At 41.4% G+C, this 144179-nt stretch overlaps 2 protein-coding genes and 1 pseudogene across 4 annotated transcripts; 1 reads left to right on the top strand and 2 right to left on the bottom strand.

Moving 5' to 3' along the window:
- Positions 1-39250: 39250 nt before the first annotated feature.
- On the top strand, positions 39251-93771 carry LOC309974941 (phosphatidylinositol 3,4,5-trisphosphate 3-phosphatase TPTE2-like; the record flags this gene model as incomplete). The annotated part of the gene is made up of 17 exons (XM_082859786.1): positions 39251-39315; positions 48712-48762; positions 49943-50104; positions 51885-52004; positions 53467-53566; positions 53709-53772; positions 54518-54582; positions 60548-60608; positions 61597-61678; positions 61784-61872; positions 65477-65538; positions 67213-67293; positions 70572-70677; positions 76389-76480; positions 88573-88668; positions 89951-90021; positions 93657-93771. 17 exons carry the CDS (start codon positions 39251-39253, stop codon positions 93763-93765), a joined length of 1476 nt encoding a protein of 491 aa, XP_082715912.1. The 3' UTR covers positions 93766-93771.
- On the bottom strand, positions 57928-58632 carry LOC309974921 (serine/threonine-protein phosphatase 4 regulatory subunit 2-like; annotated as a pseudogene). Its single transcript has one exon. The product of its transcript is annotated as a serine/threonine-protein phosphatase 4 regulatory subunit 2-like (transcript).
- A 1231-nt stretch (positions 93772-95002) lies between the features above and the next one.
- Positions 95003-138479, bottom strand: SLC25A15 (solute carrier family 25 member 15). Of its 2 annotated transcripts, none has more exons than XM_082859551.1 (7): positions 138393-138479; positions 135381-135505; positions 131438-131696; positions 121738-121875; positions 119355-119524; positions 99632-99790; positions 95003-97992 (listed from the first exon to the last, which is right to left on the bottom strand). In XM_082859551.1, exons 2-7 carry the CDS (start codon positions 135433-135435, stop codon positions 97868-97870), a joined length of 906 nt encoding a protein of 301 aa, XP_082715677.1. In that variant the 5' UTR covers positions 135436-135505; positions 138393-138479; the 3' UTR covers positions 95003-97867. The 2 variants fall into 2 exon arrangements, with proteins under 2 accessions (XP_082715677.1, XP_082715678.1); XM_082859552.1 differs by lacking the exon at positions 138393-138479 and adding an exon at positions 137067-138324.
- Positions 138480-144179: the final 5700 nt, after the last annotated feature.

Raw genomic sequence — 144179 nt, 5'->3', positions numbered from 1 at the left:
GCCCCAGGCAATGGAGAGAGTCATGTAATCCCAATAAGCTCTGATTTGACACCATTACCACCAACATGGAATTTCCTGAACGCTGTAAGGAGGCTGAGAAATGCCGCAAGATGTGCTTTGTCTGGGCCACATGGTTGTGGAAACTCCATAGGCGAAGACCCATGAAAGTGTCGTGCTAGCTCTTCTGAACGTAAATCATTCTAAATGGGCTCGTAGAGCGCTTTCTGAGTAATTTCCACTCTACAGAGATTTGATTGCAGAAAATTTCCGGTTAATTTAAAACAAAACTCAATTTCCTATAACACTTAGAAAGTGTACCGAGCTGGGCACTTGTACCAGGGCAAGTGTACCAAGTATTAAAAACACTGGGTTTGGGGCTTCCCTGGTGGCGCAGTGGTTGAGAGTCCGCCTGCCAATGCAGGGGACACGGGTTCGTGCCCCGGTCCGGGAAGACCCCACATGCTGCGGAGCGGCTGGGCCCGTGAGCCATGCCCGCTGAGCCTGCGCGTCCGGAGCCTGTGCTCCGCAACGGGAGAGGCCACAACAGTGAGAGGCCCACGTACCGCAAAAAAACACACTGGGTTTTTGTTCAATTGAGGGAGGCCCTTGATGAGTAGTAGAACTGTGAAATTTCGGGGAAAAGAAAAGGTAGATAAATAAAGAAGATGGACATTTCTGATCGTCAGTGACTAAACAAAACCTTGCTGAACTTGGAAAGTATAAAGAAAGAGGGAATACCTCCTAGCTTGAGGTGTTGTATCCTTGAGTTCAGATTCATGCTTGAATTGGTTGCCATGTATCCTCAGGGATGAAGGGCCCACAGGGAGAATGAGAAAAGTGAGGGGAATGCTGCTGGAAGGAGAGAACATGGAATGTCCTAGTGGTCAAGAGGAATGCGTGTGTGGGTGTGTGGGAGGATATCAGGGGAAAAGAACACTGCGAAGCTGATTTGTTTTGTAACTGCCAAAGCATTCCTGGGACATTCTTCCTAGATGCTGGGATTAGAGAGGTGGGAACTTTCAACAATATGTTTCTCCAAGTACAAGCATTACAAAAATTTTTTTGGCAGATGTATTTTTAAATTCTAAAAAGAAAATGGTGACATTAAGGCAACTTTGAAACAAAATGACTTCTCATAATTCCACTACTCTTTAACAGCTAATATTCTATGTCTTCTTCTAGACTAAAACTCTCTTTCTTTAGCAATACTTTTGGGCGAGTAAGTTTCCTCTTGGCATGATCTCTATTGAAGCAGCTTCTGACCCCTAACAAGCTGGGAACAATCCTCCAGTCCTGTATCATTCTGCTTTAAATTGGAAACTTGAACTGCAGAGGTGAATTACCTGCAATTATCATTTCATGACTGTTTTTAAGATTCCCCCTTTCAACATCTGCTGCATGCCGTCTGCGGAAGTAAAGGAAGTCAAGCACTGTGGGTAAGAAAGCAAGTCTGTAGTTCTCTAGAATGGGTTTAGGGAACATCCATCCTAACTCTCTGTTTAGTAAGAAAAATGAGGCCCAGAAAGGCCACAGAACTAATAAACGTTGTAGCTGAGATTGGACTCAAGCTCTTAAAAAACAAAACATTTAAATTTTAAATAATTTTAGATTTATAGAAAAAAATTTAAAGTAGCACATAGAGGGTTCAAGTCTACCCTCATCCAGCTCCCCCTAATGTTAACAATTACACAACCATAGTTCAGTTATCAAAACCAGAAAATTATTATGGATACAATACTATTAATTAAACTACACACCTTATTTGAATTTCATCAATTTTCCCTTTAGTATCTTTTTGCCTGTCATTCTGGGATCCAGTCCAGAATCTCACATTGCATTTAATCATTATGTCTCCTTAGTCTCTTCCAGTCTGGGAGAGCTACTCAATCTTTGTCTTCCGTGACCTTGAAACTCTTGAAGCGCACTGGCCAGGTATTTTGTAGAATGTCTCTCGATTGGGGTTTGTGTGACACTTCCCCACGATTAGATTGTGGTTGTATATTTTTGGCAAGAATAACACAGAGGGGAGGTATCCTTCTCAGTGCATTATAAGAGAAAATACACAATGTTGGTATGTCCTATTACTGGTGATATTATCCTTGATCACTTGGTTAAGTGATATTTTTATTATCACTTTATTATTAAGTGATAATTACTGGTGATATTATCCTTGATCACTTGATATTATCCTTGATCACTTGGTTAAGAAACTGTCCGGTTTCTCCACTGTCAACTTACCACTTTTCCCTGTGTAACTTACCACTTAACCCTGTGTCAACTTACCACTTTTCCCTGTGTAACTGATGAATATCTTAGCAGATATTCATTGAGACTGTGCTAATATCCTAATTTTCCTCAAACTCTCCATCAATGGATCTTGCCTGCAGCAATTATTATTGTGATGTTTACCTAGTAGTGATTTTGTCATAGATAGATGGATAGACATAGATATAGATATGTATGGACTCATGGATATTTATTTAATCCTATGGACAATAACCCCATATTATCATTATTTACTTTGTCGCTCAAATTGTTCCAGCTTTGGCCATTGGGGACTCCTTGAGGTTGACTCCGATATCCTTTTGTCAGGCCTCGTCATTGGGGGCATTCTGTATTTTCTGACACAAGACTTTCCAGGCTCGATTAGATTCTCCCTACCCCAGCCCTAGAATCAACCACTTCTGTGAGGAACCCTCTGAACCAAGACCTTTTGATAGAAACCTCTCATGCCCCTTCCACCAGCTCATGTTATATCTTAAACACTTTTGACTTGAACCCTTTGTACACTTTTCTCAGAAATATACTCTACGGGTAGGTGAAGTTTGTATTGGTTGGGTTTGGTCCAGTCATTCAGCATCGCTTTGTGGTTACTCCCGATGCTTCTCTGTCCACTTTAATTGTCCCATAGGGATGATCCAGGCATGAGGTGGCAGGAGGGTGAGAAGACAGAGAAGTGGATTGGAGTGTAGATAAGGGGATAATGCGGATAGAGATGAAGATAAGGAGAGGGAGCCTGGGAGACTCAAATACACACATCTAAATTCTTCCTGCTTCACGACTACACAAATAAAACAGACACACACACACACACACACACACAAATTTCAAAAAAAGGAAGTTAGAAATTTTGAAGTTTTTTTTTTTTTTGAAGTTTTAATTTAAGTTTTCTAGCACTTGATCCACTCTGCCTGTGGGGAAGGTGCTCTGTGACTTTGGCTTCTCTTCCTTCTCTCTCTTTCTCTCTCACGTTGCCTCTAGCAGCTGTCCAGGCTGATTTATAGGGTCATAGCAAGTCAGCTTCCGGCTGAGTCTCACACGCTCATTGAGTATGTGTTATTACACTCCCTGTGTTAGGGGATGGATAAAGTTACCCATATGGATGTTAACCGAAAACAGAGCTAAGTTTGCAGTGGAAATTAAGAGGCACGCTGGAAACAGAAACTTGAAAATTCTACGTTTCTAATCATTTGCATGAAATAATAGGACTTAAAAAACAACTTAGAAAACTATTCCAAATAGATGAATACGTATCATGTGGTAAATACCTGCTGTAAAGCCCATGTTCCATTCCAAGATTCAAGAACACTGAAGGGTAGTGGCTGCGGTTTCTTGGGGTTTGGTATGAGTGTGGGATTATTTTTCTGCTATCTGAATGGTTATTCTATTTTTTTAATTTGTAACTTTCTACAAACAACACTACACTTTTTTCTACATACTTGTCCCTGGGTGTGCGTGTGTGAAGGAGAGAGAGATTGAAAGAGAAGGAGAAGGAGAGAGAGGGGGAAGAAGAGGGAGAGCGAGAGACATGACACTCTAGTTTCTTACTGTTACAGTAAGAAATTTAATACATGTCAGCACAAATCTGAGACTGACTCATTTGGCAGGAAGAATAAATTCACACACCACAGTAAACAGAGAATGAGGTGAGATCTCAAGAGTAGGAGAGGGGTGGGGAGGCACTCTACAATTTAAGATATGAATAGGGGTGCTTTATTAGAATTATTTTCAGTCTCTGATAGTCACGTTGAATTTTCATCCTGACCTCCACAGGACTTGTCTTGCATGATTTAGGAAATTTCACCCTCCCCTCTGGTCGCTCAATCATTTCGCCATCGAGTCCAACGCATCCCGCCTCTTGTGCGTCTTGTGGGCCACACCATCTCCTTCCTGTCCCCACGTGTGCTCACTTGGTTCGGGCCTTCACCGAGTTTTGTCTAGACTACTGCCCAAGTTTTCTTTCCATCTTTGAATGTCCCTGAATTATTCACCCCTTAAAACTCATTCCAGGCGTCTCTTCCTACCCCATCGGGGCCAGCTATTTCTTTCTTGATGCCACCACTGAACCTTGTGTTAACTCATTCTATCGTTCCGCTCCAAATGTATTGTAACTGCGACTGTATATACTCATTTCCCTACTAGACCAAGGCTGTGGGCTCCTTGAGGAATGGGATTGTGTCTGTGTTCCCAGTGGGGCTTATTTCCATATCACCGATGCCTGGCAGTGTTGGGCACACTCGGTGCTTGATACATGCTTGGTCAGTGAATGAAAAAAAAATAAACAAATGACCAGGTGAATAAATGAAGGAGTCCACTCAGTTCACCAATGAACTGTTTTTAACTAGTAAACCCCCCACCGTCAACCCCAAGCAAATGTTTCTCCCTGGAGCTGACAACTCATAACAAATCATATGATGGAAGATTATATCCTTTAAGATGACATCTACAGGCAATAGTTTCTCCTCTACAGCTAGCGGCCTTCTCAAGATAAGTTATTGTTACTTTTTTGAAGGCATTTGTAATTATTATGCCTCATATCGCCATCTAGTGAAGCAAACTGGTAATACAGCAATTAAGCTATCTATGCATGAATGTGAGAAACACACTTGTGAAAAATCATTTATAGGAAATGATCCTTCCTTCTCCAGGTTCAAAAACCTTCAGTTGCGTCTACTTTGTACTTTCTAGAGTTCAGCAACTTTTTTCTTGCCAAAATAACTTATTTCTAGATATCTGAATGGTGTCATGCCACTGGAAAATAATGTGGATATATGGAAGACATTTACAGCTAGCCTGTGTTTCACGGCCTTTAAATCAAAGAGCCACTGATATTTATTAACACAGAATGTTATTTTAGATACGTTATAGAATAAAATTTTTGTAAGCTATGCAAACAATCCCAGCAATTTAATTTAATTAATATTCCTCGAGTGGTTTTTAGTGATCAAAACGTGCTTCAAAGTAAGTATCATTTCACTATGATACCCATCTTTGTAAAGCTTAAAAATAAATACTATAACAAAATAGTGTATTGTTTAAATATCTGTCTTTTTTTTTTCTAACATCTTTATTGGAGTATAATTGCTTTACAATGTTGTGTTAGTTTCTGCTGTTGTCTGTCTTTTATCTATCTATCTAGACTGTAAAGAAAAGCAAGGGGGTCATGAACATAAAAACCTTCAGAAGAATGGTCACCTCAATGGAGAGACAAGGGGAATGAAAAGGAGGAGAACCCCCAGTAGCTTCCACAGGATTAGAAAGGTTTTTGTTCTATGTGAGGTCATGGATTTTTATTTTATTGCTTGCTTCATAATTTAGGTGCACATATTTTTGATCCAGTAACCCCACTTTTGAGAATTCCTCTTATAGAAACAAAGCACCAGTATACAAGTATATGCATTTAAAAAAGGGAGAAGAAAGAAAGAAAAAGTAAAATAAAGAAATGAATACAGTTACCACATAAGCTTCATGTGTACTCTACTTTTGGACTCATGTGTGATGCATATTCGTTTTTCATAAAAGCAAAATTTGATCATAAATATGATAAGAATTATCATATGATATGCTTCAATAAAAACTATTTTTTAAAACTTAAAAAGACCTTTCAGTGATATTTTAATAAACATATAGTTTGTTATAAATAGATACATATGCATAATTATAATAAGGTTATTATGCTAATAAAAGAACATTGACAAAGTGGAGAAAGTCTGATAGCATAAAAAAGAAGTAAATGGGGCTTCCCTGGTGGCGCAGTGGTTGAGAGTCCGCCTGCCGATGCAGGGGACATGGGTTTGTGCCCCGGTCCGGGAAGATCCCACATGCCGCGCGGAGTGGCTGGGCCCGTGAGCCGTGGCCGCTGAGCCTGAGCGTCCCCCGCAACGGGAGAGGCCGCAGCAGTGAGAGGCCCGCGTACCGCAAAAAAATATAAAAATAAAAATAAAAAGAAGTAAATGAATTACAGTGCTTTCATATGGGGATTTAAGAGCATTTAAGAACATGTTTTCTAGTATTTTCTTCAGCCTAAAACTTTAGTATGTTTTGGTAGCTGTTCCCCGAACAATATTTTATCTTATTTATTTTATTTTTAAGGTTTTTATATATCTTTATTTTTATTGAGGTATAGTTGGTGTACAATATTATAGGAGTTTCAGGTGTACAACACAGTGATTCAATTTTTAAAGGTTATACTCCATTGATAATTATTATAAAATATGGGTTATATTCCCTGTGTTGTATAATATATCCTTGTAGCTTATTCATTTTATACATAGTAGTATGTACCTCTCATTGCCCCTCCCCACTTCTTTCTCCCCACTGGTAACCCCTAGTTTGTTCTCTATATCTGTGAGTCTATTTCTTTTGTGTTACGTTCACCAGTTTGTTTTATGTTTTAGATTCCACATATAAGTGATATCACATAGTATTTGTCTTTCTCTGTCTGACTTGTTTCACTAAGCATAATATTCTCCAAGTCCATCCATGTTGCTGCAAATTCCATTATTTTCTTTTATGGCTGAGTAGTATTGCATTGTATATATGTGCCACATCTTCTCTCTCCATTCATCTGTTGATGGACGCTTAGGATGATTCCATATCTTGGCTATTATAAATAATGCTCCTATGAACATTGGGATGCATGTATCTTTTTGAGTTAGTGGTTGTTGGTTTTTTTTTTTTTTTTGTCTTCTTTGGATATACACCCAGGAGTGGAATTTCTGGATCATACTGTAGTTCTATTTTTGAATGTGGCGTAAATTCAAATTTCAGCATGAGAGTACAGCTGATTACAAAACACTGGGGAAGGTTATCAAAATTAAAATTATTAATGTTTTTAAATCCAGTGCCAGCAGAGACAGACTGATTTGCTTGTTGGTTCACTCTGCCCCACCTATAGATTTTTCCAAGTTTATCTTTTCAACCAAATATATAGCCAGTTTGAGTGCCTGGATTTATGTGTAGGTCTCATTGAGCTGCCCACTTTGTCAGGTTCAAATCCTGTTACTTGGTTAACCAAGAAAACTCTATATTCCCAGGAATATGTCAGACCTTTTCAAAGTCCTCTCTTGACATCTTATTTCATAGCTTTCTTTTTTTTTTTTCAAAGTATTATGGTTAGCCTATTGTTTTCCCCAACTCCTATCTACCACTTCAGTCAGCCACAATGTTGACCAACAAAACTCTAGATTTTTGGTTTAGGCAAACTTCCAGGGCATCCCTTGTTTCTGTGTTGGTTTATCACTTTAGTTTCAGTGCTAAAGTGTGTGTGAGTGTGTGTGTGTGTGATGATTTAGTACTTCCCTTACTTTCTTGTGAATTTAGCAATGTATTTAAAAGTACATTTGGAAGTAATATCAGTAAAATTGACAGAGACCTCCAAAAACTCTTCCCTTCATAAAAGCAAAAGAACACTGGCAAAAATGGTCAGAATCAACTTTTTCAGAACTCTGGAAACTAACCAAAGTCTTACAACAATCTGCAGAGCATTTATTCAAGAACATAGGCTGAATATTGATGAGAACGGTGAGCTTTGGGGTCCTCTAACTTGCCCTATTCCTAGTCACACCCTCCTCAGCTCCATAGGAGCCTTGAAAACCAACATCCTGCAATCCCGGTGTTGACCTAAAATAGACTGCCAGCTATTTCTCCAGCAAAAATGGGTTTATATGGGGTCAGCAGAAATGTGCAATTCAGGGTCTGCAACCATGGCGAGCCATTTGCAAGTTCCCACACAGCAAGGGAAAGAGAACTTTTTGTAGAGTAGAAATGGAAGCTGGGAGGACTGTAGTGAGAAAAAAAAAAAATCCATGCTTTTCACTGGTTGAGTCCTTGCCAGGAAAGGAAAGGAGGTCTTTTTTCTTCTTGTTGGGCCTGAGAGCGCCCCCTTCTGGTCTCATGACTATTTAATTGAGGTTTCTGTTTATTAATTCTTTACCTTTTCCCCTTTTGATCAAGCTCTTTCTCTGAAAGCATCACTGATCAAGAGTCAGGTTTTCCAGTTTCAGTGGCTTTTTATCCCTCAGTGCCAGGAAGGACCTTTCCTGGGGGTAGTGTCTCATGTGGGAGAGAAAGTGTACAGATTGGAAACCTACTGAGGTTACACTGGGATAACAAGGCGGGATGGGAGAGAGCAACTCTCAGCACTTTTTTCTTTAATTTATTTTTTTATTGATAGATTTTTTTATTGTATCATGTTTTTTACATCTTTATTGGAGTTTAATTGCTTTACAATGTTTTATTCGTTTCTGCTGTATAACAAAGTGAATCAGCTATACGTATACATACATCCCCATATCCCCTCCCTCTTGCGTCTCCCTCCTACCCTCCCTCAAGCACTTGTAATCTAAAGTTTATATGTTATCAAGATCATAGACATTGGAGAGCCTCTGAAGCATTACATCATCATCAAAGGTTTGGTGACAAACTTCCAACAGCCCTGGTTTGGATATCTTTACTTCCAGGTCACCAGATGATGTGCAGGTCCAGTTGGGGCTTGGTGTTTTCTTTAGGTGTGTCATGTGAATCTAAGAGTCTATTCCCTAGAGTCTGGTGGCACAAGGATTGGTTAGTAGTACCTGATGGGGGCCTTTTCAGAGAGGTTAAATGGAGTCTTTCTGGAAGTATCTTTTCCAGTTGAAGAAATCTCCAGTTTATAAGTTGTGATGCTCGAGGGCTTCATCTCCCAAGAGTGCACTGTGAAAAGATGGCTCTACCAAACATGGTTATTTTTTTTAATAGAAGCAATTAGGCCTTTGTAATATTGGTGCATCTCTCCTTTTGTCAGTTGTGGGTCAAAAAGGCAAAAGCCAGTGCATTGGGCATCCTGTGACTATTTCAAAGGGTGAGAGTTTATGAGTTCCAGTAGGGGTGAATCTAAGATTGACAAGATATTTGGAGGGCCTCTCCAAGACTCAAGTTTTGCCAATTGAGTCTTAATAACGTCATTAGTGCTTTTGACTAAACCAGAGGATTGAGGGCGGCAAGTGCAGAGAACGTGTTGTAAACCTGGCCAGATAGCACAGACTTGTTGAAGTATCTGACAAGTAAAATGGGTTCCTCGATCACTTTTTGAAGTTTGAGGAGTTCCTCAGATAGGAATAACATTTTCCAGAAGGACTTTAGCCACAGAAGAGGCAGGAGCATGTCTGCAAGGGAAGGCTTCAGTCCAGTGTGAAAACATGCAGACCGTGACTAAAACATATTTATATGCATGAGACAGAGGAAGTTGTATGGAATCCGTTTGCCAGACCCCACAGCATCCGTTAGGCAGTTTCAAATGCCCAGGAGCAGTACAAACAGGCTTCTGTGAGTTATATTTAGGACAAGTGGGACAAGTGATGTAGGCATTTTTGTGGTCTTGTTAATGTTTCCCCGCCAATATTGATTCACGAAGGCTATCATTTTGTAAGCAGACCAATGGTTTAAAGCATGAACTGTGGTGAGGTGTGGGAATTTTACAGTCTCTCGCAGGACTGGGTTGTTCTTTGGTCCAAACCAGGACTTTCTCTTTTTATCAAACCAACAGTTGTTGAATTTCCAGTCTTGTTTTTCCTTTTCTGAGGCCAATTTTTGGGCTTCCCTAGCCAGGTTTTCTAAGTTATCATTTGTGGAAATAGCCCTTTTGATCATGACAGAGGTTTGACTGCTGTTGGTTCCTTTAAGGACAGCATGCCTTGCAGTAATGTCAGTAAGATGATTTCCTTTAGCTTCCAGAAAATCAAGTTTAGAACGCCCTGGAATCTTAATGATAGCTAAAGCAAACAAGTAAAATTATTGCACCCAATAATTCCTAAACATAGGGGGCTTTTATTTGCACTGGAATTAAGGAAGTCACATTGCTCACACAACATTCCGAAATCATGAGCTGTTCTGAAAGCATATTTACTATCAGTATAAGTATTGGCAATTTTGCTCTTGGCTAAAGTGCAGGCCTGTATAAGAGCATATAGTTCAGCCTGTTGGGTCAAAGTAGCCATAGGTAAGTATGCTGCCTCAACAATATCAAAAGGAGTTGCACTAGCATACTCGGCACAATGTTTGCCATTGTCACCGTTTAAATAAGAACCATCAGTGAGCCATGAGAAGTCAGGGTTACCCAAAGGAATTGCCTGCAGATCATCACGAGGAGTCAGGAGGGACTTTGTCGGGGACAGAGGGGAGAACGGCAGCAGGGTTAAGGTTATTGCCATGTAAAAGTGTCATGTGAGGAGAGTTAATGAAAGGACTTCATAGGAAGTGAGCGACTGGCTGAGAAATGTTGAGTATGATGAGAATTCAGGAGGGCTTTTACTGCATGAGGTGCAAAAGTGGTTAAAGGGGATCCCACAATGATATTCTCAGTGGTCTTAACCAAAAGGGCAGTGGCTGTAAGGCAAGAGGGGGTATCCCAGTGTCACAGGGTCAAGTTGCTGGCTATAATAGTCAATGGTGGGCCCTGTGTTTTTGAGGGAGTACCCCAAAGGGATTACATTACTTTTCTTATACGAAAAAGGAAAAAGGGAATCTGAAAATTGGGATGCCCAAGGGCAGATGGGTTCATCAAACTCTCCTATAAGGCCTTAAAGGCTATGTTTATGGTTTTTCCCATAAAATTGGGTCAGTGTTGTTATTATTTAGTGAAACATACTAAAGAGGTTAGGCTATAAGAAGGAAATTCGGAATCTAATTTTAGCAATAACCAACTAGCTTTGGTGCTTTTAGTTTGGGGTTTTAGGAAACTTAGGACATCATGAAATCTATCTGGATCTGGGTGTAGCCCTTGTTCTGATAGTAGAGGCCCTAAATATCTAAAGTGGGTTTGGGCAAACTGTAATTTTTCCTTGCTGACCTTATGTCCCTTTAAGGCTAAAAGCTTTAGCAGGTGGCTGCTGTCTTCCTGTGAAAGGGCTTGAGAAGGAGAGCAGAGAAACAGATCATCCACATATTGCAACAAAGTGGAACCTCTCGGGAATTTTTTATCATCAAGATCAGCCTTCAGGATTTGTAAGAAGTAAGTAGAACTCTCAGTAAACTCTGAAATATTACTGTGCAGGTGAATTTTTTTTCTTCCCAAGTGAGGGGGAAAATGTATTGGCTAGTTTCATCAACTGGAATACTAAAGAATGCACTGCATAAATCAGTTTCAGTAAAGAATGTGCTTCCTGTAGGAATGGATGTTAGCAATATATGAGGGTTAAGAACAACACGGTGGGGGCTTCCCTGGTGGCGCAGTGGTTGAGAATCTGCCTGCTAATGCAGGGGACACGGGTTCGAGCCCTGGTCTGGGAGGATCCCACATGCCGCGGAGCAACTAAGCCCATGCGCCACAACTACTGAGCCTGCGCGTCTGGAGCCTGTGCTCCGCAACAAGAGAGGCCGCGATAGTGAGAGGCCCGTGCACCGCGATGAAGCGTGGCCCCCGCTTGCCACAACTAGAGAAGGCCCACGCACAGAAATGAAGACGCAACACAGCAAAAACAAACAAATTAATTAATAAACTCCTACCCCCAACATCTTCAAAAAAAAATGTTTAAAAAAAGAACAACAGGGTGTTTAGGGATAACAATGTTCTTTCTTGTTCAGAAGTCCTAGACAAACCCCCACCCTCGCCCTTAGGTTTTCTCACAGGGGCAATAGGAGTAATACAGGGATTAGTAAAAGGGATAATGAGACCTTGAGCCTGTAATCTTCTATTATGGGCTTTATGCCTTGAAGGGCTTCTTTACTTATACGCTCTTGATTAATTCTGGGAAGAGGTTTTGAGAGATCTGTCTGAATCTTGATGGGAGGTGCACTGCGAATTTTGCCAACATCAGTGGAGATTTTGCCTGTAAGGAGGGTAGTAGCTGATTCAATAGGGACAAATGATTAGTGTTTCCAGGATCAGCTGTAGACAGAGCAAACAAAAGATGTCACAGGGTCATTTAATTCATCTGATTGGCTGCTTTGATGCCTACTGTTAAATTCTAGAATTCCCACCTCCCCCCACCCCCGAATTCTCTCCTGGTGGTCCTGTGGTTAAGACTCGGGCTTTCCCTGTCGTGTACCTGGGTTTGATCCCTGGTCTGGGAACTCAGATCCCACCAGCCACAGTGTGGCCAAAAAAGAAAAAAAAAAAAAATTATTCCCCCCTTCTGTGAGAAGGAAATTCTGGCATGATACTTCTTGAAGGAGTCACAGCCTTACAAAGGCATAGGGGTGAAGGAACTAAGGAGAAAAGGGAGTGTGTCTCTCAAAGGGCCTAAACAGAAGGAAGTAGGTTCAGAGACAGAAGCATCTTGAGGTTCATTAGAGGTCCCTACTGTCTGAACTGTCCTAGTACTCCAAGGCAGGGGCTGCTTTACAGTAGTGGGGTTGATAACCAAGAGTGTGAATCTGATGTCAGTCAGGACTGGAGGAGATTCAGCCCCCATCTGGAGAAATGTTTCTCCAAGCCAGTTAGAGATGATTGAGAAAAGCCCCTGTAGCTCCTGAGCCCCTCACTGAAGGCTGCTTAGAGGGCTGCAGGTGCTTGACGAGCTTAAATTTCCAGGTCTCTTTTCCAATGTCTCTGCAATAATAACAGAGCTAGGAGGGTTTTGTGTTTCAATTGCTGGAGTTGAAGATTAAGAATTTTGGTGGTCTTCCTTTTAGGTGACTCATCTAGCATGCAGGAGAGCTGGTTTGCCAGATTAATTAAATTTGGAGTGGACATAGTTTCCCATTTCATCCTGGTCCATTTTACTAGAAGGAAAAGGTCCCGGTTTAGCCTGTAAATAAATACAGAGTTAAAAGCTACCTGAGTGGAATCAACATCTGAAGGAAGATCAGAATTTTCATTTAAAATAATCTGAAATTGACCGTAATAGTCATGAACAGGCTCCTCAGATTTTTGTGTGCAAGGCTCAATTGTGTTCCCATCAACAGGCTTTGGAAAAGGCCTAGAAATTGCCCTAGGAAGCCACCTAGCGATTGTTGAGCCTGATCGTATAAATTAGCGGCTGGTTTTGAAACTGAAAGTAAGCATCAGTTAGATCCATTACACCTGTAATGATCAAGCTCCCTTTAATTGTTTTTACAAAAACGTGCAGGTCCTCGAGTAGCCTGAACAATAAGAGGTTGGCCTGAGTTGTTTTTCAGGAGCTTGGAGTCAGCTGTGTCCAGTTTGAGCTCCAGCTGGTTAAGACTGGTTAAGACCACCGACCCTCCAACTGAGCATGCTCGGTGACCTTTTGACATCAGAAGGCAGGAAAACTCCATCCTCAGAGCATGCTAATACCACTATTTTCTGAGCATGCGTACTGGGAAGAAGCCGGTAGCTTAGGTGTACCTACGCAGAAAGAAGATCACCTCACCTTTTTCTTATTTCCAATTAGCTTTCCCCATGCTCCCCACGCCTTAGTTTTAGCCCATATATACTCCTAGCTCCCGGGCCTTTGAGGAGGTGGTTTTCAGACTTGTTCTCTCGTCTTCCTGCTTGGCTGCCTCGTGAATAAACCTCTTCGCTGCTGCTGCTGCTGCTGCAAACTTCGGCGTCTCAGCATTTGGCTTGCTGCGTGTTGGGCAAACAAACCTGGTTCGGTAACGCTTTTCCAGTTGTATTTTTAGGTACCTTTCAGGACTTTCCCAATTAGCAGTCTTTATTCAGTGTTGGGACTGGCCTTTGCTGACCAGCATATGGGCTAGCTGATACCAGTCAGAGAAAGCAGGCTGATAAGTTGAGTATCAATATTAAATTCCTTAGCAAATCTGTGAGGCTCTTCGGTGACTTTGGGAAAAATCTGTGACTATGGCTCAAAGTTCAGCTTTAGCTCAGAGAATAGGAGAAATTAAGGGTTTAGTTTCTGGATCCTCAGTAGGCTTAAGTTAATTTTAATTGTTTTTTTTTTTTTGCGGTACGCGGGTCTCTCACTGTTGTGGCGTCTCCCGTTGCGGAGCGCAGGCTCAGCGGGCATGGCTCACGGGCCCAGCTGCCCCGCGGCATGTGGGATCCTCCCGGACCGGGGCACGAACCCGTGTCCCCTGCATCGGCAGGCAGACTCTCAACCACTGTGCCACCAGGGAAGCCCAAAATGGGTGTTTTTTAATTTACAACTAATACTTGATTGTTTCTTCTCAATCCTATGAATTGATACCTTGAGTAAAATGATTTTGTTTCCTCCTCATTCCTGTATCAACCTTGCTTATTTTACTTAAAGTTAATATTAGCCAGAAAATATTCAGTCCTCTGGTCATTCTCTCCAGCCTATAGGGGAAGCCAAAAGCTCCATGTAACCTTTTTTAGAATCAAAATATGTAACGAGCACCCCCTCCATTAGATGCAAAAGAAAAAGTAACAGGGGAGATAGTCGGCCCTGGGATGATTATCCTGGGCTCTTTGATCTTCATACCCCACCCCTGTCCTTAAGGAGAACAGCGTCTGGTTTTTTGTTTTTTAATTATTTTTTTTACATCTTTATTGGAGTATAATTGCTTTACAATGGTGTGTTAGTTTGTGCTTCATAACAAAGTGAATCAGATATACATATGTTCCCATATCTCTTCCCTCTTGCATCTCCCTCCCTCCCAGCCTCCCAATCCCATCCCTCTAGGTGGGCACAAAGCACCGAGCTGATCTCCCTGTGCTATGCGGCTGCTTCCCACTAGCTAACTATTTTACGTTTGGTAGTGTATATATGTCCGTGCCACTCTCTCACTTTGTCCCATCTTACCCTTCCCCCTCCCCATTTCAGCGTCTGTTTTTAAGTCCTTGCAGCCTGGAACCAAGTTCATTGTATTCCCCATTCTGGTACATCTCAGGACCACCTGGAATCTGTTGTTTAGTGTTGCTATGGACACGGAGTTCTTCTTCTAGTGTTGGCTTGTTAGCGGCACCAGGTAAAGACCTAGGGGGGAGGCCTCTGGCCAAGGACGTCCCATCCCATCCCATGCCGTTTATGTTGTCCCTTCCCATCCTCTGCCGTTTATGTCGCTCATGTTGCCCTTTCACCCTCAGAGTGAGAAGAGTATACCGTTTTAGAGGGACAGCTGGAGGGTGTGGGGAGGAGGAAGGAGGGGGAGAAGGGACAGGAAGGGGGTCTTCGGACCCCGTAGACCGGAAGGTTTGCCTTGTGCTCAGCTGTGGGGAGCCCTAATTAACGCTCCTCTCCCCTCCCCCTGATCCTGCAGAGCCCTGTCACCCTCAGCGCATGGGGACATGGGACATGGAGGGGGAGGGGGCACTAGGCCGATGTAGGACCAACTAGCGGTAACTTTGTGGCTGGCCAGGACCTGGGCCGAGATTTTACTTACCGGGCTTGATTTGGGGAAATTAAAAATAAAGAATGGAAAAGAAAGAAGGAAAAGGCATTATCCTGAAAGGCAGCGGGAGAGAAAACGGCTGTCAGGATCTTGAGGAAAGTTTGCTCCCGCTTAGGAAAGGCTGTACCCGAGTCACAAAATGCGCCCCACTGCCCCGCAGCCCCTTCCGAGAGGCAGCGCCTCTGCCTTTGCTAAAGCAGCCTTGCCTGTAGATAAGTGGGTCCAGGGCTTGCAGGGAGGGGGCCCAAGAGCCCGGCTGTGCCGTGGCCGCCCTGGCTCTCGGGTCCACCTCGCCCCTGGAACACAGGCGGTACCTCCGAGCTTTGGGCTTCCTACTCCCACTGTGCGTGAGCTGGTATGCCTCGAAGGTGTGGGATTCACGGTGGCTGGGCCCCAAGCCCAGAATCAACATTTATGCCCAAATTGGTCTATTTTTGAAAAAAAAAATTGTTTTCTATTTCTCTTCAAATTTCTCTCCTTGCCCGGAATTTGTGGGCTGGTGGCACATTTCTGCGTGTCTCACGTGGACGTAGTATTACTGCTTGTTAACTTGGCAATCTGCTTGGCACTGTGTTACTCTCCAGTGACTTCCAGTTTTCATCCATGAAATCTGCTCTATGAGATGCTGAGGGTCACATCTCTGAGCTTTCCCGATTCTTTCATTTATTCTGCAGAGAATACTTCAGGATGGAAATATCATAAGTCACTATGATGATGTAAAATTGGTTTGCAATGGGTTTTGTTTCACTTTCTGGGTCCTGTCTAGCAAGTGGGTAATCTTTAAAGAGTCCTGTGCTTGAGCTAAACTTAAATTGTATTGAACACACAAAAAATGTTTTTCTCTTTCTTGAGATAAAATGCATGTTTCACAGGATTGATAAAATTGCACAGTATTGCAGGTTTTATGTTTGTGGAGTCAAGACTTTGGAAATGCTGATCCATGTGTGTGACTTTCTAACTGGGGGGACATCATGTGTTTTAAACGTATCGAATATATAATGCATACATGCTTTTCCTTTTCTTAGATGAATTGTAGATTATATTCAACAACAAAACAAACCATGCAGAGATTGCAGAAGAATTCTTTATATGCCTGGTTCATGCATCAAAAAAATAAGTGATAAGTTTCAAATTTACTGAATTTTAAGCATAATTCTCAGCCTTGGTTAACAGAATGGGGAATACACGTGTACCTTCTTAACCTCCTGTGGTTAAGACTCGGGCTTTCCCTGTTGTGGACCTGGTTTTGATCCTTGGTCTGGGAACTCAGATCCCACCAGCCAAAGTGTGGCCAAAAAAGAAAAAAAAAAGAAGTATTCCCCCCTTCTGAGAGAAGGAAATTCTGGCATGATACTTCTTGAAGGAGTCACAGCCTTACAAAGGCATAGGGGTGAAGGAACTAAGGAGAAAAGGGAGTGTGTCTCTCAAAGGGCCTAAACAGAAGGAAGTAGGTTCAGAGACAGAAGCATCTTGAGGTTCATTAGAGGTCCCTACTGTCTGAACTGTCCTAGTACTCCAAGGCAGGGGCTGCTTTACAGTAGTGGGGTTGATAACCAAGAGTGTGAATCTGATGTCAGTCAGGACTGGAGGAGATTCAGCCCCCATCTGGAGAAATGTTTCTCCAAGCCAGTTAGAGATGATTGAGAAAAGCCCCTGTAGCTCCTGAGCCCCTCACTGAAGGCTGCTTAGAGGGCTGCAGGTGCTTGAAGAGCTTAAATTTCCAGGTCACTTTTCCAATGTCTCTGCAATAATAACAGAAACTAGGAGGGTTTTGCGTTTCAATGGCTGGAGTTGAGGATTAAGAATTTTGGTGGTCTTCCTTTTAGGTGACTCATCTAGCATGCAAGAGAGCTGGTTTGCCAGATTAATTAAATTTGGAGTGGACATAGTTTCCCATTTCATCCTGGTCCATTTTACTAGAAGGAAAAGGTCCCGGTTTAGCCTGTAAATAAATACAGAGTTAAAAGCTACCTGAGTGGAATCAACATCTGAAGGAAGATCAGAATTTTCATTTAAAATAATCTGAAATTGACCGTAATAGTCATGAACAGGCATCTCAGATTTTTGTGTGCAAGGCTCAATTGTGTTCCCATCAACAGGCTTTGGAAAAGGCCTAGAAATTGCCCTAGGAAGCCACCTAGCGATTGTTGAGCCTGATCGTATAAATTAGCGGCTGGTTTTGAAACTGAAAGTAAGCATCAGTTAGATCCATTACACCTGTAATGATCAAGCTCCCTTTAATTGTTTTTACAAAAACGTGCAGGTCCTCGAGTAGCCTGAACAATAAGAGGTTGGCCTGAGTTGTTTTTCAGGAGCTTGGAGTCAGCTGTGTCCAGTTTGAGCTCCAGCTGGTTAAGACTGGTTAAGACCACCGACCCTCCAACTGAGCATGCTCGGTGACCTTTTGACATCAGAAGGCAGGAAAACTCCATCCTCAGAGCATGCTAATACCACTATTTTCTGAGCATGCGTACTGGGAAGAAGCCGGTAGCTTAGGTGTACCTACGCAGAAAGAAGATCACCTCACCTTTTTCTTATTTCCAATTAGCTTTCCCCATGCTCCCCACGCCTTAGTTTTAGCCCATAAATACCCCTAGCTCCTGGGCCTTTGAGGAGGTGGTTTTCAGACTTGTTCTCTCGTCTTCCTGCTTGGCTGCCTCGTGAATAAACCTCTTCGCTGCTGCTGCTGCTGCTGCAAACTTCGGCGTCTCAGCATTTGGCTTGCTGCGTGTTGGGCAAACAAACCTGGTTCGGTAACGCTTTTCCAGTTGTATTTTTAGGTACCTTTCAGGACTTTCCCAATTAGCAGTCTTTATTCAGTGTTGGGACTGGCCTTTGCTGACCAGCATATGGGCTAGCTGATACCAGTCAGAGAAAGCAGGCTGATAAGTTGAGTATCAATATTAAATTCCTTAGCAAATCTGTGAGGCTCTTCGGTGACTTTGGGAAAAATCTGTGACTATGGCTCAAAGTTCAGCTTTAGCTCAGAGAATAGGAGAAATTAAGGGTTTAGTTTCTAGATCCTCAGTAGGCTTAAGTTAATTTTAATTTTTTTTTTTTTTTTGCGGTACGCGGGTCTCTCACTGCTGCTGCCTCTCCCGTTGCGGAGCACAGGCTCCGGACGCGCAGGCTCAGCGGCCATGGCTCACGGGCCCAGCCGCTCCGCGGCATGTGGGATCTTCCCGGACCGGGGCACGAACCCGTGTCCCCTGCATCGGCAGGCAGACTCTCAACCACTGTGCCACCAGGGAAGCCCAAAATGGGTGTATTTTAATTTACAACTAATACTTGATTGTTTCTTCTCAATCCTATGAATTGATACCTTGAGTAAAATGATTTTGTTTCCTCCTCATTCCTGTATCAACCTTGCTTATTTTACTTAAAGTTAATATTAGCCAGAAAATATTCAGCCCTCGGTCATTCTCTCCAGCCTATAGGGGAAGCCAAAAGCTCAATGTCACCTTTTTTAGAATCAAAATGTGTAACGAGCACCCCCTCCATTAGATGCAAAAGAAAAAGTAACAGGGGAGATAGTCCGCCCTGGGATGATTATCCTGGGCTATTTGATCTTCATACCCCACCCCGTCCTTAAGGAGAACAACGTCTGGTTTTTTGTTTTTTAATTATTTTTTTTTACATCTTTATTGGAGTATAATTGCTTTACAATGGTGTTAGTTTGTGCTTCATAACAAAGTGAATCAGATATACACACGTTGCCATATCTCTTCCCTCTTGCACCTCCCTCCCTCCCACCCTCCCTATCCCACCCCTCTAGATGGTCACAAAGCACCGAGCTGATCTCCCTGTGCTATGCGACTGCTTCCCACTAGCTAACTATTTTACGTTTGGTAGTGTATATATGTCCGTGCCACTCTCTCACTTTGTCCCAGCTTACCCTTCCCCCTCCCCATTTCAGCGTCTGTTTTTAAGTCCTTGCAGCCTGGAACCAAGTTCATTGTATTCCCCACTCTGGTACATCTCAGGACCACCTGGAATCTGTTGTTTAGTGTTGCTATGGACACGGAGTTCTTCTTCTAGTGTTGGCTTGTTAGCGGCACCAGGTAAAGACCTAGGGGGGAGGCCTCTGGCCAAGGACGTCCCATCCCATCCCGTGCCGTTTATGTTGTCCCTTCCCATCCTCTAACGTTTATGTCGCTCATGTTGCCCTTTCACCCTCAGAGTGAGAAGAGTGTAACGTTTTAGAGGGACAGCTGGAGGGTGTGGGGAGGAGGAAGGAGGGGGAGAAGGGACAGGAAGGGGGTCTTCGGACCCCGTAGACCGGAAGGTTTGCCTTGTGCTCAGCTGTGGGGAGCCCTAATTAACGCTCCTCTCCCCTCCCCCTGATCCTGCAGAGCCCTGTCACCATCAGGGCATGGGCACGTGGGACGTGGAGGGGGAGGGGGCACTAGGCCGATGTAGGACCAACTAGCGGTAACTTTGTGGCTGGCCAGGACCTGGGCCGAGATTTCACTTAACGGACTTGATTTGGGGAAATTAAAAATAAAGAATGGAAAAGAAAGAAGGAAAAGGCATTATCCTGAAAGGCAGCGGGAGAGAAAACGGCTGTCAGGATCTTGAGGAAAGTTTGCTCCCGCTTAGGAAAGGCTGTACCCGAGTCACAAAATGCGCCCCACTGCCCCGCAGCCCCTTCCGAGAGGCAGCGCCTCTGCCTTTGCTAAAGCAGCCTTGCCTGTAGATAAGTGGGTCCAGGGCTTGCAGGGAGGGGGCCCAAGAGCCCGGCTGTGCCGTGGCCGCCCTGGCTCTCGGGTCCACCTCGCCCCTGGAACACAGGCGGTACCTCCGAGCTTTGGGCTTCCTACTCCCACTGTGCGTGAGCTGGTATGCCTCGAAGGTGTGGGATTCACGGTGGCTGGGCCCCAAGCCCAGAATCAACATTTATGCCCAAATCGGTCTGTTTTTGGAAAAGAAAAAAAAAAATTGTTTTCTATTTCTTTTCAAATTTCTCTCCTTGCCCGGAATTTAGGGGCTGGTGGCACATTTCTGCCTGTCTCATGTGGACGTAGTATTACTGCTTGTTAACTTGGCAATCTGCTTGGCACTGTGTTACTCTCCAGTGACTTCCAGTTTTCATCCATGAAATCTGCTCTGAGATGCTGAGGGTCACATCTCTGAGCTTTCCCGATTCTTTCATTTATTCTGCAGAGAATACTTCAGGATGGAAATATCATAAGTCACTATGATGATGTAAAATTGGTTTGCAATGGGTTTTGTTTCACTTTCTGGGTCCTGTCTAGCAAGTGGGTAATCTTTAAAGAGTCCTGTGCTTGAGCTAAACTTAAAAATTGTATTGAACACACAAAAAATGTTTTTCTCTATTTCTTGAGCTAAAATGCGTGTTTTACAGGATTGATAAAATTGCACAGTATTGCAGGTTTTATGTTTGTGGAGTCAAGACTTTGGAAATGCTGATCCATGTGTGTGACTTTCTAACTGGGGGGACGTCATATGTGTTTTAAACGTATCGAATATATAATGCATACGTGCTTTTCCTTTTCTTAGATTAATTGTAGATTAAATTCAACAACAAAACAAACTATGCAGAGATTAAAGAATTCTTTATATGCCTGGTTCATGCATCAAAAAATAGGTGATAAGATTCAAATTTACTGAATTTTAAGCATAATTCTCAGCCTTGATTAACAGAATGGGGAATATACGTGTACCTTCTTTTGTAATAAATGTAAGCTGTATGCAAATGAATTAGCAAACTCAAAATTTAAAGACCTTGTTTTATGCCTGTAATTTCCTTAAATACTACAGGTTAGGCAGTATGTCAGTAATAGTATGCATGTGACAGTCATGGTCCCTTTAAACTTGTCCTTTAGCAGTTGCTGGTTGCCCTAATGGAGGATGTTCTGTCCATGGGTGGTGACCATTTTCCAGGGATGGCCCCTACAAGGGCTTCAGTTGTCACATCTCCGTCAACACCTGAAATGTTGCTAATTACCACAGTGAAGGTCACAAATGCATTTTTATTAGTGAGATTAGGGGTTTACAAGTCGGCATGATATTAGAAATACAAAAATATTCAAGGTCTGTGAACTGGTGAAAATAAATAATAGTAACTATCTCGAGGAATGTAATGACCAATTGAAGTAGTATTTGTGAAGCATCAGCACAATGCCTGGCCCTTAGTAAAGACCATTTAAATGTTTGTAAGGTGAAAGAACACTTTGTGATATTTCTTTTATTTTGGAAAATTTATCCTTATTTTTTTTCAGCTTTTTCTTTTCCATTTTTTTCTCATTTATTCTCAGATGTCTATAATCCAGATTTTTTTTTATTGGAGTATAATTGCTTTACAGTGGTGTGTTAGTTTCTGCTTCATAACAAAGTGAATCAGTAATACATATGTTCCCATATCTCTTCCCTCTTGCGAATCCAGATGTTAGATATGATTTTATGCTCCATATCAGTTGGCTTTTCTTCTGTATGTTCTCCTTCTATATTCTTTTTTTTTAAAATAAATTTATTTTTGACTGTGTTGGGTCTTCGTTGCTGCACGTGGGCTTTCTCTAGTTGTGGCGACCAGGGGCTACTCTTTGTTGCGGTGTGTGGGCTTCTCATTGTGGTGGCTTCTCGTTGCAGAGCAGAGGCTCTAGGCATGTGGGCTTCAGTAGTTGTGGCACGTGGGCTCAGTAGTTGTGGCTCGTGGGCTCTAGAGTGCAGGCTCAGTAGTTGTGGCACACAGGCTTAGTTGCTCTGCAGCATGAGGGATCTTCCTGGACCAGGGCTCGACCCGTGTCCCCTGCATTGGCAGGCGGATTCTTAACCACTGCGCCACCATGGAAGCCCCCTCTCTTCTTTTCTACTGTTTTCTGGGAGAGTTTCTCAATCTCATCTTCCAACTCTAATTTGCTTTTCACATGTACCCAAACTACTCTTTATCCCATGAATGGATTCTTTATTTCAACAATTATACTTTTAAACTTAAGATTTCCTCTTGGGTTTTTTCCTTATGGTTTCTTATTCTCATTTCATGTTACTAACATCTTCTCAGGTATCATTAAGTGTGCTTCTCATGTGTATTTAAAAATCTTACTACAGTAATCAAGACAGTATGGTACTGACACAAAAACAGAAATATAGATCAATGGAACAGGATAGAAAGCCCAGAGATAAACCCACGCGCATATGGTCACCTAATCTATGACAAAGGAGGCTAGAATATACAATGGAGAAAAGACAGCCTCTTCAACAAGTGGTGCTGGGAAAACTGGACAGCTACATGTAAAAGAATGAAATTAGAACACTCCCTAACACCATACACAAAAAACCCCTCAAAATGGATTAAAGACCTAAATGTAAGGCCAGGCACTATAAAACTCTTAGAGGAAAACATAGGAAGAACACACTTTGACATAAATCACAGCAAGATCCTTTTTGACCCACCTCCTAAAGTAATGAGCATAAAAACAAAAATAAACAAATGGGACCTAATGAAACTTAAAAGCTTTTGCACAGCAAAGAAAACCATAAACGACAAAAAGACAGCCCTCAGGATGGGAGAAAATACTTGCAAATGAAGCAAACAACAAAGGATTAATCTCCAAAATATACAAGCGACTCATGCAGCTCAATATCAAAAACAACCCCATCCCAAAATGGGCAGAAGATCTAAACAGACATTTCTCTAAAGAAGACATACAGATGTTTTGTTCATCTCTGTTTGTTTGTTCTTTAATTCTTCTAGATCTTTGTTAAACATTTCTTGCATCTTCTCGATCTTTGCCTCCATTCTTTTTCCGAGGTCCTGGATCATCTTCACTATCACTATTCTGAATTCTTTTTCTGGAAGGTTGCCTATCTCCATTTAGTTTTTCTGGGGTTTCATCTTGTTACTTCATCTGGTACATAGCCCTCTGCCTTTTCATTTTGTCTATCTTTCTGTGAACGTGGTTTTCATTCCCTAGGCTGCAGGACTGTAGTTCTTGCTTCTGCTGTCTGCCTTCCAGTGGGTGAGGCTATCTAAGAGGCTTGTGCAGGCTTCCTAATGGGAGGGACTGGTGGTGGGTGGAGCGCAGTAAAACTTTGCTTGTCTGCTGATGGGTGGGGCTGAGTTCCCTCCCTGTTGGTTGTTTGGCCTGAGGCGATCCAGCACTGGAGGCCACAGGCTCTTTCGTGGGGCTAATGGTGGGCTCCAGGAGGGCTTATGCTAAGGAGTGATTCCCAGCACTTCTGCTGCCAGTGTCCTTGTCCCCACAGTAAACCACCCCCCACGTCTGCAGGAGACCCTCCAACACTAGCAGGTAGGTCTGGTTCAGTCTCCCCAGGGGTTACTGCTCCTTCTCCTGGGTCCCGACGTGCACACTACTTTGTGTGTGCCCTCCAAGAGTGGAGTCCTGTTGAAGTCCTGCAATCAAATCCCACTAGCCTTCAAAGTCTGATTCTCTAGGAATTCCTCCTCCCGTTGCCGGACCCCCAGACTGGGAAGCCTGACGTGGGGCTCAGAACCTTCACTCCAGCGGGTGGACTTGTGTGGGTGTAAGTGTTCTCCAGTTTGTGAGTCGCCCACCCAGCAGTTATGGGATTTGATTTTATTGTGATTGCGCCCCTCCTGCCGTCTCACTGTGGCTTCTCCTTTGTCGTTGGATGTGGGGCATCTTTTTTGGTGAGTTCCAGTGTCTTCCTGTGGATGATTGTTCAGCAGTTAGTTGTGATTCTGGCGTTCTCACAAGAGGGAGTCATTTTGTTTACTTTTGATTCAGTGATTAGTTAGGAATTGACATTTCTATAAAGAAGACATACAGATGGCCAAGAGGCACATGAAAAGCTGCTCAACATCACTAATTATTAGAGAAATGCAAATCAAAACCACAGCGAGGTATCACACCGGTCAGAATGGCCATCTTCAAAAAATCTACAAACGATAAATGCTGGAGAGGGTGTGGAGAAAAGGGAACACTCTTGCACTGCTGGTGGGAATGTAAATTGATAGAGCCGCTATGGAGAACAGTATGGAGATTCCTTAGAAAACTAAAAATAGAACTACCATATGACCTAGTAATTCCACTACTGGGCATACACCCAGAGAAAACCATAATTCAAAAAGACACATGTGCCCCAATGTTCATTGCAGCACTCTTTATAATAGCTAGGATATGGAAGCAACCTAAATGTCCATCAGCAGAGGAATGGATAAAAAAGGTGTGGAACATATATGCAGTGGAATATTACTCAGCCATGAAAAGGAACGAAATTGGGTCATTTGTAGAGACATAGATGGACCTAGAGATTGTCATACAGATTGAAGTAAGTCAGAAGGAGAAAAACAAATATTGTATATTAATGCATACATGTGGAATCTGAAAAAATTGGTGTAGATAATCTTATTACAAAGCAGAAGTAGAGACACAGATGTAGAGAACAAATGTATGGATACCAAGGGGGAAAGCGGGGGTGGGATGAATTGGGAGATTTAATTGACATAGATACACTATTGATACTATGTGTAAAGAAGATAACTAACAAGAACCTACTGTATAGCCCTGGGGGCTCTACTCAGTGCTCTGTGGTGACCTAAATGAGAAGGAAATCCAAAAAAGAGGGGCTATATGTATACATATAGCTGATTCACTTTGCTGTACAGTAGAAACTAACAATATTGTGAAGCAACTATACTCCAATAAAATTTTTTTTTAATTAGAAAAAATATGTTAGTCGTGTTGCAATGGTTCTGCTTCAGATGGTATATGATGTTCAGTTTGTTGTATTTTTCAGGAGTCGTACTCCTCAGGTATCTATTTTGACTTGTGAGTTCACATTCCTTGTGGCCATTGGCCCCTCTGTCTGGTAAATTGTATTAGGAAAGAGCTGAAGTTTGGGGACCGTCTCAGCATAATTATTAATAGCGCATTCTTTTTTTTTTTTTTTTTTTGTGGTACGCGGGCCTCTCACTGCTGTGGCCTCTCCCGTTGCGGAGCACAGGCTCCGGACGCGCAGGCTCAGCGGCCATGGCTCACGGCCCCAGCCGCTCCGTGGCACGTGCGATCTTCCCGGACCAGGGCACGAACCCGTGTCCCCTGCATCAGCAGGCGGACTCTCAACCACTGCACCACCGGGGAAGCCCAATAGCGCATTCTTGTCACTTTCAAAAGTATCCTGGCTTGGATGACATAATGTCACTCTTGTTGAAAGCTAAGATCCAGGGTGTGTTTTCCTCAGTAAGTTTAACATGAGTGGAGGTGATGAGCCTGGGCACAGAGAGTCTCAGGAACCATGAAGCACTGTGACCAGGCAAATCCTCTGATCAGGGTATGTCGCCTTTCAGCTCCTGGGCAAGGCAGCATTGGGGGAGGCAGTCACCCTAGGTTGTCACCTGGGGCTTTGGAGATGGGGCGTGGATGAGTAAAGGCCCAAGGATTGCTCTTCAGCCCTTTCCTGTTTTCATCAGCTAACCTGATCCTACCCTAACTTTATCCTAACTACATCTGGGTAGTTGCTACTGGGTTCTACTGAAGAGGCACTTACTGACTCCAAGCCACTCAAGGGAAAGTCAGGAACCGAACTTAAAATTTCCCCTCCCACTGAGTCCCTCCAGGCTGCCCTGGGCAGCCCTTCTCCTCAGTCTGTCCACCAGTTAAGGGTCGACTCTTTAGAGTCGTCCAGTTTTGTGTTATTTCTTGGAATCCATACTTCCATTCGTCTTTTATAGTTTTGGGAGGAAGGCTATTTCTCATCTTGGATAGGAACCCAAGATTTCCCAGGGAATTACTCTGAGAATCTTGAAGTGTTTTTGAAATTTAACATATGTATCAGTTTATATTGTTTTCCTATACTGATTTTTTGAGGCATAACATTTGATGAAGAAGGCAGGCTGCCTAAAAACCAATAATAGTTGTGAAATGGTGAACATTCAGCATGATCTTATGAGGTGGACGGATGCAAAGTGCATTTTTATGTGTCTTATTTTACAGCTGAGGAAATTGAGTTGTAGAGAGATTAAATTATCCAAGCCAGTGATTTGGGGGTGGGAAGTCTTGGTTTTGGATAATATAACCAAATATCTTTTTGAAATAAATTCAGAGAAAAATAACAAGGAATAATTCTAAACATGCTCTACTTATAGTTCAGAAAAAAAATTTAAAATATTATATAGGCCATCCTTGATCTACCTACCTGTTTCCTCTCTACTGAATGATGACCAGTGACTAGTCCTTGGTGTTGGAATATTCATTGTTCTGGCATTTTCTTTTTTTTTCCCTGCAACCCTTCATCCACCTCCTCGTCCCTATACTCTCGGCTCTTTCGTGTTTCCCAAATTGATTCCAGAGTGTGTGCCTGGTTGGCAAAATGGGGAAGGAGAAAGGGGGTTTAATAATGAATGCTACATCTCCTTTGCTTCTTTCCCTCGCTCTCCAGTGGATTCACAAACACACACACAGCCCAGAGGCTGTCTCAGAGAGCCCAGTGCTGTACTCAAACTGTTTGTTTAGTTTTTTTCCATATTCATGATTTTACTTTTCATGTCTTGAAATTCTATTGGGAAAAAGAAACTAATTGCCTTCCAAACCGTCTGACGTATTTTTTGTATGATTTTTACTCTTTGGCAGAGTTATGGATGCCTCTTTAGGCTCCTCTGACGACGTTGAAAAGGGGTGAGTTGACTGATGTGGGTGGTGAAAGGTATTGGGAGCGCTGACCGCAAAGGGAGGTCTCTTTCCATAAGAGACTGGAAGCTTCTATAGGTAACTTTCTTTTGCGGTCTAGATAGAAAAAAGAAGAGGTCGTAAGTGGGAGAATCCTTACTCATAGTCAATTTGTGACCTTTAGTAACTAGTAGCCAGAACTCTTAGGAAACTGTCAGAATGTCTGTGTCTCTGCTAGCATGGGCCAGGAAAGGAGGAAGGATGGGGCAGAAAAGAGCAGCCCTGCTCCATCTCAGCTCTGGCCCTCACCCTCCAGAGCTCTGCTACCATCTAAAGCTGGTGTCCCAACTGTAAACCCACCATCATATTGGAGAGAGCCCCTGCCTCGGGCTTGTTGTTCTTTGAACCAAACTGAGGAGAACAGCAAAGGAGTACACAGTACAAGAAAAGTAGGGCTGCAGGGGAGGGAAGGATAATCAGGAAGTTAGAAGGGGCTGGAAGTTTGTAGATCTACAGGCTGAAGTTGAATTTTGAAGTAAATGCAAGCTCAGTGCAGTTACACATGAGAGTTAGGTTTAGAAATCAAGAATTGTACTTTTCTGGGTTTGTCAGTCTTCTTGGACAGGCGTAAGGTCTTCATTACAACTAATAAAGCCCTATTTCTTGGGAAAATTGAAATACTGATTGCCAAATAAGTAACTTCCATGTAGATTTTTAGGGTTCAACCAGTTTAAAAATTGAAGACTACTTGTAACTAATTAACTCTATGAAGTCATTTGGAGTTTGATCGTGTGTTTTTAATTCCTTAGAAATGACCCATGTGAAGTGACATCAGGAATCTGTGACGGAGCCACCTGTGAAAGGTGAGGTGTATATTGAGGGGTGGGGGGCCAGGGGAAGTGAAGTGGAGAAATTTAGTCTCGGGATTATCCATGGCAATGCAGAATTTTCTGGACAATGAGCTAAAATTCTTTCTAAAAACATAGGAATTGCAGTGAGTTGTTATGTTTACTATATTTTTTAGATTCAAGGAATCCTTATTGTTCAGATAAACTCTTTATATCACTCTTCCGTACAGAATGTCACTAATGATAAATTTCTGCATACTAGTGAAGTAAAATAGAACAATTCTTGAGGGTCGATGGTGGTAATAAAGACGTTAACTTTGTTAATTCATATGATAAGTCAGTGTGAAGTTTGAAAGGAGGGAACTGTTGGTGGATCTCTTATCATTGGGAAGATAGGGTTTATACTGACGCATGAAGAAAAGGGAAAACTATGGAAAGTAAAGATATAGTGGCACTGAACAGCACCTTCAATCAACTGGACCTAATTGACATTTATAGAAGCGCTCATTTAACAAGAGCAGAATATATATTCTTCTCAAGCTCACATGAAACATTCACCAGTATAGATCACATTCTGGGACATAAAACACACCTTAGCAAATTTAAAAGAGTAGGAATCATACAAAATTTGCTGTCAGACCACAATAGAGTTAAACTAGAAGTCAGTAACAGAAAGATAGCTCGGAAGTCCCCAAATACTTGAAGGGTAAACGGTGTACTTCTCAATAACACATGGGTCAAAGTAGAAGTCTCAAGAGAAATTTTAAAGCCTTTTGAACTAAATGAAAATGGAAATACAAACTATCAAAATCTGTAGGATGCAGCAGAAGTAGTGCTTAGAGGGAAATTTACAGCCTTGAATGCATATATTAAAGAAATATCTAAAATCAATAAGCTTCCAGCTTAGAAAATGAAAGGGAAAGAAGACCAATATAAACCTTAAAAAAGCAGAAGAAAAGAGATAATAAAAGAGCAGAAATCAATGAAATTGAAGGCAAGGAAACAATAGAGAAAATCAACAAAGCCAAAAGCTTGTTCTTTGAAAAGATCAATAAAATTGATATCTCTTTGGCCAGGCTAACAGGAACAAGAGTCAGAAGACACAAATTGCTAATGTCAGAAATGAAATGGGGGTTATCATGACTGATCATGTGGACATTGAAGGGATAATAAAGGAATATTATGAACGACTCCAAGCCCACAAAGTTGATAGCTTACATGAAATGGAGTAATGCTTTAAAAGCTACTACCAGAACTCCTACAAGGAGGAATAGATCATCTGAATAGACCTGTATCTGTTAAAGAAGTGGAATCAATAATTAAACCTTCCAAAACAGACACTAGGCCTAGGTGGTTTCACTGGCCAATGGTCAACGTTCCACCAAACATTTAAGGAAGAAATGATGTCAATTTTCTAAACTGTTCCAGAGAATAAAAGCAGAGAGACCACTTCCTAACTCATCCTCTGAAGTCAGCATTACCATAAACCAGACAAAAATGTTACAAAAAAGTAAAAGCACAGAACATAGAAGCAAACATTCTAAACAAAATACTGGCCAATTGAATCCTACACTGTATGTAAAAAATTATATACCCAGACCAAGTGGGATTTATCTCAGATAGGCAAGGCCAGTTCAATATTTGAAAATTGGTCAGTGTAATCCATCACATCAACAGGCTAAAGAAGAAAAATTGATTGATGCAGAAAAAGCATTTCGCAAAATCTAACACTCATTCATGATTTTAAAAAAAAAACCAAAAAACTTGGCAAATAGGAATAGAGGGCAACGTTCTCAACTTGATGAAGAACAGCCATAAATCCCCTACAGCTAGCATCATACTTGATGGTGAGAAACTCGAAGCTTTTCTGTGAAGACCAGGTACAAGGCAAGGATGTCCCCCCAATATCACTCCTTTTCAACATCATACTGTAAATCCTAAGAGGGATTATAGTAATGAGCGATGAGAAGGCAATAAAAGTATGCAGATTGCAATGGAAACAGTTAAATGTCTTTGTTCACCTATGACATGATTGTCTATGAAGAAAATCCAACAGAATCAATTAAAAAAAACTGGGCTTATTAAGCTTCTGTCCTGTAACCTTGTATAACTGCTTAATATACAAAAGCTGATAACTTTCCCATACGCCAATAAAGAACAGGAGGAATTTGAAATTAGAAGGACAACACCATTTAAATTAGGACCCCCAGAATAGATTTATACCTAAGAATTTATCCAACAAAATGTACAAGATCTATATGAGGAAAACTAAAAAATTCTTATGAGTGAAATTAATGAACTAAATAAATGGCAGAGACTTTGCGTTCATGTGTAGGAAGCCTCAATGTCGTAAAGCTGTTGATTCTTTCAAATTGTAGATTCAATGAAATCTGATTCAGAATCCCAGAAAGTTATTTTGGGGATATTGACAAACTGATTCTAAAGTTTATATGGGAAGGCAAAAGACCCAGAATAGCCAACACACTATTGAGGAAGAGTAAAGTCAGAGGACTGACAATACCCAACTTAAGTCTTAGTGTAAAGCTACAGTAATCAAGACATGTGGTGATGGTTAAAGAATAAACAAATAGATCAAAAGAATAGAGTAGCAAACCCAGAAACCGGCCCACACAAATATAGACAACTGGTCTTTGATGAAGGAGCAAAGGTACGACAGTGGAGAAAGGATAGTTTTTCAACAAATCATGCTGGAACAACTGGACATCCACATGCAAAAAATAATCTAGACACAGATCTTACATGCTTCACAAAAATTATATCACAGACCTAAACATAAAATGCAAATCTCTAAAACTCCTAGAAGGTAACACAGGAGAAAAGCTGGATGACCTTTAGTTTAGTAATGACTTTTAGATACAACACCAAAATCACGATTACGAAAGAAAAGTGATAACTTGAACTACATTTGAATTAAAAACTTCTGCTTTGTGAAAGACCTTGTTAAGAGAATGAGAAGACAAGTCAGCCACAGACTAGTAGAAATTATTTGCAAAAGACACATCTGATAAAGGACGGCTATCCAAATTAAACAAAGAACTCTTAAAACTCATCAGAAAATGAATTATCCAATTTTAAAAAATGGGCAAAAGATTTGAACAGACACCTCACCAAAGAAGATACACAGGTGGCAAATAAGCATATGAGAAGCTGCTCAACATCACATGTCACTCAGGAATTGCAAATTAAAACAAATTTCGTTGCATGCCTCTTAAAATGGTCAAAATCTGGGACACTGACCACACCAAATGACGGTGGGGGTGTGGACAGCAGGAAACTTCATTCACTGCTGATGGCAGTGCAAAATGGTGTAGCCACTTTGGAAGGCAGTTTGGCAGTGTCTTATAAAGCAAAATGTAGTCTTGCCATGATTCAGAAATTATGCTCCAAATGCTTTGGAAACTTGTCTACACAAGCACCTGCACACAACTATTTTAGTAGCTTTACTGATAATTGCCAAAAACTGGAAGCAACCAAGATGTCATAGATGAATAGAAAAACAAACTGATAGCTATATATAATGGAAAATTATTCCACAATTAAAAGAAATGAGCTATCAAGCCATACAAAGAAACAGAGGAACCTTAAATGCATAAGTGCTAAGTGAAAGAAATCAGTCTGAAAAGGCTACATACTATGTGATTCCAACTATATGACACCTGTGGCAACGGTAAAACTCTAGAGACAGTAAAAATATTAGGAGTCGGGATTGGGGGGGCAGAGGGATGAATAGGCGGAGCACAGGAGATGTTTAGGGCAGGGCAACAATTCAGTATGATGCTGTAATGGTGGCTACATGGCATTATGCATTTGGCAAAATCAGTAGACCTGTACAACACAAAGGGTGAACACCCGTTTCAGCTATGGACATTAGTTAACAATAACGGATCGATGTTGGTTCATCAGTTGTAACATGTACCAGACGAGTGCAAGATATTAATAATAGGAGAAACTGTTAGGGAGAAGGAGGTATATGGAACACTCTCTATTTCCTGCTTAATTTTTCTATAAACCTAAACTTGTTCTAAAAAACTATTTAAAAAAATTTACAGCCACGAAGGAATATCACCTCATGCCTGTTAGAATGGCATTGTTGGGCTTCCCTGGTGGCACAGTGGTTAAGAATCTGCCTGCCAATGCAGGGGACACAGGTTCAAGCCCTGGGTCCAGGAAGATCCCACATGCTGTGGAGCAACTAAGCCCATGCGCCACAACTACTGAGCCTACGCTCTAGAGCCCACGAGCCACAACTACTGAGCCCATGTGCCACAAGTACTGAAACCCACACGCCTAGAGCCTGTGCTCAACAAGAGAAGCCACTGCAATAAGAAGCCCGCGCACTGCAATGAAGAGTAGACCCCGTTCGCCGCAACTAGAGAAAACCGGTGTGCAGCAACAAAGACCCAACGCAGCCAAAAAGATAAATATAAATAAAATAAATTTAAAAAATATGTATGTATAGAATGGCATTGTCAGAAAGATAAAAAATAACAAGTGTTGACAAGGATGTGGAGAAAAGAGAAGGCTTGTGCACTGTTGGTAGGAATGTAAATTGTTACAGCCACTATGAAAAACACTATGGAAATTTCTCAAAAAATTAGAATTTTCATATGATCCAGCAATTCCATTTCTGGGTATTTGAAGAAAATGAAAACACTAACTTGAAAAGACATTTGCACCCCCGTGTTCATTGCATTATTTACAGTAGCCAAGACATGGCAACAACGTGTCTGTTGACCAATGAATGGATAAAGAAGTTGTGGTATATATGTATACAATGGAATATATTCAGCCATGAAAAAATGAACTCTTGCTATTTGCAACAGCATGGGTAGAACTTGTGGACATTTACGCTAAGTGAAATAAGGTAGAGAAAGATAAATATCATATGAGCTCACTTGTATGTAGAATCTTAAAAGAAAAAAAGGTCATAAATAAGAGAAAAGATTGGTGGTTTCCAGAAATGGGGGGTGAGGGTTGCGGAGGGGGTGGGTGAAATGGGTGAGGGAAGTCAAAAGGTACAAACTTCCAGTTATAAAATAAGTCACCCTGGGGATGTAATGTACAGCATGGTGACTATAGTGAATAATACTAATAATACTGTATGAGGGATGGTACCTGCAAACTACAGTTGAATTTGAAATAATTGCAAACACAAAAACCAGTTACACCTTGGGATTAGGTTCAGAAGTAAAGAAATGTTTTTAAATCTTGATCCAGTGAGGATTCTTTTACAGGCCTAGGAATTTCATTGCCACCATGTAAAGCCACATTTCTAGGGTAAAATGAAATACTTATTTCCAAATAACCAAATTGCGCATGAATTTGTAATTTTCAATTCATAATTGAAAATTTGTTTCTCTCTCTACAACTTAGCTAATGTGAATGAAAAAAGTAAGTCTATGAAATCACATGACGTTTCTGTACATTTTAATCCTTAAGCTGTGAGCCCAATGAATTGATATCTGTAACTAGTGAGGAAGCCGTCACTGAAAGGTGAGATTATATACAGACAGATAGATATGTAAAGATGCACACACAGAGATATTTAATACTAAGTTTCTTGTATGCTTTTTCTAAAATGTTGGCATGTTCTGTATGTAACATTCTTTTTTTTGATCTAGTTGGATAAAAGAGAAACAGATCAGAAGAGGGAGACTAACTCCCATCTGAGAGACTAGTAGCCAAAACTCTTAGAAACCTGTCAGATTGCCTGTGTGAGACTGCTAGAATGGGTTGTATTAGTTTGCTAGGGCTGCTGTAACAAAATATCACAAATCGAGTGGTTTAAGCAACAAAAATTTGTCTCAATCCTCAAGGCTAGAAGTTGGTATCAGGATGTTGGCAGGGTTGGTTTCTTCTGAGAGCTGTGAGGAAGAATCTCTTCCATGCCTCCCTCCTAGCTTCTGGTGGCTGCTGTCAATCGCTCCAATCTCTGCTTTCATCTTCACATGGCATTCTTTCCTTTTGTATAAGGACATCAGTCCTATTGGATTAGGAACCCACCCTAACCAGTAGGACCACATCTTGACTAATTACTTCTGCAACAATGCTACTTTCCATAAGGTCACATTCTGAGTTAAAGGGGATAAGACTTCACCATATGAATTTTAGTGGGATAGTATTCAGCCTACAATGTGGGACAAATGAGGAGAGATTCATATTTGGAAACAAGGGGAAGGCTAGCAGTGGCCTGGCAAGAGATGAGCCCTCAACAGAAGAGAATGGAGCTAACAGACCCTAGATCTGTCCCACACCCTCCAGAGCTCTGCCACTACGTAAGGGTCCTCAGACCCAAACCCGTGATGGCAGTGGAAGTGGCTGGAGCCATCACTGCCTCAGGCCTGCAGTTGTTGACCCTGTGTGAGGGATCAACATTATGTAGTGTCCTTCCTTGTCTCTTGTAACATTCTTTATTTTAAAGTCTATTTTATCTGAGTATTGCTACTCCAGCTTTCTTTTGATTCCCATTTGCATGGAATATCTTTTTCCATCCCCTCAATTTCAGTCTGAATGTGTCCCTAGGTCTGAAGTGGGTCTCTTGTAGACAGCATATATATGGGTCTTGTTTTTGTATCCATTCACCCAATCTGTGTCTTTTGGTGGGAGCATTTAATCCATTCACGTTTAAGGTAATTATAGATATGTATGTTCCTATGACCATTTTCTTAATTGTTTTGTATTTGTTTTTGTAGATCCTTTTCTTCTCGTGTTTCCCACTTAGAGAAGTTCCTTTAGCATTTGTTGTAGAGCTGGTTTGTTGGTGCTGAATTCTCTTAGCTTTTGCTTGTCTGTAAAGCTTCAGATTTCTCTGTCGAATCTGAATGAGATCCTTGCTGGGTAGAGCAATCTTGGTTGTAGGTTCTTCCCTTTCATCACTTTAAGTATATCATGCCACTCCCTTCTGGCTTGTAGAGTTTCTGCTGAGAAAACAGCTGTTAACCTTATGGGAGTTCCCTTGTATGTTATTTGTCATTTTTCCCTTGCTGCTTTCAGTAATTTTTCTGTGTCTTTAATTTTTGCCAATTTGATTACTACGTGTCTCGGCGTGTTTCTCCTTGGGTTTATCCTGTATGGGACTCTCTGTGCTTCCTGGACTTGGGTGGCTATTTCCTTTCCCATGTTAGGGAAGTTTTCAACTATAATCTCTTCAAATATTTTCTCTGGTCCTTTCTCTCTTCTCCTTCTGGGACCCCATATAATGCGAATGTTGTTGCGTTTAATGTTGTCCCAGAGGTCTCTTAGGCTGTCTTCATTTTTTTTTATTCTGTTCTGCAGCAGTGAATTCCACCATTCTGTCTTCCAGGTCACTTATCCGTTCTTCTGCCTCAGTTATTCTGCTATTGATTCCTTCTAGTGTATTTTTCATTTCAGTTATTGTGTTGTTCATCTCTGTTTGTTTGTTCTTTAATTCTTCTAGATCTTTGTTAAACATTTCTTGCATCTTCTCGATCTTTGCCTCCATTCTTTTTCCGAGGTCCTGGATCATCTTCACTATCACTATTTTGAATTCTTTTTCTGGAAGGTTGCCCATCTCCACTTCATTTAGTTGTTTTTCTGGGTTTCATCTTGTTACTTCATCTGGTACATAGCCCTCTGCCTTTTCATCTTGTCTGTCTTTCTGTCAATGTGGTTTTGTTCCACAGGCTGCAGGATTGTAGTTCTTCTTGCTTCTGCTGTCTGCCCTCTGGTGGATGAGGCTATCTAAGAGGCTTGTGCAAGTTTCCTGATGGGAGGGACTGGTGGTGGGTAGAGCTGGCTTTTGCTTTGGTGGGCAGAGCTCAGTAAAACTTAAATCCACTTGTCTGCTGATGGGTGGGGCTGGATTCCCTCCCTGTTGGTTGTTTGGCCTCAGGCAACCCAACGCTGGAGCCTACCAGGGCTCTTTGATGGGGCTAATGGCAGACTCTGGGAGGGCTCACGCCAAGGAGAGCTTCCCAGCACTTCTGCTGCCAGTGTCCTTGTCCCCTCCGTGAGCCACAGCCACCCCCCACCTCTGCAGGGAGACCCTCCAACACTAGCAGGTAGGTCTGGTTCAGTCTTCTATGGGATCACTGCTCCTTCCCCTGGGTCCCGATGTGCCCACTACCTTGTGTGTGCCCTCCAAGAGTGGAGTCTCTGTTTCCCCCAGTCCTGTCGACGTCCCGCAGTCAAATCCCGCTAGCCTTCAAAGTCTGATTCTCTAGGAATTCCTCCTCCCGTTGCCGGACCCCCAGACTGGGAAGCCTGACGTGGGGCTCAGAACCTTCACTCCAGCGGGTGGACTTCTGTGGTGTAAGTGTTCTCCAGTTTGTGAGTCGCCCACCCAGCAGTTATGGGATTTGATTTTATTGTGATTGCGCCCCTCCTACCGTCTCACTGTGGCTTCTCCTTTGTCTTTGGATGTGGGGCATCTTTTTTGGTGAGTTCCAGTGCCTTCCTGTGGATGACTGTTCAGCAGTTAGTTGTGATTCTGGTGTTCGTGCAAGAGGGAGTGAGAGCACGTCCTTCTACTCCACCATCTTGAACCAACCTTGAGTCATTAACTTTTTGGTGGGTCAAAAATATTCCTTACAATGTATATAGAATCATTTCTAGGAAAAATGAGATATCAAGTTCCAGATAACTGATTTACATGTGAATTTCCTAAGAGCCAACCAGTTTATAAGCTTAAGTGTAATTGTAGCAGGGAATTCTCTGGCGGTCCAGTGGTTAGGACAGCACACTCTCACTGCTGAGGGCCCAGGTTCAATCCCTGTTTGGGGAATTAAGATCCCACAGGATGCACAGTGCAGCCAAAAAAAAGAGTAATTATAGCTAATTTGAACTAAAAATGTAAAAGTCTAGAAGTCATGTGGTATCTTACTATGTCTGTTTTTAATACCATAGCACAAAAACAAAAACATACCATAGCACTACCCTGAGTGAATTGGCAGGAGGATTCTTCGTGGCAAACTAAGATATGATAAATAAATACATGTATAATATGTACACACATACAAACATACAGAACATAACATATTCAGAGAGATTGAGATTTGGGATGTTCACCCTTAGGAGCACCCATGGGAATATAGAGTTCCCTCGATACTGTTCCTCACGTCCGCTCATGGTAAGGTTCTATGTGGAATAGTCTTTGTCTTTTGAATTGAGGTAGAAAAAGAGGCACAAGACATAGAGGGAATCTTCTTACTCCCAGTCTTGACTCTCAGTTACTAGCAGCCAAACTCTCGGGAAACTGTCAGATTGCCTGTGTATGAGACTCTCCTGGAGTGGGTGTGGGGAAGGTGAAAGCCGTCTGGAGCAAGGAGAATAATAATAAATTGTATCAGCTACGATGTGAGGCCGATACCCCAAATCCAGACCCGTGTTCACATCAGATGGAGCCCCTGACTCAGGCCTGTGGTTACTTGACCCTGTGTCAGGGGCAGGAAAGACGAGCACGCTTCCTGTGGAGCACAGACGTGGTCAGGAAGTTAGATTGGTCAAGAAAGTTGGGTACCTACAACCTGAAGTTGAATTTGAAATAAATGCCACCCCAAAAGGTTGTTACACATTGGATCAGGTTCAGTTGTAAAGAACTGTACTTCAATCTTGAGTCATTACCTTTTTGACAAGTGTAAGATATTCATTACAAATACATAAAGCCTCATTTCTGGGGAAAATGACCTACCAGGTTTCAAGCAATCGATTTACATGTCAGTTTTTAAAGGGTCATCTAGTTTATAAGTGAAAGCATTAATTTAAACTAATTTGAACCAGAAAGTTTAACTGAGAAAATTATAGGGTGTCTGACTCTGTGCCTTTTTAATCCTTGAGCACTGCTTTGAGTGAATTGACAACAGGAAGACCTGATGGACCCACCACTAATACGTGAGATAGAAATAAAGATAGATGTCAACAAAATATATATATGTGTATATAAATGCAGAGAGAGCATGCGAGAATGAGAGAAACAGAGAGAGGAAAGGGGAGAGAGGTTGATGATACTTGGGAGGTTCATTTTTAGGAGTATTCATGACATAACAGAGTGTCTTTGACGTTGTTTCTAAATCTTTTGACTGTAGCCTATGTAAGTATGTTTCTTTCTTTTTTTTGTATCTAGTTGGATAAAACAGAAACAGGTCATAAGAGGGATGCTTCTTACTCATCTGTTTATCACTCTTAGATGCAGCCGAAACCCCTAGGGAAACTATCCAAATGCTTGTGTATGAGGCTCTACTAAAATGGGCCAAGAAAGGAGAGAAACTTATTTTGCAAGGAGAAAGTTGTACTCCTGAAGGGGTTCAGGAGTCAAGAAATGTCTATAAACTTGATTCATGACTTCCCCCCCCACCCAGGACTTAAGATTTTCATTACAAATGTATAAAGCCTCACTTACAGGGGAAAATTAAATACCAGGTTTTAAATAACTGATTAGAATGTTATTTTTAGGGCAACTAAATTATAAATTGCAGAGTAATTATAGCTAAATTGCATTTAAAAATAAATCTATAAGACACATGGAGTCTTACTATGTACATTTTAATCCTTTAGCCCTGACTCATGTGAATTGAGAGGCAGAGATAAAAGGTGAGATATAAATATAGAGAGAGGGGAAGAGGGAGGATATTGAGATTTGTGAAACCCAATTAGTTATGGAGTCCTTGTCTCAGGCAGTGATTTGAAACCTATTCAAGGAGAAGACGATATCCATGGTATGTGAAAAGTAGGTGGTGCAGGGACCCAGGTTCCAAATAACTAATTGACATAATTTTTTTAGAGTTCAACCAGTTTATAAGTTCTAGAGCAAGTGTATCCAATTTCAGCCAAAAAAAGAAGTCATTTCGTGCTATGTACATTTTTAATCCTTCACAGTGACCCAAATAAATTGACATTAAAGGTCTTTGACTACTTTGATATATCTTGCCTTTTAGTTATGGTGCCTTCCAAGGCTGCTGATATAATTTACTTGCATCAGTGCTATCTATATATTATTAATCTCTATCTTTATAGAAAGAGTGAGACAGACAGAAGCAGAGACATAGGGAGAAACAGAGGGAAAGACTTGCAAAATTCAGTCTTAGAAGTATCCATGGAATACAGAGTTTTCTAGACAGTGATTCTAAATTTCTTTCTGTAAGATTGGGTCATCCAGTGAGCTAAGTCATGGTTCCTTTAGATTTAAGGAATTCTTTTTCTTCAAATAAGTTTTTCATATCACTGATCCATGTAGCAAATCTCTAATGATATATTTTTGCATTTGTTGGCGGTTAAAGTATGACGGAACAGCTGTCCAAGATCGATGATGGTGATGAAGACATTGACCTTCTCAATTCACATTAGTAAGTCAGTTTGAAGTTCGGAGGGAGGGAGCTGTTGATGGATTTATCTTTTAGAAGATGGGGCTCATGTTGAGGTGAAAAAAAAAGGAGCTATGGAAAAGATAGCAAAATGTTTGGGAGGGAGGGTATAAAATGATTCCATTTGAATTTGTATATAGTACCATACTTGAAAAAATATTTCCACATATTCACAAGTGTTCTAGTTTGAAAATGTGAAAATATCCTTAGTAGAGACTAATTTTATTACAAAGTTTCTTTCTAAACAGAGGATTGCAGAATGCTACCTGCTCTTCACTTGTGTTCCTTTCTCATTTTTCTTGGATATGTTCTGATTCCTAGTTTTGTTGATTTTGTCTATGAGCAAATGGGACTGAGAGCAAAAGCAAACATGTTTTGCTGATTAAAGACCTCTTAATGTCCATTGGGATTTTATTAATTTTGACTTGTTTCTGAGTAATCTCACGAGAGTACTTCCTGTTGCACTGATCTGAAGGCATTTTTACCAGTACTCAATGACAGGGACACGATACCTTCTTAAAATCACACACGTCTGACTCTCCCTCCCCCAAACTACTATGTATAAAATAAGCATCAAGGATATATTGTACAGCACAGGGAAATATAGCCATTATTCTGTAATAACTTTAAATAGAATATAATCTATAAAATTATTGAATCACTATGTTGTACACCCGAAACTAATATAATATTGTAAATCAATTGTACTTCAAAAAAAAAGCCCATATGTCTGGACTGCAGAATTATTCATGCAATTTTTCTTCTGCTACTCTCTTGGCCAGTTACTGGCCAGTAACCATTTACCAGTAAATGGCCAGTAACCATTTACCAACTTGAATTAATGTTGGGGAGTGAGTATTGCTAAAGAGGCAATGAATTGGTTACTGTTGTAATCTGTTGGTGTCTAGACAAAAACAACATGAAAAATAAAGGGGCGACTAATGAATACAAGTAGTTCTTCAAATTACCCACGAATTTCCATTTTCTGTTTTTTCATCATGGGCCATCAGTGAAGAGTTCACTCTGCTACTTAATTAAATGATATGTCTGCATATTAACTATATATTTTCTGCAATGAGGCTGCCCAGGGCGGGGGCAACATTTGAATAGACTGAGGAAGGCAAGCATTTCCTTCTTCTTACAAACAAAAAGTGTTAGTTTAGTTTTTTAAATGACAAATGCTTATGGTATAGATTTGGGTGGCATTTGCAATAGTCCCTGTGTGAGAGACACTGGTGTTTCAGACTGGGGGATGGTATTAGATTTGGAGTAAGACCTGGAATCAGTGCTTGGCTTTGTCATCTAATATGCACTGGACACTTGGCAAAACACTAAACTACTTTAAATTTTAGGTCTTTTATCTGTAAACTGGTAATAATGCTATCTACAATATCTATCTGCTGGGTGCTAGGTGTAGTATAATAAAAACCTAAAAATAAATGTGGAGTAATATGTACACACATATTATTCAGTGTGATTTTAAAACTCTAAAGCACCATAAATAATTTTTATACTAAAAACCAAAAGTAAAGCAATAAAATTTCACTCTTAGGAAAATCAGAAAATACAAACAAGCAATAAATCCTCCCATTAATAGGCATTCCTAATGTTTAATAGATGCCCTTCAAGGTTCTTTAGGCTTTTTGTTTATGGATATGGTATAATACATTGTTTTAAAAATAACCTTATTACTTAGTGACATATCATGACTATATTTCCATGCATTTATATTTGCATTTACAACATTATATATTTTTTAATTTCAGATTTTTTATTGTTGCCTGAAGTTCTGCCTGTATTTGATTTTATTGATTTTTAAATTTGCAACATTCCTTTTGACAGCTGTATATTTCATGGTATAGATGTTTAAATTGTCATTCATTTAAATTGTCAGATATTTCTAGACAATTTAAGCTGTGACTTCTTACAAAAAATGATGAATAACTTTGAGACCAAACCTCTGTATATTTTATTTCTTTATAATAAAAATTCTCGGAGGGCTTCCCTGGTGGCGCAGTGATCAAGAGTCCGCCTGCCGATGCAGGGGAGGGGGGTTCATGCCCCGGTCTGGGAAGATCCCACATGCCGCGGAGCGGCTGGGCCCGTGAGCCATGGCCGCTGAGCCTGAGCGTCCAGAGCCTGTGCTCCGCAACGCAAGAGGCCACAACAGTGACAGGCCCGTGTACCGCAAAAAAAAAAAAAAAATTCTCGGAGGTGGAAATTCTGTGTCAAAAGGAACGTTTGTGAGGCTATTAATTTTGATACTTTCCACACCAAGATGCAGTGTACATTTCTTCCCCTTTCACGCTAGCCATTGCTCATCTTTTCAATATTAGTAAATATGTTTGTTCTAATGCACATTTGACATTATTTTTGTTTATACTTTTTTCATAGAACTTGTATTTCATTGTTTGCAAACTACCTTTGCCCGTTTAAAATCGGGGTGTTTATCACTGCCATTGGATAGAAAAGTTAAATATATCCTTTTTATATCATAGATAGGGCAAGTATTTTTTCCCAGGTTGCCTAGCTTTTCACTATATAGAAGTTTATAATCCTCATACAGTTGAATACATCTGTCCTTTTCTTTATGATTGATGCCTTTAGTGTCAGAAAGTCTTTCTCTACCTAAGATTTTAATATATTCACCAAAATTCATCTATGCTTTGAATTTATTTTCTATATTTAAATAAAACATCTGCCCAGGATTTATTTTGTATTAAGGTATAAAATGTAGGAGTCTACTTTTCTCCCAGGTGACTACTTAGTTTCCCCAGCATCAAAGTTGCATCCCCCTCCATTGTCCTTACCCTAATTTAATGATCCTTATTGCATTTATCACCTTATAACTTACTACTTTATTTACTTATTTATTATATTTATGGTCTGCACGAGACAGAATTTAAACATCATGATGGAAGAAAATTTTGTCCATTTTTTTAACTGCCGTATCTCCAGTGCCTCAGACAGTGCCATGGCACATAGTAGGCACTCAGTGAGTTGGTTGAATGAATGAACCCATTATTGAAAACATTTATATCTTGTTCAAAGATTTTAAAATCCATCTCTATTATGTTATGAATCTTTATACACTGGGTCTTTCCAGAATCTATTTAATCATTTTTCTAGTCTTCTGATTTCAGCATGCTTTTCACACATTATGATATAATTTATAGTGAACTAAAACATTTTTAAAAAACATAAGTTCCATCCTTTTCCTCGTCCCCTTTTGTTTTTGTAGTCTCAAATTACCTGTTTTTGTTGAGTGAGTTTGTTACCAAATTGTAGATAGCTATAGTTATTTTTCTGCTTTCTTTTTTTCTCTCCTTTTAACCTTTATACTGTAATAAAGTATTTAAAAACCTATCTTGGTAAAGAGTGGCAATTTTCTGGTTTTATTTATCACCTTGCTCAAAGTTTTGTGTATTTTTGTCATTTTGTTTCTGATAGAAGAGTTCGTTTCAACATCTCTTGTAAGGCAGGTCTAGTGTTGATGAACTCCAGCTTCTCTTTGTCTGGGAAACCATTTATTTCTCCTTCATATCTGAATGATACCTGTGTTACATAGAGTATTCTTGGGTGACAGTTTTTTTCTTTCAGTATTTTGAGAATGTCATTCCACTCCCTCTTGGCCTGTAGGGTTTCTGCTGAGAAATCTGCTGATAGCCTGATAGTGGGGGTTCCCTGGTAGGTTACCATCCTTTTTGCCCTGGCTGATTTTAAAATTCTTTGTCATTCACTTGTAACAATTTTAATATTATGTGTCTTGGAGAAGGTCTTTTTGCATTGAGGTAATTAGGTGTTCTCTTAGCTTAATGGACTTGTAACTCCAGTTCCTTCTCCAAGTTTGGGATGTTCTCAGCTATTGTTTCTTTAAATAAACTCTCTGCTCCCTTTTCCCTCTCTTCTCCTCCTGGGATATGCACTATCCTAATGTTGTCCTTCCTGAAAGAGTAAGATAACTCTCTCAGGATTTCTTCCTTTTAAAAATCTTTTTTCTCTTTCCTCGTCTACTTGTATCATTTGTAGATTGCTATATTCCAGCTTGCTAATTCTCTCTTCCATATTGTCTGCTCTGTTTCCAGTGCTTCTAATGTGTGTTCTTCATCTCATTTATTGAGTTCTTCAGCTCCAGAGTTTCTTTTTGGTTCCTTTTTATTTATTTAAATTATTTTTTATTGACATATAGTTGATTTACAATGTTGTGTTAATTTCTGCTGTACAGCAAAGTGAATCAGTTATACCTATACATATATATCCACTTTATTGAGTAGAGTTCCCTGTACTACACAGTAGGTTCTTATTAGTTATCTATTTTATATATAGTAGTGTGTATATGTCAATCCCAATCTCCCAATTGTTTCTTTTTAGAGTTTCAGTCTCTTTGGTAAAATATTCTTTCTGTTCATTCATTTTTATTCCTGAGCTCATTAAACTACCTTTCTGAGTTTTCTTATATCTCATTAAGTTCATGGGCTGTGCCACTGCAGGTGGGGGAGTGGCAGTGAGGTTGTGGTCACCTCGGCGGCTGGAGGGACAGGATCCCAGGCCCCACTGTTGGTCAGTTACATGTAGCCATGGGTGCTGGTGTGGTCTGGAGCCTGTAGTCATGAATGCTGCTTCCCCTGCTGCTACTGTGTTCTCTGAAGCTGTGGGCACAGCTGCTGTGGTCAGAGGGCCAGGATTGCAGGCACTGATTCCACTGTTCCCTCGTTCCATCTCTTCTAAGTGTTCCAATTCACCCGCCTTTAGATGTACAGATGTGTGGAGTCCTCTGGCAAACTGTTGTGTTGGACAGTGGCACCTTTGTTGAGTTGTGGGTTTTATTGGTTGTAGATTGAAGGGCAGAGACAAAGGTAGTTTTTCACTCTGTCACGTTTCTGACATCACTGTGAATGTACCATATTTTCTTATCCATTCACCCATTGATGGGCATTTGGATTATTTCCAGTTTGGGCCTGTTATGAGTAATGTGGCTATGAACATTTATGTACAAGTTTTTTGTGTGGACACAGCTTTCATTTATCTTGGGTTAGTGCCAAGAAATAGGATTGCTGATACTTATGGTAAAGTGTATGTTTAATTGTATAAGAAATAGTTTCCAAAATGGCAGTACCATTTCACATCTCTTCTTATCTTTAGGTTTTCATTTTCTTTCGTCAAGTTTTGTAGTTTTCAGCATACAGATCCTGCACGTATTTTGTTACTTTATAATAAAAGTATTTCATGGGTTTTGGTGCTAATATAAATGGTTCAGTTGCTTAAATCTCTACTTTTCAATCATTCATTGCTAGTATATAGAAATATAGTTGAATTTTGTATATTGACCTTTTATACAATAACTGTTAAACTCACTTATTAGTTCTGTTAGCTTTTTTGTAGATTCCTTGGGATTTTCTAGGTAGGCAAGCATCTCATCTACAAATAGTGAGAGTTTTATTTCTTCCTTTTCAATCTATAGGCCTTTTATTTCCATTTCTTGCTTTATTACATTGACTCCAATATAATTTTGAGTGGAAGAAATGTGAACTGACATCCTAGATTCCTAATCATTGGAAGAAAACATTCAGTCTCACCATTAAGATTGATATCAGCCATAGTTTGTTTGTTTGTTTGTTTGGGGGGGGCATAAATGCCCCTTGTCAGGTTAAGGAAGTTCCCTTTTTTCCTAGTTCACTGAAAGTTTTTATCACAAATGGATGTTAAATTTTGTTTAAAAAATTTTTTACCTCTATTGAGATTATCATATGTTTTATTTTCCTTAGTTTGTTGACATGGCGAATTACATTATTTTTAGAATGTTGAACCATCCTTGAATTCCTGGAACAAACACCAAGTGGTCATGAATTTAAAATATATATATACTGCTGGATTCAATTTATTAATGTTTTGTTAAGGATTTTTGTATCTATATTTATGAGGGATATTGGTAATTTTCTTGTCAGGTAATGTCTTTACTGGTTTTGGTATCAGGGTAATGCTAATCTCCTAAAATGAGTTTGGAAGCAGTCCCTATTCTTCTGTTTTATGGAAGAGTTTGTTTAGATTTGTATCTTTCTTAAAGAATTAAGTAGAATTCTCCTGTGAAGTCACTTGGGCTTGGACTTTTTTGTTGTTGTTGGAAAGTTTTAAACTACAAGTTCAATTTCTCTACTAGATATATTACCTTTTAAGCTATTCAGGTTATCTATTTTTTCTTGAGTACATTTTAGTAGTTTGTGTCTTTCAAACAATATCTCTATCTAAGTTGTCATATGTGGCACCTTTAAAATTTCTGTAGTGATAAAATGCAATTAAATATCTTGTATAGTACTCTTCCACTTCACTGGTTTTATTAAATCGTGGTCAGAAAATGTAGTCTGAATAATTTTTATATTTTAGAATACCATTAAAGTTTTTTTTTATCTTGTAGGATAAATTTCTTTTAAAATTTCATAGAAATGCTTTAAATATGTTTTATCTACACAATAGAAAAATATATATATAGTTTTTAAATAAATATATATATATTTTAAAATGGATAGTGTTTGACCAGGGACACTCAGATCTTATCCTTGCTACCAACACCCACTCCAAAGGGAAGTATATCCCTGAGGACCAAGCTGGGCAAAGGACACTCCTAGGTACTTTGGAGGTTCCTCTCTAAGTCCCAGTAAAGAATCCTAACGAGCTAACTTAGGTTGGACTCAGATCTAAAGCCTGACTCTGCTCTCTTCAACCTGAGTTTAATCTAGGAATATAGCCTTGTCTGTTGTGGATAGTTTGGTGGTGGTGGTGGGGGGACCCAGAGCCCTGGAGTGAGAGCAGGAAAACCAAAGAATCATCCCAGTGCCTTTAATGCTTTGAGTATGACCACATGCCTCCCTCCACCATCTGTGCAGAGAAATAAGTGTCCAATGGGAAAGATAGGACCTGCCCCCAATGCAGATCCCACCCCTGTTCAACATGGTCTTAATAGTATCTTATAGAGTCTACCTTCTATCAGTATAAAATAAGTCTTGGTCATAGTTAATATTTTTGCTTTGAATTCAACTTTGATATTAATATTACAACTTTTAATGTTTTGAGATTTAACATTTGCATCTGATATCTTTGTCCATCTCTTTATTTTCAAACTATCATTTTAATTTAGTTTTTGTCCTTGTATACAGCATATAGTGCCTTTAGTTTTTAAACTTATCTAAAAGTATTTGTCAGTATTTGATATGAGAGTAATGTGTTTGTATTTATTATCATTTCAGGTATGTTTGGTTTTATTTGCTGTCATTTTACTTTGTTTTCTGTATTAAACACTTCTTGATATTTTTTCTTTAAATTTTTTTAACATTATGCTATTAGTTGATTTGTTTTTATTCAAGTTTTAATAATATGAAAGTTATAAACCTATTTTTAGAAAACATAATTGTACCTTTGTTTCTCCATCAATATCCAGTTTAAAACTGGACTTGTACCTGGGAAGATAGAAATGCAACATGCTTTTACTTCTGTCTTCTGAGAAACCTAAATTAATGTGGGAAAACCCTGCAAATTTAAATCCATACTTTTATCGGGAATTTTGTTATTTATCTTTGCTTTTAGAATCATTTGTTTACATTTCCACGTGCTACACTAACAATGATTATTTGGACTTAGTTCTGAATTTTTATGACTTTATTTCTTGACACCTTTTCTCTATAAGGCATCTTCCTTATTCTTGCCTCCTTCATTTTTTTTTTTTCCCTCCTTCATTTTTATTCCTTGCTCAGTTGGCTCAAGCACTTCTCTGAGTAGTCATTTTTAGGAAAGTTACATGGTTGCACTGGGTGTTGGGGAGTGTATGTCTGTTGCTCCCAAATATGAATAGTACTTTTTCTAAATGTATAATTACCGAGTTACAGTCCTTTCCCAGCAAACTCCACACACATTGTTTGAAGCTGCATTTATATAGCACTCTTTTTAAAAAAAAAACTCAATTCCATATTTACTGGGGGTAGTTTTGGGAGGCACTGAAAGTGATAGTAGAGCCTAAAGCCACCCCAAGCCATCCTTTTGTGCCCCAATGATTCTGTCGGGCATGGTTCTGTAAATTCACTTTGTCAAGTAAGTTCTGATTTGTTGTAACATTGCTTTGCTACCCAGAGATCTGATAGTCTGGGATCAGAAAGGGCTTGTATTAAGAGAATGGCAACCTCAGGGGAGGTTCACCTCTTTTGGCCAATCAGTTCCCCATCCACATCAACCTTTGCTCGCTAAGCCTGGGCAGGGGTAGTGGGTGCAGATGGAGAAGGGAGAAATTAGAGGGGGTGGGAGATCTTATAGCTCAGCTTAGCCCAACAGTATCCATCTGTGGCTCGTTCCACTTGGCAGTGCCCCAGTTCTATTCGGCATATATCCTCCCTCTTCTCCAGTCTTGGGCACAGTCTGTGAGCATTGCTTTGGGATTAAATCCCACTTGGGGTGGAATTTGGGTCACGTGTTGGAGGCTTCAGCAGGGCAAGAAATTGCTCCTCAATGACTACCTTGTCTCCAGCCATAGGGCAAAATGAGGCACAACTGCTGGCGCTATAAAACCGTCTCCTCCTCCTACTAACAGAAGGAGCCCAGCCTCCAGTGTGTTTCCCCTTTGAAATGTATCTTACTAACATTCTTCACCTCCAAAGTGTACTTCCCACCCCAGCTGTGAGTCTCATTAATGCTTAACTGTCTTATTCCTGGGGTGACTTGTTTCAAGAAATGAATATTACAAGACAAGAGCTTCCCTGAAGTCCCTTATTCTATTGCTGTAGAACAGGTCTGGCCATAGTTTGATGACTTGCCCAGGATCCCACAGCTCACTCATGGGAGAGCTGGAACACACATCTCTTCTACCATTCCCTTCTGTCTCCATGCTCTGTTGCTTTAGTTGATGACCCCAAGCTTAATCTTACAATTAAGTTGGGATTAGAGCTTTACAGTGAAGGGAAAGTTTAGTGGTTTTTTCCACATATATTCTACATAGGAAAGAAAAAAAGAATCAGGTGAAATTTTTTTTTTTTTTTTTTTTTTGCGGTACGCGGGCCTCTCACTGCTGTGGCCTCTCCCGTTGTGGAGCACAGGCTCCGGACGCGCAGGCTCAGCGGCCATGGCTCACGGGCCCAGCTGCTCCGCGGCATGTGGGATCTTCCCGGACCGGGGCACAAACCCGTGTCCCCTGCATCGGCAGGCAGACTCTCAAGCACTGCGCCACCAGAGAAGCCCCAGGTGAAATTTTTACAGTTATTAGTAAAAAGCATTTTGTTAGGCAACTTCTGGAGACTTTAAAAATGATAAAGGCCTTTGTTGGTTAAATTCATACTATATGTTAGGAAAAATCTGATACACTTGAAAGCTCTGAAATTTTATTTTTACTTCTTATTGCAGCAGCAAGATTAAGAGAATTGTGTACTTGATTGTATCATCCTTCACTTTCAGGTATGTGAGACTCCAGAAAAGGAGGTAATTAAGTATGTATTACATTTAATATCAATATTTTTTAATGGCAAAGGATCTGGGAGGGGAAAAAAAAGCATTTCCACTGTCAGTATGTCACTTAATAACCTTTGTGCCCCATTTAATGCAATCTAATTTATCTTGGAATTTTAATTGAAGCTAAACATTAAGAATTGCAAAGAAATGGCATGTACGGAGTTTAATATCAACATATTAACATGTTTTTTTCTACCTGTAAAAGTAAAAATAATGAAACATGCATTTCAAAATTATAGTTATAAGGAAAGTGTTTTAGTAAATATTAATAAATACTAGGTGTTTATTCACCTAGAATTACTCCTTAATTCTGGAAACATTTTACTTAGATCTTTCTTCTCTACATGATAGTAAGATTTCATACTATGTTACAGATTCACACAATGTACTTGCTTCCTTTTAAATTGATATTTTAATGTGCATTGCAATTGTGAAAATGCTTTAAGATTAATTTATCTTCATAGAGTATACAAATAGTATAATCAACTTATAGAGAATGTGTTTAGCATATACAGGAAAAAGGCTTAGGAGTTACTTTAGAGTTCAATTATGTATGTATTCATTGAATTGAATTCCTTCTTACGTGCCCAGAACTGTGCCAGAACCATCCATTGATATGTAATCTTATATTTGTTGATAAACTCACTGATAAGAAGCCTTACTGGTCAAAGTAGTCTTTTAAGGGCTTATGTTAGTCATGCTTTCACTTGGTTTTTATTACTAAATTCTTTAAAAATATCAAGATTAATGAGGTTTAATTTATTGAGGGAAATGGGTAGAAGACCCTTCTAAAATTCTTAAATTTTAAGAAGAGTTTACAATTGGAAACATAATTTTAATGTAGTTTGCCTCTTCTGTCTTGGAGTGTTGGTCTGATGTGTCTTAATATAAAAGGGCATGATATCATGAAGTGGTTTAGTGGGAAATTTATGTCTCTAACAACTGCTTCTATTGGGTGAAAGCAGAGTCATTTATGTTGAGGTTCTAAGGGCAGTTCTCCCTACCACTGAACAGTTTAACCCCAAATAATGACATTTTGATATCAGATCATTGGGCTGAAGTTAGTCTCCCTATAGGTGTGAAAACCACTTTATCCTTATTTGGTTTATTTATTTGTTTGTTGTAGAATATTTGGAATTTTGCTGACCTTTGTGGATGTGTCCCTCATCATTACAGACATAGTTGTCTCTGATAGCACGATGTATATTCCTGTGGAATATCGTTCAGTTTCTTTAGCTATTGCTTTATTTTTTTTCATGGATGTTTTCCTTCGAGTATTTATAGAAGGGTAAGTTTGATTAATTTTTTAAAAGCACATAGAGCTATTTTGTACTGCTATGAGAAGCATCCCAAGGAATTACCAGGTCAACCCAACTAAATGTGCCCCTCTTTATCAAAATAATTCTCCTTGAAGGCATACTCCACAAGAGAAACAACAATCCAAATCCCAATTGCTATCAGATTGAGCTTCAATATTACTATTGCAACTGGCACTCTAGTCTCCAAACCATGTATTCTAGATAGTTCCTTCAACAGGTAAAGCTTAAAGGGTTTGCAAAATGGGGCCAGGCAGCTAATATGTCTACATGCATGTTGTTAAGAGGAATATGTATGTGAAGTATAAATATTAATATTTTTATTGAGTTCAATGTAAATAAAAGCTGACAGTATATTAAGTACGAGATAATAGATCATGAGCAAACCCTAATTCAGTTAAAATAAAAATTTGTGGTACTTCCCTGGCGGTCCAGTGGTTAGGACTCCATGCTTCCATTGCAGGGGGCATGGGTTCGATCCCTGGTCGGGGAACTAAGATCCTGCAAGCTGCACGGCCAAAAAAATTTTTTTAAATGAGAAATTTAAAAATAAATGAACAAAAACTTGTGTTAAGCTCTATGGGAGAGTGAGTCAGGGACTAAGCTCCCCAGCCTCACTTCATCCAGAGCATTTTGGAACATGCTTGTCTCCTTTCTGGCTGAATCTCTGTCCTCGTGCCTCTGAGCTGAGGACAGTTGCCCACTCCCAGGTTACTCAGAGCCTAAAGGGGCTATCCCAGGATTAGAAGATGATTTTCCTGGAGCCCCAGTACCAATGGCTGAAGGAGCTAGTGTTGAGGAGGTGCCAGGGCTGAAAGTTCAGCTTTGCACAGAGGAGGCCACACCAGCTCACTGGAATTCCACTGCGGGTGCAAAGCCAGGTGATGAGTTTGCAGGCCAAAGTAGTGGACCCATCTTCCTCTCACAAGCTCCTTTCATGCACATCTTACAGCCCGTTTCTCTAGGGCTGTGACATGTTCAGCTTCCATTGTGCGATAGCATCGCTCACCATCCCATCTCTCTCTCCCACCTGTGTGAAGGCAATGCTTGTCTCTTGTTCAATGGTTTGGTTATATCTCTTACTATACTATGGTTATACTTGCCATATTGATGTTCTTGTCCTATATAAGTATAAAATAAGTATGAATATTTTTTTCCTTAATCTAGTCTAGTAAATGCACTTTAAATCATTCATCAAGGGCTTCCCTGGTGGCGCAGTGGTTGAGAATCTGCCTGCTAATGCAGGGGACACAGGTTCGTGCCCTGGTCTGGGAAGATCCCACACGCCGCAGAGCAACTAGCCCCGTGAGCCACAACTACTGAGCCTGCGCGTCTGGAGCCTGTGCTCTGCAACAAGGGAGGCCACGACAGTGAGCGGCCCGCGCACTGCGATGAAGCCCTCGCACAGAAACGAAGACCCAACACAGCCAAAAATAAATAAATAAATAAATAAATCATTCATCAAAGCTGAATTCCTTTTTTTAAAAAATATTTATTTATTTTGGCTGCGCTGGTTCTTAGTTGCAGCATGCGGACTCTTAGTTGCGGCATGCACGTGGGATCTAGTTCCCTGACCAGGGATCTAACCCGGGCTTCCTGCATCAGGAGCGCAGTCTTACCCACTGGACCACCAGGGAAATCCCAAACCAGAAATCTTAAGGGGGATGAGTCAAATAATTTGTGCTTTTAAAATATCCCTACCTCTTCTTTGGGGAAGCATAAACTTATATATATATATTTTTTTTGTTACAGGATACGACGGTATTTTTCTGATATATTTAACTCCTTAGATGCTGCCATTATTGTGGTGACTCTACTGGTCAATATTGCTTGTATTTTCTATGACTTTAAGGTTCTTAAAGATTTCCCCAAGTAAGAAACATATGCTTCCCTTCTCTTAAAGTTTTTCTTTCTTAAAAAATATTTTCTGTGGCTTTCATTTTGTGTAATCTTTTTAACTCTGAATGTGCTAATTCTGTGCTAAATGAGCTGCTTGAAATGAAACGTTGAGATAAATTTCCACATATCTGGAAACTAAAGGATGGTGGTGTTTAGGGACCAGTGAAGGGTGCCCACACTGAGTACCTTTAGTTGAATGAAGAAGATGATGCCCCCAAAGAAGAAACTGGGGACTTGCCTCTTGTCCTAACTTGAACTTCTCTACATTTTTAAATTCCCACTTGCGCTTCAACCACAAATTTCTTACACGTGAAATTCCTGGGTTTTTCCTATAACCAAGAGAGTACTGGTTTGAGTTGATGAAAAATGTGAGTGCCTCCAATGATGATTCTCTAAAAAGGAACAAATGGAAGAGAAAAACGAGGTGACATGGGTAGAAACACAGAGGTACAATTTTTGCAGTATAGTTAACATGATGAAAGCTGAGGCAAGGTTAGAACCCTTAGGGATCAAACAAAAATGTGTATGAGAGACCGATGGCTTTTTTCTTTCTCCTCCTCTTTCTACTGTGGCAGTGAGAAGAAAAAGAGCAAAAGTGTTCTAGGATGTAGCTGTTGGGTGGCTCACTAGGCCTATTCCTTAGTCAGATAGCTTGCCACTTCCTGCACTCCAGCTTCTCAGGACTTTCCCTCAGGTCCCAACAAAACTTGATGTGACAAGCTTTTGGAGTTTTTGAAAATAACCAAAACCAGTATGGTCTTCAGACAGGCAACCTCAGCATCACCGAAGAGCTTGTCAGAAATACAAGAAGAAAAACACCTCAGGGCCCACTCTAGACCTACTGAATCAGTAGGCACACTCAAGCTAGAGAAGCGCTAGCCTAGACCATCAGTTCTTTGCCATCGTGTTTCTTCCTGATGGTAGGAGACACACTTGGGAAGTAACTCATCTGCTACCTGCCTGATGTGTGTTCACAACTCTAGTGAACCCCTGTTACTCATGGGAGTAACAGAGGGGAATAAGAATTCTGTTTTGATGGGAAAAAGATTGAAAAATGCTTGTCTTAAACCACAGAAGTTAAACCCACAAATTCTGAGAGTTTACCATATGACTTCTTCTTTAAATCAGAGTTTCTTAACACCAGCACTACTGATATTTTGGACAGATACATTTTTAGTAAGGGAGCTGTCCTGTGCATCGGTACTGAACAGCATCCCTGGCCTCTACCCACTAGATGCAAGTAGCAGCCCCTCACAGGCAGTTGTGACAACGAAACATGTCTCTGGACATTGCCAGATATGCCCGGGGTGGGCGGGAGGCTTGGGCCAGGGGGTCGTGTGCAAAATTGCCCCTAGTTAAGAGCCACTGCTCTAAACTTAGTCTATACTGACAAAATCCTCTGTTTCTAAAGCAAAAATGAATCTTTTATTGTTAGATCGACAATTATTTTACGACCTCTACGACTTATCACTCTGATAAGAGTTTTTCATCTGGCTCATCAAAAAAGACATCTTGAAATGCTGACCAGGAGGATGGTAAGTGGGCAAAATATGTTTATGATTCAGAAAAAATGTTTGTGCTTCAGGAAATACTGGCAAGGGTTGTAGATATCTATATATTGTTCTTTTTTTATGTTGAGTTACGTTTTACAAATGAATGATTGTTTTAAACCCTCAGGTTTCAGGAAACAAACGGCGATACAAGAAGGATGGATTTGAGTTAGACCTCACTTACATTACTGGTTTGTGAAGTTTTCATATATTAACAACACATTTTTCTTGTGTGTAAGTAATTATATGCTAATTTTGTTCTTTCCCTGTCTGAGGCATGTTCTTTCAAAGCATTTTTTATCCACGAAGACATATGCCACTATGATAGTGGGACATATTTGGAGTTTAACCCTGAAAATGGAAAAGTCTTAATTTTCATCTCAATTCAGGGCTACTTGCTTATGGTATAGGAAGTTGAATGGATTTTCAGCTGACTCCATTTGTTTGGTTTAGAATTTATTGAATTCTAGTAGTTATCCTCGGTCCCAAGGATTTCAGAGAGGCCTGTTCTCTTCCTAGAACGCTGAAGTCATTGCTTTGTAGGTCTGGGTTTCTGAGTCAGGGGAACACTGGAAAGCACCCTAGGAGTTCCCAACATTGCTGGAGCCCAGATCTCTCATTTTTCTTTGGTGTTTAAATAAATCAATTCCCACCACAGGGGGCCCTCCAGACAAAAGTCAACGCAAATCTGTTACATAAGGTTGGAACCAGTTGAGACTTGGGAAGACTGAATGTAATGGTCAAAATAGTGGATACTTTAATATCCAGTATTGGATATTAAAGTTGATTATCCTGAGGGTTAGTTAGCTTCTTTCCTGTCATTCTCAATCCTGACAGTTCTTTTCTATGAAAGCAGTCTGATTATATGTAAGTCGAGTTCTCATACATTGTTTCACATCTATAACATTTGTTAATAGTGACTGTTTTGACTTCCAGAGCGTATTATTGCCATGTCATTCCCATCTTCTGGAAAGCAGTCTTTCTATAGGAATCCCATTAAGGTAAGAGTTTTTATCTAACAAATGCTCACATTTCCCAGTAAGCATAGACTGTGGAATTGTGAGATAATGTGGGCCCAGAGATGACAGTGTTCTCCTAAAAATTTACTCTTTCAGGTAAAAAATTATCATGGATTGCTATCAATTAGCTTTTGCTCTGTGATGAATCACCCGCAAACTTAAATGACTTATAACAGCAAACATTTACTTTGCTCGTGATAATGTGGTTTGTGAATTTGAGTTGCGCTTAACTGATCAGGGACACGCTTAACTAATTTCAGCAGAGCTAACTCATGCATCTGTGGGCAGCCACTGGGCATCTGAGGGTGGGCTAGTCTAAAATGGCATTGCTGGCTGGCTCCAAGTGATGTCTCATTCTGTAACAGGCTAGCTCAGGCTTGTTCACATAAGACAGTGGCAAGGACCTCACTAGCATCAAGCAAAAGAATGCAGAGGCCCTGGCTCTCAACTAGTATAATGTGGCTTCTACCTTATCCTGTTGGACAAGCAAACTACAAACCCGGTTCAGATTCAAGCAGACGACAGATGCCGTCTCTGGAAGGCAGGAATTGTGGTGAATCGTGGCTGTTTTTCATGGTCTGTCATAGGGAAGAAGATTGAGAATTCTTTAACTAAAATGTGTATTCTTAGATTGAGATCCTAAATTACAGTGGATATATACTGCTTTAGGTCCCGTAGATTAAATAAAGTTCAAACGTCAAGTGATGCTTACTATGAAATGCCAGTTAAAAGTCATTGTTTAAGAAGTTTGCATATGTGTGTGGGTGTGTATACATTAGTGCAATTTACAGTATTTGTTCTATCTCAATAAAACTGTAATTTTGTATGTATATGTGTGTATGTCTATATATAAGTATGTGTATATATAATTATACTTTGAGGCATGTAAATTGTGCTAATCTCATGTATATCTTGATAAAATTATATATAGGTATATATACAGCCAACACTCCTATCAAAATATAGAACATTTCTTGCTCTTTTTCAGTCAATACCCCAACACACTGGAGGTAATCACTATTCTCACTTGTGTCACAACAGATTAGTTCTACTTCTTGAATTTCACATAAATGGAATCATAGACTACATCTTCTGTGACCAGCTTTTTATGCTTAAAATGAATTCTGTGGGATTTATCCAATATTGTTGGGTGTACAGTAGTTCTTTCTAAATAGTATAAAATAATATTTATTGCTTCTAGAATACTGATTGAAAGCTCAAGCATTCAGTTTACTTACAGAAATTATACAATTATACATTGCTTCACAAAGGCAGCAAACACATTACACTCTAAAAAGTCTATTTTACAGAAAATTAAAAATTCTAAATATCAGAAGGTACATCTGAAGAAACAAGTATAAATTTGGCAGCCAGTAATTTTGACAGGAAGTTGTACGGCTTGCATGACTTTAATCTGTGAATATGACCTTCAGTCATTTAGCTCAAGTTCATCATTAATTTAGTTTTCCAGTGTAATTGTGTTTCATACCATTGACATTTGCATACTCTAGAATATGTTAGAAAGAAATGTGTAGTATTCACAAATGTTCAGAAAAGCAAGCAAAAGTTCTGTGAATCTGCCCAGTTCTTCTGAGACGGTCTGACATCAACTTCATAAGCATATTCAATCCTACAAAATAGTAAGCTAATGTTTTAACACAATTTCCAAGATAAAGCACATTTTCTCACAAATAGTGAAGTCTTTTTCTCAAGCACCACAAAAGTATACAAAAGAATTTTAGTTTGAACAGATCTCTCAGAACGTGTTTAACCTGATATTTCAACAGACTTAAAGTTTCCATGGTTTCACAAGGACCAGATTTTTAATTACTTAGAGGAGAAAGGAACGGCCTTGAAAGATGTGGACTCGATCATTACCAATAGAAAAAGTAGCCAATGCATATCTTATAGAGACAGAAAAATAGAACATTTCCCCTCTCAGAATAATGTGTATATAATTATATGTAATATATATTATATATACTATACTATATAGCATATATAAGATAATGTATAGTTGTACATGTAATTATATAATATATAATACATTTCCCTCTTAAAATAGTGTGTATTTAAATAAAATGTATATTATAGTATATATTAAATATATATTAATATATAATGTATAATATATAAAATTAGTATATAGTAAATGTAATATATATCATGTTATATATAATTATATGTTATATATTACTGCGTATGAATTTTATATAGTATAACTATTATTCTATTTATAAATATATATTATATATATATCTTATTTCTTATAGAAACAGAAAAATATAACATTTCCCCCTTAGAATAATACATGTATACTTATATATAATATATATTATACAGAATAATATATAATTACATGTATAAATTATATATTATATGTATATGTCTTATATAACATGTAAATATATTATTCCATTTATAAATATATAATATAAACTTATCTCTTATAGAAACAGAAAAATATAACATTTCCCCTTTATAATAATATATTTATATATAGTATATTATGTTATTATATATAATTATATAATATATAAATTATATAACTATATTACATATCATATAATTATATAACAATATATAAGTATGCATATATTATGAATATATTAACATCATAAATATATAATACTATAAGTATATAGATATGTAACTTATATAAATTTATAATTTATATATTATATAATTATATAATTTATATTTTGTATGAATGATATGTAAATTAAAATTTATATATCATTTATGCAATATATAATTCTGTTATATATATTATTTGTATATACTGTTATATGTTATATTTATTTTATATATGTATTATATTACATATGTTATATCATATAACATATATAACATTATAAAATATGTTACACATAAATATACATATATTATTCTAAGGGAGCAAATTTTTAATTTTTCTGTTTCTGTAAAAGATGAACATATATGTAATTTATAAATATAAATAATATAACTACCATGAAACCCTTTAATTCATATGGTAAATGTTGAAACTATGACCAAAATATGAAAACTACCAGAGCTGTTAGAAAAAGACTAGAAGCCTTTTCACATATGTATAATCTAAGCATGACACTCTCCAAAAAAAAAAAAATTGTAATTATTACATTCCAGTTTGAAAACTTTAATTCTAAATTTAAAAACAAATCTATACACAAGCCACTGATTTAACCAGATCCTCCCCCGCCCCCCCAAAAAAGTGTTTAGTAAGCAGGACCCGGAAGAGCTGATACTCACAGTTCCTACAAGAACAACTCTTTCAGGGTTTATCCCATGAAGTACTTTATTTTAAAACCTTCTACTTGTGCAAAACTAAAGGTCCATTTGATTACACAGAAATTTCATACAGTGTAAGACTAGAATTGAATGTGAAATACTGCATGTAACTATTTCTAAATAGTCTTGTTCTGTTGGTTCATCAGTGACTTCTGTGGCTTTATAGTCATTTTCTGTGGAAGATTCTGAGAGAATCTCTCCAGTTCTACTGGAATTGGAGCCTCCTAATTCTTCTGTTTCATGGCAGTTGGAATCCTACTTGCAGGGCCTCTGTTTTCACTGTCTTCGGAATGTAAATCTGTCTCATCCTGAGACAGATGAGATTCCTCTATTTGATTATTTTCCACAGAGTTCTCTTCATTTATAGTTAAGGCATCATCAGATTCTTTCTCTTGAATTTTTTTTTCTGGAATCATTTCTGTTGTTAAAGACACTCATCCTCTTCATCCTCTTCTCTTCGTCTTTATTCTTAGATGAAACTGGTTCTTCTGTTTCTTCTGTCATAACTGAAGAAGTGTGACTAGAAGTTGTTTGGTCATCTCTGACTTCACCTTCTTTGTCAAACTTGAGTTTTTTAACCTCATGTCCCTCAGCTCCCAGACCATATTCATTTGGATGTTTATTTTCTATACGGCTGACCGAGGAACTCCTGATCCAGATGTCAGAGTCATTGTGAATTTTGTCCTCGTCATGCTGTAAGTTTGTAAAGACTCTTTGCTCACTGTGCTCTGTGCAAACCATTCCTCCCTCCCTCCCTTCCTTCCTTCCTTCCTGTTCTCTCCCTTCCTCCCTCCCCACCCCATTCTCTCTCTCTCTTTGTTTTTGTATAAGTTGCAGGAGTACAGCATTAAAATTCAACATCTGTATACACTACAAAGTGATCACCAGCACAAGTCTAGCTGCCGTCTGTCACCATACAGTTGACCCTCTACCTATTTCAGCCACACCCCAAACCCCTTCCCCTCTGGTAACCAGTAATCTGTTCTCTGTATCTATGTTTGGTTTTGTTCACTTTTGTTTGTTCATTTGTTTTATTTTTTTAGATTTCACATATGAGTGAAATTGTACGGTGTTTGTCTTTCTCTTCCTGACAATTTCATTTAGCAAATACTTTCAAGGTCCATCCATGTTGTTGCAAATGGCAGGACTTCATTCTTTTATGGTTGAGTTGTATTCATTGTGTGTGTGTGTGTGTGTGTGCATGCACACGTATTTATCACATCTTTATTCATTCATCAGTGGACATTTGGGTTGTTTCCATATCTTGGCTGTTGTTAGTAATGCTGCAGTGAATATAGGGGTGCAGATATCTTTTGGAATTATAGTGGTTTTTTGTGTTCTTTGGCTAAATACCCAGAAGTGGAATAGCTGGGATCATATGGCATTTCTAGTCTTAATTTGGGGGGTAATCTCCGTGCTGTTTTCCATAGTGGCTCCTCCAATTTACAGTCCCACCAATAGTGTTTGAGGGTTCCCTTTTCTCCACATCCTCTCCAACATTTGTTATTTCTTACCTTTTTGATAATAGCCATTCTAATAAGCGTGAAGTGATGTCTTATTGTGGTTTTGATGTGCATTTTTCCCTAATGATTAGTGATGCTGAACATCTTTTCTTGTGCCCATTGGCCATCTGTATATCTTCTTTGGAAAGTTGTCTATCCGGGTCCTCTACCCATTTTTTAATTGGGTTGTTTTTTTGTTTTTAAGTTGTATAGTTCATATATTTGGGGTATTAACCCCTTATTGGATATATAAATTGCAAATATTTTTGCCCATTCACTAGGTTGCCTTTTCGTTTTGATCATGGTTTTCACCACCGTGCAGAAGCTTTTCAGTTTGACGTAGTCCCATTTGTTTACATTGGCTTTTGTTTCCCTTACCTTTGGAGTCAGATCCACAAAAACATCGCTGAGAGCAATGTCAATGAAATTACCAGCTATGTTTTCTTCTAGGAGTTTTATGTTTTCACATCTTACATTCAAGTCTTTAATCCTTTTTGAGTTAATTTTTGTGTATGGAGTGACATAGTGGTATAGGTTCATTCTTTTGCATGTGGCTGTCCAGTTTTCCCAACACCATATATTAAAGAGACTATCCTTTCTGTATGTTCTTTGCTCCTTTATCATAAATTAATTATCCATATATGTGTGGGGTTTTTTTCTGGGCCCTCAATTCTGTTCCATTGATCTATGTGTTTGTTTTTGTGCCAGTACCCTACTGTTCTGATGACTTCAGCTTTGTATCAATAGTATAGTTTAAAATCAGGGAGCGTGATAACTCCAGCTTTGTTCTTCTTTCTGAAGATGGGCTATTCAGGATCTTTTGTGGTTCCATACAAATTTTAGAACAAATTACAGTTTTCTTAAAGCTTGTTAACCACCTACTAACTTCCTTCTCTGGTAGCTTTAAACAATGTGTATTTACAGTAGAGGCTAATCAGAGTAGTCATCACAACTTTTGTGGGCTATTTGAAAACCATCAGTGGGTTAGATATGACTTGGAGTGTATGTACCTTTTTATTCCCTGAATCTCCCATAAAAGGTGCTAAGTGACGGACCAGTGAATAGAAGGGTGATAATCATTTGAGGTTAGTCCTAGGAAAAGGCTTATGTTGGTGCCATGTGGAATATGAAAGGTACGTGTCCGTCTTTTTTAGGAAGTTGTACGGTTCCTGGATACCAAGCATCAAAACCACTACCGAGTCTACAATCTATGCAGTATGTACATGACTTGATATTTTGCTATTATAGATAGAAAACAGGTCACTCACTGCATGTAAGAAGGTGATTCAGTTTTTACATTTCATTTAATCATAGGTATTTGGTGGTGGTGGGAAGTGAGTTTTTAAAAGTCTCCATCTTGTGCTGGCTCTATTTGGTAGGAAAAGAAAGTGCAACAGCACACAGTGCCCCGTGAGGTAGGCAGGAAACTGGGGGCAGAGCTATTTTAGGAGACTCAAGTCTAGTGGTAGTAGGTTTTGGAAACTATTTGTTTTTTCCTGCCAGCTTGTGTTTTGAAGACAATTCAACAAATGCATGCTCTAACCCACTAGGAATGAGTGAGGAGACCAGGGCCCTGCATGGGAAGAAACCCCCAAACCCTATAGCAAACAAATTATAGCCCAGCTGACCCTCTTCCTGTATATTAAATGGACATTTTCAGGAGGCAAGTATTTTGGTTGGCCACATTGGCTTCTGCTCTGTGTAACCTTCTGATAATGTAGTGAGTAGCCTGCTAGAAAAGTACAAGTAAGTCCTATTAAACCAAAATAATTTGGGCTTATGTTACTCAAGATGGACAAAACACTACTCTACTTTTATTTTTATTTTTTATTTTTTTGCGGTACACGGGCCTCTCACTGTTGTGGTCTCTCCCGTTTCGGAGCCCAGGCTCCGGACGTGCAGGCTCAGCGGCCATGGCTCACGGGCCCAGCCACTCCGCGGCATGTGGGATCTTCCCGGACCGGGACACGAACCCGTGTCTCCTGCATCGGCAGGTGGACCCTCAACCACTGCGCCACGAGGGAAGCCCCTACTTTTATTTTTGAGACCCTTACGTTTCTTTTAGAGCAGCAGGAGCCAGACAGAAAGCTCCTTTTAAAGGTAGAGGAGGAATTTCAAATAGAAAAGTATAACTTATTTATACCTTGACCATTTACTGTGTTTATTAGGGTTAGAGGTATGACCCGTGCATCATTTATTTCAGGTGAAAGAGCTTATGATGCTAAGTACTTCCATGATAGGGTCCGTCGATACATGATTGACGATCACAATGTCCCCTCTTTGAGGTAAGTTTGATGCCAAGCTGGCTGTCATAAGGGGGCTAAATACAAAGGGCTTGATTTTTTTGAGAAGTATTTTCATTCAACTAAAAATCTTTCACTTGGAATCAGTGAGATGGTGGCGTTCTCCAAGGAAGTAAAAGAGTGGCTGGCTCAAGATGAGGAAAACATCACAGTGATTCACTGTAAGGGGGGCAAAGGTAAAAAACATTTTTCTTTTTCTTTCTCTTCTTCTAAAGAAATTTGAAAATTATATTAAAGTACACCAACAAGATACGTTCTGCTATTAACCGGTATTAATCATTGTTAACATTTTTTACTATTAGCTTCAAGACTAAAGGAAGGGGAAGGAAAGAGGGAGGAAGCGGGGAGGAAAGGAAGAAAGAGTAAAGAAGAGAAGAAAGCAGGAATAGAAGAACTGAGGAAGGTTAAGTGTGTTTTCCCTTGTTTATTGACTATTTGGGTTTCTTCATTTTTGATTTGCCAAAATATCTGTCAAAATACAAACACTGTTTAACTTTAGAAACCATCAGAGCACTTTTCATTTTATTTAAGGTTGTTCTTAAACTTTGTGAGGACCTTTTAAAGTTAAGAGTGTCGACAGCAATGCCATTTCAAAGACCAAAAATTATACTGGAATTTTTATAGTGTAAGGATACATAGAAGTTGATTTTGGTGGGGGGAAAATGGGGGTGGTGGGAAAGCCAGTTGTGAATTCAACCAATTTAACTTGAGTCAGATTTTCTCTCATTCAGATTTAGGCTTTTAATAATCATCTAGGCATATTTCACAATTTTTGACAAATAAGGAATTATGGTTTCGTTGGGCTGTGAAACAGTTTTTTATATTAAATTCCAGGAAAACACACTTTAAAACTGCCTTCTGTAATTGAGTAGAATAAAGTTTTAGTCTTATTTGAAAAGTAGTTTCAAGCTCATGAGTTAGTAGGCAAGTTCTATCTTTAGTTCCACAGGTCGAAATATTCTGTATGTACGGCAGTTTACAATATTGTGCCTAAATGAAGAATACAGAGGTTGAACCACATGGAATTGCCTTTCTTTGGACCATCTTTTACTTTAAAAAAAGGTCATTTAATATGGCTCAACCAAAATATTATAATCTAAGAGTTGGCTTTAGTCTTCTTTTAATCAGGTTAATTCCCTGCTTAAAGGAAAACCTTCATTTCAAATTTAATTATTTTTCCCGAGGGCAGACTTACATTATTCTGTGTTCACGTGTGTTTCATTGCTTTTCCTTTAGGATTGTTTGGAAGGCTCGTATTCAGTTGGTCTGTACCAGAGCAGCTCCTTTTTTCAAGTCTTCATTCATCTTGGTTTTGCTTCTTTTTGTTGGTTGATGCCTGCACATTACCAGTAATATCATGATAGCCCAAATATTTTGTTATTGATTTATAGGACTTCTTTAAATAATCTGGGTGCTAATTTTTTGTTAGCAGTTTGTATTGCAAATATCTTCTTCCACTGTGTTGTCTTTTAAATTTGATTATGATTTATTTTTTCGTATAGAGGTTTTTAATTTTTAATGTGTGAAGTTTATCAATCTTGTGTGTGTGTGGTTTGTGCATTTTGGTCACGTTTAAGAAATCCACCCATACGCTGAGGTGGTGAAGATATTCTCCTTATAAAATAGTAAAGTTTCGCTTTTTACATTTAGGTCTTTAATCTAATTGGAATTTGGGGAGGGAGATTTTTTTTCCACATGGATAGACAGTTGTCCTAAAACCATCTATTACATGCTCATGTAGTCCCCATCAACTTGTAGTCCCTTCTCAGTCATACACCAAGTTTCCATATGTATTTGGGACTGTCTGTGAATTTTCTATACCACACTATTATAATTTTTATATATTTCTGGTTGCATTGCATTGTGGTCAGAGAACATATGCATTTTTTTTAGTTCTTTGAGATGTATCTAGACTTGCTTTATCGCCCAGAATTTGGTCAGTTTTATCAAATGTTTTCTGTGCACTTGAAAATAAAGTGTGTTACGCATTGTCCTGAACAGTGTTCTATATGTGCCCCTTAGGTTGTTTGTTAATTGTTTTATTCAAATCTTCTGTATCCTTACTGATATTTTACTTTGGTTTGCTTGAATTCTTTGCAGCATAATTCCTTCCTCCCACCACCACCATTTGCTTGGAAGTCATATACTCTTTTTATATTCCTTAGTAATTTCTCTAAAGATTTCAACTGACATCCCTTATTTAGCTATCAGTTTTTGCTTCTTTCTTAGTGTTGACCTTGTATCTTCCTGAACTCTTTCATTAGTTTTAGGGGTTAGCCTATAGATTTACTTGGACTTTTCTAGTCTGCAAATAATGTGTTTGTTTCTTCTGTTTTTATCCCTATACATTTTGTTTTTCTTATCTTACAATACTGGCTAAGCCATGTAGTAAATAGAAGCAGTGAATAGTGGATAGTTTGTTTAGTTCCTGGCTTTAAGAGGAATGTTATCATCATTTCATCATTAATAGGATATACCTGGTAGGTATTTTGGTAGATTTCCTTTCACCATAGTTAAAAGCTTAAAACCTTTGTCCAATAGCAAAAGTTTAGTGAATGAATATATGTTTATGTTTTAAGTTAAAATACTGAAGACAAGTGTAAATCATTTTAATGATTCCTTGCCTACCTGACTTGACTGGATGAGAGGGCATCTACTTTGTGGTTGTGCTTATCCATAGCCACTGGGACATGAATCTGCAAGGTTTTTTTCGAATGGGAATATATAAGGGCTGTAAAGACTCAGAGGTGTCCTCCAGAATTGAAATGTGAACCATCCATGCTAGAGAGCTAGAGAGCTAGATTGTTAATGGTCAGTAGCCTCCTTTAGCAAGAAGCTTTTCCTTATCGGAGCCCAGGGTGGTACAAAGTCCTCTTTGGAAGTACTTGGCTTAGAATATTGTTTTTCAAACTATGGGTTGCAAAATAAATTTAGTGGTCCATTTTCTTAAAAGGATAGAATAGAAAATAGGGTGCATCTTAAGGTAAAAGGATAAGTTTGGAATTACATAAAGTTCAGCATATACTGGCTGAGACAAAACTACAGATCATTGTAGAAAGAATAGATGCAATGTACTTTTTAACTCACATTTTATGTGGCAGGACAAAAATATAAATTGGAAAAGAACATGAGACTTTAGGATAAAATGGCATGAAATCAAGGATTTGCTTTAACGTGCTGGTGGGGGGGCTGGGGTGCATGTAGAGAGGGGGAGGGAAAGAAGGATGAGGGAAGAAAAGGAAGAAATAAGTATAACAATTAATATAATTATCGAACCTGGGGAACAGGTATATGGGGGCTCATTCTGTTCTTTCTACTTTAATATATGTCTTATAACACAAAAAAAAACTCTAAAATGGAAGGAATAATAGATATGGCAAATGCTAGGTGGTGTTTTGGGTTCTGTCCACGTTTTATCTTTTATAGTTTCTTTTATATACATTAGTAGGAAAACAGGGTGTGTAATTAGCTCTTAATTGGTAGGTATCTCTTTAGCTTTAGAGTCCTGGAGCAGAGCTCATTGCCTCTGCCTGTTACTGCAGTCTCCAGGGGTCATGATTCAAGAACAACATACACGTGCACAGAATTAGCACAGAACTCCAGATAGAACCTCAGAGCAAGCAGTGTAAGGGCTTCGTCTATCTCTGAATTGAAATATTTTGAACCAGCACTTTCAGAGTGGAAGAAAATCAATCCAAAATGAACTCTAAATACTTCTGAGAGTAGTTTTATACCAAGTGCTGCCATGGGCAATGGTTCATGAACTAACTTCTTTTCTAGGAAGAACTGGAACTATGGTCTGTGCCTACCTTCTTGCCAGTGAAATGTTTGCAACCGCAGAGGTATGAAAGGTGCTCCTACCAATGCTGTCTTAGGCTGATTGAATCTGCTAGCTCTGAAGCCTCGCTGGTGGGATGTTAACATGATCCCTGAGTCATGGTAATTAATGGAGTTGTAATTGGAGAGGTGATTATTAGAAAGCCTCGTTTGGATATTTTCTCATTTAACTGGCACTAGTTAGTAACTGCCCTCAGGGCCTCTTTCTTTGGGACGGGATGAGGGTGAGGCCAATGAGACGCTCACCTTGGACACAAAATTTAAGGGAATGCCAGAAATCTCAGTAATTAAGATAAATAATATTCCAGTGCAGCATTCAAAAAATCTAAGTTAATGCCAAAACATCCATCGTGGATACAATAGGAATATTTTAAATAAAGACAGGACACAACAGAGTCCAGATTAATGTGAAATGAGTAAGGTCAAGTTGTGAAAGTGCAAGAAAACCTCAGCGATACAGAAGCTCGACTTGCCTCCCTGAGACCCATAATCCCACCAGCTCCAGGCCTTCCTCCTTTCTCACGAGAAGAAGAAGAAGATGGGTTAGGGAAGTTTTCTAAAGGACCTTGAACATCCTTGCAAGTGCTAGGTAGGTAAAAGGCATCGTTTTCCAACTCAGAACAGAGTCTCTCCTGGATGTTATATCTTTGCACAGTCAACATCTGTGGGGCCTGTGCCCTCTGGAAATTTCTGAGAAGACAGGATGGGCTGTTGCTATGTCTTTAAAGCAGGGTTCCCACTCTTTTTCTGCCATGATCTTGCTAAAAAGTCACCTCTTAGAGGGCACGCTCCCAGCAGCTCTGCTTCTCGCTCAGCCTGCAGCCCAGATAAGAGAAGCTGGGGGTTCTGATCTGGGCCCAGCACCCTGATTCCACCGTCTTCTTTATTTCAAATTTGAGACACACAGGTCAGGAAAATGGATGCTCTAGGATAGTGTTTTTCACACTATGGATCACAGTTTATCAGTGAGTTGTGAAATCAACTTATTGGGTTGTCACTCGCATTTTTTAAATAAAATGGAATCGATTAGAATAGGAAATATCAAAAGGTAAGTATTGTTTGTGAAACTTTTGTTTCAGTTCTGTGTGAGAGAGTGCGTGTGTATGTGTGTGTGTGTGTATCTCCCAGGTTTATGAATGTGGATTGTAGCTTTAAAAATAAAAAGCTTGAGGGACTTCTCTGGAGGTCCAGTGGTTAGGACTCTACGCTTTCACTGCCGAGGGTTGAGTGCCTGGTCAGGGAACTAAGATCCCATAAGCCGTGTGGCGTGGCCAAAATAAGTAAATATATAAATATAAAGTTTGAAAGCTGTTGGTCTGGAGCCCTGGACAGAGCCAGAGGCCGGTGCTCAGGCCTTTGCCGTCTCTGACGGGCTGCACGCATCTCCATGGCAGGTCACTTGATTTTCTTTTGGTCCTAATCTTCTCCATTTGTAAAATGGAAAGATAGGAAGAAGGACCAGATTCTCTCTAAAGTCTTCCAGCTCTAAAATTGTCTTTATGAGTCTTTGAATGAGAGTAGGCCTTGCTGTAGCTTTGTTAACTCTGTTATTTCGGGTATAGCCTCTGCCCAAAGACCGCTGACTTAAGGAAATCATGTGCCCTTAGAAACTTCAGAATGCCTTATACAGGAAAGGGACGTGCAGATGACCCATGACTGGACTGTCCCCTTTTTTATAGGACAGCCTTTATTATTTTGGAGAACGACGAACAGATAAATCCACCAGCAGTAAATTTCAGGGAATAGAAACTCCTTCTCAGGTAAGTGCTCTTTCTTTGAAAGGGGTCACTCTGGGGAATTAGGTTAAGATTGGCATCTATTATGTGGTTTCATTTTAGACTCTCTTCCTTGGGTGATTCCTTAGGTCACCTTCTCCTTGGGTGGTCTTCTCCTTGGGTGCCCCGTGACAGGCCTTGATCCCTTCCAGGAGCCCTGCCTCAGGTGTTGCTTGGCTTTGCACCTTTGCTCTGAGTTCTCCCCAGAGCGCCCTGCCTTCCATTTTAACTGGTTATTGTTTGCAGAGTTCAGGAGTTGATTCCCTTCCCAAGGTAGGAAAGTCCAATTCCTAAGGTTTCAGACCCCCTGAAGATGATCTGAAGTCACTAGCCTCTTATTTCCACGTAAAGAGGAACTGAGTCTTTCACAAACCCCTATTAGGGCAATTCAGCCCTTGTAGAACATTGTGTGTGTGTGTGTGTGTGTGCACGCATGGGCGCACACATGTGCACATGTGTAAGGGAGAGACAGACAGTGACAGAAAAAGAGACAGAGTCGGTGGGAGGGGGGCTGCACTTCAAAGGAGAAAGGAAACGGAAAAGTAACATTTTTCAAAAACCTATTTTATCCTAGACACTATTATACTTCTGCATATATTGTCTTATTTAATACTCAGACAACCCATGTTATTACCTTATTTTTTTCCTTTTTAAAACGTTTTATCCTGAACTTTTTCATAAAAAGTCAAGACAGTCATACAATAAATCCCCTTATATTCATCACACTGCTTCAGCAATCATTTCGTCATGTGGCCAACCATTCATTCCCTCCCCACTCCACACACACACACACACACACACGCTTCATTTTCACACTAAACTTGGATTATTTTGAAGGAAATCCCAGACATCAGATCATCTTACTCCCTAAACCTTTTAATGTGACATCTAACATAAAGACTCTAAAAAAAACCCTTAAAACCATTGACATACCTAACAATGTTATACCTTAATAGTATGAAATGTCTAGTCCTCGTTTAAATTTCCATAATTATCTTAAAGTCTTTTTAAAACTTAGTTTCAGTCAGGATCCAAACAAGGGCACACATTTCATTTGGTTGCTATGTCTCCTTAAGTCTCTTTTAGTTTATAGGTTTCCCACCTCTTTTTTTTTTTTCCTTGTAAATTGTTTATTGCAGAAACCAGGACGTTTATCCCATAGAGTTTACAACATTCTAGACTTTGTTGAATCCTGCTAAGGGTTTTGCATTCATTATCTAATATTCTCAATAACTCAATGAGTGGGCACCATTATGATTCCCATTTTATAGACTGGGAAATCGAGGTTCAGGGAAACTAACTTTTTGAACTAAGAACTCAAATCCAGATCTTTCAGACTCCAAAGCCCGTTATTTCCCATCCTGTGCACAGCTTCTCATTTGGATTGCCTTTTCTATACGGCCCCTCAAACCCAAGTGAGAGATGGTTGGGAATTCTTAAGTAATTGTGGATGTGGCCGTGAAGGAGAGTTTTCTTTGAGTGAAGTGATGAAAGCTGATACCCTTGGCCTAGTTAGCAGAACACTGTACCTGCTGGCTCTAGACATTTCATTTGGGATCAAAGAACTCAGCCTTATCCATTCATACTTTTCTGCCAAACTCAAGCAACACAAGGAAAAAAAAAAAAAAAAAAGACAGCCATAGGCTATAAGTAATACATCGACTTATTGAAGCCCAGCTCGAGTCATGCCATTTCACGCTCAAAATCCATAATGGCTTCTGACTGCCAATGGCAACACATATGTTTTAACCTGGCACTCCCAATCTAGATGTGAGTTTTCCAACCGCTTCTTCCACTATGTGCATCACACGCTTTAACACGTTTGGATTGTTTGCTGTTTCCCAGCCTGTTTATACTTTACACCCACGTGCTCACGAGGGCCCCTTGTCCTGGAGTCCCCTTGCCCTCCCAGCCTGAAGTAGTATCCTGCTTTTTCAGGAGTTCTTATAGCCCTTTGTGTTCCTTTTAGGGACTAAGTTGCTTTACATTATTTTCCAGCTATTCGAAGTCGTGTCTTCTCTACCCTCTTTGCACGCCCATGTCTTGCCCATCTTTCCACCCTGGCAGCCCAAAGTGCCTCATATAGTATCTCCTTTGTCTGTAGTGAGTGCTTACTAAATAGATGTTGGTTTTATTAACTTCTGCTACATGCGCCTGTTGTTCTGGGCTGTAGGGGAAAGAAGAGTGAGAGCAAACGCAGCTACAGGGCCATGGTAGGTTACAAGCCTTTAGTGGAAGGTCAAGAATCTGGTGGCAGGAGCCACTGGGACGTTAGAGGTAGCTCCTTCAGGCACATCTTCCCTTCCCCATTTCCTCTGCAGTCACGTGCAGTGTCTCTAAGTGCAGTGTCTCTAACTTACTCCAGGACTGGCACACCCTAGGCTGCAGCTGAGTCTCTTCTGATTCACTGGGCTAGCAGTGCAGGGGCCCGGCCTCAAGGGCTGTGTTGGCGAGGCCCCAGGACAGAGTTCCCTGTGTGTGCGGCAGTAATGCTCAGACACCACCCCCTCCTGATCCTGCAGTGTGGCCATTCAATGCACTACATACATTTCATCCACCCCTGAGTTAAGAGCTTGACTGGTCCTTTCCAATGCAGAGGATGGTGGTTAATTTTCTTAACACTTCCCAATGGATGGGGAAGAGTCTATGAACTTTTCAGTCCGGTTGATTCTGTACCAGAACTCTTCTTAACTTCTAGAAGAAAGGAGAGCCCTTGTGAACGGCTTGCCACAGGAGATGGACTAGGCTAAGAGAATCCCCAGGCATCCTTGCAAAAATGGAACTGGGGAAACGGGAAGCGGAGAGATGCTCACTGGCTGGGACTGGAGGATGTGAATGTGCTGCTGGCCTATGGAGCTCTCCCGCTGGGCTTTTATATCTTCCCTTCTCCCATGCGAGGAGGCTACTGCTCCCCAAAGCACAAACCTTCCTTTAACTCGGCCACAATGAAGCTTCTGCCCCAGGCCGCCCTCGCCCACACTTGCAGTTAATGGCATCCGGCTGTCATGTTGTCCTGGCTGTTTTGTTGGCTCTGGCCCGCCGCACTCAGCCCCAGCAGCCTCTAAGCAACACCTGGCTCCTTTCTTGTTCCTTGCCTGTTGCTCTTCATTCAGTATTGTTTCCTAAGGTAGATATTTAGTCATGAGGCAACAAATGCCTAGTTAATAATGGCACCCGATCAATGTTTCCTTCATCAATTATTTTCCTTAGAAAAATCAGGACTTTTTACCTCCACTTAAATCGAGACTTCTGTTGTTTTGCAGAATAGATTTGTTGGATATTTTGCAATGGTGAAAAATACCTACAATTTGACTCTTCCTCCAGTGAAAAAACTCACGATGGAAAAAATCATTATTTATTCAATTCAAGGTCAGTGCTTTATGTATAATTGGAGAGTTGGCAGGAGGGCCAATGTTCTTACTATTCGGGAGGGTTTTCTCATGGTTACATACAGAGACAATCCCAATGCATAGCTGTCTTTGTGTAGCCTCAGGTATAAACCCCTCCCCCTGGAATTGCCCATCAGCCCAGCGCTGCTGTGGCCACGTTACCACTGCTTAGGTGTCCTCTCCTTTCCTTTCCCATCACCAATTTGGGGGACTTCATCCCCCCCTTCCCTTTCTCCTGTTCTCATTGCTGCTCTGGCCTCAGCCCAGGGTGTCCTTTATCAGAGTAGAACCTCTGAGAGTAAAGGGAGGGAAGGTCCCATGAGACCTGGAGACCACTTCTTCCTCATGCCCATCTCTGGTTCAGGGTTGTCTTGGGAGATGCACCCCTGTATCATTTTCTTTCCTAATCTTCTCAGAAACCATTTTTTTATTCTTATCTCCTGATCTCTCCCTTTCCCAGCCCTCTTCCCCCATAGCCCCCTCTCCCCCAGCAACTCCATCAGGATGTCTTAAATACCCGAACAGCAAATGAATTTTGTTGCCACAAATTCTTTTTGCAAATAACTGCTGAGCACTGCTTTGGGCCAGGCCCCCTGCTCGTGTTTCTTTGCCCTTCAGGAGCCCCTGAGTGTAAGCAGGGAGAGGAAGGTACACAGATGAAGAGCTGACCACAGTGTTGGACAGCTTCCTAGGAGGACAGCACTTAGGTCTTCCGAACCTACAGGAACACAAAAAAGGGTTGGGAGAAACCTGGCCTCTGGGGGGGGGGGGGCTCTCTCAGCCCCCTAGCTGTTACCAGTTCTTACCAAGAGTAAAAATCCTTATAAACTTGAAAAGAGCTGACGATGCCTGCTTCAGGAGTGTAAGGAGAAAGAGGGGACCTGCCGTCGCCCCGAGAGGCAGAGATATTGGTCAGATCGTCCACCTCTGGGACTTGAAAGACAAGGAAGGAGGGGAGAGGAATGGGCCTCAAGGCCATGTCTCTATTTCTCTGTCACCCGCCTAGCTTCCCTGTACAGCTCACCCTCAGGGAGGTGGAAACAGGGACCCCCTCAGTGTGGAGGCGCAGCAGGAGGTGATGCTTCTGATTCCCTAAAGCAACAGCAGCTTGTGGAGCGCGAGGCGCGGTGAGTGCTAGGCCTCTCCTGGGCCCGGCTGCGGGGCGAGGGCGCTGGTGTCCACCCACACAGCCTATTGCTTTTAGCCCTCTGAAGAGACACACAAAATAAGATCTAGACGTGTATTTTTTAACGCTTCGTCCAATTATTCAGAAATAAGAGAACCCTTTAGAATATATGTAAAAACTGCATAGTCAAAAAAAATTTTCAATTGTTAGTTAAAATATAAAATGCTTTTTTCAAATTATTTACGTATTTCTCCCCTCTCCACACGCCCGCATCGCCGCCACTGCTTGGCAGGGCTGAGGAATTGTGAGAGTTACACGAGCAGATTGTATGGGTTTCCGGCTTCTGGAAACAAACTTCGGCCCAGCAGCATGGTTTCTGTGGGAAATTTTGGTCTAGATTTCCAAACAAGCGTTGTGCGGGCAGACCCTGGAAACACAGCCTGTTCCAGCAGGAGGCTGCCGGTCTGTATAAAGGAGCAACTGTGCGAAGGCTTCGTGGGCTGCAGAGTGCTCTATGAGGTCCATTCTGTGATGTGTGTGTGTCACGTATGAGGGACAGGGCTGGAGTGGAGCCTCCCTCCGAACACCATCTGCCTTCAGACGTCCCCAGGGTAGAGCCAGGCTTGGCCGGCAGCTGGTGGGGGGGAGGGGACAGCAATGCCTTGTTCCCCATTGTTTCCTGCAGAAAGTGCAGTGTGAGAGGCAACCCAGGTGGCTGTTGGAGCAGTGTCTTCCTCTAGGAAATTGAAACTCAGCTCTAAAGCCAAGTTGGTGGCGTGAGAGCCTGTTTTGTGCCTGAGTGTATCCTCTCCCTCAGGGTCCTCTTGGTTAACGGTGGGAATCCAGGCATCCCTCGTTTTATTGCTCTTTGCTTTATTGTGCTTCACAGACGTTGCACTTGTTCAGAAAACGAAAGGTTTGTGACATTTCTAAGTTGTCAGATGATGGTGAGCAGTTTTCTTTTTAGCAATGTGGCAATCAAGTTTTTTTATTGAATGGTTTGTGTTAGAATTTTATGTATTTATTTATTGCCTGCGTTGGGTCTTCATTGCTGCTCGTTGGCTTTCTCTAGTTGCTACTCTTCGTTGCGGTGCATGGGCTACTCATTGCGGTGGCTTCTCTTGTTGCGGAGCACGGGCTCTAAGTGCGCGGGCTCAGTAGTTGTGGCTCATGGGCTTAGTTGCTCTGCGGCATGTGGGATCTTCCTGGGCCAGGGTCGAACCCGTGTCCCCTGCATTGGCAGGCGGATTCTTAACCACTGCGCCACCAGGGAAGTCGCGATGAAGTATGTTTTAATGAAGGTATGTACATTGTTTTTCTAGACATAATGCTATTGCACACTAAATAGACTACAGTATAGTGTAAACATAACTTTTTGTGTGCACTGGGAAAGCAAAAACGTTCGTGTGACTCGCTTTGTTGCGATATTCGCTGTATTGCAGCGAATTGCAGTGGTCTGGAACCGAACCCACAGTATCTCCGAGGTAACCCTGTAACAGTATCTATACAAACCTCTGTGAGTATTAAACTATTCCAAACAGGCAAAAAGGCATTTAGTCTGATGGAGTTTTGATGCATTTCCTCTAACGTGAACAATGAGAATAGGAATAGTTTCTCAAACTTCTAAGCTTAAAAATGGTTTTAATAAGTTCTAGCATTTCATATATTGTCCCAGTCTGATATCATATCCTAAGACTGTGACTTCTCTCTTCATAGTTTGAATTTTACTTAACCTCTGTGGAGATATTGTTTAGTTAAAACTGTAAAGTGCAGATCTAGAGAACAGAGGAACTAACACAAATTTATAAGTTCTGCAGGTGAAAACTGGTGGAGAGTTTAATGGGTTTGGTTTCCTCATCTCAGGCTAACATAAAATAGAGGATTTTAAAAGTCTAATTTGAGATCCCTCATAAAGGCTTCCAGACGGAAAGTTGTGCCCTTTGCAGCTGTTCTTACGGTGTGGGCCTCGGCTGGCAGAGCCCACTTAAGAAGGCCTGCCTGATATGCCAAAATTCTTGCTGCACCCACGTAAATAAGCAGGCCAAACCCAATGACAGCAGCCTTCTTTTGGAATAAGAATTATCCCCTTTGAGGGAGATCAAGGTGGTGAAGTAGGAGGATGCTGAGCTTACCTCCCCCCATGAACACATCAAAAATACAACTACCTGTGGAGCTACCTGGAGGCTGGCAGAAAGGCCCGTCTAAGAAAAATCCACACGGAGTCTGGTAGGAAGGGAGGAGAGGTGATCTGGTCGAGACCTGCACCCTTGGTGGGGGACCCAGACGTGGAGGGGGGTGTCATGGGCTTGGGGAGCCTCCCTGGGGAGCAAGGGGTTTGAGCCACACATTTGGCACTCCAGCCCTGGGGTCTGACACCAGGGGGATGAGTGCCCTTAGCTGCTTCGAAAGCCAGTGGGGCTCATGGGAGGCTGTAAAACACTGAGCCCTCACTCAGAGAGTCAGTGCTTGCTTATACCCCCATCCTGGCAGACGCAGCAGCCTGAAAACTCTGACCAGGGAGAAAGCAGCCTTGGCCAGTGCTCAGTCGCTGCCCACATTTAGGAGGAGTGAAACTACTCCAGGGCAGGGACTGACACTGCCAGCAGGACAGAAACCAGCTCAGCAGTGAGGCACCAACCCCTCCGGCCTGACCCAGCCTCTAACCAAGGGTGCACAGTGGGGAAAATGTACAACCAGCACAGAAGTGCAGCCCCAAACCCAGGTGGAGACTGCCGTCTCTCTCACACAGGGTCGCACCCGGCTCCGGCTCTAGCCCCTCCATCTCCAGCCCCGCTTCCCACCAAGGTGGTGGCTGCCACCGCACCCCAGGGGCCCACGGGACCTGTGCTCACTTCTCCCACCAAAGCCACTGAGCATACGCAGGCTGCACAGTCCTGCACAAGGGCACGCCTTCAAGACTGGGCTAGGTAACTGATTCACTTCATTTCATAGAGACAGAGAAAGGTAAACAAAACGAGAAGACAAAGGAGTATGTTTCAAATGAAAGAACAGCAACAACAAAAAAATCCCCTAAAGAATCATCTTCCTTTGAGATTATGATCACAACAGACTGTCAGGAAAAAGTGTGATAGATTCTGAAATGGGCAGTGTCTTCTCTAGGCCCACCTCCAGGGTTACCTTCACCTTTCATGGTCTTTAAGCTATTTTACAACTCTAAGGTGTAGAAAACTGATAATAATGCAAATAACTTTTATACATAAAAATGCAAATTAGTTGTATCTAGCAGAATGCAACTGATTATTGACCTGTTTCGTATTTATTTGTAAATTCATTTCATCATTCCTTATCTGCCCGTAAATGTGCAGTACTTTGAAACAGCTGTAGCATTTTACTGGTTCCTTAGTAATAAGTTAAAATTTTTGACGTGTTAAAAAATGCATGTACAGGACAGGGCTATGGCATGCAACAATTTCTGTAAAACAGAAGGAGAATACATTTGTTTGTGTGTATATACACATATAAAACCTCTGGGAGAATATATATTCATATTTGATTATACAGGCATAAAAAACTAGAAACTAGTAATAGGGGTTAGCTGGGGCTGGAGAACTAAACAGGTGGGAGATAGGGAAAATGGAGACTTTTCACTTTATGCCTTTTATACCTTTTATTTTTAAATCATGCAAATATTTAAAAAAATTTTAAATTGTGTGGGAATTAATTTAAGCTCATAAAGCAATGCCCTTTTCCTGTCATGTGATAAGTGTTCGACTTGGTTTAGCTCTACATTTCACTGACTTCTGTTGACATCCGTAGAAAGAAGTTCTGCAGGTGGATGGGACAGAGGGAACTGAGGCAAAGAAACCATGATTCCTCATGACAAATTAATTGTGTTAGTGAGAACAAAATTAAATGAACACAAAACAAACAATATAACAATTAAGAATGATGGATATATGACTTTATTAGAATATTTGTTTTAGTTCTGTACCTTTAGTTCTGTGCATATTTAAGTGAAATATGCAGGGTGGAAAGGAAAGCCGGAAAAATTAATTGGAGGCTTGAGAAACCAGCCCTTTCATGAAATGCTGAAGTAAGTGGGTCAATTAAATTGAAAAAAAAAAAAAAAGGGAGAAGAAACCATTTGTCTGTAAATATATGCTGAACATAGCAGGAACGTTTGGATACAGCTCTCCTATATTTTCCATAAACTGGATTTAAACTAGGGCAAGAGGAATTTAGACTATTTATTATTAAGAAACATCACACTTAGAAGTCTGAAGAAAGCAACACATCAACAAGAAAGGTTGCACGTCCCCTTCCCTAATTTTTTTTTTTCTATGAAGGTGAAGCGATGGGATTCTAAATCTTAGAAGCTGAACAATGTCTTTTTTTTTTCTCCAGCCTTATAAATTCTGCTTTAGGGGACAGAACTGAACTTTTGAAGCCTTGTCTTTCAAAGACAAAATCCATACAAGAGCCAAATGATTCAATATTGACACATTGTTAGCTGGGATAATTTTTTCTCTTTTTAATCTGTACTGTTAATTGGTGAGACATTTTGATCTTTGCTCTAACCAGCCTAACTTTTTAATTTCATTCAGGTGTTGGAAAAGGCAATGGAAATGACCTAAAAGTACAAATAATAATGCAACGAAAGCCTGTCTTTTTCTGTTCTGCTTCCAAAAACTGTGGGGTAAGAGAAAGCATGGAAACTGAAAATTCTAGTGTTTGTTTTAAATCTCAATGTCAAATCAGCATGTTGCCCTCCCCAAAACATCACTCACCACAGGGAGGGGCCGTGTTGCTTTCTGGTTACCATCCAACTTGGTGTCCCTGGGTTTGGATTTGAGTCAAGAGTTAAATTTATTGTTCAAAACAGTTTTCAGGGGAAACAGTTTTCCAGAATATATTTTCAGTTCAGAGTGGTGCTTTGCCTTTCCCTTTTCCACAAATGCCAAGCATGTTCCCAGGAATCTGTCAGAGTTTTAGATGCATGCATCTGGTCACTTTTAGCCATATTCTCTTCTTCTTGGTCATTTTTATTATATGGCACTGATTCTGAAATTTTAATGTGCATGAAAATCACCTAGAGGCTGGTAAAGATGCAGATTCCTAAGTTATACCCCCAAAGTGTGATTCAGGAAATCTGGAAAGGGGCCCAGGAATCTCTAGACTTAGCCATGTCTCAAGTGATTCTAACTCAGATATCCTGTGGGACTGCACTGTGAGAAACAATGCAGGGGTGTATGGATTGGGGAGGAATCTCTTTGGGACCAAATAGTCAGTTTTCTTAAAGGCTGAAGAAATGGTTAAGACTACAGACCTTTCCTGGAGCAACAGGAAAGCTTCCTTCATGGGTGTAAGAAATATAAACTTTTAAAATTCTTTCTCAGGCTTTGGTCTCTAGTTCTCCTATAACCTCTCCTCTTCCTTCTTTTTACTCCCCTGACCCCCGGGAGGGGGCACTCCCCCCAAGCCTCATCCCTGGCTTTCTGTCCTTATCTCCACACATACTCTATCCTTGGTTCTACACATCCGTTCCCCTACTTTAAATTATAATATCTTCTTTCATTCACTTGACACGTATTTATGAGCCCCATACACGGGGTAGACGCAGGAGCTGCAACGTGGGCATTCTCTACCCCAGCAATTCGAACACAGTTGTCAATCCAAATTTATCCAATGAACTTTTCATCTGCTTCTGCAAATGACACCAGCATTCTCTTACTCAGACTTTCAGATCTGGTATCATCTTTGATTCTCTCTTTGCCCGCGGCCCCTAAATCCAGTTAGTCACCAATTCCTGCTGATGAGACCACTGGAATCTCTCTTCACTCTCTCCCTTCCTGTCTGTTCCCATTGCCACTACCTGGTCCAGGACCTCATTTGCTCATGCCTAGACTTCTACAATGGTCTCCTTACCTTTGCTTTCTCCTTATACAGGGCAGTATATAGGGTCCTGCAATACGCATCCTGAAATACTGCTCTCATTGTAAAAAGCTGTAGCTAGAGCAGAAGACACACTGTGTACCCACGGTCAAAGCTAGTTAATATCTTTAGCGCAATATTCTTTTTTTTTTTTTTCTGGCTGTGAGGCATGCAGGATCTTATCTTCCCAACCAGGGATTGAACCCATGCCCCCTGCAGTGGAAGCATGGAGTCTTAACCACTGGACCGCCAAGGAAGTCCTTCTGGCTCAGTATTCTTATCTCTAAAATAAAGGTTACATCTCAAGTGTTGTGCGGATTGAATTAGATAATATGTGTGAAGTTGCTTTGTGAGTCATACATCACTAAATAAATGTTAGATGTGATAATTACCAGGCCAGCTTTATCACCTAGGAAATGCTCCACTATAACTTTCAACAACTTCATTCTTATTTTCCTGGGTCTTGAATTCTCAAGATATAGCCCTATCATACCTGAGCTTATTCGCATTAGTAACATGGCCTGCTGTCTCCATGCCAGGTAGACTGGGTCCCCTCTGGCCCTTGGAACACAACACTCTAATTTCTGCTTCCTGTTTTTGCTGGTCTTTTTCCCCTCCTCCAGCCCTGCCCTCCCAGTCCCCTGTCTGAACTGGATTCTCTTTATAGAGCTCCTCTTTTTTAAAAATTGAAGTATAATTGACATACAATATTATATTAGTTTCAGGTGTACAGCATAGTGATTTGACATTTTATATACATTATGAGATGATCACCGTATAGTTACCATCTGTCACCATTTAAAGTTATTACAACATTATTGACTATATTCCCTATTCTGTATATTACATCCCCACGACTTATTTATTTTATAACTGGAAGTTTATGCCTCTTAATCCCCTTCACCTATTTCACCCATCCTCCTATCCCCTGCCAACCACCAGTTTGTTCTCTGTATCTATGAGTCTGCTTCTGTTTTGTTATGTTCATTTGTTTTTTAGATTCTACATGTAAGTGAAATCATGCAGTATTTTTCTTTGACTTAATTCACTTAGCATAATACCTTCTAAGTCCATCCATGTTGTCACAAATGAAAGATTTCATTCTTGTTATGGATAATATTCATATATACATACATGTGCGTATATATATACACACACACACATATATACCTCACATTTTCTTTATTGATGGACTTAGGTTGCTTCCATATCTTGGCTATTGTAAATAATGCTACAGTGAACATAGGGGTGCATATATCTTTTCGAATTAGTGTTGTCGATTTTTTTTTTTGGATAAATACCCAGAAGTGGAATTGTCCAATCATGTGGTAGTTCCATTTTTAAGTTTTTGAGGAACCTCCATACTGCTTTCCATAGTGGCTGCACCAATTTACATTCCCACCAACAGTGAAAGAGGGTTTCTTTTTTTCCACACCTTCACCAACGTTATTTTTTGTCCTTTTGATAATAGTCATTCTGACAGGTATGAGGTGATGTTCTGGTTTTGAATTGCATTTCCCTGATGATTAGTAATGATCATTTTTTCATGTGCTCGTTGGCCATCTGTATGTCTCCTTTAGAAAAATGTCTGTTCTAGGTCCTCTGCCCATTTTTCAATTGGATTGTTTCTTTTTTTGATGTTTCTTTCTAAGTTGCATGAGTTATTTTTATATTCTGGATATTAACCTCTACTGGATACATAATTTACAAGTATCTTCTCCCATTCAATAGATTAGCTTTCCATTTTATTGCAGGATTCCTTCACTGTGCAAAAGCATTTTAGTTTGATGTAGTCCCACTTGTTTATTTTTGCTTTTGTTGTCCTTGCCTGAGGAGACGGATCCATAAAGGTATCACTAAGATCAAAGTCAAAGAGCTGACTGCCTGTGCTTTCTTCTAGAAGTTTTATGGTTTCAGGTCTTACATTCAAATTTTTAATCCATTTTAACTTTATTGTCATATGTGGTATAAGGGAGTGGTCCAGATTCATTCTTTTGCATGTAACTGTCCAGTTTTTCCAACACTGCTTATTGAAGAGATCCTTTTCCACTTTGTATATTCTTGTCTTCTCTGTTGTAGATTAATTGACCATAAGTGTGTGGATTTTTTTCTGGCCTCTCTATTCTGTTCCATTGATCTATGTATTTGTTTTTGTTCCAGTAACAACTGTTTTGAATACTATAACTCTGAGATATAGTTTGAAGTCAGAAAAACTGATACCTCTAGTTTTGTTCTTTTAAAGATTACTTTGGCTATATGGGGTCTTTTGTGGTTCCACACAAATTTTAGGATTCTAGTTCTGTGAAAAATGCTATTGGTATTTTAATAGGGATTACATTGAATTTGTATATTGCTTTGGGTAGTAGCATAGACATTTTAACAATATGAATTCTTCCAATCCATAAGCACAGTATACCTTTCCATTTAATTGTGTCACATTTACGTCTTTCATCAATGTCTTATAGTTTTCAGAGTTCAGGTCTTTCACTTCCTTGGTTAAACATATTCCTAATTATTTTATTCTTTTAGATGCAATTTTAAATGGGAGTTTCTTAATTTATATTTCTGATAGTTCATTAGTGTATTGAAATGCAACAGATTTCTATACATTAATTTTGTATCCTGCAACTTCACTGAATTCATTTATTTGAAGTTTTTTGGTGGAGTCTTTAGCATTTCCTATATATAGTACATGCCATCAGCAAATAGTGAGTTTTACTTCTTCCTTTCCACTTTAGATGTGTGTTATTTCTTTTTACTGTCTAATTGCTGGGGCTAGGACTTCTAATACTTGGTTCAATAAAAGCAAGAGTGGGCATCCTTGTCTTGTTCCTGATCTTAAGGAAAAGCTTTCAACTTTTCAACACTGAGTATACTATTAGCTGTGGGTTTATTACATATGGTCTTTTTTTTTTTTTTTTTTTGGTGGTACGCAGGCCTCTCACTGCTGTGGCCTCTCCCGTTGCGGAGCACAGGCTCCGGACGCGCAGACTCAGCGGCCATGGCTCACAGGCCCAGCCGCTCCACGGCATGTGGGATCTTCCCGGACCGGGGCACGAACCCGTGTCCCCTGCATCGGCAGGCGGACTCTCAACCACTGCGCCACCAGGGAAGCCCCAAGTCTGGAATATTTTGATGAAGGATAGGTATTTACTCTTCTTTAAATGTTTGGTAGAATTCACCTGTGAACCTGTCTGGTCCTGGACTTTATTGGGAGTTTTCTGATTACTGATTCAATATCATTATTAGAAATCTACCTATTTGGATTTTCTATTTCTTCTTGATTGTTTTGGAAGATTGTGTGTTTCTAGGAGTTTATCTATTTCTCCTAGGTTTTCTAATTTGTTGCTGTAGTTTCATACGATCCTTTGTATTTCTATGGTATCAGTTGTAACTTCTCTTTCATTTCTGATTTTATTTGGGCCCTCTCCCTTTTTTTTCTTGATGAGTCTGGATAAAGGTTTGTCAGTTTTGTTTATCTTTTCAAAGAACCAGTTCTTAGTTGAATTATCTTTTCTATTTTTAAAAAAATCTGTTTCTGTTCTGATCTTCATGATTTTTTCCATTCTACTAACTTTGGACTTCGTTGTTTTTCTACTTCCTTTAGGGCTAAGGTTAGATTGAGATTTTACTTGTTTCTTGAGTTTGGTCTGTATTGCTATGAACTTGCTTTTTAGAACTCCTTTTGCTGTGTCCCAGAGATTTTGGAATGTTGTGTTTCCATTTTCATTTGTCTTAAGGTATTTTTAAAATTTTCTCTGATTTCTTCAGTGACCCATTGGATTGTTTAGTAGCATGTTGTTTAGTCTCCATGTGTTTGTGTGTGTGTTTTTTTTCTAGTTTTCTTCTTATAGTCAATTTCAAGTTTGGTACTGTTGTGGTCAGAAAAGATGCTTGGTATGATTTTAATCTTAACTTTATTTAGACTTGTTTTGTGGCCTAACATGTGATCTATCCTGAAGAGTGTTCCATGTACACTTAAAAAGAATTATATTCTGCTGTTTGGGCGTAGAATGTTTTTTATAATCTATTAAGTTCATTTGGTCTAATGTGTCATTTAAAGCCAGTTTCTTTATTGACTTTCTGCCTGGATGATCTGTTCATTGCTGTAAGTGGGATATTAAAGTCCATACTATTATTGTATTACTGTCAATTTCTCTTTTATGTCTGTTAATATTAGCTTTACCTATTTAGGTATGCCTATGTTGAGTGCATAAATATCTACAAGTGTTATATACTCTTGTTGGATTGAACCCTTTATCATTATGTAATGCTTTTTTTTCCTTGGTCTATTGTTAGAGCCTTTTTTTGTTTTGTATACATTTATTTATTTATTTATTTATTTTTGGCTGCATTGGGTCTTTGTTGCTGTGCATGGCTTTTCTCTAGTTGCAGCAAGTGGGGGCTACTCTTCGTTGCGGTGCACGGGCTTCTCATTGTGGTGGCTTCTCTTGTTGCAGAACACAGGCTCTAGGCACGTGGGCTTCAGTAGTTGTGGCATGTGGGATCAGTAGTTGTGGCTTGCGGGCTCAGTAGTTGTCGCTTGTGGTCTCTAGAGCGCAGGCTCAGTAGTTGTGGCACATGGGCTTAGCTGCTCCATGGCACGTGGGATCTTCCCAGACCAGGGCTCGAACCTGTGTCCTCTGCACTGGCAGGCAGATTCTTAACCACTGTGCCACCAGGGAACTCCCACAGCCTTTGTTTTTAAAAATTGGTTTTATTTTTGGGGATTTTTTAAATTGAATTATAGTCGATGGACAATATTATATAAGTTACAGATGTACAACATAGTGATTCACAATTTTTAAAGGTTATATATACTTCATTCACAGTTATTATAAAATATTGGCTATATTCCCTGTGTTATACAATATATCCTTGTAGCTTATTTATTTTATACATAATTTGTACCTCTTAGTCCCCTACCCCTATCTTGCCCCTCCCCCTTCCATCTTCCCACTGGGAACCACTAGTTTGTTTTATATCTGTGAGTCTGTTTCTTTTGTTATATTCCCTAGTTTGTTTTATTTTTTATATTCCACATATAAAGGATATCATACAGTATTTGTCTTACTCTGACTTATTTCACTTAGCATAATACCCTCAAAGTCCATCCATGTTGTTGCAAATAGCAAATTGATCTTTTTTATGGCTAAGTAGTATTCCACTGTGTGGTATATATGTGTGTGTATATATATATCTTTATCCATTCATCTGTTGATGGACATTTAGGTTGCTTCCATATCTCGGCAATTGTAAATAATGCTGCTGTAAACATTGGAGTGCATGTATCTTTTTGAATTAGTGGGGTTTTTTTCTGTATACATACCCAGGAGTGGATTGCTTGGTCACATGATAGTTCTATTTTTTGGTTTTTTGAGAAGCCTCCGTACTATTTGCCACAGTCACTGCACCAATTTACTTTCCCACCAACAGTTTATGAAGGGTCCCTTTTCTCCACATCCTTGCCAACATTGGTTGTCTTCTTTTTTTAAATCTTTATTGGAGTATAATTGCTTCACAATACTGTGTTAATTTCTGTTGCATAACTAAGCAAATCAGCCATATGCATACACGTCCCCATAACCCCTCCCTCTTGAGCCTCCCTCCCACCCTCCCTATCCCACCCCTCTAGGTCATTGCAAAGTATCGAGCAGATCTCCCTGTGCTATGCTGCTGCTTCCCACCCGCCAACTATTTTACATTCAGTAGTGTATGTACGTCGACGCTACTGTCACTTCGCCCCAGCTTTGCCCTCCCCCCCCCATATTCTCAAGTCCATTTTCTATGTCTACCTCTTTATTCCTGCCCTGCAACTAGGTTCATCAGTACCATATATATATATTTTTTTTAGATTCCATATATACATGTTAGCATACAGTATTTTTCTCTTTCTGACTTACTTTGCTCTGTACGACAGACTCTAGGTCCATCCACCTCAGTACAAATAACTCAATTTTGTTTCTGTTTATGACTAATATTCCATTGTATATATGTGCCACATCTTCTTTATCCATTCATCTGTCAATGGACATTTAGGTTGGTTCCATGTCCTGGCTATTGTAAATAGTGCTGCAATGAACATTGTGGTACATGTCTTTTTTTTTTTTTTTTTTTTGGCTGTGTTGGGTCTTTGTTGCTGTGCATGGGTTTTCTCTAGTTGCAGTGAGCAGGGGATACTCTTCATTGCAGTGCATGGGCTCTCTTCGCGGTGGCTTCTCTTGTTGCAGAGCACGGGCTCTAGGCGCCTGGGTTTCAGGAGTTGTGGCTCGTGGGCTCTGGAGCGCAGGCTCAGTAGTTGTGGAGCACGGGCTTAGTTGCTCCGCGGCGTGTGGGGTCTTCCTGGACCAGGGCTTGAACCCGTGTCCCCTTCACTGGCAGGCGGATTCTTAACCACTGCACCACCAGGGAAGCCCCATGTCTCTTTTTGAATTATGGTTTTTTCAGGGTATATGCCCAGTAGTGGGATTGCTGGGTCATATGGTAGTTCTATTTTTAGTTTTTAGTTTTTTAAGGAACCTCCATACTGTTTTCCATAGTGGTTGTATCAATTTACATTCCCACCAACAGTGCATGAGGGTTCCTTTTTCACCACACCCTTTCCAGCATTTACTGTTTCTAGATTTTTTGATAATGGCCATTCTGACTGGCATGAGGTGACCTCATTGTAGTTCTGATTTGCATCTCTCTAATGATTAGTGATGTTGAGCATCTTTTCATGTGCCTTTTGGCCATCTGTATGCCTTTCTTGTGAAATGTCTATTTAGGTCTTCTGCCCATTTTTTAACTGGATTTTTTTTTGATATTGAACTCCTTGAGCTGTTTGTATATTCTGGAGATTAATCCTTTGTCCATTGTTTCATTTGCAAATATTTTCTCCCATTCTGAGGGTTGTCTTTTCATCTTGTTTATGGTTTCCTTTGCTGTGCAAAAGCTTTTAAGTTTAATTAAGTCCCATTTGTTTATTTTTGTTTTTATTTCTGTTACTCTAAGAGGTGGGTCAAAAATGATCTTGCTGTGGTTTATGTCGAAGAGTGTTTTCCTATGTTTTCCTCTAAGAGTTTATAGTGTCTGGTCTTACATTTAAGTCTTTAATCCATTTGGAGTTTATTTTTGTGTATGGTGTTAGGGAGTGTTCTAATTTCATTCTTTTATATGTAGCTGTCCAGTTTTCTCAGCACCACTTATTGAAGAGGCTTGTCTTTTTGATGATAGCCATTCTGACAGGTTTGAGGTGATATCTCATTGTGGTTTTAATTTGCACTTATCTGATGATTAACAATGTTGAGCATCTTTTCATGTGCCTGTTGGCCATCTGCACGTCCTCTCTGGAAAAATCTCTATTCAGGTCTTCTGCCCATTTAATTGCCTTTTTTTTTTTTAATGTTGAGTTGTAGGAGCTGCTTATATATTTTGGATATTAACCCCTTATCAGTCGTATCATTTACAAATATTTTTCCCCATTCAGTAGGTTGTCTCTTCATTTTGTCATTGGTTTCCATTGCTATGCAAAAGTTTATATGCTTAATTAGGTCCCATTTATTTATTTTTGCTTTTGTTTCCTTTGATTTAGGAGACAGATCCAAAGAATTATTGCTATAATTTACATCAAAGAGTATTCTGCCTATGTTTTCCTCTAGGAGTTTTATAGTATCCAGTCTTACATTTAGGTCTTTAATCCATTTTGAGTTTTTGTACATGGTGTTAGAGAATGTTCTTTTACATGTAGCTGTCCTACAGCCTTTGTTTTTAAAGTCTATTTTGTATAAGTATTGCTACCCCAAATTTTTGTTTCTATTTGCATGGAATATATTTTCGTGTCCCTTCACTTTCAGTCTGTGGGTCTTTAGATCAGAAGTGAATCTCTTGTAGGCAGCATATAGATGGGTCTTGTTTTTTTTTTAATCCATCAGTCACCCTATGTCTTTTGACTGAAGAATTTACATTTGAAGTGATTACTGATAGGTTGTACTAAATACCATTTTGCTAATTATTTCCTGGTTGTTTTTACAGTTCTATGCTCCTTCTTCTCTTGCTCTCTTCCTTTGGAATTTGATGACTTTCTTTAGCATTATGTTTGAATCCCTTTTTCTAATTTTTCTCAATATTAGGTTTTTGGTTTGTGGTTAATTTGAGGTTCGTGTATAGCAGCCTATGTGTATAGCAGTCTGTTTTAAGTTGATGACTTAAGTTCAAATCGTTCTGAAAACACTACATTTTTACTACCCCCACTCCACGTTTTTTGTTTTTGATACATTTTACATCTTTTGATTTTGTATACCTACTAATTATTGTAGTCATAGTTGATTTTACAACTTTTGTCTTTAAACCTTATAACCTTTGTAAGTGATTGATCCACTGCCTTTACTATACGTTTGCTTTTAGCAGGGAGAGTTTTCCTTTTGCATGTTTTCTGATTTCTAGTAGTGGCCTTTTCTTTTTTTCTTAAAGAAGTCCTTTTAACATTTCTTGTGTGACTGGTTCAGTGGTGAACTCCTGTAGATTCTGCTCGTCAGGGAAACTTTATTGCCCCTTCAATTCTGAACAATAACCTTGCCAGATAGAGTATTCTTGGTTACAAGTTTTTCCCTGTCAGTACTTTGAATGTATTGTGCCACTCGCTTATGGCCTGTAAAGTTTCTGAAAAGTCAGCTGATAGCCTTATAGGGGTTCCCTTGTACATAACGAGTTGTTTTTCCATTCTTTTGCACCCAATACGCTCTTGATTCCATCTACTGTATTGTTCCTTTCAGTTACTGTATTCTTCAGCTCTGGTTGGTTCTTTTTTATATCTCTTTGTTGAAGTTCTCACTGGTGTTCATTCTTCTTCCAAGTTTGGTGAGTATCTATCTTTATGGGTATTACTTTGAACACTTCATCAGGTTGATTACTTCTGTCCATGTCGTTGGTTCTTATCCTGAAGTTTTGTCTTGTTCTTTCATTTGGAGCATATTCCTGTCTCCTCATTTGTTTCTGTGTATTAGGTAGATGAGCTACAGCTTCTGGTTTTGAAGAAGCGGCCTTATGTAGAAGGTTTCCTGTGGGGCCCAGAAGAGCAATCCCTGCTGTTCACCAGAGCCAGGGATGTTTTCTATGTGGGCTGCATGTGCCCCTCCTGGTGCACGGTGCCACAGATGCTGCAGTCACACTAGTGGAAGGGGCTGGCCCCCAAGCCAGCTGCCTGTGTGGCCTGGCCACAGCTGCTGCGCACTCACTGGTGGGCAAGGCTGGCCCCAGTGTGGCTGGCTGTGGGGCCCAACCACAACAGTTGCAGGTACAATTGTGAGTGGGGCTGGCTCCCACCCTGGGAGGAGGGGGACTATACCAGCCAAGGACTCCCACTGGACATGGCAGGAGCGGTGGCAGCTGGGAGGAGCTGCTTTGGGCAGGGCAGGTCTGCAGGGGAATGCTGGGGCTGGGGTTGGGGTGAGTGGTGTTAGCAAGGCAGATGGCAAATGTTTTGAAATGGCACCTGCCAGTGCAGGGCCAGCCTAGGTAGAAGGAGAATTTTTTAAATGATGCCCACTAGCACTTTGTTCCCCAGAGGCAGTTTCTTCCCCCACTTTGGCACTCACCCTAAAGTTAATGAATGTACTTCACATATGGCCTGGGCACTTTGCGAAGTACTGCCTCTGTCCTGGGACTCACAGTGAGTGAATTTGTGCCCTTTAAGAGCAGAGTCTTGGTTTCCTACAGCTCTCCTGGATACAAGCCCTGCTGGTTTTCAAAACCAGATGTTGTTATGGGGGCTCATCTTCCTGGTGCAGGTCCCCTAGGGCTGGGGTGCCTGACGTGGGGCTCGAACCCCTCTCTCCTTAGGGAGAACCTCCGTGTTTGTGAGGTCCCCTCCCGTTTGTGGGTAGCCATGTTGGGGGTACGGGTCCTGATGAGACCACATCTCTGCCCTCCTACCTGTCTCAATGTGTTTTTTTCTTTATATCCTTAGTTGTAGGAGAGCTGTTCTGCTGGTCTTCAGGTCATTCTCAGAGAGAGCTGTTGCACACGTAGCTGTAGTTTTGGAGTGTCCGTGGGAGCATCTTCCTACTCCACCATCTTGATCCTGCCTCAGTGCTCCTCTTCATTTATACAGATCCTTCCATGCCCATCTCAGTTTCTACCTCCTCGGTGACACTTTCTCATTCTACGCCTCCTGTCAGCCTCCCTGAAGCACACAACGGCACCCTTAGTCTTCATCATACAGCTTAACATGTAGTTCTATGCTATTCTGCTATTGTTCCTGATGTGTTTTACTCCCTGAAGTATCAACAGAGTCTTCACTTGCTTTTGTATTTTTCTCAGGGCCTAGCACAGACCTTTCTCACTGTGGGTGTCGTTATCATACAAGGGTGTACCCGTAACAAATAATCAGTATAGCTTCAAAGTCGTTCATTCCAGAAACTTGGCCTACCTTTGGTCACTCCATCCAGCAGTCTGCTACAGACAAGGCCTATGATCCCATCAGCAAACACATTTTTGATAAAATATGAGCAACTAGGCATTGCTTTTTAAATATGCACACTAACTGTAAAATTGAGCTTCTTATGTATTCCCAACATATGAAAATTAGCTGACACACATTCAACACTATTGTTTACTTGGTTAAAGTCTAACAGAAAATTGAATACTTTGCTTTTCAAGTGTTCCACCATAACCCTCAACCACGATGGCCTGTTAAAAATGTTAACAGTATTGCAACTTTATAGAAATAAATATTAACATTTATACATGTAGTCATTGGGCTATGAGACCAAGAGTACTTGATTAAATAGAGGAAGCCTCAATAAGTGAACATGAACTTCACTGCTGTCTCATTATCAGTTAGGTTTATAATTCTGAATTCCATGTGTTCATCCACAGATAGTTCATGATGCTGAAACAGACAGAGTAATAATTAATCTATCCAACTGTCCACCTCTGTATGATGAGGTGAAAGTGAAATTTCTCTCTTCTTCGGTGAGTAATCAAGAAACAATTTATGCTGCTAATCTTGTCTAGTTTTCTGAATGATTCTGGTTTGGGATTTCCTTTGCTACAATTCCCAACAAGGGAGATGATAGGAGATGTCAACCCCTAGTCAGGGATGGGGAGACAAAACAAGTCAGATTTCTGTATCGAATTTTTGTTAAAGAAAGAAAGTATGTAATTATATTTTTGCTCATTTGTTTTCTAAATTGTATACAATTTACATGTATTAATTTTCAAATAAGAAAAAAATACAAGAACCCGGATGTTAAAAAGAAAAGTTATAAACTACATAGCAGTGATCATGTTTTGGGTTTGTATCTTTCAAACACATTGCTCCCCATAACTTATAAAATACGTGAAAGTGAGGGAGATTTTGCTTTCCTCTCAATTGATAATTCATTTAAAATAGCATATTTAATCCAATATTTATGAAAAATAAGAATATCTGCCATTGTCATTACAGTATAATTTATGCTGACCAGTTATCAAATGTATGTCTGATTATTCTGTATATAGCAAATTTCTAAGCCCCAGTAGTTTCATTTTCCTATGAAATCATCAACCAGAACTGCCAACATGTAACTGTGTTTGCTCAATTTAAAGCTTATTTCCTGTGCCCGCCTGCATCCCCTGCTTGCTCCCTGTTGGCGGAGAATTTACTAAGTTTGAAATGGTACATGTGTTGAAGCAAGTGGCTGGGATAGCTCCCCTTGAATAACTGAGCCAGTCTGAATTCTCTTAATCAGGGGTCTCTAAGCAGAAGCACTGGTGTAGGGGCGCTGGCCAAGGGGATGTTGGTGATTTCTGGCCTTTGTGGTTGTCAAGGGTCATGAGATGAAAGCACTTTCAGAAATCTTAGGTATTTCTATCATCATCAATCATGGTTAATTATCCAGGGTAGCTGCTCCTTGTAGGAACGGATGATATTATTGGGGCAGAAACAGACATAGGTCCTTAGTAGATTCTGTTTAGCACTATCCAAACCAGATTAAAAGACCAGTGTCTAAATTTATAAATGTCACAGAGAAAATACATTTCCTTGAAAATTTTGCTAGAAATGGCGAGAGAAAGGAACAGCAATCTCTCAAAGTCTCTGTCTTGGTGTCTTGAGTATAATGTTGACGGTAAGTGCTGCATATTCAATAGCTACAGTTATTTGATGAACGTACAGATGAATAACGGAAGGAATTTTAATCCCTTTGGAAAGATTATTTTTCACAGTAAAATGGATACGAAGAACTAATTTTTCTTTTTTACCATGTCTTTGTAGGATCTTCCTAAATACTATGACGACTGTCCATTTTTCTTTTGGTTCCATACATCTTTTATACAAAATAACAGGTATGGCTATGGTATAATCTAGTAGAAACAGCTTAGTCTCGAATGTCTATGTAAGAGGTAATGACAAGTCTTTTGCTAACTGCCATAAGCCCAATTTATAGAAACCAAAAAATCCTTGAGTCACCGTTCTTCATTGCCTTCCTTATTGTGATCTGGTTATTTAAAAAATATGGCTATTTTTCTTTAACATCTTTATTGGAGTATAATTGCTTTACAATGTTGTGTTAGTTTGTGCTGTATAACAAAGTGAATCAGCTATACATAGACATATGTTCCCATATCTCTTCCCTCTTGCATCTCCCTCACTCCCACCCTCCCTATCCCACCCCTCTAGGTGGACACAAAGCACTGAGCTGATCTCCCTGTGCTATGAGGCTGCTTCCCACTAGCTATCTGTTTTACATTTGGTAGTTGTATATATGTCCATGCCCCTCTCTCACTTCATCCCAGCTTACCCTGTGTCCTCAAGTCCATTCTCTATGTTGTGTCTTTATTCCTGCCCTGTCCCTAGGTTCATCAGAACCATTTTTTTCTTTTTTTTAGATTCCATATATATGTGTTAGCAGACAGTATTTGTTTTTCTGACTTACTTCATTCTGTATGACAGACTCTAGGTCCATCCACCTCACTACAAATAACTCAATTTCATTTCTTTTTATGGCTGAGTAATATTCCATTGTAGATATGTGCCACATCTTCTTTATTCATTCATCTGTTGATGGACACTTAGGTTGGTTCCATGTCCTGGCTATTGTAAATAGAGCTGCAATGAACATTGTGGTACATGACTCTTTTTGAATTATGGTTTTCTCAGAGTATATGCCCAGTAGTGGGATTGCTGGGTCATATGGTAGTTCTATTTTTAGTTTTTTAAGGAACCTCCATACTGTTCTCCATAGTGGCTGTACCAATTCACATTCCCACCAGCAGTGCAAAAAGGTTCCCTTTTCACCACACCCTCTCCAGCATTTATTGTTTGTAGATTTTTTGATGATGGCCATTCTGACTGTGTGAGGTGATACCTCATTGTAGTTTTGATTTGCATTTCTCTAATGATTAATGATGCTGAGCATTCTTTCATGTGTTTGTTGGCAATCTGTATATCTTCTTTGGAGAAATGTCTTTTTAGGTCTTCTGCCCATTTTTGGATTGGGTTGGTTTTTTTTTTTGATACTGAGCTTCATTTTTCATATTGAGCTTGTACATTTTGGAGATTAATCTTTTGTCAGTTGCTTCATCTGCAAATATTTTCTCCCATTCTGAGGGTTGTCTTTTGGTCTTGATTATGGTTTCCTTAGCTGTGCAAAAGCTTTTAAGTTTCAGGAGGTGGGTCAAAAAGGATCTTGCTGTGATTTATGTCATAGAGTGTTCTGCCTATGTTTTCCTCTAAGAGTTTTATAGTGTCTGGCCTTACATTTAGGTCTTTAATCCATTTTGAGTTTATTTTTGTGTATGGTGTTAGGAAGTGTTCTAATTTCATTCTTTTACATGTAGCTGTCCAGTTTTCCCAGTACCACTTACTGAAGAGGCTGTCTTTTCTCCATTTTATATTCTTGCCTCCTTTATCAAAGATAAGGTGACCATATGTGCATGGGTTTATCTCTGGGCTTTCTATTCTGTTCCATCGATCTATATTTCTGTGTTTGTGCCAGTACCATACTGTCTTGATTACTGTAGCTTTGTAGTATAGTCTGAAGTCAGGGAGCCTGATTCCTCCAGCTCTGTTTTTCTTTCTCAAGATTGATTTGGCTATTCGGGGTCTTTTGTGTTTCCATACAAACTGTGAAATTTTTTGTTCTAGTTTTGTGAAAAATGCCATTGGTAGTTTGATAATTGCATTGAATCTGTAGATTGCTTTGGGTAGTATACTCATTTTCAGAATGTTGATCCTTCCAACCCAAGAACATGGTATATCTCTCCATCTGTTTGTATCCTCTTTAATTTCTTTCATCAGTGTCTTATGTTTCCTTAGGTAGGTTTATCCCTAGGTATTTTATTCTTTTTGTTGCAGTGGGGAATGGGAGTGTTTCCTCAATTTCTCTTTCAGATTTTTCATCATTAGTGTATAGGAATCAAGACATTGCTGTGCATTAATTTGTTATCCTGTTACTTTACCAAATTCATTGATTAGCTCTAGTAGTTTTCTGGTAGCATCTTTAGGATTCTCAATGTATAGTATCATGTCATGTGCAAATAGTGACAGTTTTACTTCTTTTCTGATTTGGATTACTTTTCTTCTCTGATTGTAAAAATATGGCTATTCTTGAGACCCACTGTTGCATTATCCTCAAGGTCCATGCCATAGGACTGCGTCATAAAACATACTATAAGCAGATCTTGAGTGTGGCAACAAATCCCTCCCATGAAAGTTTAATATGAGTTTGTTCAGTACCTTGAATATGGCAGGTCCTCAGTATGTGTTGATTTACTGATGACTGACCAACACCAAATTCTATGCCACGGGAAGGTGTCATCCAGGGAGGCTTCAGCTAGTTTAAAAGGTGGTTGACAGACTTACATCTAGGGCAGAAGTTATAAGACACAGTAAGTATCAGTGAAGACAGCTTTCAAAAAATTAATGGTCTCCCATTTAAAACTGATTTTCTTATAACTAAATCGGATAATCTATTTTTAAAAAGTAATTGATTTGAAGAGTATTCCAAAGAACCTCTATCATATCTGAAACTCATTCCTAAATCTAGAAGTTCTCCACATCGTCTATTCTGTGGTGCTGAAAATTTGAGATTGGTATCACCATACCATTCAATACAAAAGGAAAGATAATATTCACAAAATCATAAAGAGTTTTGAAGAAGTGGTTATGAGTGTATGTGCCATGAACTGACAGTTCCCATTACATACAATCCTAGCCTTTTCTTCAAATGTAGACTGCATCTAATCCCACCTCAAGTTCACTAAGGTGACAGTAAATAAAAACCTAGCCTAAACACCTACAATGCACACACATTCAGTGGATATTGAGAGTGAACTTTGGATTTGATGGAACATTTTTACCAATTTTTTCCCCTGGATGTATACAGACAGAAAACTTTGACTTATAACATGAGCAAAGTCCCTCAAATAGACATCTAGGTGGAACTTCATTTGGTACTTCTCAAAAGTGGTTCTTGCTAAAGGGCACAGTTTTTTCCTTTAAAACACCATGTTCATATTAGAGAAGCAACCTGCTAAATCACTTTTCTCCTCACTTTTATAGTTTCTGAAGATTTAACGTGTGAATTTCCATACTCCTTGGTAAAGCTGTTTTTATTATGAGACTTAATTTACCCAAAATGCCAACTTCATCATTTAAAAGACACTTGTTATTACTGGGTTTTAATACACATCTAGTCTGATTTATCACATATAGAAATTTAATTTATTAAATATTAATTCCAGAAAAGGCAATATTAAAAGGATCAGTGACACGTTGTTACTGAAGGTCATGATATTTTTGTGTCTTAAGAGAGAAAGTGGGAGAGCTGGTCTTGGAAAGCTAATTAGATGCAGAGGAGGGGTCGAGACTGATGGTGACCAGCAAGGCTTGTTTTTTTAAAGCTCTAACAAGGCTGTCCTACAGCATGGCTTTTCTGTTAGCCCTACAATAAAATGTAATCTTTTTTTTTCTATTCTAGGCTTTATCTTTCAAGAAGTGAATTGGATAATCCCCACAAACCAAAAGCATGGAAAATTTACCGTCCAGAGTTCGCAGTCGAGGTATATTTTGATGACGTTAAGTTGTAGCTGGTATCTAAGTGTAGTTCCCCTTCTAGGCTAGAATCATGTTCTTCCCAATCCTTGCTACCTATTTATATCTTTTAAACCTATTTCCTTGCTGATATAGTTACATATATATACATATGTCCCTGAGAACTCTATTAAATATATACAAAAGAGAATGTCAATGGCAATAGTTTTTTTTGAAAGAACATACGTCACAGTTTTCATTTGTATTGAGATGAATTTGAAACAGTACACGGGAACGTTATCACTTAACAATTCAGAAATAAAACTTTCCTATCAAAATAACATTTAAAAATTGTGATTGTCCCCCAATACTGTGGGTTTATTTACTTATGTATTTTTGGACAAGTATTCATTCCCTACTTTGGTTTACATTTGTAATTTCAGATTTGTTAGAAAAGTAATTTCTAATTCCTTCTTCTACTTGATTTACAAACTATTAACGAGCATCAGAATGGCAGCAAGGATCGTTTTAAAACCCATCACCCCTGCTCACAACCAGCTTCACCTAAGCTTGGGGAACTCTGAAGTAAGGTCAAGTTTTCATTATAGACACTGGTTAGTCCTGTGTCCACAGGGAATCATTTTCTCTTTGGTACCAGGTGCTACTTTATTCTAAGTACTTTCACTGCCACTATCTTAAGGCCATAATTGTCTTTGAAAACAGTTCTATGTTGGCTTTACTATTTGAGTGATTTTCCTTTTATTGGCAAGGCTCTCAACAATCCAGCCCAAGTTGAATTGATCAGGAAATGAAAAGTAGCAAACGATGAGAACCAGTGCCTCTGCTAAAACACAGACTACTCGTTCCTGAAAAACCTTGCACTTTGCAAAAAGCACACGATAAAAAAATAGGGTTTGGGGAGTTGGGACAGACCATTCCAACTAAGCAGTGTTGTAACAGTGCACTAACCACTGGCCACTTGGGTTGGCAGCCCCACGAGGTCTGGAGGTTGCCACAGTCAGTATTTTTTAAGGGAAACTAGAGCAACAGTTTATAGAGAAGGGTTGGTGGGTGCCGACCTAGCAGGGATGGGAGGAGAGCCCCGAGCCGCCAGCGTGGTGGCGTGGAAGGCCATGCAGGGGCTTCTCTCCCCCTCAAAATAGCCCCCAAAAAGCGCAGCTGCAAAGGTTATTCTACTCCCCTTAATCTGACTCCCCTTGGGGGAAGAGCTCTTGGAGACACAGCCTTTCAGACTCCTTCCATGTTATGACTACATTATTCCCTGTAATTTGGGTTACAGAAATGTATTGTGGCAGCCCAGGTTATCTCCTTTAAAATTCCTGCAGCTGTAATCCATGGAGGGCAGATCAGCGGGTAGGCCTAGGTGAATGGGAAAAAAAGCGAGGAGTAAGATCTACCTTTAACACTGGCAAAAGCTGGGAAACCCCGGTTTTTCAGAATCTTGCTTTTTGAAATAAAGGAAATTACAGTTGGGGGTTTCTCTTCCGTAGCCCTCCAAAATGGATGGAAATTTCTGGCAATTATGAGCTGTCACACTACTCTGCTTTTGCTCATAAAGAACTTGTTCAGGGCCTCCAGCAGGGCTGCTTTCCTAGAACCCCGTGCAAATAATTCGTTAAACAACTTGAGAAACTTAGATCATAAATCAGAACGATACTGGTTTTCTTGAATAGAATTACTGACCTGGAAAACTTGATATCCAGAAGTTTATTTTAAAAAATAGAATGGCATCCTGCCAAATCAGTCACATCACATACACAGCCTGGTGGAGGGAGAGTAATTCTAGTGGGCCACGTTTCGCAACTGCAGTGTATACAGAATATGCATTTATATCAGTAGTTATTTTACATCAGGAATCTTGCTGACAAAAAAAAACAATGCTCGTTGCAATAAAACCATCACCTTGAAATATCACCATACATAACTCTGAAACATTCCTGACAGTTGGTTCTTAGCACATAAAGTACTTAAATCATATAGTCAACTATTAGGCAAATTTAATGATAGAACACGAGAATTTCTTTAAACACAGTATTTCAAGTTACTCTATTTTTGTCCAGAGTACAGATTTGAAATGGTACAAACTGTACCCAAATACTGAACCATGAATTAAGCAAACAGAATGAAACGTTAAAAAAAAAACAACTCTCAAGTTTCCATTCATTACTCCCACTCACTCTTACCTGCCTCAGACAGTTTCTGTTGAAGATATTCAGTTAAATCTTTACAGGACAACTACGTGAGAAGACCTACTGCCAACAGGGCTTAGACAACAGGGGCCCGGTGGGCTCTGGAGCAGGTCACTTCCTGGGGGAAGCCAGTCCCATTTGCTATTTTTGCTTCAATCCAGGCCTGTTCAGAAGCAGCACCACTCAGTAGCTACTGACCATTTAAGTACGGACAAAAGTAAGGTAGAAAAATTGCTTTTCAAGAAAAGGCAAACAGAAGACCAGGCATAGCTCTGGAGCCCCTCGGGCACAACACCGGGCATACCCCCTCCGCTAAACGCCTGCCAGCAGCTGGCCTTCCCGACCCTCTCTGGCTTCTGGCCGGAGTCACCACCGAGGCTGTAGGGAGAACAAAAACTTACGGAAACTGGAGGTCCCACACACAACGCTTCCGTCCTGCCAACAGGGGGGGACATACCAGTGTGGACCATTATTAACACGTCAGCCGCAGGGGCGGATTAAGAGCTCTTTATTAGAGGCCTGGGGGGTCTCGGAGCAGCACAGAACGAGGCGGCTGACTTCACTGGTGACGACAAGGGCTCACGTAAACCAGACGGCCAGGGAACAGCTGCCCATCCCAAGTCTACGGGAGTCGGATGAACCAGGGTTTGCTAGTAGTGCATACCTACGGCATAGTTTAATGAAATTACCTTTGCTTCATTGATTTATTAAGTCACACCCCAGAGGCCACCATCACTGAAATTCACGACAGCCAGTACCCCATATTAAAGGCTCCAGCGTGGCAAGGAGTGAGGGATCCCGAGACAAACTTCAGCCCTGACACCACTCACGGGGAGTGCAAGCACGACACTCTGGTTCCCTCTGAAAGGAGACCGCTTTGCCCACAAGCACCACCACCCTGTCCCCGGACGGGGAGCCAGGGCCTCTCTTGGCTTTGGCACTCTGCTCCCTGGAAGGGCTTCCGATTGGCAGAGGCAAGGAGGGCATTGTCCAAAGTGGATCAGCAGCCCGTAGGTGGTCCGACAGACTTCCCTGGAATCCCGCCCAGGCCCGGACACAGAGGCAGCAGCTCAGGGCAGCTGTCAGCCACAGTCTTCACAAAGCACCACAGGCCCCTCCCCTCAGCCCCTGCCTGGAGCTCAAGCCCAGCAGAGAGGAGCTCCCTGGGACAGGAGGAGGGGCTGGCACGGGCGAGGGCCGTGCTGCTTCCCAAAGGCTCTGGGCCACACCCAACAATATGTCCGGGCGTGGAATGGGATCCCACCTGGAAGAAGACGGACGGCACTGTTTCCACAGAGGAGCACCTTGGGAAAATCCAGGATGCTTACTCTGAAACTTAAATCAAGAACATGGAAGCCACACCGTATGCAGATATATTCTCCTCTTTAGAATCTAGACGGACGCCTTAGTTTTCAAGCACCACAGGAAAACTTTTTAAAAACTTTAACCACTTATTACAGGGTATGTGCTAAGTAGATTTTAAAAGAGACCCACATCTAGCATGGATGAAGCATTTATAACCATCCTCCTGAAACATGGTTACCTCTGGTTTTTTCTAGTGAGATCTGAGATTAAACATGGAACTAAATTGTGCTTCACTCACAACACAACCATCTAAACCGCATGTACACATACAGGTTTACGCAAAAGCCCTTAAGATAGCTCTACTTAGCCTTTCAGATTAGGTACCTAGGGCCAGCAGCCCACCCTGTATGTCCCACCAAGGACAAGAGCAGCAACTTTTCCACTTCACTACAATTATGGGCAGAAATTATATAATAGAAAAGAGAAGCTCTTCTATAAAGTTTAAGGTAGAAGGTAGAAAAATGGAAGACAAAAAAAATTTCCCACAAAATCAAAAAATTCCACATTGGTCTTGTACTCCCTGAAACCCTGAGAACTGCAGTCCTCAAACAGCTGCGCTTTGATCAAGGTTTGCCAGAACGCTTCAGTATGCTTCAAACTGGCTCATCATCAACTTCCTGCTGTATTCATAGGCCAAAAAGAGTGCCCCGTTGGCAGGGAACGCGCGAATCATGGTAGGTTTCAGTCCAGAATATAAGGCCGTTATTCCTAGAAAACAAAAGGGTGACCAAAGACTGAGCTCCCCCTCCTTGGAAATATCCCACGAACCCACACAGCACAGATATTTTTACAGTTACAGATCCAGACAACAGCGCTGAACCCCAGCAGCGATGGAACAGGTTTCCCTGGACCACTGGAACTAGACAGACTAGTAGAAACAAGGGCGAGGGCAGGTCTGCCAGCAGAGCTGGTGAGGCTCCGGGTACAGTCACCGATCCCGTGCCTGTTACCTCCTGGTAAGCGGGTCAGGCAGAGCAGGGGGCCTCCTGTGGGCAGACAGGAGGCAGCCACAGAGCCACGGACGGCAGCAACTTCGCAGCTTCACCTGGGGGGCGAGGACCATGAGGCACTGGGCCAGAACACAGAGCACTGACATTGATGTGGAAGACCTGTTTCTAGTGTTAGCACTGCCCAAGGCAGTTCTGAAGATCCAGGCAGATAAGGGAGGCGTAAGTACTTTGGAAAACTACAAAGTGTAATGCAAATTTAAAAGGGGTTACTGTTAGTAATATACAAGATGTCTGTGCTCTATTTGGGGTTAAAGCAATTTCTGCATGCTGTTACTGTGCTCGCTTTCTCTCAAAATCAAGACAGAAAAGTGCACATCCAAGTTTTAAGACGTATAGCGGATGCTGGAAGGACAGGTCTTTACTCACTAGTGGCATAAAATTGGCTTTATACAAACACTAAAAGTCTTTATCTACCTGTATAACTAAAAACTGATAGCAAATCACCTTCAGAAATTGCTTAGTGCCTTTCTCATTGCAGAAGTCTTATCATTAAGGATGTACATTCTTTTAAATGCCTTACTGATATGCTGTTAGAACTCATCTCCTGATGATATTGTTTAAAACAAGTGGTGCAGGACTTCCTTGGTGGTCCAGTGGTTAAGACTCCACGCTTCCACTGCAGGGGGAATGGGTTGGATCCCTGGTTGGGGAAGTTTCACATGCCGCAGAGTGCAGCCAAAAAAAAAAAAAAAGTGGTGCTAACTCTGAAACGTGTGTCCTCTTAGACAAAACACATACTTTAAAAATTCCCCCCAGGCTATTTAGAAACAAAATCCTGGCCCAAAGGTTAGGAATCAGAGCTTTAAACATTCTTGAGGGGACTTCCCTGGTGGCGCAGTGGTTAAGAATCTGCCTGCCAATGCAGGGGACACGGGTTCAATCCCTGGTCCAGAGAGATCCCACATGCCGTGGAACAACTAAGCCCGTGCACCACAACTACCGAGCCTGCACTCTAGAGCCCGCAAGCCACAACTACTGAGCCCACAAGCCACAACTACTGAAGCCATGTGCCTAGAGCCCATGCTCCGCAACGAGAAGCCACCGCAATGAGAAGCCCGCGCACCGCAATGAAGAGTAGCCCCCACTTGCCACAACTAGAGAAAGCCCGCGCACAGCAACAAAGACAACACAGCAAAAAATAAAATAAACATTCTTGAGAATAATGAAGTAAGCTAAAGAAAGGGGTCTGGAAACAAATCCACAAATGTGAATTACATACACCGTTAGAAAAGCGAGGCGGTGGAAGAGAGCGATTACCCACCTGCTCGACTTCAAGACGAGGGGCCGAATGACCACTCCCTATACATCCCTCCTGTTGCAGCAGTTGGCAGACTCACCTTCATTTTTCACGATGCTTATGAAAGTTCCAATAAATCCTGCCTGCTTTCCAGACATGGAGAGAACTTGAATTCTGGATTTGATACAATCCACTGGGTAAACAGCAAGCCAGAGGCAGATTCCGCCAAATCCACCACTTAACATCAAAGGGACAGGGCCTAGAGAAGAAAATGAGCAAACAGTGTTTTGTCTCAAGAACAGCTGATGTGATATTTCCAGAGGTCAGTGTAGGAGTGGCTGCAGGTAGGTGCAAATACAAACACGAAAGCTGCGGAACACAGTTCTCTGGGGCAAGTGTCCAACTGTCTAAGAGCACAGGTTCTGTGTGGTAGCCTGGGGCTGTCCCTCATGACTCCAGGACAAGGGGCAGCCCTAGTGTGGGTCAGATTTAGGCTGGTCTCTGTGGCCCTCCTGCCCCGTCCTCCAGAGGCCTGGCCCCCCAAGAACCAGCAGGCCCCCAGCAGCATGGCAACGCTCTACCATGAGGAGTGAGAACAGAGGCCACTGAAACACAGGCTGCATCTTCTTCAACTTTCCCTTAATTATTCTAATATATTAATGTCCCACAGCTCTGATTCTTCCTTTGCCGTGAAAAAGCAAAGTTATTAAACGTAACAGTTAAGCCTAGGAGCTTGACTATCCCCAGAATAGGTCCAAAACACTGAAGGGAGGTATTTAAGAAACAAGTAACCACTCATGTGAGCCAAACATCGATACAGTGGTGTCAAGCAGTTAATTAGGATAAACTAGAAAGAAGTACACTTCTCACTGCTCTCAAAACACTATCAAGATTTATTACTAAGCTTATTGCAAGATGATTTATAGGTGATTTCCCCAATTGTTGGTGATATCCTACAGGGAAAATAATGTCTGTGTTCTCCCCTAAAATGGACCCAGAGCAAATGAACAAATGTTATTCCAGTAAAATCTGGAATTATTATTATTAAATATTAAAATAACTGGAATTATTATTTGGTGGGGGGGGGAACCTTCAAGATGGCAGAGGAGTAAGCCGTGGAGATCACCTTCCTCCCCACAAATACATTAGAAACACATCTACATGTGGAACAACTCCTACAGAACAACACCTACTGAACGCGGGCAGAAGACCTCAGACCTCCCAAAAGGCAAGAAACTCCCCACATACCTGGGTAGGGCAAAAGAGAAAACAGAGACAAAAGAATAGGGATGGGACCTGCACCTCTGGGAGGGAGCTGTGAAGGAGGAAAGGTTTCCACACACTAGGAGGCCCCTTCGCGGCGGGGCTTGGGGTGGGGGGAGCTTCAGAGCCACAGAGGAGGGCGCAGCAACAGGGGTGCGGAGAGCAAAGCGGAGAGATTCCTGCACAGAGGATTGGTGCCGACCAGCACTCACCAGCCCGAGAGGCTTGTCTGCTCACCTGCCGGGGTGGGCGGGGGCTGGGAGCTGAGGCTCAGGCTTCAGAGGTCAGACCCCAGGGAGAGGACTGGGGTTGGCTGCGTGAACACAGCCTGAAGGGGGCTAGTGCGCCACAGCTAATCAGGAGGGAGTCTGGGGAAAAGTCTGGACCTGCCAGAGATGCAAGAGACCATTGTTCAGGGTGCGCGAGGAGAGGGGATCCCCCTTCCCTGTCTGCCCACAGAAGGCAGAGCACCGCCTAAACGAGCTCCAGAGAAAGGCACAAGCCGTGGCTATCAGCTCGAACACCAGAGATGGGCATGAAATGCTAAGGCTGCTGCTGCCGCCACCAAGAAGCCTGTGTGCAAGCACAGGTCACTATCCACACCCACCCCAGGAGCCTGTGCAGCCCGCCACTGCCAGGATCCCAGGATCCAGGGACAACTTCGCCGGGAGAACACACAGCACACCTCAGGCTGTTGCAACGTCACGCTGGCCTCTGCCGCCACAGGCTTGCCCCACATTCCAATTATAACTGCCATACTCCTCCCTCCCCCACCAGCACGAGTGAGCCAGAGCCCCCTAACCAGCGCTGCTTTAAACCTGTCCTGTCTGGGCATGAACAGATGCCTGAGGGCGACCTACACGCAGAGGTGGGTCCAAATCCAAAGCTGAACCCCAGGAGCTGTGCGAACAACAAAGAGAAAGGGAAAGCTCTCCCAGCAGCCTCAGGAGCAGCAGATTAAATCTCCACAATCAACTTGAGGTACCCTGCATCTGTGGAATACCTGAATAAACAATGAATCACCCCAAAATTGAGGCAGTGGACTTTGAGAGCAACTGTGGACTTCGGGTTTGCTGTCTCACACTGACTTGTTTCTGATTTTTAACTTAGTATAGTTTTTAGTGCTTGTTATCATTGGTGGATTTGTTTATTGGTTTGGTAGCTCTCTTTTTATTACTTTTAAATTTTATTTTAACTATTTTATTTTATTATTTTTCATTCTTTTTTTCCTCTCTTTTCTTCTGAGCCATGTGACTGACAGGGTCGTGGTGCTCTGGCCGGGCATCAGACCTGAGCCTCTGAGGTGGGAGAGCCAAGTTCAGGACATTGGACAACCAGAGACCCCCCCGGGCCCATATAATAGCAATCAGCAAGAGCTCTCCCAGAGATCTCCGTCTCAATGCTAGACCCAGCTCCACTCAACGTCCAGTGCTACAGTGCTGGACACCCTATGCCAAACAACTAGCAAGACAGGAACACAACCCCACCCATTAGCAGAGAGGCTGCCTAAAATCATAAGTTCACAGACACCACAAAACACACCATTGGACATGGCCCTGCCCACCAGAAAGACAAGATCCAGCCCCACCCATCAGAACACAGGCACCAGTCCCCTCCATCAGGAAGCCTACACAAGCCACCGAACCAACCTTAGCCACTGGGGGCAGACACCAAAACCAAAGGGAACTACGAACTTACAGCCTGCAAAAAGGACACCCCAAACACAGTAAGTTAAATGAAATGAGAAGACAGAGAAATATGCAGCAGATGAAAGAGCAAAGTAAAAACCCACCAGACCAAACAAATGAAGAGGACACAGGCAGTCTACCTGAAAAAGAATTCAGAGTAATGGTAGTAAAGATGGTCCAAAATCTTGGAAACAGAATGGAGAAAAACAAGAAATGCTTAACAAGGACCTAGAAGAACTAAAGAGCAAACAAACGATGATGAACAACACAATAAATGAAAAGAAAAATTCTTTAGAAGGAATCAATAGCAGAAATAACTGGGGCAGAACAACAGAAAAGTGACCTGGAAGATAAAATAGTGGAAATAACTACTGCAGAGCAGAATAAAGAAAAAAGAATGAAAAGCATTGAGGACAGTCTCAGAGACCACTGGGACATTGAACTCCCGAACATTCGAATATAGGGGTCCCAGAAGAGAAAAAGAAAGTGTCTGAGAAAATACTTGAAGAAATTATAGTTGAAAACTTCCATAATATGGGAAAGGAGATAGTCAATCAAGTCCAGGAAGCACAGAGAGTCCCATCAGGATAAATCCAAGGAGAAACACGCCGAGACACATAGTAATCAAACTGTCAAAAATTAAATACAAAGAAAAAATATTGAAAGCAGCAAGGGAAAAGCAACAAGTAACATACAAGGGAATCCCCATAAGGTTAACAGCTGATCTTTCAGCAGAAACTCTGCAAGCCAGAAGGGAGTGGCAGGACATATTGAAAGTGATGAAAGGGAAAAACTTACAACCAAGATTACTCTACCAAGGATCTCATTTAGATTTGACGGAGAAATTAAAACCTTTAAAGACAAGCAAAAGGGCTTCCCTAGTGGCGCAGTGCTTAGGTGTCCACCTGCCGATGCAGGGGATGCGGGTTCATGCCCTGGTCCAGGAGGATCCCATGTGCCGTGTAGTGGCTGGGACCGTGGGCCATGGCCGCTGAGCCTGCACATCCGGAGCCTGTGCTCCGCGACGGGAGAGGCCATGGCAGTGAGAGGCCCGCGTACCACAAAAAAAAAAAAAAAAAAAAAAAAGAAAAGCAGAAGAATTTAGCACCACCAAACAAGCTCTACAACAAATGCTAAAGAAATTTCTATAGGCAGGAAACACAAGAGAAGGAAAAAACCTACAAAAACAAACCCAAAACAATTAAGAAAATGGTAATAAGAACATACATATCAATAATTACCTTAAATGTAAATGGATTAAATGCTCCAAACAAAAGACATAGACTGGCTGAATAGATACAAAAACAAGACCCATATATAGCTGTCTACAAGAGAGCCACTTCAGACCTAGGGACACATACAGACTGAAAGTGAGGGGTTGGAAAAAGATATTCCACGCAAATGGAAATCAAAAGAAAGCTGGAGTAGCAATTCTCATATCAGACAAAAATAGCCTTTTTTTTTTTTTTTTTTTTGCAGTACATGGGCCTCTCACTGCTGCGGCCTCTCCTGTCGCGGAGCACAGGCTCCGGACGTGCAGGCCCAGCGGCCATGGCTCACGAGCCCAGCCGCTCCACGGCATGTGGGATCCTCCCAGACCGGGGCATGAACCCACGTCCCCTGCATCAGCAGGCGGACTCTCAACCACTGCACCACCAGGGAAGCCCCAAATTAGACTTTAAAATAAAGACTATTACAAGAGAGAAAGAACAACACTACATAATGATCAAGGGATCAATCCAGGAAGAAGATATAACAATTGTAAAATATTTATGCACCCAACATAGGAGCACCTCAATACATAAGGCAAATGCTAACAGCCATTAAAGGGGAAATCGACAGTAACACAATCATAGTAGGGGACTTTAACACCCCACTTTCACCAATGGACAGATCATCCAAAAGGAAAAAAATAAGAAAACACAAGCCTTAAATGACACATTAATAAACAAGATGGATTTAATTGATACTTATAAGACATTCCATCCAAAAACAACAGAATACAATTTCTTCTCAAGTGCTCATGGAACATTCTCCAGGATAGATCATATCTTGGGTCACAAATCAAGCCTTGGTAAATTTAAGAAAATTGAAATCATATCAAGTATCTTTTCCGACCACAGTGCTATGAGACTAGATATCAATTACAGGAAAAATACTGTAAAAAATAAAAACACATGGAGGATAAACAATACGCTACTAAATAACCAAGAGATCACTGGAGAAGTCAAAGAGGAAATCAAAAAATACCTAGAAACAAATGACAATGAAAACACAATGACACAAAACCTATGGGATGCAGCAAAGGCAGTTCTAAGAGGGAAGTTTATAGCAATACAATCCTACCTCAGGAAACAAGAAACATCTCAAACAAACAACCTAACCTTACACCTGAAGCAATGAGAGAAAGAGGAACAAAAAAACCCCCAAAGTTAGCAGAAGGAAAGAAATCATAAAGATCAGATCAGAAATAAATGAAAAAGAAATGAAGGAAATGGTAGCAAAGATCAATAAAGCTAGAAGCTGGTTCTTTGAGAAGATAAACAAAATAGATAAACCACTAGCCAGACTCATCAAGAAAAAAAGGGAGAAGAATCAAATCAATAGAATTAGAAATAAAAAAGGAGAGGTAACAACTGACACTGCAGAAATAAAAAAGATCATGAGAGATTACTACAAGCAACTCTATGCCAATAAAATGGACAACCTGGAAGAAATGGACAAATTCTTAGAAATGCACAACCTGCCAAGACTGAATCAGGAAGAAATAGAAAATAGGAACAGACCAATCACAAGCACTGAAATTGAAACTGTGATTAAAATCTTCCAACAAACAAAAGCCCAGGACCAGATGGCTTCACAGGCGAAGTCTATCAAACATTTAGAGAAGAGCTAACACCTATCCTTCTCAAACTCTTCCAAAATATAGCAGAGGGAGGAACACTCCCAAATTCCTTCTACGAGGCCACCATCACCTTGATACCAAAACCAGACAAGGATGTCACAAAGAAAGAAAACTACAGGCCAATATCACTGATGAACATAGATGCAAAAATCCTCAACAAAATATTAGCAAACAGAATCCAACAGCACATTAAAAGGATCATACACCATGATCAAGTGGGGTTTATTCCAGGAATGTGAGGATTCTTCAATATACGCAAATCAATCAATGTGATAAACCATATTAACAAACTGAAGGAGAAAAACCATATGATCATCTCAATAGATGCAGAAAAAGCTTTCGACAAAATTCAACACCCATTTATGATAAAAACCCTGCAGAAAGTAGGCATAGAGGGAACTTTCCTCAACATAATAAAGGCCATATATGACAAGCCCACAGCAAACATCATCCTCAATGGTGAAAAACTGAAAGCATTTCCACTAAGATCAGGAACAAGACAAGGTTGCCCACTCTCACCACTCTTATTCAACATAGTTTTGGAAGTTTTAGCCACAGCAATCAGAAGAAAAGGAAATAAAAGGAATCCAAATCGGAAAAGAAGAAGTAAAGCTATCACTGTTTGCAGATGACATGATACTATACATAGAGAATCCTAAAGATGCTACCAGAAAACTACTAGAGCTAATCAATGAATTTGGTAAAGTGGCAGGATACAAAATTAATGCACAGAAATCTCTGGCATTCCTATATACTAATGCTGAAAAATCTGAAAGTGAAATCAAGAAAACACTCCCATTTACCATTGCAACAAAAAAAATAAAATATCTAGGAATAAACCTACCTAAGGAGACAAAAGACCTGTATGCAGAAAATTATAAGACACTGATGAAAGAAATTAAAGATGATACAAATAGATGGAGAGATATACCATGTTCTTGGATTGGAAGAATCAACATTGTGAAAATGACTCTACTACCCAAAGCAATCTATAGATTCAATGCAATCCCTATCAAACTACCACTGGCATTTTTCACAGAACTAGAACAAAAAATTTTGCAATTTGTATGGAAACACAAAAGACCCCGAATAGCCAAAGCAATCTTGAGAACGAAAAAAGGAGCTGGAGGAATCAGGCTCCCTGACTTCAGACTATACTACAAAGCTACAGTAATCAAGACAGTATGGTACTGGCACAAAAACAGAAAGATAAATCAATGGAACAGGATAGAAAGCCCAGAGATAAACCCATGCACATATGGACACCTTATCTTTGATAAAGGTGGCAGGAATGTACAGTGGAGAAAGGACAGCCTCTTCAATAAGTGGTGCTGGGAAAACTGGACAGGTACATGTAAAAGTATGAGATTAGATCACTCCCTAACACCATACACAAAAATTAGCTCAAAATGGATTAAAGAACTAAATATAAGGCCAGAAAGTATCAAACTCTTAGAGGAAAACATAGGCAGAACACTCTATGACATAAATCACAGCAAGATCCTTTCTGACCCACCTCCTAGAGTAATGGAAATAAAAACAAAAATAAACAAATGGGACCTAATGAAACTTCAAAGCTTTTGCACAGCAAAGGAAACCATAAACAAGACCAAAAGACAACCCTCAGAATGGGAGAAAATATTTGCAAATGAAGCAACCGACAAAGGATTAATCTCCAAAATTTACAAGCAGCTCATGCAGCTCAATAACAAAAAAACAAACAACCCAATCCAAAAATGGGCAGAAGACCTAAACAGACATTTCTCCAAAGAAGATATACAGACTGCCAACAAACACAAGAAAGAATGCTCAACATCATTAATCATTAGAGAAATGCAAATCAAAACTACAATGAGATATCATCTCACACCAGTCAGAATGGCCATCATCAAAAAATCTAGAAACAATAAATGCTGGAGAGGGTGTGGAGAAAAGGGAACACTCTTGCACTGCTGGTGGGAATGTGAATTGGTTCAGCCACTATGGAGAACAGTATGGAGGTTCCTTAAAAAACTACAAATAGAACTACCATATGACCCAGCAATCCCACTACTGGGCATATACCCTGAGAAAACCAAAATTCAAAAAGAGTCATGTACCAAAAAATGTTCATTGCAGCTCTATTTACAATAGCCCGGAGATGGAAACAACCTAAGTGCCCATCATCGGATGAATGGATAAAGAAGATGTGGCACATATATACAATGGAATATTACTCAGCCATAAAAAGAAACGAAATTGAGCTATTTGTAATGAGGTGGATAGACCTAGAGTCTGTCATACAGAGTGAAGTAAGTCAGAAAGAAAAAGACAGGTACTGTATGCTAACACATATATATGGAATTTAAGGGAAAAAAAAATGTCATGAAGAACCTAGGGGTAAGACAGGAATAAAGACGCAGACCTACTGGAGAACAGACTTGAGGATATGGGGAGGGGGAAGGGTGAGCTGTGACAGGGCAAGAGAGAGTCATGGACATATACACACTAACAAACGTAGTAAGGTAGATAGCTAGTGGGAAGCAGCCGCATGGCACAGGGATATTGGCTCAGTGCTTTGTGACAACCTGGAGGGGTGGGATAGGGAGGGTGGGAGGGAGGGAGACGCAAGAGGGAAGACATATGGGAACATATGTATATGTGTAACTGATTCACTATGTTATAAAGCAGAAACTAACACACCATTGTAAAGCAATTATACCCCAATAAAGATGTTAAAAAAAAAAGAAATGAAGGAAATGATAGCAAAGATCAATAAAACTAAAAGCTGGTTCTCTGAGAAGATAAACAAAATTGATAAACCATTAGCCAGACTCATCAAGAAAAAAGGGGAGAGGACTCAAATCAATAGAATTAGAAATGAAATAGAAGAAGTAACAACTGACACTGCAGAAATACATAGGATCATGAGAGATTACTACATGCCAATAAAATGGACAACCTGGAAGAAATGGACAAATTCTTAGAAAAGCACAACCTTCTGAGACTGAATCAGGAAGAAACAGAAAATATAAACAGACCCATCACAAGCACTGAAATTGAAACTGTGATTACAAATCTTCCAACAAACAAAAGCCCAGGACTAGATGGCTTCACAGGTGAATTCTATCAAACATTTAGAGAAGAGCTAACAGGGATCCTTCTCAAATTCTTCCAAAATATAGCAGAGGGAGGAACACTCCCAAACTCATTCTATGCGGCCACCATCACCCTGATAGCAAAACCAGACAAAGATGTCACAAAGAAAGAAAACTACAGGCCAATATCACTGATGAACATAGATGCAAAAATCGTCAACAAAATACTAGCAAACAGAATCCAACAGCACATTAAAAGGATCACACACCATGATCAAGTGGGATTTATCCCAGGAATGCAAGGATTCTTCAATATATGCAAATCAATCAATGTGATACACCATATTAATAAACTGAAGGATAAAAACCATATGATAATCTCAACAGATGCAGAAAAAGCTTTTGACAAAATTCAATACCCATTTATGATAAAAACTCTCCAGAAAGTAGGCACAGAGGGAACTTACCTCAACATAATAAAGGCCATACATGACAAACCCACAGCCAACATCATTCTCAGTGGTGAAAAACAGAACCCATTTCCTCTAAGATCAGGAACAAGACAAGGTTGCCCACTCTCACCACTGTTATTCAACACAGTTTTGGAAGTTTTAGTCACAGCAATCAGAGAAGAAAAAGAAAAGGCATCCAAATCGGAAAAGAAGAAGGAAAACTGTCACTGCTTGCAGATGACATGATACTACACATCGAGAATCCTAAAGATGCCACCAGAAAACTACTAGAGCTAATCAATGAATTTGGTAAAGTAGCCGGATACAAAATTAATGCTCAGCAATCTCTTGCATTCCTATACACTAATGATGAAAAACCTGAAAGAGGAATTAAGGAAACACTCCCATTTACCACTGCAACAAAAAGAACAGAATACCTTGGAATAAAACCTACCTAAGGAAACAAAAGACTGCTATACAGAAAACTATAAGACACTGATGAAAGAAATTAAAGAGGATTCAATCAGATGGAGAGGTACACCATGTTCTTGGGTTGGAAGAATCAACATTGTGAAAATGAGTATACTACCCAAAGCAATCTACAGATTCAATGCAATCCCTATCAAGCTACCAATGGCATTTTTCACAGAACTAGAACAAAAAATTTCACAGTTTGTATGGAAACACAAAAGACCCCGAATAGCCAAATCAATCTTGAGAAAGAAAAATGGAGCTGGAGGAATCTGGCTCCCTGACTTCAGACTATACTACAAAGCTACAGTAATTAAGACAGTATGGTACTGACACAAAAAAGAAATATAGATCAATGGAACAGGGTAGAAAGCCCAGAGATAAACTCACACACATATGGTCACCTTATCTTTGATAAAGGAGGCAAGAATATACAATGGAGAAAAGACAGCCTCTTCAATAAGTGGTGCTGGGAAAACTGGACAGCCACATGTAAAAGAATGAAATTAGAACACTCCTTAACACCATACACATAAATAAACTCAAAATGGATTTAAGACCTAAATATAAGGCCAGACACTATAAAACTCTTAGAGGAAAACACAGGCAGAACACTCTATGACACAAATCACAGCAAGATCCTTTTTGACTCACCTCCTAGAGAAATGGAAATAAAAATAAACAAATGGGACCTAATGAAACTAAAAGCTTCTGCACAGCAAAGGAAACCATAAACAAGATGAAAAGACAACCCTCAGAATGGGGAGAAAATACTTGCAAATGAAGCAGCTGACAATGGATTAACCTCCAAAATATACAAGCAGCTCTTGCAGCTCAATATCAGAATAGCAAACCCAATCCAAAAATGGGCAGAAGACCTAAAAAGACATTTCTCCAAAGAAGATATACAGATTGCCAAGAAGCACATGAAAGGATGCACAACATCACTAATCATTAGAGAAATGCAAATGAAAACTACAATGAGGTATCATCTCACACCAGTCAGAATGGCCATTATCTAAAAATCTACAAACAATAAATGCTGGAGAGGGTGTGGTGAGAAGGGAACCTTTTGCACTGTTGGTGGGAATGTAAACTGATACAGCCACTATGGAGAACAGTATGGAGATTCCTTAAAAAACTAAAAATAGAACTACCATACGACCGATCAATCCCACTACTGGGCATATACCCTGAGAAAACCATAATTCAAAAAGAGTCATGTACCACAATGTTCACTGCAGCACTATTTACAATAGCCAGGACAGGGAAGCAACCTAAGTGTCCATCGACAGATGAATGGATAAAGAAGATGTGGCACATATATACAATGGAATATTACTCAGCCATAAAAAAAATGAAATTGAGTTATTTGTAGTGAGTTGGATGGACCTAGAGTCTGTCATACAGAGTGAAGTAAGTCAGAAAGAGAAAAACAAATATTGTATGCTAACACATACATATATATGGAATCTAAAAAAAAAAAAGGTTCTGAAAAACCTAGGGGCAGGACAGGAATAAAGATGCAGACATAGGGGGACCTTGATGATGGCGGAAGAGTGAGACGCGGAGATCACCTTCCTCCCCACAGATACACCAGAAATACGTCTACACGTGGAACAACTCCTACAGAACACCTACTGAAGGCTGGCAGAAGACCTCAGACCTCCCAAAAGGCAAGAAACTCCCCCATGTACCTGGGTAGGGCAAAAGAAAAAAAAAAAGAAAAAACAGAGACAAAAGAATAGGGATGGGACCTGCACCAGTGGGAGGGAGTTGTGAAGGAGGAAAAGTTTCCACACACTAGGAAGCCCCTTCGCAGGCGGAGACTGCGGGTGGCGGAGGGGGGGAGCTTCGAAGCCGCGGAGGAGAGCGCAGCCACAGGGGTGCGGAGGGGAAAGCGGGGAGATTCCTGCACAGAGGATCGGTGCCAACCGGCACTCACCAGCCCGAGAGGCTTGTCTGCTCACCCGCCGGGGCGGGCGGGCCTGGGAGCTGAGGCACGGCTTCGGTGGGAGCGCAGGGAGAGGACTGGGGTTGGCGGCTTGAACACAGCCTGAAGGGGGTTAGTGCGCCACGGCTAGCCGGGAGGGAGTCCGGGAAAAAGTCTGCACCTGCCGAAGAGGGAAGAGACTTTTTCTTCCCTCTGTTTCCTGGTGCGTGAGGAGAGGGGTTTAAGAACGCTGCTTAAAGGAGCTCCAGAGACGGGCACGAGCCGCGGCTAAAAGCGCGAACCCCAGAGACGGGCGCGAGCCGCGGCTAAAAGCGCGGACCCCAGAGACGGGCGCGAGCCGCGGCTAAAAGCACGGACCCCAGAGACGGGCGGGAGATGCTAAGGCTGCTGCTGCCGCCACCAAAGGGCCTGTGTGCGAGCACAGGTCACTCTCCAAACCCCTCTTCCGCGGAGCCTGTGCAGCCCGCCACTGCCAGGTTCCCGGGATCCAGGGACAACTTCCCCGGGAGAACATACGGCGGACCTCAGGCTGGTGCAAAGTCATGCCGGACTTTGCCGCCGCAGGCCCGCCCCGCACTCCGTGCCCCTCCCTCCCCACTGGCCTGAGTGCACCAGAGCCCCCGAATCAGCGGCTCCTTTAACCCCGTCCTGTCTGAGCAAAAAACAGACGCCCTCCAGCGACCTACACGCAGAGGCAGGGCCAAATCCAAAGCTGAGCCCCTGGGAGCTGTGAGAACAAAGAAGAGAAAGGGAAATCTCTCCCAGCAGCCTCAGGAGCAGCGGATTAAATCTCCACAATCAACTTGATGTACCTGCATCTATGGAATACCTGAATAGACAACCAATCATCCCAAATTAAGGAAGTGGACTTTAGGAGCAAGATCTATGATTTTTTCCCCTTTTCCTCTTTTTGTGAATGTGTATGTGTATGCTTCTGTGTGAGATCTTGTCTGTATAGTCTTGCTTCCACCATTTGTCCTAGGGTTCTATCCGTCCATGTTTTTTTTTTTAATTTTTTAAATTTTAAAATTTAAAAAATTTAAATTTTTAATTTAAAAAATTTAAAGAATTTAAAAAATTTTAAAATTTAAATTTAATTTAAAAAATTTAAAAAATTTGAAAATTTAAATTTAAAAATTTGAAAATTTAATTTAAATTTAAAAAATTTTAATTTAAATTTAATTTAAAAAATTTGAAAATTTAAAATTTAATTTAAATTTATAAATTTAATTTAAATAAAATTTAAATTTTTAAATTAAAAAATTTAAAACAATTAAAAATTTTTTAATTTTAAAAAATTTTAAAATTTTTTAAAAATTTTAAAATTTTTTAAAAATTTTTTTCTTAATAATCAATTTTAATTTTAATAACGTTACTATACTTTACCTTCTTTCTTTCCTTCCTTCCTTCCTTCCCTCCTTTAGACAACGAATCATCCCAAATTGAGGAGGTGGTCTCTGACAGCAAGATTTATGATTTTTCCCCCTTTACCTCTTTTAGTGAGGGTGTATGTGTATGCTTCTGTGTAAGATTTTGTCTGCATAGCTTTGCTTCCAACGTTTGTCCTAAGGTTCTATCCGTCCCTTTTTTTTTCTAAATAATAATTTTTTAATTCAATAACTTTATTATGCTTTATTTTTACTGTATCTTCTGTCTTTTTTCCTTCTTTCCCTCCCTCCTTCCTTCCTCCCTCCCTCCTTTCTTTCCTTCTTGCCTTCTTTCCTTCTTTGCTTCTTTCTTTCTTCCTTCCCTCCTTTCCTTCTTTCTTTCCTCATACTTCTACTAATTCCCTCTACTTTTTCTTTTATTCTGAGCCGTGTGGATGAAAGGCTCTTGGTGCTCCAGCCAGGAGTCAGGGCTCTACCTCTGAGGTAGGAGAGCCAACTTCAGGACACTGGTCCACAAGAGACCTCCCAGCTCCACATAATATCAAACGGCGAAAATCTCCCAGATACCTCCATCTTAACACCAGCACCCAGCTTCACTCAACGACCACCAAGCCACAGTGCTGGACAACCTATGCCAAACAACTAGCAAAACAGGAACACAACCCCACCCATTAGCAGAGAGGCTGCCTAAAATCATAATAAGGCCACAGACACCCCAAAACACACGAGCAGACGTGAACCTGCCCACTAGAGAGACAAGATCCAGCCTCATCCACCAGAACACAGGCACTAGTCCCCTCCACCAGGAAGCCTACACAACCCACTGAACCAACCTTAGCCACTGGAAACAGACATCAAAAACAGCGGGAACTACGAACCTGCAGTGTGCAAAAAGGAGACCCCAAACACAGTAAGATAAGCAAAATGAGAAGACAGAAAAACACACAGCAGATAAAGGAGCAAGATAAAAATGCACCAGACCTAACAAATGAAGAGGAAATAGCCAGTCTACCTGAAAAAGAATTCAGAATAATGATAGTAAGGATGATCCGAAATCTTGGAAATAGAATGGACAAAATGCAAGAAACAGTTAACAAGGACCTAGAAGAAATAAAGATGAAACAAGCAATGATGAACAACACAATAAATGAAATTAAAAGTACTCTAGATGGGATCAATAGCAGAATAACTGAGGCAGAAGAACGGATAAGTGACCTGGAAGATAAAATAGTGGAAATAACTACTACAGAGCAGAATAAAGAAAAAAGAATGAAAAGAACTGAGGACAGTCTCAGAGACCTCTGGGACAACATTAAACGCACCAACATTCGAATTATAGGGGTTCCAGAAGAAGAAGAGAAAAAGAAAGGGACTGAGAAAATATTTGAAGAGATTATAGTTGAAAACTTCCATAATATGGGAAAGGAAATAGTTAATCAAGTCCAGGAAGCACAGAGAGTCCCATAGAGGATAAATACAAGAAGAAATACGCCAAGACACATATTAATCAAACTGTCAAAAATTAAATACAAAGAAAGCATATTAAAAGCAACAAGGGAAAAACAACAAATAACACATAAGGGAATCCCCATAAGGTTAACAGCTGATCTTTCAGCAGAAACCCTACAAGCCAGAAGGGAGTGGCAGGACATACTGAAAGTGATGAAGGAGAAAAACCTGCAGCCAAGACTACTCTACCCAGTAAGGATCTCATTCAGATTTGATGGAGAAATTAAAACCTTTACAGACAAGCAAAAGCTGAGAGAGTTCAGCACCATCAAACCAGCTTTACAACAAATGCTAAAGGATCTTCTCTAGGCAAGAAACACAAGAGAAGGAAAAGACCTATAATAATGAACCCAAAACAATTTAGAAAATGGGAATAGGAACATACGTATCGATAATTACCTTAAATGTAAATGGACTAAATGCTCCCACCAAAAGACACAGATTAGCTGAATGGATACAAAAACAAGACCCTCATATATGCTATCTACAAGAAACCCACTTCAGACCTAGAGACACATACAGACTGAAAGTAGGGGATGGAAAAAGATATTCCATGCAAATGGAAACCAAAAGAAAGCTGGAGTAGCAATTCTCATATCAGACAAAATAGACTTTAAAATAAGGACTATTAAAAGAAACAAAGAAGGACACTACATGATGATCAAGGGATTGATCCAAGAAGAAGATATAACAATTGTAAATATTTATGCACCCAACATAGGAGCACCTCAATACATAAGGCAAATACTAACAGCCATTAAAGGGGAAATCGACAGTAACACATTCATAGTAGGGGACTTAAACACCCCACTTTCACCCATGGACAGATCATCCAAAATGAAAATAAATAAGGAAACACAAGCTTTAAATGATACATTAAACAAGATGGACTTAATTGATATTTATAGGACACTCCATCCAAAAACAACAGAATACACATTTTTCTCAAGTGCTCATGGAACATTCTCCAGGATAGATCATATCTTGAGTCACAAATCAAGCCTTGGTAAATTTAAGAAAATTGAAATTGTATCAAGTATCTTTTCCGACCACAACGCCATGAGACTAGATATCAATTACAGGAAAAGATCTGTAAAAAATACAAACACATGGAGGCTAAACAATACACTACTTAATAATGAAGTGATCACTGAAGAAATCAAAGAGGAAATCAAAAAATACCTAGAAACAAATGACAATGGAGACACAACGACCCAAAACCTATGGGATGCAGCAAAAGCAGTTCTAAGGGGGAAGTTTATAGCAATACAAGCCTACCTTAAGACGCAGGAAACATCTCGAATAAACAACCTAACCTTGCACCTCAAGCAATTAGAGAAAGAAGAACAAAAAAACCCCAAAGCTAGAAGGAAAGAAATCATAAAAATCAGATCAGAAATAAATGAAAAAGAAATGAAGGAAACAATAGCAAAGTTCAATAAAACAAAAAGCTGGTTCTTTGAGAAGATAAACAAAATAGATAAACCACTAGCCAGACTCATCAAGAAAAAAAGGGAGAAGACTCAAATCAATAGAATTAGAAATGAAAAAGGAGAGGTAACAACTGACACTGCAGAAATAAAAAAGATCATGAGAGATTACTACAAGCAACTCTATGCCAATAAAATGGACAATCTGGAAGAAATGGACAAATTCTTAGAAATGCACAACCTGCCAAGACTGAATCAGGAAGAAATAGAAAATAGGAACAGACCAATCACAAGCACTGAAATTGAAACTGTGATTAAAAATCTTCCAACAAACAAAAGCCCAGGACCAGATGGCTTCACAGGCGAAGTCTATCAAACATTTAGAGAAGAGCTAACACCTATCCTTCTCAAACTCTTCCAAAATATAGCAGAGGGAGGAACACTCCCAAACTCCTTCTACGAGGCCACCATCACCTTGATACCAAAACCAGACAAGGATGTCACAAAGAAAGAAAACTACAGGCCAATATCACTGATGAACATAGATGCAAAAATCCTCAACAAAATACTAGCAAACAGAATCCAACAGCACATTAAAAGGATCATACACCATGATCAAGTGGGGTTTATTCCAGGAATGTGAGGATTCTTCAATATACTCAAATCTATCAATGTGATAAACCGTATTAACAAATTGAAGGAGAAAAACCATATGATCATCTCAATAGATGCAGAAAAAGCTTTTGACAAAATTCAACACCCATTTATGATAAAAACCCTGCAGAAAGTAGGCATAGAGGGAACTTTCCTCAACATAATAAAGGCCATATATGACAAGCCCACAGCAAACATCCTCCTCAATGGTGAAAAACTGAAAGCATTTCCACTAAGATCAGGAACAAGACAAGGTTGCCCACTCTCACCACTCTTATTCAACATAGTTTTGGAAGTTTTAGCCACAGCAATCAGAGAAGAAAAGGAAATAAAAGGAATCCAAATCAGAAAAGAAGAAGTAAAGCTGTCACTGTTTGCAAATGGCATGATCCTATACATAGAGAATCCTAAAGATGCTACCAGAAAACTACTAGAGCTAATCAATGAATTTGGTAAAGTGGCAGGATACAAAATTAATGCACAGAAATCTCTGGCATTCCTATATACTAATGATGAAAAATCTGAAAGTGAAATCAAGAAAACACTCCCATTTACCATTGCAACAAAAAAAATAAAATATCTAGGAATAAACCTACTTAAGGAGACAAAAGACCTGCAGAAAATTATAAGACCTGCAGAAAATTATAAGACACTGATGAAAGAAATTAAAGATGATACAAATAGATGGAGAGATATACCATGTTCTTGGATTGGAAGAATCAACATTGTGAAAATGACTCTACTACCCAAAGCAATCTATAGATTCAAGCAATCCCTATCAAACTACCACTGGCATTTTTCACAGAACTAGAACAAAAAATTTTGCAATTTGTATGGAAACACAAAAGACCCCGAATAGCCAAAGCAATCTTGAGAACGAAAAAAGGAGCTGGAGGAATCAGGCTCCCTGACTTCAGACTATACTACAAAGCTACAGTAATCAAGACAGTATGGTACTGGCACAAAAACAGAAAGATAGATCAATGGAACAGGACAGAAGCCCAGAGATAAACCCACGCACATATGAACACCGTATCTTGATAAAGGTGGCAGGAATGTACAGTGGAGAAAGGACAGCCTCTTCAATAAGTGGTGCTGGGAAAACTGGACAGGTACATGTAAAAGTATGAGATTAGATCACTCCTTAACACCATACACAAAAATAAGCTCAAAATGGATTAAAGACCTAAATGTAAGGCCAGAAAGTATCAAACTCTTAGAGGAAAACATAGGCAGAACACTCTATGACATAAATCACAGCAAGATCCTTTCTGACCCACCTCCTAGAGTAATGGAAATAAAAACAAAAATAAACAAATGGGACCTAATGAAACTTCAAAGCTTTTGCACAGCAAAGGAAACCATAAACAAGACCAAAAGACAACCCTCAGAATGGGAGAAAATATTTGCAAATGAAGCAACCGACAAAGGATTAATCTCCAAAATTTACAAGCAGCTCATGCAGCTCAATAACAAAAAAACAAACAACCCAATCCAAAAATGGGCAGAAGACCTAAATAGACATTTCTCCAAAGAAGATATACAGACTGCCAACAAACACAAGAAAGAATGCTCAACATCATTAATCATTAGAGAAATGCAAATCAAAACTACAATGAGATATCATCTCACACCAGTCAGAATGGCCATCATCAAAAAATCTAGAAACAATAAATGCTGGAGAGGGTGTGGAGAAAAGGGAACACTCTTGCACTGCTGGTGGGAATGTGAATTGGTTCAGCCACTATGGAGAACAGTATGGAGGTTCCTTAAAAAACTACAAATAGAACTACCATATGACCCAGCAATCCCACTACTGGGCATATACCCTGAGAAAACCAAAATTCAAAAAGAGTCATGTACCAAAAAATGTTCATTGCAGCTCTATTTACAATAGCCCGGAGATGGAAACAACCTAAGTGCCCATCATCGGATGAATGGATAAAGAAGATGTGGCACATATATACAATGGAATATTACTCAGCCATAAAAAGAAACGAAATTGAGCTATTTGTAATGAGGTGGATAGACCTAGAGTCTGTCATACAGAGTGAAGTAAGTCAGAAAGAAAAAGACAGGTACTGTATGCTAACACTATATATGGAATTTAAGAAAAAAAAAAATGTCATGAAGAACCTACGGGTAAGGCAGGAATAGAGACGCAGACCTCCTAGAGAACGGACTTGGGGTTATGGGGAGGGGGAAGGGTGAGCTGTGACAGGGCGGGGGGAGTCATGGACACGTACACACTAACAAACGTAGTAAGGTAGATAGCTAGTGGGAAGCAGCCGCATGGCACAGGGATATTGGCTTGGTGCTTTGTGACAGCCTGGAGGGGTGGGATGGGGAGGGTGGGAGGGAGGGAGACGCAAGAGGGAGGACATATGGGAACATATGTTTATGTATGACTGATTCACTTTGTTATAAAGCAGAAACTAACACACCATTGTAAAGCAATTATACCCCAATAAAGATGTTAAAAAAAAAAAAAGATGCAGACATAGAGAATGGACTTGAGGACACAGGGAGGGGGAAGGATAAGCTGGGACGAAGTGAGAGAGTGGCATGGACATATATACACTACCACATGTAAAATAGATGGCTAGTGGGAAGCAGCCGCATAGCACAGGGAGATCAGCTTGGTGTTTTGTGTCCACCTAGAGGGGTGGGATAGGGAGGGTGGGAGGGTGATGCAAGAGGGAGGAGATATGGGGATATATGTATACATATAGCTGATTCACTTTGTTATACGGCAGAAACTAACACACCATTGTAAATCAATTATACTCCAATAAAGATGTTAAAAATAAAAAAGTTGGGGATGTCCTGCTGCAGCCTCTGCCCTGAGGAAGTTACCAAGGCTGGAGGATGGTGCTCACTGTTACCCGCTGCACGGTACTCCCCAGCATCCAGAAACTCCCAGTGCCAAGCGGAACCCCCACAAGGGGCGAAATGCACAGAAGCCACCGAGACTACCCCACTGGGAAGCAGACACCGTCGAGTCCACCTGCTGTCCCTGCCAACACACTTACCTAGTTCATCTTTTGATCTCCCCGATGCAAAAAACGATCGGCTCAGCTCATAGCCACCGAAGAAGAAGAAGTAGCCCGGTACTTCTCGAAGTAAAGTGCTCGAGAGTCCATGGTAGAAGCCCAAGGGGCCGTCCTTCCTAAGGATACTCTTCACGACAGACCAAACTGTGCTGGAGGGACACACGGGGTGACAGATAAGAACAGCATTCACACCCAACTAGCAGACCTGATGGAGCTCCAACAAGGAAGTAGCTCATTTTATAAACAGAGGAACCAGAATTCCAGCAATAAAAGGTTTTTGTGGGAAGGAAATATCTCCGAGAAAGACAGGTTTACAATTATTTTGTAACAAGTTTTATTACTTGAACTAGTCTGTGTAAAGATATTTTATGACAACGAATGCATACATTTCTAGAAATCGTTATCAAAGATCTAAAAGAGCCAATACCCATTTTTTCAATAGTAAGTAAGTGAAATTACAAGGAGATTGTCCAAACTCAGAGCAAATAAAATGGCACTGTGCGTGCCCAGTCCCTTACCTGCCTTGATTCCTATCTCCTCAGCCTTTCTTTTGAGCTTGTGTATTTTGAGGGAACTGGTTCAGGTGTGTAGGGTTTGTTCTGTTTTGCATTCATCCAGGGCAGTGGAGCAACAAGCCTTAAGTGTTACTTCAAGGCAAGACAAAAGAAATTCTCAGAGCTGAGCTATAGCTCCCGTAAGGCTCTAGATGCGCCCAGTGTTTAGTTCTTAGCGAGGTCGGTGTGTAAACATATTTTACTTGAAGCGGATCAGAGCCTGCGGCAGCCAGAACACGGGCACTTTCCGTGCAGGCTCCTCTTCCTGGTGGTGGAGCGGGGCAGGCCTATCCCTGGGAGGAGAAGCACCACAAACCACACCTGTCGGCCTAGCCAGCCCCTCACGCCTCACTTTGTTCTCAGCAGGTGACCTGGCTTGGGTCAGGGGAGGGTCAGGCCCCCAGGGAACAAAGGCCACCTGCTTTTATTGATGATCTTCCTTCCCAGGCATTACCCCCTAGCCAGGCCCTGCCTGCAGTGCCCCCTCCTTCTATCGATACAATGAAGAAGTAACAAAGTCATCCCACTCCACACACTTAGCCTGCTTCCAACCCAGGTCTTAACCCCAAGCTACCAAATCCCAGGCTTGGGCACTGCTATACCTAAAATACAGTTAGCCAATATTTACTTTTGTACAGGGTGTCCGTCTACCTAAGTCCTTTGGATCTAACAATTGCTTTCTTTAAAAATACTTTAAACGACTTTTAAGGGACCCAAGGGCAACTTTCTGGGTGCTGTTCATGATCTGTTTCTTTATCTAGGTACCAGTTTACAAAGGCATGTTCATTTTGTCACTACTTGTGGAACTGCACACCTAGGATTTCCTGTGATTTCTGGGTGTGTTCCTGTTACTGTGTGTACACTGTATCTCAATAAAAAAGCATTAAAGACTTAAAGTTTTGAACTTCTAGGCTATGAATAATTGATTTGAATTGGTTGTAATGAATCTCACAGGTGCAGGAAATAGGGCGCTATTATGAACCCCATCCTCACTGGATGGAAAGTGATGACTCTAAAAATGGTCAGTTTACCTAATGGTTTTTCCCAGGAGATTTACCGGCTTTGAGTTAACTTCAGCAACAACCACGAGCAAACCTTTAGCTTAGATAAATAAGCAAGTTTTGAGATTAACAAGGATAATAAACTGATTTTCAGTTCAAATATATAATAAATCGGATTCTATATGATACATACACTCACAGGGTAACTAGAATCTGTTTTCAAGACAGAGTTGGAGAGTGACTGGATCACTGAAGACCTGCTATGCTTACGAGGGTTTGTGTGAATGTTTTCAGAAGCTGGCTGGTTTGTAGGTGCACTTGAAGGATTCAGGAGGAGGTAAGGAAGTCACTGCTAGAATCTGGGATGATCAGCCTGAGCGCCCATGTGCTGGGGAGACTGGGGAGTGAGCAAATACTCAGCCCAGAATCCAAACTGGCAGCTAGGAAAAGCCCAGCCCTCGATTCCAAAGCCGCTGCTACGTGCCTCCCAGTAGAGTTGGGGGTCATGCCTTATACACTCCACAGGCCAAAAGGGGTGTACGCCCCTGCTTCTCCACTTTTGGGATATTAAATACTTGCCTACAACATTCTGTGGGGTGGATGGTGATTCCAACCACCACAGACAGTGTGTTCAGAAAATTATCCTCAGAGTGGTGGTGGAGAGGGGTGTTTGGACTAGATAAACTGTTTCTCTGCCACTTAATTTTAGTACAACATAAAATTTAAATTTAAAAAAATTTAAAAATTTAAAAATACTGGATACACCAAGGCAACAAGACCCCAAGTTTGTGCCCAAGCAGCACTTACTTCTGGCTTTTGGCTATCTTTCCCGACATCTCCATTTCATACATGGTCTGCAGTCGGCACTTCACGAGCTCGGTGGGGCAGAGGACCAGGGCAGCAAAGGCAGAGGCAAAGGAACCAGCAGCTGCATTCTGCAGATCACTGGAAGGACGCAAGCACAGGAGGCGTTACCCACCCATTATTCATTCGCTCGGTCTCAGCATGCCGAAACACTGGTGGTAAAGGAGAGCAAGCTTGAGGGGAGAAGAAGACTTCCTCAGTGCCCACGAGGCACCTGCTGCTTCCTCTGAGGAGCCCATGACCCTGTGAGGGTGACAGCAGTACCCCAATTTTCATATGGGGAAAATGACGCTTAGAGATGCCACGAACTGTGCTCAGAGTCACACAGCTGCTAAGCGGCAACGCTAGGTTTCAAACCCAGGTCTGCCTAATTGCAAGCCCGTGTTCCTTTTATTAGGCATAGCTCTGTGGGCTGGACGTTTGTGCCCCTCACCCCCAGATTCCTAAGTTGAAGCCATAACCCCCAATGTGATGGTATTTGGAGGAAGGCCTTTGGGAGGTAGTTAGGTTTAGATGAGGTCAGGAGGGTGCAATCCTCTTGATGAGATTGGTGTCCCTGTAAGAAGAGACCAGAGAGCTGGCTGGCGCTCTCTCCACCATGTGAGAACACAGCCAGCTGTCCCTCTGCAAACCAGCAAGAGGACCTTCACCAGACACTGAATCAGCCGGCATCTTGTTCTTGGACTTTCCAGCCTCCAGAGCTATGAGAAACAAAGTTTTGTTGTTTAAACCACCCAGCCTGGGGTATTTTGTTCTAGCAGAGCCAGAACTAAGACAGAAGTGACACAGAAAAACCAAGCCAAACCAAACAATGTGGGGGAAAAAATTCCCTATGGTCCCACCACCCCAACACACACACTATTAATACTTCAGTGTGTTTGCCACTGAGCTTTAAATAAAAACAGGTTTCGAGGCCATCCCTACATGCCTCTGGATTCAGCCCAGAACAACCACAAGTGTAATGTAACTGCTACAGATGAAAACCCAGGATACATTTTTAACCAAAATGTTGCTCATTGAAAAAAGATTTCCCAGTTCAGCTGATGACCTCCCGGACCTCAGCTGCACAGAGGGCACGAGGTGGGCCAGTGGTGCTGCCAGTGTGAGTCAGCAAGCTCGACGGTTGTAGGGCAAATGGCGAAGCTGGAGATATAAATGGAAAATGAATGCACATAGTACAAAAATGCAAGAATTCACTTCATCTCACATGGGCTCAGTACCACCAGCCTCAGTCACCAGCAGGGGAGTGAAACCGGAAAGAATACGGGGGAAAGTACAAGAAACAAACCGCCAGGAAGACTCCTGAGAGTTCACGGGGGTCAGCAAAGGAGACCCCCTCCAAGCCTTGGGAGGACGTTCTGTCACAAGAGCACCGCTGGCACCTACGGGGACGATCTTTAGTTGCACAGAAAGGACTGAGCTGCTCACAGCAACAACTAGCTGTGACACTCGCCTGTTAACTGCCAGCATCCGGCTGTCACTGGACGACCAGAACTCACAGACCTCCAGGAGCCCCCAAAGGTAACCCCCTAGGCAGCCTGCCCAGGTGGCGAGGTCCCCTCACGATTTCTCTTCCATCTGTGAGCAGAGAAGCCGAACAGACCTATCACATTCAAGTGTCCTAAAGTTACAATAAACCACCCCACTCACACCAATGGACAGATCATCCAGACAGAAAATCAATAAGGAAACACAGGCCTTAAATGACATATTAGACCAGATGGACTTAATTGGTATTTGTAGAACATTCCATCAGAAAGCAGCAGAATACACATTCTTCTCAAGTGCACATGGAGCATTCTCCAGGATAGACCACATGCTAGGCCACAAAGCAAGCCTTGGTAAATTTGAGAAAACTGAAATCATATCAAGCATCTTTTCCAACCACAATACTATGAGATTGGAAGTCAATCACAGGAAAAAAAACTGTAAGAAACACAAATACATGGAGGCTAAACAGTATTACTAAACAACCAATGGATCACTGAAGAAATCAAAGAGGAACTAAAAAAATACCTAGACACAAATGACAACAGAAACACTACAGTCCAAAACCTATGGGATGCAGCAAAAGCACTTCTAAGAGGGAAGTTTATAGCAATACAATCTTACCTCAGGAAACAAAAAGAAAAATCTCAAACAACCTAACCTTACACCTAAGGCAACTAGAGAAAGAACAAAACCCAAAGTTAGTGGAAGGAAAGAAATCATAAAGATCAGAGCAAAGGGCTTCCCTGGTGGCGCAGTGGTTGAGTCTGCCTGCCAATGCAGGGGAAACAGGTTCATGCCCCGGTCCGGGAAGATCCCACATGCCGTGGAGCGGCTGGGCCCGTGAGCCATGGCCGCTGAGCCTGCGCGTCCGGAGCCTGTGCTCGGCAAAGGGAGAGGCCACAACAGTGAGAGGCCTGCGTACAGCAAAAAAAAAAAAAAAAAGATCAGAGCAGAAATAAATGAAATAGAGATGAAGGAAACAATAGAAAAGATCAATGAAAGTAAAAGCTGGTTCTTTGAAAAGATAAGCAAAATTCATAAAGCTTTAGCCAGATTCATCAAGAAAAAAAGGGAGAGGGCTCAAATCAATAACACTAGAAATGAAAAAAGTTATAACCGACACCACAGAAATACAAAGGATCCTAAGAGACTACTACAAGCAACTATATGCCAATAAAATGGACAACCTAGAAGAAACAGACCAATTCTTAGAAAGGTACAATCTTGTAAGACTGAACAAGGAAGAAACAGAAAATATGAACAGACCAATCACAACTAATGAAATTGAAACTGTGATTAAAAAACTCCCAACAAACAAAAGTCCAGGACCAGATGGCTTCACAGGCGAATTCTATCAAACATTTAGAGAAGAGTTAACACCTATCCTTCTGAAACTATTCCAAAAACTTTCAGAGGAAGGAACACTCCCAAACTCATTCTATGAGGCCACCATCACCCTGATACCAAAACCAGACAAAGATATAACAAAAAAGGAAAATTACAGGCCAATATCACTGATGAACACAGATGCAAAAATCCTCAACAAAATACTAGCAAACTGAATCCAACAATACATTAAAAGGGTCATACACCATGATCAAGTGGGATTCATCCCAGGGATGCAAGGATTCTTCAATATCCACAAATCAATCAGTGTGATAGACCACATTAACAAACTGAAGAATAAAAACCATACGATCAACAATAGATTCAGGAAAAGCTTTTGACAAAATTCAACACCCATTTATGATAAAAACTCTCCAGAAAGTGGGCACAGAGGGAACTTAGCTCAACATAATAAAGGCCATATAGGACAAACCCACAGTTAACATCATTCTTAATGGTGAAAAGCTGAAAAGCATTTCCTCTAAGATGAGGAATGAGACAAGGATGTCCACTCTGGCCACTTTTATTCAACATAGTTTTGGAAGTCCTAGCCATGGCAATCAAAGAAGAAAAGAAATAAAAGGAATCGAAATTGGAATAGAAGTAAAGCCATCACTGTCTGCAGATGGCATGACACTAAACATAGAAAATCCTGAACATGCTACCAAGAAACTACTAGAACTCATCAATGAATTCAGTAAAGTTGCAGGATACAAAATTACTACTCAGAAATCTCTTGCATTCCTATGTACTTACTACAAAAGATCAAAAAGAGAAATTAAGGAAACAATCCCATTTACCATCACATCAAAAAGAATAAAATACCCAGGAATAAGCCTACCTGAGTAGGCAGAAAACCTGTACTCTGAAAACTATAAGACACTGATGAAAGAAATCAAAGATGACATAAACAGGGGAATTCCGCTGCAGTCCAGTGTTTAGGACTCCATGCTTTCACTGCAGAGGGCCTAGGTTCAATACCTTGTTGGGGAACTAAGATCCCACAAGCCATGTGGCACGGTCACAAAAAATATATATATATATATACTATGCTCTTGGATTGGAAGAATATTGTCAAAATGACATTCTACCCAAGGCAATCTATAGATTCAATGCAGTCCCTATCAAACTACCAATGGCATTTTTCACAGAACTGGAACAAAAAATTTTTTCATCTGTCTGGAAACACAAAAGACCTCAAATAGCCAAAGCAATCCTGAGAAAGAAAAAAGGAGCTGGAGGAATCAGACTCCCTGACTTCACACTATACTACAAAGCTACAGTAATCATAACAGTATGGTACTGGCACAAAAACAGAAATATAGATCAATGGAACAGGAAAGAAATCCCAGAAATAAACCCACACACCTATGCTCAGTTAATCCATGACAAAGGAGGCAAGAATAAACAATGGAGAAAAGAAAGGCTCTTCAATAAATGGTGCTGGGAAAACTGGACAACTACATGTGAAAGAATGAAATTTGAACATTCTCTAACACCATACACAAAAATAAACTCAAAATGGATTAAAGACCTAAATGTAAGGCCAGATACCATAAAACTCTTAGAGGGGACTTGCGCAGTGGTCCAGTGGTAAAAAATCCACCTTACAAAGCAGGGGGCGTGGGTTCAACCCCTGGTCAGGGAACTAAGATCCCACATGCCACAGGGCAGCTAAGCCCGCACGCCACAACTACTGAGCTCGTGTGCCTCAACTAGAGCCTGTGTGCCACAAACTACAGAGCCCACATGCTCTGGAGCCTGCGTGCCACAACTAGAGAGAAGTCTGCACAACACAAGGAAGAGCCCTTGCACTGCAACGAGAGATCCCACATGTCGCAACTAAGACCCAATACAGCCAAAAATAAAATAATAAATAAATCTTTAAAAAAATAATAAAACTCTTAGAGGAAAACATAGGCAGAACACTCTGACATAAATCACAGCAATATCTTTTTGGATCTATTCCTGGAGTAATGAAAATAAAAACAAAAATAAACAGATGGGACCTAATTAAACTTAAAAGCTCTTGCACAGCAAAGGAAACCATAAACAAAACAAAAATACAACCTACAAAATGGGAGAAAATATTTGTAAATGAAGTGACTGACAAGGGTTAATCTCCAAAATATACAAACACCTCATGCAGCTCTATATCAAAAAAACAACCACCCAATAAAAAAAATGGACAGAAGATCTAAATAGACATTTCTCCAAAGAATACATACAGATGGCCAAAAACCACATGAAAAGATGCTTAACATCACTAATTACTAAAGAAATGCAAATCAAAACTAAAATGAGGTATCACCTCACACCAGTCATAATGGCCATCACCAAAAAGCTTACAAACAATAAATGCTGGAGAGGGTGTGGAGAAAAGGGAATCCTCCTGCACTGCTGGTGGGAATGTAAATTGATACAGCCACTATGGAGAACAGTATGGAGGTTCCTTAAAAAACTAAAAACAGAATTACCATATGATCTAGCAATTCCACTCCTGGGCATATATCCAGAGAAAACCAAATCAGAAAGATACATGCACCCCAATGTTCACAGCAGCACTATTTACAATAGCCAAGACATGGAAGCAACCTAAACATCCATCAACAGAGGAATGGATAAAGAAGATGTGGTACATATATACAATGGAATATTACTCAGCCATAAAAAAGAATGAAATAATGCCATTTGCAGCAACACAGAGGGACCTAGAGATTATCATACTAAGTGAAGTAAGTCAGACAGAGAAAGACAAATATCATATGATATCACTTATATGTGGAATCTTAAAAAAAATGATACAAATGAACTTATTTACAAAACAGAAACAGACTCACAGACTTTGAGAACTTATAGTTTCCAAAGGGGAAACATGGTGGGGGGGGGATAAATCAGGAGTTTGGGATTAACATATATATAAAATAGATAATCAACAAGGATGTACTGAATAGCACAGGGAACTCTACTCAATATTCTTTAATAACCTATATGGGAAAATAATCTGATAAAGAATGGATATATGTATAACTGAATCACTTAGCTGTACACCTGAAACACAACATTGTAAATCAACTATATTCCAATATAAAATAAAAAAATTTTAAATGTTTTAGAAAAAGTGTTTTGAAACCATAAAAAAAGTTACAATGAACTAATAGTTATAGAAACTGAGGTCAAACGTTACTATAGGCAAACCTTGTTTTATTGCACTTCGCTTTATTACTCTTTGAAGATACTGCATTTTTAAAATTTTTTTCTTTTTTTTTTAAAACACCTTTATTGGAGTACAATTGCTTTACAATGGTGTGGTAGTTTCTGCTTTATAACAAAGTTGAAGGTTTGTGGCAACCCTGAGTTGTCAAGAGGATGGTTAGCATTTTTTTTAGCAATAAAGTATTTTTAAATTAAGGTAGGTACATTCTTTTTGGGACATAACACTATTGCACAGACTACAGTATAGTGTGAACATAGCTTTATATGCACTGGGAAACCAAAAAATTTGCAAGATGGTCTGGAACCGAACCTCAAATATCTGACATGTGCCTGCATAGAGCCAAGGGCTGCCTACCATCCCAGTCCCGATTTCCTATCCCTGGTGGTCTGGCCTTGGTGCCTCTGGTGGATGTGAAGTGGGTGCCCAGGGCTGAGCCGGCCTGTTACACAGCCGGGCCTCAGAAGAGCTGGCTTGGAGCAGGCCTGCTTTCAGGAGGAAGACACTGCCTGCAGTGTGGCCTTCCTTTCGATTTTAAAGAATGATGCGTCAGACGGTCACTAGGAGAGCCAGCTCCACAACTGTACCGGCACGCGGCTTTTTCTAGGGGTGGGAAGTGCCCGACGCCATCCCCTCCATCCTTCCCCCTTCACTCCTACTTAAATTGTTTGTCAAAACCAAAGCTTAAAGGGTTTGTCTCTTGGCCAGTCTGCAGATCCATACTTGGCCTCCCTCTGGGACTCTCTGTCAACCTGCTGACAGGCCGTAGTCAATCAAGGTCATTGACCAGGGTTTGCCAGTCTCGCTGGAACAAAGGTGGTATCGACAGATACGGACAGCTGTTTCATCCAAGAGGCGGTAATGCCTGAACGAACCCCAAGCATGCTGATACAGGGCAACCCAGGGCCAAGTCAGATCTGCAGTGGACTTTGGCTTTCTAATAAATGCTTTCACCTACCAGTGCATGAGATGAGGGACTTGGGCCCCAGGCTGTGCCTATAGTAGAAACGTTTAGAACTGGATCTCAAATGGCAGTCGGCATAGGATGGGATTTTGTAGGAATCAACTGTTTTGTCACCCACTCAACAAACATGTTCCTAAACACCCCTGCTGTGTCAGAGCCCGTCCAGCCAAAGGTGAAAAGAGAGCGCTACTCAGGGAGTGTTCAAACCGAGAATATTTACTGTATCACTGCAGAAATTCATAACAGGTGATCACAAGCAGTTCCTTTCCCTACTTCTGTGTAATTATTAATGTTTTCTCTAGACCTGACCCCTACGAAGTACTCCAGAGCCCCGCCTGTGGTCTTGAGGGAAGAATGCCGGATTGGGGGTGCAGAAGACACGGGCTGCAGTCCCGGCTCTGTCACTTATTAGCCCAGTGATCTTCAGCGCGTCAGTATCTGTACCAGAGTTTCCCCATCTATAAAACGGATACCATCACCTGCCTGGATCCTCGCGCAGGACCACGGTGAGGGCTAAGAAAGCACGACACGCATGTCAGAGCTTCGTAAGCTCTCAGGCAGCATTTGCTCACTGGTAATGAGCAACCACTGTTCTGCAGGATGAAAAAGCTGCAGCCCCCCTCCTGTCCCCCACGTTCAAAAAAGACGTGGGTGCTGGGTTAGGCCGAGTGAAAGAGGAAGCGTTCTTCACTGCAGAACCTGCTCCAGAATCTCCTGTGGTTGCTCCATTTCCCTGTCCTTCTCCGAGGATGCTGAAGGAGACCTCAACTCCAGGTCTCCTCAGCTAGGAAGTCTCTCGCTCCAGTGCAAAGAGCTGCAGTCACTGCAGTGCCCTTTGTGTCTGTCTCTACCACGGGACACCACATTCTCCTGGTTTATCTTCTGCTTATTTCTTTACTTCCTCTTTTTCCTGACCCCTCCCTGCTGGAGGGTCCTAGGATCTGTGCTCAGTCCTATAAGCACTGTCTCCCTGGGGGATCTCATCTAGTCCCAAGCCTTTAAAAAACAAGTTCCATCTATCAAGATGGGATGCCTGCTATAAATGGGCACATCTCCAGGCACCCCCAAAGACTTCAGTACAAAAGGAACCTACTTTAGCCATGTGGGACCTGTATTTGCAATAGGGTCTTGAATTCCCACCAAAACAACAGGCAAGACTGCCCTCTGCAACCACGAAGCTGATAACAATTTTAAATGATTTAAAAGAAAATCAATGGGGACTTTCCTGATGGCACAGTGGTTAAGCATCCACCTGCCAATGCAGGGGACACGGGTTTGAGCCCTGGTCGGGGAAGATCCCACATGCCACGGAGCAACTAAGCCCGTGTGCCACAACTACTGAGTCTGCGCACTAGAGCCCGTGAGCCACAACTACTGAGCCTGCATGCTACAACTACTGAAGCCCACACGCCTAGAGCCTGTGCTCTGCAACGAGAAGCCACCACAATGAGAAGCCTGCGCACCGCAACGAAGAGTAGCCCCCACTCGCCGCAACTAGAGAAAGCCCGCATGCAGCAACAAAGACCCAATGCAGCCAAAAATAAATAATTTTTTTTAAAAAGAGTGAAAACTTATACAATAAATCAATGTTCAAAGGAGTAAAGGCTAAACATCCCAGTGGTTTCCGAATTCCTTTTAGTCTCGGTATAATAAATACCCAAGGGATGACCAAATACACACCCAAGTCTGATGTTTGGGGCAGACTCGACCAATGAAAGAGTAGGTTCACCTGCATCTTCTCAGATGCTCTGACCCTTCCTAAAATTCCAAGTTCTTCCTCAAACCTATTTGGCTCTTCCAATACCCTGCATTCTGCTGATGACGTGGAACCCAAAACTCGGGTCACAAGTTGCATCTATGGTTTAAGTTCTGCACTTCTGCCCAGAGAAGTGGCACCAACAGCAGCATTTGAAAAGCATCTTCCCCAAATATCATATGATATCACTTATATTTGGAATTTAATTTTTAAAAATGGCACAAGTGAGCTTATTTACAAAACAGAAACAGACTCACAGATCTCGAAATCAAATTTCAGGTTACCAAAGGGGAAACATGGGGGGAGGGGATAAATTAGGAGATTGGGATGAACATAAACACACTACTCTAAATAAAATAGATAACCAACAAGGACCTACTGTATAGCACAGGGAACTCTACTCAATATTCTGTAATAACCTCTATGGGAAAAGAATCTGAAAAAGAATGTATATATATATATATATATATGCATAACTGATTCACTTTGCTGTACACCTGAAACTAACACAACATTGTCAATCAACTATACTCCAATTAAAAAAAGAAAAATAATAAAAAAATAATAATTTTTTAAAGAAAGAAAGAAAAGCATCTTCCTGAAGAATGGAAGGAACGTGAGGGTGGTTGTTTCTACGCGGTGGATTATGGGCAACTCTCCTTTTGCATAACACATGTGCGTTTCCCCAGTTTTCTATGATGTCAATGTATGACTTCTTAATCAAAGGAAGTAATTATTGTAAAAACGGAAATGTTCTTCTCCATAAGGTCTCATAAAAAGCTTGACTACACAAGTGTTGTTTCTCAAAGAGGTCTCAGTGACCTCAACTCACCTCAGCTTCGCCTGCTTTTCCAATCCAACCACTTTCCGTACCACCTGCTGGCAGAATCCGTAGCACATGAAGAGGACGGAGTTCTCGGCGATGTTGGCAATCAGCGCTGGGCTGGTCCCCTTGTAGAAGCCCCAGAAGCCCACCTGGGAGTAGGTCTTCAGGCAGCAGTCGGTGAGGCCCCTGTACAGGTCCGGGAACGTCTGCATCTTCACTTTCATGGTGTCGAAGGGCTGCCCAGTGAGTACACATGCTGTGCCCCCTGCAACCAGGACAGGAATCCTCGTCCAGCACCAGGCTACAGCCACGTGGTAGAGTGCGGCCTCGAGGACCCATGGAGATGAGGGACAGGCAGCCCACCGCAGGGCTTACCTCTGGGTCACTTCATTTTGACCTCCTCCCCCCCGCCAACCCTTCTAGCTCAGTCCAATAAAACTTCTAGGGGTCCTTCATGAGTCTGGCACCCCGCTCCAGCCCTGAAGGAGCTCAACTCGGTAGAGGAGAGGACGTGTGTCTGACAGTCAAAGCCACCGGATGTGAAGGTGTGACGTGTGTTCAGAAGCATTGGTCAGAGGGACCTGGGCTCAAAGCCCGACTCTGCTGTGAAATCCTGGCTAAGCGATGTGACCTCCGGGCCTCGATTCCCTATCGGGTTAACGTGAGGATTAGGATAAGGCTCTACCATACTGGCTGCTACACCACAAGTGGCTCATTTATAGCGGTTAACTGTGTCTGTGTGTGCGTCCACATAAAAGGAAGGGGAAGGGAAGAGTCTGGTGTTAATCACGCTTTTGCCTGATGCCCAGTGGTCCTAATGACTATCAGGGAAATAACAGAGGAATAGGCCACAGATAAAGAAAACAAAAGGTCTAATTAGTCCCTGAAGAGCTAAATGTTTGACCCTATGGGAAAACATCTTATTTGGACTCTACCAATAAATGATTTGTATTCAGATAGGAAATGGATTGAAACTTACCCCTGTTTAGCATAAATCATATATTTATATGCTTTTATACGACAAAAGCATTGAATTGCATTCAATTACTTCGATAAAAATTCTGAATGTAAGGAGAAGAATGAACTATTAAACCCTGTAATATCTCCAGACCCTGAACTGGGTCAGCATTTGGGGAACTGTCTGTCACTGGTGAATGCTTCCACCTCCCCTTGGGCCTGGGACGTCCCGTGCTTGTGTCAGGAAACAGCCACTGGATGAGGTTACTAAAACCTCAGCAAAATTGAAGAGAAGGCTTACATATTTCAGAAATGCAATTTCATAACTTAGACATAATACACAGTTACTCCAATGAAGTTGTGGAAAGTAGAGATGGAGGGAGGGCTGTTAAGAATAACTCCCGGGCTTCCCTGGTGGCGCAGTGGTTGAGAGTCCACCTGCCGATGCAGAGGACATGGGTTCGTGCCCCGGTCCGGGAAGATCCCACATGCCGCGGAGCGGCTGGGCCCGTGAGCCATGGCCGCTGAGCCTGCACGTCCAGAGCCTGTGCTCCGCAACGGGAGAGGCCACAACAGTGAGAGGCCCATGTACCGCAAAAAAAAAAAAAAAAAGAATAACTCCCAATTAATTATTGGTAGATGGCCATTTCCAAAGAGTCTGAAAACTGATCTCCTAAGCAAGCACAAGTGTGATCTCCGTGATCCTATCACCACTGTCCCTTTCTTCCAGGACAGCAATGACGCATTTCTGCTTTGTTTTGCCACACTATCCCCAGTTCTGAATTAGTGGAATATAATTTAATAAGATGTTACCATAATTAGAGTTATTCTCTCCCAGGTACTGATGGGCTAGAATAAAATAAGATCCTACTTGTGTCAAAAATAATCATTCTGGGCTTCCCTGGTGGCGCAGTGGTTGAGAGTCCGCCTGCAGATGCAGGGGACACGGGTTCGTGCCCCGGTCCGGGAGGATCCCACGTGCCGTGGAGCGGCTGGGCCCGTGAGCCATGGCCGCTGAGCCTGCATGTCCGGAGCCTGTGCTCCGCAACGGGAGAGGTCACAACAGCGAGAGGCCCGCGTACCACAGGAAAAAAAAAAAAAAAAATCATTCCAAAAGAGGTGAATGTCAGAATTTTTAAAGTGGGTTCATAATTTTGACAACCTAGATGCATTTTAATTCTATCACAACAGATCCTACAGTCTATCTTTGATAGAGTGACTGAAGGATATAAAATTCCAAAAGCTGAGCATCCCTCATGGGGTAAAATGCCCTTCTATTGCAGAGACACAGACTGAGCCCAGGCATTCACGGGAGGGTAAGAGGATGCCAAGGGCAAGCAAGTGGGTCCACTGTTGCCAAAGTCAGCATCCTCCGCAGTATGGCACTGGGGGAGCGGGGAGTGGTGAAGGGGTCGGGGATGGTGCACAGGGCCTGGGGGGCTTGATTCCACGGCAGGGTGAGGGGCTGACCCAAAGGCACTCAGCGCGTAAGAGGCCGTGGGGCAGAATCCAGGCAGCCCTTGGTTCCCCTGCTCCTTGTCGTCTCTGACCTGGGAGCGCCCTCGCCTGAACTTATCAGTGTCTGCAGACTTCCTCATGAGCCTACTTTGGCCGATTTCTGGTTCATGGAAAAATACTTCGATCTTCCCTGAACCCATGATTTCTTTTTTACAATTAAGAAGACGACAGGGGACTTCCCTGGTGGCACAGTGATTAAGACTCCACGCTCCCGGGCTTCCCTGGTGGCGCAGTGGTTGAGAGTCCGCCTGCCGATGCACGGGACACAGGTTCGTGCCCCGGTCCGGGAAGATCCCACATGCCGCGGAGCGGCTGGGCCCGTGAGCCATGGCCGCTGAGCCTGCGTGTCCGGAGCCTGTGCTCCGCAGCGGGAGAGGCCGCAACAGTGACAGGCCCGCATACCGCAAAAAAAAAAAAAAAAAAAAAAAGACTCCACACGCCCAACGCAGGGAGCCCGGGTTCGATCCCTGGTCCGGGAATTAGATCCCACATACACGCTGCAACTAAGAGTTCGCATGCCACAACTAAGGAGCCCGTGAGCCGCAACTAAGACCCGATGCAACCAAATAAATAAATATTAAAAAAAAAAGACGACGACAGGATGAGAGAAGGCGGCTCTGACTGCTCTTGATCTGTTGACTCAGGAGGTCCCACCAGATAAAAGGACAATGGGCAACCGGCTCCCCTGGCCTCTTCACTCCAAGGAGCAGTGACCCAATATAAGAATCGGTGAGGGAGGCAAGGGTAAGCCAGGGTCTGCATCTGGGAAGTATGGGCATTCCAGCGCTCCTCCAGCCCTAGAATCATCCAGGAATCTGGAGAACCAAGTAACCACCCAGGCACTTCCAAGTCTGTCACTTGCCTCAGGCTGAAAAAAGGTGACCTTTCTAAAGAGTGGCCTGCGGTGGCAGGTGCTGCCCAGAACTCGATGGTGCCTAGTGGGGCCAGAGTCCGCCCCAGCACTCGCCCCGCCCACCACTCCTCGGCCAATCCTGGGGCCCCTCCTTTCAGGGCTTTAAGACACAGTCAACAGTCAGCCTCATTTACCAATGACATTTCTAAGGGTATCCTTTCTCTCCCCCAGCACTTGTAAGGACAGTAACTGGGATTTCCCTGGAGAGATGGCACAGTGTTATTTTTGCACTCTAAGGCCTCTGAAGGCTGCCAGGCTTGGGGTGGAATCCTGCATATCCCAGCCACATGGCAATGGACGAGTGGCTTCAGCTCTGAGCTGTGATATGTTCCAGCTGTCACCCGGGGACACTCCCACACCATACCCTGACTCATAGCTCTAATACAGCAGGAACTAGTCTACCTTCTGCTGTGTTTGCAACACAGTATTAACACCTGTATTAAGTGGATTCATTCCAGGGTTAAAGCGTGTCTCTTCTGGAGCTACAAAGGCAATGTCTTCACCAGAGCTCACTTGCAGAAGGTATTTGAGGAACAAAGGAGGGGTTTTCTCTGGGATTACCTGCGGCCCCCGCCGTAAGGTCAATGGCAGCTTGGATGGCAGGATTGGATTTCATGTTTGCCCACTCCTCTGCTGGGTTCCGCGGAGGGCAACTCTCACGAGCTTACAATGGGCACCTCATATTCCTAGAAGGAGGCAAGAGTTCACCATCAGTCGGGCCTCTGCAGCCCCCCTTTCTCTAGGCCTGCTGCCTAGCTACTGGACTTGAACTTCAGGGAACCGGGAAACTGTCTCTACCTTGCTCCAAAGCAGGGGGCTTGAGCTGTCAGAGCAGCTTAGTGATCCGCCTCCCCTTCTCCCTGCCCACCACCTCCCCATGAAAAGCAGGCAGACCAGAAACCTTGCTCACGTAGCACTGCTACAGCCACAGGTGAGGGCACTTCAACCAACCCTTCTGAAACCCTCAAGAAACGAATGCCAATAAGCAAGCCAACCGCACATCCCAAGCCCCATCAAACCAGTTTTTCAGAGGCCTAAGTTAAACCATCAATCCACTGGGTTCTGTTCCAAATTCAGACAGTGGCCTGAGACCCTAAGAGAAGGTCACAAAACAGTAGCTCTGGAAAGAAATGGGTTAGGAGCTCGGCCAAGTGACACACGCCTGGGTCTGAATGCTTGCCACTGGTATGGTGGCCCTTTGGGCCCCTAAAGCTGGAGGTTCCCGTCTATACAAGGTGAAAAATAAAAGTACTATCATTATAATACGAGGGCAATCAAACAGCCACATCGGACAAATACGATGATGAACTGTGAACACACACCAGGAGGTCTTAGAACAACTACAAAGCACAGCACCAAACATTCCTATCATCATAGGCCTCCCAGAACTTCTCAACCATAAACGTGCACACGAATCACCTGGGGACCTTGTTAAAAGGCCGATTCTGATGTGATTGGCTTCAAGTGGGACCAGAAATGCTGCCTGCCTTCACCTGCTCCCAGGTGAAGTTGATAATGCCTGGCTATTAACCATACTTTGAGAAGCAACCCCTGGGTCAATTGCGCCCCTAATTTGCTTGATAAGGAACACCTGGGACACTTGTTAAACATTCCAATAACCGGGCTGCTCTCCTGGAAATGTTGATTCAGTAGGTTTGAGCTGGAGCCTAGAAGTTTGGGAAAACCAGAGTCTACTCCTCTACTTTAGACAAAAATCAACCATTGGCAAGGCATGGACTTAATTAATATTGACTAGAAAACGAGAGTTGCTTCATTCACATAGAATATTAAAATAACCAATACAGAAACCAATTCTGTATGATTTTCAAGCTATGTCACTGACTTAACGCCTGAATAACAAGGAATGCTTTTTATCCATCACACTGAAGACCTGTGTGATCCCAGTCTGGACACCTCTCAGAGGAGGGGGTGGGCAGGCTGGATGACCAATGAATACCTACATCTTCCTAATCATCAGCAGCGGAGAATAATTTTAGCCACCAAGAAGTTTTTTAACCACTTGAAGCATGTTGTCAATGACTAGACACCAAGAATCTTTACAAAAAACGTTAAAACCAGCAACAACACAAGAACACTACTTAATAAAGCAACTAAAATTAGACATACAATTAGATGTACAAAACACTGACTTTATGTTACTGATAGACCTTGAGAGGCAGTACCAATTACTAAGGTTGATAAGACGGTGACCATCCAGTATCTAGAGAAGGATATTAGGGTCCTAACCCAATCTCTTCCTTTTCCAGATGGAAAACTGAGTCCAGAGGAAGACAAGGACTTGTCCAAGGTCATACAACAAGTCCGTGGCAGAGACAGGATTCAACTCAAGTCTTGCCTTTTGGGTCTGTTCTATCAAGCAGAGTATTCCCACCTGGCCAAAAAGAGAAAACAAAACACCCAACCCTGCATTTTAGAGGAAAATGGAGACAAGGGGGGAAAGGAGTCACAGACAGGTCACATCCAATGCAGCCCATTCCCTTGGCGGGGGTGGACATTTCTTTCTTAGAAGAGGCACAGCAGATGGTACTGTGTCATCAATGCGAATTCAACCCTTTTAGATTCGACCCTTTTAGGCAAGTCAAACACATCAACTCCTACAAATAACCACTTGCAGAATTATTAGAACAGTTAACAGTCTTAACAGATTAACTCAGAAGGGGCATCTGTTTCAAATTACGCGTAGCTTTGCCTTGAAGGAGGCAATGGGGCGTGGAGGCAGCCAGACTGATCAAGTTGAGTTAATTAAACTGATTCGTGAGCCTTCGTACCAACTGGAAGAGAAAAACGGAATCCTTTCAGCGTCCCTTTACCCTTCCTTCAAACTACACCGGAGTCAAACTCCAAAAGAAACAACGCAGACCGTGTATCTTTTTCATTCCTTCGGGAAATTAACTTCTCGTGTGGGAGAATCCGAGGAGGCCGCATTCCCCACTAGGTAACACGAATTGCTCCGGGAAGATTCCAGCTTCAAGGCCGAAGCTGGCGCCCGCCATCCGAGCGCCCAGAGCTGGTGGGGCCCACGGGCGCTGGGATGCAAACCAGTCTCGCCGCTCAGCAGCTGGCTCGGGAGCTCCTGCTACGGGGCTCGGGATCCCGATCCGCACAAGGGTCAGCTTAAGGAGACAACTTCCAACTTTGTTGTCTTCCCGGCCCTAAACGTTCGCTGACTCTGCCACAACAACCTGCGAGGGTCTCCCATTCATAAGCGCCTCCGCCCTCCCTGCCCGGCGCGGTGCCGGCGTGACACTACGACCGGGCAAATGAGGGCAACCTTTCCCGGGACGTGACCACTGCGCGCAGGAGGCGGCGGGGCCCGAGTCTCCATGGAATCCCAGGCAAAGCGCGGGAAGGCGGCGCCCGCGGGCCCCCGGGCACGTGTGCGGCGCGGCGGGCCCGGGACCCCGGATCTCCACCCCGCCTCCCGGGAGGGTCACGCCGCCCAGGCGCGGAGGCCGGCCGGCCGGCCCGCCCGACCGCTCCCTCTCCCTCTCCCTCCCTCTCCTCCCGGCCGGTTGCCTGCAGCCCGCGAGCGCCCGGCTGAGTTGCGCTCACCGCCGTGCCGACTGACCACGTCCTACTCGCGCTCCGCCGCCAGCTCTCGACTCTGGCTCGGCGGCGGGGGCGGCCGCTTAACACCCACGTGGGCTACCGGCCGGCCCTCCGCCCCGCCTCCCGCGCCAGACTGCCGCCGGCAGGCGCCCCGCGGGCTCAGGAGCGCCCCCTGCGGCCGGGACGGGCTGCGCTGGGGCTGCGGCTGGGGCTGGGGCTGGGGCTGGGGCCGGGGCCGGGGTCGGGGCCGGGGTCGGGGCGTCTCCCGCCTGCCGGGGAAGCGGAAGTCGGCGCGGTGCGGCGGCGCGCTCGGGCCGGGGGCCGCGCCGGGAGCGGGAGGGGCTGGCGGGGCCGGGGGGAGGGCTGGGAGCCGCGGCCTCCACGTCGCTTTCCTGCCGTTCGGTTCCCGGAGGCCCTCGGTGAGCTCGTCTCTAGTTCGACCTCAGGCGGGGCGGGGGCGGGGGCGGAGGGTGTCCGGAGTGAGGACGAGGGACTGAAGTCTTCAGGCTGATCAGCTTTGCAGGGACTCGGGGCTCAAGGCTTTAATTTTATGTTATAATTGAGTGCGAAAGTACTGGAAAGGTAGTGATGAAAAATAAATTTGCTTATTGCTGGTAAAAACAAAACCGCAAACATTTCCCAGTCCGCCCTCCGCGAGGACATCCATCTCCACCGATGACATTTCGGAAAGCACACCCACCGATGAAAACTGTAACTCTAAATGTCCTTTTAGTTTCCAGTGAATTAAAGGCTAGTTCTATGGTTCTCTGGAATTTTATTAGAAAGCAGGAGTCTGTTGTGCACCGGGAGTAAAGGAATTTTCTCTAGTGCCCCAGGCAAAGACCCGCACAGCTGGAAGTGTCTTGGTCTATTACTGACAGCTGCTCGATGTTAACAGCCGCGGCCTTCGGAGTGCTTTGGTTCAAACCTCATGGATTTATTTTCCTTTTCTACACCGTGTTTTCTTCCTTAAACCGTGCTATCGTTTTCTTTTACAATTTTCTGCCCTGTTTGGATGTGGTGTTAGACTACGGCCAATGTAACTTAAGTGATTTCGGGTGAGGGCCAGTGACAAATATTTGAGGTGACTTGTGTTAGTCCTTAAACACCGGTGCCGAGCTGAATAGACCTTGGGGAAGGAGGGAAAGGGGGAGGTGCTGTGAAGGTTCAGAGCTCCTGATAAACAAGGGCCCTCCTCAACCCAGCCCAAGACTGTCTTCTGCTGCGCTTTAGAACTCAAGCTTCCGGAACAAAATTTAATTACAGAAGCAAACCAGGGCTTTTGAGTGACTTGCCCAAAGTGACATGTAACATAACAAGTGGGAAGCAGATCAGGACAGAACCTATGGTATAACGTCCTATAGGACTAGGACTTTCAGTATCACCTGGCTTTTGCAAACCAGAAAGATGAGGCCCAAAGGAGCTAATTAGGACAGGCTTAGATCTCCTATTACAGATTAGAAAGAGCTGGACTTGGAGCCAGGCCACTTGTGTTAAAATCTCTGTGAACTTTAGTGAGTCATTTAACCCTTTTAAACCCCAGCCATCACGTAACAGTATCTTGGCTTCCTCTGCAACCCCCTGCTGTGGGAGCTTTGGGGGCAATCCAGCATGGGGGCAGGGAAGGGCACTGCTACTCCAGATCTGGGTCTCCCTGAGCCATCAGCTCCCCCCTGATACTTTGTCCTTTCTGGCTTTAGCACCTTCCTCTCCTACCCTCACAAGGGCTGTCCCAAACTCTCATCACTCTCCCCAAGCCTTTTACATTTCTTCTCTCCCTCGCCTCCCCTAAACAACCCTCAGCCTCAGTTCTGTAAGAAGCAATTAGGAAGCTTCTGTGCAACTCTTTAACCCCTAATCTGCAAAGTTGCCTTTTTGCACAAACTTTCTTCTCTGCCTGCTGTCCTGCTTGCTGTACCCCATGGCTGGCAATGATGCTGGTGAAGAAACTGAGGCTTAAAGAGGTCAAGTGACTTGCCCGATGTGCTGGTTAATGATACTAAAAGGAGAAATCATTTCACCACTTGAAGCTTTTGGGCCCTGATACCATGTGGGTGTGTTTTAACAAAGTGTTAATTGGAGTGGCAGATAATTCGAAAACAAATTACTAAGGGGGGAGCTGGGACTCAACCAAGTTCGTGTTGTTAACTGCTACACTGTACATTAATACCTCCCAGAAGGCTTCCTCTTAAAAGCAAGAGGGTTGCGGGAACCAGAAGTCCTTTCTCCTGGAATAGATCTCCCTCCATAATATTTTATAAAATAACCTCAACTGCTTAAAATCCTTCACAGCAGTGGCCCTATCTGCTATCTTTGCTTTAGGAATAGAGAAATATGTAGATGTAGAAAAGCTTAACATCTCACAGGAGCTCAGGGAATGGATTGGCAAACCACCTGGTTGGCATTAAATCATGAAAGTGTCCATGTAAGCTTTGTCCTAAGGGTAATTCCCCAGCAACCCAATGGCCTCTTGAGAACAGAGTTTTAGAGTCATGCATCACTGCTCTCCATAGAGGTTAGTCAACCCAATGGTATTTCAGATCCAGGTTCAAAACAGCAAATAAGTCAATGCACTGACCTCTTTGCTCCAGGCATCTGTTTGCTGAACTTGGGATTGCACAATCCAGGAACATCAGTGGGGCTGGCTCTGGGATGAGAGGGCAGGTATGACGCAGGTCAGAGGTGAGGGGACAGACAGAGTGGTTACATGGAAAAGGGACCTTTTGCTGTTTCAACAGAATTTCACAATGTGCTGGTTAATGATACTAAAAGGAGAAATCATTTCACCACTTGAAGGCTTTGGACCCTGATACCATGTGGGTGTGTTTTAACAAAGTGTTAATTGGAGTTGCAAATAATTCAAAAATATAAATTATCTCTGATTCAAGGGTACTTTTAGTTAATGAGAAAGAAGAAAAAAATGCTTTGATTACACAATTTCAACTCCCATTGAACACTCCTGGCTGCTGATGTAACTTATTGAAAACTCCCTCAAATTTTTTTGGAATCAGGTAGAGTTTGTATTTGAACTAAACATGGGTTTGGATTTCTGTCTTTCAATGTGGAATAAGGGGGTAATTCGTGTCCCATGAAAGAGTTGTTAGGGCCATGTTTTAAAGGGGGACAATTTCTTTTGTCTTTTCCTTGTCGGCTTTTTAATGGTACAAGCAAAAATAAAAAGAAAGTCAGCACAGGTGCACGTTTTATGAGCCTTAAGTTTGAATTTGTAAAATATGTGTTAAAAATAAGATAATTTATAACACAAAGAATTAGGAGAAATGCCCATAAATGGTTAAACCTTAATGGGTTATCAATAAGAGGAAATACTATGCCATAATTTTAAAAATCATATTCTCATATGTTTTAGTACATATTTGGCTGCAAGTAATAGAATGTCCAACTGTCAGTATGTTTATTTTGAATATAAAAATATATCTAGAAGTAGGAAGTTCCAGGGTTGATTAATTTAGCAGCTCAAAAGTATCTGGGCCCCCTTCTCTGTGATTCTCTTCGCTTTTCCTCACGACCACAAAATGGCTGCCACAGCTCTACTGATCACATTCTCACATGCGACATCCAAAGGCAGAAAGCATTCTCCCATACTTTTTATCAGAGAAAAATATTTTCCTAGAAGCCCTCTGTCAAACTTCTCCATATATTTCATTGGCCCAGAACTGGGTCTCATGCTCCCCCAAACATAAACATTGGGAAGAGAATGAAGTTAACATGATTGGTTTAGAACAGGGGTCAGCAAACTTCTTCTGAAAAGGACCAGCTAGGAAATATTTTAGGTTTTGCAGGGCATACAATCTCTTGCCTCTATTCAACTCTGCTGTTGTAAAGCAACAGCCATAGACGCTGCCAACAGATAAGTGTGGTTGTGTTCTAATAAAACTTTATGAACACTGAAATTTGAATTTCATATGCTTTTTACCTGTCACGAAATATTATTCTTCTTTTAACTTCTTTCAACCATTTAAAACTGTAAAAAACAGAAACAAGCAATAAAAACCATTTTGTATGGTTCGTGGCCATAAAGAAGTAAGTGGCAGTCCAGATTTGGCTACCAGGCCACAATTTGTCAACCTCTGGTTTATCCTCTTGGGAATAAGGAGAGACCCACCTTCCCGGAGACATCACCACTGCAGACCTTAAAAAGATAAAATAAAGCAGGGTTCTATTAGGCAATCAAGAAGGTCCCCTACCATATATTTAGGATATGGAAGAATGCTCGGGATATAAATTTTAGAAAGCAGATTACATGTCAATATGGACTGGATGATCCCAACTAATCCTGCCCGTTGAAATCCCCACTGTTCACCAAGACCTGTATTAGACATGGCTCCTCAAACGCCTTTCCTGGTCCCTGGTCCTCCTAAACAAATTAGATCACTGCTTCCTATCAAACTTTCCTAACAAATTTTTATTTGGCACCGATCATGTGCTAGGCTCTTTGTCAACCCAAACTGAGTGCTGGAAATACAGAATGAAAGAGACAATGGCTAGCCTTAAAGAGACCTCAGTCCAAGCAGAGGAGGAAGAAACAAATAATTATAATTCAGGGAGAGCATGCAGCAAGAGGGCTGTGGGTAGGGCAGCATCACGGGGAAGGGCATGAATAAAGATGGAAAGGAGGGTTCAGGGGAGGCCCCTAGGATACCCCCGTATCAGGGTGGGTTCTGAAAGACAAAGAGGCCCCTTTTTAAGAGGATGAAAGTCTGTTGATGTACCACCCAGGGCTCTTAGCTGCAATCAACAGAAGCTATCTCTGGCTGGTGGAGCACAAAAGCAGCTGGTTAAAAGGATGCTGGGTGACTCTCACCACCGCTGAGTAGGGAGATGGTACTTCCTGAAGAACTTGAAACAAGTCCTCACACCCACTGCAGAGCTGGTCACCCGTGGAACCCATGCTGCAGCTCCTTCCGAGCTGTAGATGTTATAGTTTGTACACTGTCCCATTTGTGCCAGGGCCTCAGCCTTGTAGCTACCGCTCTTCCAAAGCGGGGCACCTTGGTTCCCAGCTCTGCCTAGTAAATCACTGCCACGCCATGTTCACTGCCTTGTGGTTCTCATTCCAAGTTGATGTCTCCTGTAGATACAGCTGATGGTTGGAGTCCGGGTCACGTGCTGGACCCTGATCTGTAAAGGGAGGGCTGGGAGTGTGGGGTTTCTGGCTTCTGTCTTGGAGAGGAAGGACTCGCTTGTTAGGAAGTTCCCTGAATGTAGGTAGGGTTTTCAGACAAGTTTAAGCAGCCAGAAAACATGACACATGCCCACTCCAGATGGGCCAAGCATTCCTGTCTGGGGAAACGGCACGTCTGAAGGCACAGAGGTATGAAACAGGACAGCATGTTTGGGGAACTATAGCAGTTTGGCTCTGCTGGAGTATAAAGCAGGGAGTGCTGGCAGGTGGGGCTCGGAGGTGGAAGGAGGCACCTGCAGAGTTCTCAGGGCCGCTGTTCTCTAATCTACTCAGTGTCCCCAGCTAAGGCACAGAAGCTGTGATTTACACCTTGCCTGACCCAGGGCTTTGGCCATGGAGGGTTTTAGTCACTATCTGTTGATATGAATCATTATAGTAAATCTGTTGGATTGCATCATTGTTGTAAAATTTACCAGTATGAAAGTTGCCGGTGTGTACAGTTCTCTTGTGTGTGTGTGTGCTTGTGTACACATGTGTCTTTCCCCACAACTGGGCCTATCTCCAACGGATACTGTTCTAAAGGCTAATTTGCTTTCAGTATGAGAAGTATTCAATTACTAACTTTCAGAGCCGCGTCCGTATTCTCT

This window comes from Leucopleurus acutus, assembly GCF_964270905.1.
Source record: "Leucopleurus acutus genome assembly, chromosome: 18".
Classification (NCBI taxonomy): Eukaryota; Metazoa; Chordata; class Mammalia; order Artiodactyla; family Delphinidae; genus Leucopleurus; species Leucopleurus acutus.
This window is presented reverse-complemented; position numbering and strand designations above follow the sequence as displayed.

Coding starts and splice junctions, on each gene's coding strand:
- SLC25A15 (XM_082859551.1), bottom strand. CDS start 135,435: ATGAAATCCAATCCTGCCATCCAAGCTGCCATTGACCTTACGGCGGGG. Junction 121,876..131,437: donor GAAAAGCAGGCGAAGCTGAG/GTGAGTTGAGGT, acceptor GCGTCCTTCCAG/TGATCTGCAGAATGCAGCTG. Junction 119,525..121,737: donor AAGATAGCCAAAAGCCAGAA/GTAAGTGCTGCT, acceptor GTGTCCCTCCAG/CACAGTTTGGTCTGTCGTGA.